The sequence below is a fragment of the Euleptes europaea genome, chromosome 6 (genome assembly GCF_029931775.1).
Source record: "Euleptes europaea isolate rEulEur1 chromosome 6, rEulEur1.hap1, whole genome shotgun sequence".
NCBI classification, from domain to species: Eukaryota; Metazoa; Chordata; class Lepidosauria; order Squamata; family Sphaerodactylidae; genus Euleptes; species Euleptes europaea.
In genome coordinates, this window is record NC_079317.1 from 34,580,679 (window position 1) to 34,724,857 (window position 144,179).

Sequence of the window (144,179 nt, forward strand, 5' to 3'; positions counted from 1 at the left end):
CCCTGCATTTCCACGCGTTTTGCCCGTGTTTTCAAATTCAACATAAAACAGGTCCCTTAAAATTTCTGGCAGGGTATGAGCATCTGAAGAAGGGAGCTGTGACTCACAAAAGCTCATACCCAGCCAGAAATTTTGTTAGTCTTTAAGGTGCTACTGGACTCTTGCTCTTTTCTACTGCTACAGACAGACGAACATGGCTACCCGTCGTGACATATTTCCGGCACAGCTCTGGTGCTTTTAACAGCACTTCGAGGAGGAGAAACCCAGTAACTGAAGCCTTTTCCAGAGAAGCATCTGCATTCCAGCAAAAGCTTCACCCGCTGAAACAACAGGAGAGGATGGCTGCCAGATTGTGCTGTTCCTCTTTTACTGGTACTTCGCCCGGGTGTGGCCAAAAGCTTTTGCAGCAGGAGAGGAAAATCCTTTTGCCAGCTGAAGGAGATGATCACAAGCCCTTAGCCTAGGCATGGCCAGAGGTGCAAGCCAAAAGGTTCTTGGCCTGTAGGCTCTTAGCCTGTGGCTGGTCAGCTGTTGCCCTGACTGAGCCAAACCACTGCGACCAGGATTCTGGAACATTGCACTGTACATGTTACTATCTGTCTAGGTTTCACTTCATTATAATGTATTGCGGTCCTTGACCAGTATTACAAAGTTAAAACATCATTAAGTTCAATACAACAACAAAAATAGCTGCATGAACATTTGAGCTCGTTTAATATCGGGGGTTACTGCACTTGTATTCCCAGCGATGTATTAAGAGTTTGAAAACGTTATAAAAAATACTGTTCACACTTTTTACGTATTCCCACCGATGTATTAAGAGTTTGAAAATGTTATAAAAAATACTGTTTGCACTTTGTTTGGCCCCTTTAGCTGTGAAGATGTCTTCCAACCATTTATAAGCCGTGGTATCCACAAACCCTTTTAAAGCGATGTTTTTTACAACATTTTCAAACTCTTAATACATCGCTGGGAATACAAAGTGCGGTAACCCCGTTTCCCTATGTCTTGCGTATCCCTAGACAGAATTTGGCAACTTGTCTGGATACCCAGTGGTTTCTGTCAGACAACAGATATTCCAGTTTGGCAGTATCAGATACATCAAGAAGCCCAACTAACACTGGCTGGAGATACTTTGATCTTGCCTCCTTGTCTATATTTTGTACCATATTTTGTACTAACTGTCTAGGTTTTATTTTTGCATTTATTTTGTAAGCTGCTTTGAGTCCCCGGTGAGGGAGAAAAGTAGGCTATAGATGTCTAAATAAATCAACACTGTTCTTCTGCAGCTGATAAGGGCAAAGTGATATGGCAGGGGGAAAGGTGGTGCCTATAAGTGTACTTAACAGGCCAATTTAATAAAGCATCTCTTTAGCAGAGGAGAGTGAGGTGGCAGCTGATCAAAGAGCCCTGCCATGAAGCCAACCAAGCAGCTCCTTCAATGGCACCGCATTTCTGTTTGTGGAGGGGGTGGGCAATTCCCTGACCCCCAGGAGCAAATTTTCAGGGGGGCTCAGTGGGCTGCAGCAGCAGGAGAAAGAAGGAAAGTCCTACTCCACCAAGTCCGCAGATTGGTTGGATTCATGCCATTCTGTCCAACTGTAAATATTCTGCTCTGGGGAAGTCACGGAGCCTGCAAGCTGTTTTCCAGATCCAAGGGTCTTTCCTTAAATTGGGTGATCTCTATCCAGCTGCTAAAACATCAAACCTCTGTCTTTTTTAGAAAGTGTCCTTCTGCACCATCAGTGTCTCTGCCCAGTTTGCATGGAAGTCGTTAAAAATCTCCCCTTGTTTTCCAGGAGCCGCCTTTGGCTGCATCCTTGAACATCCTTGAGCTGTTCAGCTGTGGTGTGTTCTGGGATTTAAAAAAGAGACAGCTGGAGAATGAAAATGCCCTTGATCCATTCCCAGAAGACAGAAAAAGACACGCAATGGGCAAGGAACACTACAGACAAAAAATAACCTTTTGGGGGATCTAGAAAATGGGTATTGCAGCCGCTATATCTCTGCTCACATTATCTCTTGCAGCTTTATCTAGGGAGCAAGCCTAAGTAGATCTACTCAGAGGTAAACCTCATTGCATTAAATGGGACTTGCTCACAGGTAAGTCTGCACAGGATGGTAGCTAGGGTTGCCAACCTCCAGGTACTAGCTGGAGATCTCCCGCTTTACAACTGATCTCCAGCCGATAGAGATCAGTTCATCTGGAGAAAATGGCTGCTTTGGCAATTTGACTCTATGGCATTGAAGTCCCTCCCCTCCCCAAACCCTGCCCTCCTCAGGCTCCACCCCAAAAGCCTCCCACCAGTGTCAAAGAGGGCTCTGGCAACCCTAATTGTAACCTTAGTTGCTGCAGTTGTGTTTTTGTTAAAACGTTCTAACCTACCTCTTGAGATCAGCAGCTTTACTTTTTATTTTAAAAGAGAATGTTTCTAGCCCTCATGTTGTGGCGGAGAAAGCTTTCTTGTAGGCAGTCAGGCCTGGCAGCAGAAGCAATCTGGTGCTGCCGCCAAATAGCCCCAAAGTCAGCCCAGCTCTAAACTTCCCTGTTTTTCTCTATTCTTTCTGCCTGGCTGATGCATAGCAACAAAGTCCTGAAAAGTTCCACATTCCTGGGGCTGCAAGAAATGGAATGAAAAACCTCCAGTTCTGGAAAACCAACTAAAAAGCACACAAAGGGAGCAGATTTTTGCAAAAGTGCCTATTTTACATAATGTGTACCGATACTTTCTGTTATTATTAACCATGTGTCAGGAGCAGGCCATGAAGACAGTTCATGGTTATGCTCCCAGGTGTTGTTCTGCAGCTCTCTCCAAGGCCAGTCCGTGCCCCGTGTTTAGACTTCATAGATTCCTTTAGTGTGGGAAATGCCAAGTCCTCCTTCCTGCCTATGGGAGGGGGGTTGCCTGGGTTACTGGTTATCTCTTTTTGCTTTTCCATATATGCCATGTGCTTTGCCTTAGCCCCTCACTAGAGTCATCCTGAATATGGCTTCTGTAACCTGTCGAGTCTAATCAATAAAACTGCTTTCGTGGACTTGCCGTCTGCTGGAATCTGTTTATGGGTTTGCCGCAGGACTAGAGCTTACACTATGATGCAATGTTTAAAATGCAAAATGCCATAACTCCTGCTCGTGATCCTCAAAATAATTTCTGTGCACCAGGTTTGCAAAATGTGGGCATTTACAGGTTGTTGGATGAGTCCTATACTTTGCAAAGCAAAGGAAATGCAGCTTGGCATTGAGTGCTGGCAACATGGAGGTGCTCCTAGCAGGAAGAAAAGGAACGCAAGCACTTCATGCTCTCCGCAACATTAAGGGCAAACCACATTCTGAAAACCCACAAACTGAGATTTGTCTGAGTTTCTGTGGCTTTCAAAAGTGTTTCCTCATTTGCTTACATTCAAAAGTTTCTTTGACTTAAAACAAAATATGGAGAAGTTTTAGGACTGAAGCCAGAAGAGAAATGAGTCACCTACAATGAAAGAACACATCTGATTTATATACACTCTCAGAAATACCTGTTATGGCTTTAACCTTTCCTGCTGTGTTGCGAAGGACATTAGCATCGATAAGGTGACCCAATATGCTGTAGTCTTGGATATATTCACATTTGTCCTTGAAACCCCCCCCCCCCCTTTAGTCCTTCAGTCTCTGTAAAGTTGCCTTGATACATTCAACTTGGGATGAAACCTCTTTTTGGGTTTTGGTGGTCAGTTGGATGTTACTTGGATGTCAGTTGTTTATTAGAGCAAAATAAAATATATCATAAAAGGATTTATTTGGGACCCAAAGTGGCTTACAATATTGTTCTCCCCTCCTTCAATTTATTCTCACAACAACCATGAGAGGTAGGTTAGGCTGGAGAGTTTGTGACTGGCCCATGGTCTCCCAGCAAGCTTCCATGGCTAGGGTTCCCAGGTCCCTCTTTGCCACCAGAGGGAGGTTTTTGGGGAGGAGGGTGGGGTTTGGGGATGGGAGGGATTTGAATGCCATAGAGTCCAATTGCCAAAGTGGCCATTTTCTCCAGGTGGACTGATCTTTGACAGCTGTAGATCAGTTGTAACAGCAGGAGATCACCAGCTAGTAATTGGAGGTTGGCAACCCTACCCATGGCAGAGTGGAGACTCAAACCTAGGTCTCTCAGATCATAGTCCAACACTCGACCACGTTGGCTAATAAAAGGAATGGGTCAGTAACAATGCCCCTAATGGTGGGCACCATGAAGAGAGATCAGGTAAGGTGGAACGGGCACACAACTATGTGTGTGTGTTAAGTGCCGTCAAGTTGCTTCTGATTCATGGCGACCCTATGAATGAAAGTCCTCCAAAATGTCCTGTCTTTGACAGCCTTGCTCAGATCTTGAAAATTGAAGGCTGTGGCTTCCTTTATTGAGTCAATCCATCTCTTGTTGGGTCTTCCTCTTTTCCTGCTGCCGTCAACTTTTCCTAGCACAACTATGCCAACTGTTAAAACACCCTAGAAAACAATTCTGGGGTATTAAAACTGGTGGCCTGCCCAGGATGCAAAAACAGCAAATTTCAGGTCTTGAAATGAGCAGAAGACCCCTGAAAGATTTTTTTGCAACCACCGCAATGTTGTCCTCACATTGCAAGGCTAAAACAGGCTGCCTTATTTATAACTCACAAGCTTTACTGTATTGCCTTTTCTGAGACTCTGTTTGTTCCTAAAATTAGAAGTTTGTTTCTGCAACGTGACACCCAGATCTCTTCCATATTTCTGTGTTATTTAAAATCTGGCCAAGTTAGCCGGCGCAGTCCAAGTTTCAGTGCTCCCACTTCATTAGTGACAGCATCCATATGGTACACACATTCACGGAGTTGTGTCCCCTTCCCATTTCAAAGGAACACAAGGCACTGGAATCCAAGAATCACTGTAATGGATCAGACTTGTGATCCCTCTAGCCCTGCGGCTGATGGTATTTCAGAGGATAGAGCAATAAAACTGCACAGCTAACAGATGAGGGATCAACCAGCTTTTCGCTTTCCACATGCGCACCCAATTGCAAACACATGTGCATGCACACACACACAAGCCAGCCACATCTCCCCACAATCCCTTTCCTTGCCAGAAATTGCCTGAAGCACTGGAAACTCCCCCCCCCCCCCGCTCTTTCTGTTTAAAAGTCCAAGCCTTTCCTGGAACATGCCTGTATTCTTGGTTCTCACAGCCATCTATCAGGCACTTCACTATGGATTATTACCCACAGCTGGGTTTAGTGAACCAAAGAGGAAAGGAGACTGGCAGGACAACCCTGAGAAGAGATACACTGTTTTAAAACCTATTGGCTTCAATGGACAACAAAGGATGTAGCTCTGCTTAAGTCAGCCCTGGTTCTTGCACATGTTGAAATCACAAAAGGAGGAGGGCATGCCTATGAACCAATAAAGTCACTCCACCACATGCTCTGTGGATGTGGAATGGTATGCTGTAGCCCAATCTCACTTTTAGAAGCTAAGCAAGGATGGGGGACCACCAAGGAAGACTCTGCAGAGAGAGAGGCAATACCAAACCACCCCTGCTTCTCACCTGCCTTGAAAGACCCTTGGTAGGGTCACCATAAGTCAGTTGAGACTTGACAGCACATACATAAATACATATCACATGCTTCTGTTGCAGAGGAATAGTTGTTAACTAGAAGGGCAACCTTCAACAGAAGTTCTGGAAGACACATGAACACATGAAACTGCCTTATACTGAATCAGATCCTTGGTCCATCAAAGTCAGTATTGTCTACTCAGACTGGCAGCGGCTCTCCAGGGTCTCAGGCAGAGGTCTTTCACATCACCTACTTGCCTAGTCCTTTTAACTGGAGATGCCAGGGATTGATCCTGGGACCTTCTGCATGCCAAGCAGATGCTCTACCACTGAGCCACAGCCCCTCCCCCAACTGTGCCCAGTTCCCCAAAAGTGGCACCCATTGCCTATGCGGGGAAGATGGCTGGGATAGTGTTGTGATACAGCACAAGGCACCACCAGGCTCTTTGCTGCACCACTTGGAACTTCCCACCGGCCTACCACTGTGTGTTATGTTTCCCTGTGTTGTTTGTTTGTAATTTTCTTTCTCTCCCGCCCCTGTGGTGTTATAGCACACACCTCCTCCAAATACTGTTTTAGAAACGGTTTCCCACCTCCAGCGACAATAACATCCTCAGCTGGCACAACTAATAGCCTGTTCTCCTCACTGTGTGGGAACAAGGTTATCGTTACAGCTGGCTAGTGCTTGTGCGGTGCTAGACGCCAGCAGCGTGGCCACCAAGTCAGAAGACTTTTCTGTCTGGAAAAGCCCAGTCCATATAAGTCACACTGCATCTCATGTCAGCTTCCATGTCAGATTCCACTTTCTGCCTAGAATCATGTAAAAGGCCCTTGAGCAGCAAAGCTGCGTGGCGCTACTGACAGTCAATGCAGAAAAAAATACAGGGTCTACTGGATGTGCACTTGAACACTGTACACTGGTCCCAAAGTAGGGATGCTGTGAATTTCATAATGAATTTGTTCACCATAGGGTTGCCAACCTCCAAGTAGTAGCTGGAGATCTGCTATTACAACTGATCTCCAGCAAATAGAGATCAGTTCACCTGGAGAAAATGGCCGCTTTGGCAATGGGACTCTATGGCATTGAAGTCCCTCCCTTCCCCAAACCCTGCCCTCCTCAGGCTCCGCCCCAAAAACCTCCAGCTGGTGGCGAAGAGGGACCTGGCAACCCTAGTTCACCAGCTGAGCTTACTGTTTTTGAAGGTGTTGATCAGACATGAGCCAATCGCCCAGTCTGTTCAGTTCATGCCGAACAGCTGCGAACACCTGTCAAACAGATTTGCATCAGGTAGATGCAAAGCTGCACATGCGCCAAGATGCTGCCACTTCAAAGCAATTGGCATCCATTAGCGGGACTAATTAGGCCAACAGGAAAGAGAAAGATTGTATTAAAACACATCATTTTTAAATGACTGATTGATATGATTTGTGATTTAAACAATTACCTGCTGAGAGGAGCAGTCATGCAGCAAGCAGAGGAGTGGAATAGTAGAACTCAACAGAGCTGGGTGAAAACACACATGCACAAAAAGCAGATTGTGCCACACTGCATGGTTAGGGAGGAATACAGCGGAGCAATCTGCCGAACAACCACAAACACATTGATGACTTGAGCAGTTGAACTGGTCATTCAAAAATTGGCTCCTCGTTTGTGACCTGTGAATAAGATGCAAGCCAGACTGGAGGGTGTTCAAGCATCTCTGTCCTAAAAGCACCCACCCATTTATACAGACCCTGTTATTTTTAGCCTACTGTTCTTGAGATTAAGAGTTAGTTCCCATAGCAGATCATGTTGTCAGACAAGCCCAGTTTCCATTTTTCTCTCTCTTCTGACCACAAGTATATTACTGCTAGTTAGCTCACAATGCACAACATGCCTTCAGAAATGCCTTATGATATGCTGCTGATGACCTCAGAGGCTCTTCACCATGTGTAAACTCAGACCAGGTTGATAATGGCGGGAAAAACCAACCTGGTTGGCAAACAAATCCCAAACCATCTCAGGGTTATTCTGCTTTGATTTTGCTATCCCTCCATGGCATAGTACTTGCTAGTTTGCTGTTGCTGCCTCAATGCAGTAATGGAGGCACAAAACAAAATACAAGAATACAGATGTCATTTGGGGAATGTGGGCAGCTCTGTCCATTAAAAATCAGGAGAAAATGGAAGGAATTCTAAGGCTTTCTAGTGGGCTGCTTGGAAAATGTGGTCTTTCGTAGCAACAGCAGCAGCTGCTAATTCCCATTTGTCTGATGAATGCAGTTGCCATGGCAGATAACAGCCACATAGACGCAGACAGTGTCTGACCTACGATGCATTTCTCACTGAGGTTCGGCCATTTCAGACTGCAGGTGACTACTTGTATAATAATGGGCACTCATATAACGGAATGCAGTTCCATGGGGGTGGGGGGAATCATTTCTCATAGAAAACCAGCATGCCACATGGAAGGCTCAGCTAGACTTTCCCCCTGACATCTATTTTTCTATAAGCAGGGATTTGGATGTGTGTGGGGGGGTCGGGGGTTATGGAAAATAATTCAGTGATATGAGCCCCCACCCGAGATCTGAAGTGCTATAAGCCAGACGTTGCTGAACACATCAAGTCAAATCATTAGTCTACCTAATAATATTGTCTACTCTGACTGATAGTTGCTTTTACCTGAGATTCTTCAATGGGAGATGTCAAGGGCTCAACCGTCTGCGTTCAAAGCATTCTCCCCCCCCCCCACACACACACACCTTTGCCAACTCAGTTGGCTTGGTTGGCTATTACATTATCGTTGTGCCATAGAATTCATTCACAACTGGATTTTCCTGTGTGGACAACACACAAAGCTTTTATACGCAGGGACAAACTAGACGAGGCGGAATCCTCACATCCTCCACAGGGATGCCGCTGCCATTTTAAGGTTATTTAAAAATGCTATGAGTCCAGCATGGCAGGCTGAAGCGCTCTTTTCCCTCCCATGCACCTTTTGAAGTGTAAAAACAGCAGGGGGGGTGGCACTTGAAAAGGCAGGGGGAGGAACAAGAGCATATCAGCCCACTGGGCTATGGGCCCATCAGTATCAGGCCATAACAACATTTTAAAATCACCTTAAAATGGCAGTGGCATCCTCATGGCAGACGAGGATGCCAACACATCTAATTTGGTCCTTAGTCAGATTTTTGCTCTTTCAAGGTCAGTATTATCTTCGCTGACTGGCAGCAGCTGACCAGGATCCCAGGCAGAGGACTTTTTTATCACTACTGCTATGATCCTTTTATCTGTAGATGCCCAGGATTGAACCTGAGACCTCCTGCATGCAAAGCAGGTGCTCGGTCACTGAGCCATGGCCCCACACCAATCCAGCTGAGATTAAATGCTATAGCACAACAGTAGCATAATATCCAATGACGTGTGGATGCAACCTGTGTGAGAATCAGGCTCTGGTCAAGGCCTGATAAGTGTCAGGTGTTTTCACACATGCCAAATAATGCACTTTCAATCCACTTTCAATGCATTTTGCAGCTGGATTTCACTGTGTGAAACAGAAAAAATCAACTTGCAAACAATTGTCAAAGGGTATTGAAAATGGACTGAAAGTGCCTTATTCAGCACCGTTAATAAAGTCAAGACCAAAACTATTAATTTGAATGAATGTTAATGAGGGAGACCATGGCATTTGTTCTACTCATCTTGTGACAGACTTATGCACACTGCACTATTTTGAACTGCAATACAGAATTCAGTTTAATTGAACATGGATGATTTAGTTGTCCCTTGGGTGTAAATGTTTGAGATATGCCCTGCTGTGTCTGGGAACATACCATCTTGAAAGCATGAAGTCAGACCATGGGTCTATGAAAGTCAGTGTTGACTACTCTCACTGGCAGTGGCTTTCCAGGCTTTCAGGACTTGCACACCACTTATTACCTGATCCTTTCACTAGGGATGCCAAGGACTGGGCGAGGGACTGCCTGAGTGGAATGCAGATGCTTTACCATTGTGCTGCAGCCACTCCCACCTTAACAGGGCCCACCACCATTGTAAAGAGGAGGGCTTAACATCACACAGGCCATCAATAGATAACGATCCAACCTTGACAATGATCCAACCTTGAGCCAGTGTGGTGTAGTGGTTAAGAGTGGTGGTTTGGAGTGGTGGACTCTGATCTGGAGAACCAGATTTGAGTCCCCACTCCTCCACATGAGCAGCGGATGCTAATCTGGTGAACTGGATTTGTTTCCCCTCTCCTACACATGAAGCCAGCTGGGGGACCTTGGGCTAGTCACACACCTCACAGGGTGTCTGTGTGGGGAGGGGAAGGGAAGGTGATCGTAAGCTGGTTTGATTCTTCCTTAAGGGGTGGAGAAAGTTGGCATATAAAAACTAACTCTTCTTCTTCTTCTTAATTCAAGACTCAGGACATCTGATACCTGCCCAGTCCAAAACAATAAATCTAAACATATACCCTTTTTTCAAGAACGGGTCCAAGACAAGCTGGCAAAGTCCCAGCATCCTGGCACCTGCAAAATCTTGAGCACAGCAAGACAATATATGGCTGTTGAAATCCCTGACATTAATTAGCTTAGCAGCTTCCAGCATCAGGCTCAAGATACATAAACACACAAAGCTATATTGAATTATTAGCCTATCAAGGTCAGAATCGCCTGCTCTGCCTGACAGCAGCTCTGAAGTTTCTCAGGTTTCTTTTACATTACCTGCTACCTGATGCTTGTAAATGGAGAGTGCCAAGGATTGAACCAGGGAGCTGCTGCATGCAAAGCATGAGCTCAGCCATTGAGCCATGTTCCCACTTCTGCTAGCTTAGCCAGGGTACCTACTGGAGGACTAGGTGCATGATGCACCACCAGTGTCCCCAACCTGTCCTTTGAATCCAACACAAAGAACATATAATCAAGGTTGGCTACTGTCTGCATTCAGTATCTGCAAAAGAAAGACTCCAGCATGATGTAGAGAGCAGAGTTGTGTAGTGGTTAAGAGCTGCGGACTCTAATCTGGAGATCTAAGGTTTGATTCCCCACTCCTCCACATAAGTGGTGGACTCTAACCTGGAGAACCGGGTTCAATGACCCACTCCTCCACATAAAGCCTGCTGGGTGACCTTGGGTCAGTCACAGTTCTCTCAGCCCTACTGTGGGGAGGGGAAGGGAAGGCAATTGTAAGCTGCTTTGAGACTCCTTTTGGTAGAGAAAAGAGGTATAAAAACCAGCTCTTCTTCTTCCTGGAGGATTATAGCCTCTCTTGTCCCTCTAACCAATGTTGATGAAGGACCATGTACCCAACTGGAATCAACTGGGACAGAACTGGTTTTCCATCATCCAGCTGCAGTGCTTTGGTCACACATGCCAGGTCTATATCCTTCTCCTCTATCAGTTCACAGAGATCTTATTTGTTAACAGACCTGGAATTCAAGAACCTCAAGGCTGAGAAGCATATACACCACTCACTGCCACTTCAACAGCTTACAAAACTCTGCTTGAAAAAAAGAGGCATAAACAGTTCCAAGCCTTTATAAGATGGGAAAACATAACCCAGAGATCCAAAGATTACTCAAGGACTGTGGGACGGCCTCTTAAGAATGGAAAAATTGTTCATAGCAGCCATCGTCAGAGGGGGTTGTACACTACCAGCTTTTCAAAGTGCTCTCAATTGACTCCATTCCTCATTGCAGCCCCCCCCCCATCCTGCATAGTTTTTGTCAATGCAAGTTCCACGATCCATGACAGAGACTTCTGGTGATTAAAAGGCCCCCTCCTCCTCCTTCCTTCTGCTGAAAAGCTAGTAGGATCCAACCTAGTAATTGGATAAATCACTTGTCTCTCTTTAGAAAGGCGAAGTGTGACATCTAGTGGCCAGAAAACCAAACTGCGGCATGTGTGCTGTCAAATGGCAGACGATGTACAGCGACCCCAGCAAGGAGCTTTCAAGGCAAGTGAGAAGCAGGGGTGGTTTGCCATTGCCTTCCTCTGCAGCATCTTCCTCGGTGTTAAACTCTTGCATAATGTAGCCAAAGTCAAGTTTGCTCAGCCATAAACAAACACCTACTAAATTCAGGCATCATTAGCTTTCTGGATGAGAAAGTTCTCTGAGCATTTCATGTACTTAATGAGCTTGCCTGCATGTACACTCAGTAGAAAGTCACAACCTAACATGTTCCCTAAGGAGTGTAACTGTATTATATACATTCATATTTTACATTTTTATGTGTACTTTGTATGTGCAGCATCTTGTAGGGGCTTACAGCTGCGCATCCTGATAACTGATGATAATAAATCAGAGAAACCAGGAAGCTTCACTTTAGAACATCACTTAACCCTCTGTTTAGCAGTCAGGTTCTGCAATGATTTAGATGGTTTGTTTCATGTCATAGATTATGTGCTATGTATTGCATGTTATGGCCTTTGGATGATACCTTTTTATACAAATCTTAATAGACTGCAATGACTACATTTTACGTCTTTCCTTCCTCTTGAATGGATGGGTGGATTGGGCCCACTTTCAAATGTAAAGCAGAACTATGTCCTGAATTATGTTTACTGATTTTCATTCCAACATTTCTGTATACAAGGGAGATCTATTAAATTACAAACAGACCCTTCCTTAATCTGCGGAAATGTAAAATTGGGTGATTCCTAATTTTGTTGGCCTTGGTTGTAAACATCTACTCTGTATAGTCAGTTTCTGTTTTACCTGTTTTATCTGGCATACTAGCCGCAAATAAAATTTATTTATTTACAAACAGAAATGCTAAATGAAGGTGGGTTTAACCAAGGTTTCTGTTCCCTCAGCTAATTATTCAGCCACAATGTAAAAGTATTCTCTGGATTGACAGGAAAGAAATGTTTTTGCAAATTCTCATGGTTTGGGGGCAAACCTTAAGCAGGGAGGCAAAAGTAATTTTAACATGCCAGATGCATCCAATTCCATTTCACTGCTTCGCTACAGGAAGCCTCTTTTTCAGCTGCATATCACAGATGGGTCCTCGGCATAAAAAGTACAGCTTTTAAAATGGATTTTGGTTGTGCTGCTTTGCTATTTTTTTGCCAAGTTGTTCCCTTGGTTTATGCCTTGCTCGAAGTAAAAAATAAAGCTCTGCTTTAAAAAAATAGTCTGCAGATGATCATTGAAAGTTCCCATAACAGATTGAGGAACACAATTGTGTTGCATCAATATTATACACTAGATAATTTGCAGCCCAGTCCTATCCCCATTTACTTGCGAGTTACAGCCCCACTGATTTTAATGGGACTTGCTTTGAAATTATTGTGCATGGATTGTAGTCTTTAAACACGAATGTAGCAAATGAAACAGACATCCCATCATTTTCATTCTGTTGTCCAAAGGTTTCTCCTTGGCTTTGGCAACAGATCCCATTTGGGACCTCATTTGGGAAATTCTCATTTGTTCCCAGGCGTTTGCTTTCAGAGCCTACAACCTTTTTGGGGTTCAGATCTCACTAGTGATCTCACTACTGTGAAATAGTCTGTGCTAGCATTTCTGTTCCTTTCGATATCATTGACTTGCCATATCCCAAGAAAGCATCTGTTTCCATTCTTACTAGTGAACATAAGGAAGATGCCATATGCTGAGTCAGACCATGGATTGTTCTCACACAGCGTCCTGACAGGTAAGAACATTTCCTGATCTGCCACCTGAGAACCTTTGAACTGGAAAGGTCAGAGTTTGGAACGCAAACCTTTTGATGCAAAGCATGTTCTCTGTTCCTGAGCCCTGTTCTAGAGAGCTTTTAAGCAGGGGGTTGAAAGTACACAGTGGTACTAAACCAGCTCTAGTCACGGACAACTCGTCTCGCATTACAAGTCCCATTCAATTTGCATCCAACTATGTCTCCAGCCTTTCGAACACAGACAGAAGGCTGCTTCTGTGCACAAATCTTCTTTCCTGGACCAGGTTGTCTCATCTGATTATTTTACTTTGCATTCTAGTGAGCAGAAGTTATAAGGCTGCGTCTTACTTAGAAGAGCTTCGTACTATTTCATCCCAGCTTGGTGTTAGACCTGGGGATTTTAGAAGCTGATATTTAGTCATGAAGTGCTTGTGTAGATCAAGAGCCATTTCCTACCATGCCACTCAGGGCCAAACTAGATCTGATGTTTTTAATGAGTCAGGCCTGGGTTCCCCATACCTAACTTCCTTTCCCTGCAGTGCAGCCACATAGTGACTGCAAGGAACTAATTTTAAAACACCACAAGGGCTTAATTCAGATTGGGACCAGGGCACAGTGGCAGGAGGGGCTTCTGCCTTCCAACTTTCACTCCAGTTGCCCAAACTGAGATGGCCACAAGGATGCTATTTGGAGCTACACGTGTGGAATATTGCTGTGTGGCTGTGGAGAAAGAAAGTTAGATTGGAGGACATGGATCTGACTCGATTAAAAATATTAGGCCTAATTTGACCCTTGGTTAAGTTCGAAGCCTTTCCACAGCCTAAGGAGCCTGCCTCCATCAGGACTGGTTCTTCCTTTGGCAAAAAAGCCACTTCTGTTGGAGAAAAGCTCCTGAGGCTGAAGGGAGGCTCCAGACTTTGTGGAGCTGAGTGGTGGGATATAAGTAGGGTTGCCAGGTCCCTCTTCGCCACAGGCGGGAGGTTTTTGGGGTGGAGCCTGAGGAGGTTGGGGTTTGGGGAGGGGAGGGATTTCAATGCCATAGAGTCCAATAGACAAAGCGGCCATTTTCTCCAGGTGAACTGTTCTCTATTTGCTGGAGATCAGTTGTAATACCAGGAGATCTCCAGCTAGTACCTGGAGGTTGGCAACCCTAGATATAAGCCACTATGCTTAGACAGGGCAGCAGGTGAAGAAAAATATTTTTCAAAAGCTGAGTTGCGCCTTTTACTTAGGTAAAAAACTGAAGAAACAGGGGGAAGTTCTAGGAATCGATGGAAACTTTATGGTAAAACCATAGAGTTTCTATTGATTCCTAGAGCTACTCCATGTCACTTCTGTTTTTTTTAACTGGAAGTGATGTGACACCACAGCAAGTGTTGCAGGGCCCCCCCCCATTTCCCCCTGCACACACATCCCGGCCAGTTGCCAGGCACTGGACAATTATTTCCAGTGGGAGGGCGATTATTTCCACACAGCCCGAATTATCTGTTCTTTTTTGCAGCTTTCTTTCGGTTCTTTTGTTGTGTGTAGGCAACAGCATTATGAACTCCTGCCAGGTTGTAGTGAGGCCTGTGGGTAAAATTTCTGTTCTCCACAGGCATGGCCCTATGGGAAGTAGCCATGCCACTTGGTTGAGTGTTGGAATCTGTATCTGGCTTTGAGGCAGCCATGTTGTAATCGGAGCAAACTGGGGCTTCTGAGCAATGTAGGTTGGGCTCTGAGTAGTATTTCACATCTAGGCCAGAAATCAGCATGCCTGTTGAGGCAGAATGGGGCTCACTCTGGAAGAGGGTATGGTTGGATGAGGGTGCTCGTTCTGCAGAATGCTGGCTGTTAGTGGACGCCCCTGTAGTAGATGGGTAATACCATGAGTTTAGAAGGGTAGTTGAGAAATGGGTGGAAGGACGACTTTCAGACTCTGGTTGTGCCAAAGACTTCTGGCTAGAAGATATCACCATAGAGCTGCGTGGAGTAATCACTTCCACAGCATTCTTGAACGTCTGTAGCACACGGTCATCCTTGTCCTTCTCTTTCTTCTGCCGTGACTCCTCCAGTCGTAGCTGCCGTCGCTGGTCACGCATCATCTGGTTCCGTGTGTCCACAAGGTCTCTGTGAAGCAACAGAATGAAGGAAAGGAGAGGAAGAAGAAAAATCAGGAAGGGTGAACTGGTAGTCTTTATGGAACAAAAGCATCTACCCCTTTTCATTACAGCATTGATATTCAAATAGCGAGTCATGGGAGCTTGGAGATCTGAGGATGGTTTCAGCTGAAGTCAAGGGCAAGGGCTGAAGAAGGGAAGGAGTGCTTCCAGGTCAAAGATTACCCTTTGGTTGTAAAAAAAACAAAACAAAACCAAAGGACAGAGATTCTGCTTTACTGTATGTTGCACATGATACTGTTTCCTCCCGCTCTATGTATCTGCTTTCACACGATTTCTGTTTATTGCTGTGCTTCAAGTGTTGCTTTTCTCCAGGCATTGCAACTGTCTAGCTGTGCAGTTCTATTAAGAATACCTTTATGTGGCAGCAATTGTGGGTGCATTCAGTTGATGGTTTTGTGCCTTGCAACATAGGTGACCTTAGACCTTTTTGCACTCACTTGGTGAAAGAGTAAAAATTAAATAGACACCCTCTCCCTGGCTGTTTATATTAGTGGTGGAGATGGAGACTGGAGTTGGGAGAAATGAGGCTGTCTCTGTGACAGGCAATCTAAGAGCTTCTTCCTGCTGCTGCATGACGTGTCTGGCCTTGATCAAGGAACACGTGGCAAAATAACTGCAAGATGACAGTCAGGTGGTAGGCGGCCAAGTTTGACTCTTGAAGAATCTGGAGCAATCACTGCCTTCTGCTTATAGTATAGCCCGATGATGTCATGTTTTCACATGCTTGCTGAACACACGCGGCATGAAATCATCCACGAGGTGCCCCCCCTCTTGTGCTAGTTATAACAACAGCATTAACTTCTCTCTAAAGCATGTCCATGACTAATGTTGCAAAAGCTATTGATCTATTGCAAGCTGGGATTGCATCCCAGGTTGCTGTTTTCTTGGTAAGAACATAAGAGTCATTATTTTGATACATGGCAAACTTCTGTCTATCCCTGTACACTGTCTGACAGCAGCTAACCAAGTGCCCAGGGATGCACTCAAGTAAAGCTTTTCAGAGAATAATCCCCTGTAGGGGTTATTTTATCTGGGAATTTGAAGAAGAAGAGTTGGTTTTTATATGCCGACTTTCTCTACCACTTAAGGGAGACTCAAACCAGCTTACAATCACCTCCCTTCCCCAAAACAGACACCCTGTGAGGTGGGTGGGGCTGAGAGAAAATGACTAGCCCAAGGTCACCCAGCTGGCTTTGTGTGTAGGAGTGGAGAAACAAATCCAGTTCACCAGATTAGCCTCTGCCGCTCGTGTGGAGGAGTGGGGAATCAAACCCAGTTCTCCAGACCAGAATCCACCGCTCCAAACCACCGCTCTTAACCACTACACCATGCTGGCTCTCCATTTGAGGCCTTCTGCCTCTGCATGTGGATGCTCTTTTTCTAGCCGTCATGTACCAGACCCAGAATCAAATCTTTCCAAAAAAGCTAATTGTGCTAAAAGTTATTGCATTGAATACCCTAAACTAATTAAGAATGGTGAGAATAAGTACTTTTGTTTCTTCTGAAGCTATGGCCAATTAATTAGCAGATGTAAACCTCCTGATGCAGCCCCAGAAGGACAACTGCAGACAGCGCGGGCCATACGGATTCATTCCACAAGGTCATCATGGAAAAATGCTCTGCATCAGATCGCTTAGCTACTGCTTGGAGTGAGCATCGATAATTACTAACTCCAGCACAGCCACTGAATTCAGTGGAAGAAGAAATTAATCACAATCCATCTTTAGATGTACACCTGCCCTGGTGAAGATACTACCGGTAGGTGCCAGTTATACTGATATGTGTCTAATACAAGCAAGATTAGTTTTACTTCCCTGTTGTGTGTACCTGGGAAGGCCAGCGCATAATGTGTGAGGCTCCATTGTCTACACAGATGTTAGAAGAGTCACCAGGCCTGTTCTTTTGCCATTGTTGCCATATGATTGGGTATTAGGGTTGCCAGGTGCCTGCTGGTGGTGGTCAAACCCCTGGCAATTGCCCTCTCCGCCTGCCAACCACCTGAGGGTCGGCGGGCAAACGTGCAAGCGCGCATGCATACCGTGCATGGCACTTCCAGTTTAGAACAGGAAGTTCCGCCTTGCGAGGGGCCTTTACCTCTTAGTTTGAGTGGTAAAGGGCAGCTTTACCACTCAAACTAAGAGGTAAAGGCCCTTTGCCGTGTGTGCCGTGCGGAAGTGCCATGTGTGCATTGGCGCGCACGCGTGCACACGCATATGCTTAAACGCAAAAGCCTCCCGCCGGAGGAAAAGAGGGACCTGGCAACCCTATTGGGTATATTAGCTCTTGGTTGGAGAAACATGTTAACATTCAGAAAGCATCTGAGGGTATTTCTACCCCAACAGTAGTCCCCAGTATATATTTCTCAAAACAGACTAGAAATAGCTGATAGGGTTGGCAGGTCCCTCTTCGCTACCAGTGGGAGGTTTTTGGGGTGGAGCCTGAGGAGGGCAGGGTTTGGAGAGGGGAGGGACTTCAATGCCATAGAATCCAATGGCCAAAGTGGCCATTTTCTCCAGGGGAACTGACTTCTATCGGCTGGAGATTAGTTGTAATAGCAGGAGATCTCCAGCTAGTACCTGGAGGTTGGCAACCCTAGGTGTAGAGTACCTGGCACAATTTAGCAGAGTGAACATCGCAGCAGAAAGCTAAACTCAAGAAATGAAGGCTACAATTCTATGCACACTTATCTAGGAGTAGGGTTGCCAACCTCCAGGTGGTGGCTGGAGATCTCCTGCTAGTACAACTGGTTTCCAGGCTAATGCCCCTGGAGAAAATGGCCGCTCCCCTCTCCAAACCACGCGTTCCTCAGGCTCCACCCTCAAAATCATTTCCCAACTCAGAGCTGGCAACTCTTATCTAGAAGGGAGCCCCGACTGACCAAAATGGATCTTACTTCTGAGTCAACTTGCATAGGTCTGTGTTGTTAATGGGCAGATGAAGTGGTGGAGGAGCAGATGGAGAAGCTTTATCAGAAGCCCGTGTTGGTGCTGCGGCAGCCCCAGAAGTTCCTGGCCTTGAGCAAAGAACCTTCCAAAGGAATGTGCTTTGTTAGCGCCCTCTCTCTTCTTATCCAGAGCCAGAGCCAGCGGAGTGGGACCTTCCTTCCACTGTGAATGCTACGGAGTATATAGCCATGCACACCACAAGAAGGACCTATTGGAGTTTTAGGGAGTGTCTTCTGATGAGCTGGGCTGAGCTGGGCTGGTGAATGAACTTCTCTTGGCAAATCAACAATCCAAAACTTCTTTCCCTTGGACACTGAGAGACCTCAGCTGCCAGTGGAGAGCCTGCTCTGTCCTTTTCCTGACAGGCGCCTTCTAGGGTTCACCCTTTCCTGACTGGATCTGGTACGCCAGGCAGCATTTTTGCACTGATAAGGTCTTTTTACATGGAAATGTAATTATTAGCTGACGCTGGACCTGTCGAGCAATAATTATGAGGCTCGTTTCCTTTTTTTGGCTGCTGCCTTGAAAATTAGCAAGTAGCTTTCTTTCAATTATCTGGTGTGGCATTTCAAGCCTTCCAAGATGTGTTGACAGAACAATCAGCTTGCTAGCGATTGCCAGATGAACTGTGCCATGCATCTCATCTGGCCGGGTGCTTTGTGTATGCTGTGCCTGCCAAGCCATCCCTTTGCTACTTTTTTGTAAGAAATGGCATTTACGCAGTGTTGCTTACCAATAGGTTTTGATGCGGCTGCTTAACAGTTTTTCCTAGCCAGGTGCCAGGCACTGTACAGAACAAAAGCGATATAGTCCCTGCGCAGAAGGGTTCATAATTCAGGAGTAGACTGGGACTTGAAACAGCCCTGAAAATGGGTCCCACTCCTTGGCCCACTGGAGAGAAGGAGAGGTAGCATGCCTGTCTCCAGCCATGCCGCCCCCCTAGGGAGGGGCAGTCTGCCTCCTGAGCTGTCCAACTCCTTCAAAGCCCTGCATGGGGCTTGGGTGGGCTTGGAGCATCACCTTTTAGGATTGCCAGACTCCAGGTGGGGCCTGGAGATCTCCCAGATTTACAATTGATATCCAGATGACTAGGGTTGCCAGGTCCCTCTTCGCCATCGGTGGGAGGTTTTTGGGGCAGAGCTTGAGGAGGGCGGGGTTTGGGGAGGGGAGAGACTTCAATGCCATAGAGTCCAGCTAGTATCTGGAGGTTGGCAACCCTATAGATGACAGAGGTCAGTTCCTCTGGAGAAAATGGCTGCTTTGTCGGGTAGACTCTATGGTGTTACACTCTGCTGAGGTGCATTCCCTCCCCAAACCGCACCCTCCCTAAGCTGCACCCCCAAATCTCCAGGAATTTCTCTACCTGGAGCTGGCAACCCTATGCAGGCCTTGGATACTGCCCCTGGTCCCTACAGGCCTTTGAAGGACTGTGTGCTACCTCCCTGCATGGGCACATTTTGCCACTGGGCTAACCCAGCTCAGGTCAAGAGGTAAACCACTGTCCCACTGGGAGACGTCTTGACAGCTATGATGGCCGATCCACCCCTGTTCATTGTTGGTTTCTGAAAGGATTTGAGCCCTTTCTAGCTGATATATTTTTATCCTGCCCTTCCTCCAAGGACCTCAGGATAGCATACATCATTCTCCCTTCTTCAATTTATTCTAACAACTCTGTGGGGTAGGTTAGGCACAAGGTCTCCCAAAAGCTTCATAGCAAAGTGGGGATTTGATCCCAGGTCTCCCAGATTCTAGGTTAGCACTCTAATAAATGCACCATGATGGATCTCTAGCCGTGTTAGATTTTACATTGATTTTATTTCACTGCTGTCTCCCTTTCTATCCTACAGAGACCAGGTAAAGACTTTTTTGGGAGAGAAGCCCCTTTCTGACTGGATCTCTACCCTTGAACCTGCAAAACCAAGAGTTAAGACCTTCAGAATAAATACATGGTACAGTCCTCCTGGGCCTGTTTCATTCTCTGAGAGAAAGGAGCCAGAGGAGCTGTAGCCTCTTTCATAGTCATAGGAACAATTGAGCCATGACAAAGCATTTTCCATCTCGCCCTTGATTTACACCCATCTTGGTAAACAGGACTGGATTGTCTGATTCTGTAAAGGTGTCTTTTCTCTTGAATAATCGCTTCCCCATCATAATTGAGAAAGTGGCGAAATTCTTTCAGAGTGTCATAAAAGTACGACATAACAAAACTCAGGGATGGATACTGTTTAAGATTGTAACATAATTTGATCTACATGTGATATATTTGTATTGTTTAATTTAATTTTTTTTGTGCCATTAAAGGTAGTGGTGTTGGTATTGGTTGGCCCTTGATCCTGAACAGCAGCCCTCAGGAGGCAATCTACAAATCTTGGGGGGAGGGCACTAAGAATTATTTTGGGGGAAATGGGATTTTAAGCAGTCCCGTTCTCCCCACATGCAATAATTTCTGACAGCCAACAGAAGAGACTACTTGGACTGATAAAATCCCAAATCCCAGATTATTCCCCCAGAGCCTTAAAAAAAGTGGTACAAAGCAAATAGGAATCAAATCTAACCTTACGGTGCTGGCTGGTGGCCATCAAACAAAGGGTTTCTGAGATCTGCATATTGTATGCCTAGATTGTTCTGGGGGGGTATAAACATCCAAGCACAGGAAACATTTCCAGTAACATTGCACTCTTGGGAGAGTCTTTTTGGGGTTCTGGGGGGGGGGTGTTTTTGAGGTAGAGGCACCACATTTTCAGCAGAGCTGCAGGTGCCTCTCCTTACAAGAACCCCCAAGTTTGGGTAAGGGGGGGGTCCACTTTTATGGGCCCCCAAATTGTCTTCCATTGTTTCCAATGGATGGGTAGGAACACATAAAAACATAAGACACTCTCTTTGGGGGCCCATAAAATTGGACCCCCTGACCCAATCTTCATCAAACTTGGGGGTTCTTATAATGAGAGTCACCTGCAGCTACAATGCAAATTTGGTGACTCTACCTCAAAAACAGCCCCCCGAGCCCTGCAAAGATAATGAACCTGAAAAAGCTGAGAAAAAGCCAAAAATGTTGGCTTTTTTTGGCTCCATTAAAATGGTGCCTCTTTTTTCCGTTTGGCATATCCGAATGCACACCCCTAGGGGGACTATAAATAATGTCAATACATAAATAAAAATAAAGATATAAATAAATAAATACATACATGCATACATAAAAACAACAAATAAAAACATCATGCATTTCTATATAAACAGAGTTGCCTTACCTCAGGTGTTGCTTTTATGTCCTGATTTATTACTTCTGTCTTGGCAGTCATGTTGTGTACTTGGTGGTCAGTAGTGGATCAGAGGTTACAAACCCATTGACCTAGCTAAATGTTACCTTGATGCATTTCTTTTCTTAACATGAGTGATATTTTATTCCATTTGTTGATATTGGAATAAATATTTTCTCATTATTGAAGGGGTTTTTGTGTGTGTGTTTTGCCCTTGGTTACTCAAAGACTGTACCACTATACCAGCCAGCATGGTATAGTGGTTAGAGAGTCAGATGAGGATTTAGGAGACCTATGTTCAAATCCTTACTCTGCCATGGAAGCTTGCTGGGTGACCCTAACTGTGCCAGTCATACACACTCATCCAAAGCTACCTCACAGTGTTGTTGTGTGGATAAAATGGAAGAGAGGTGAGAACAGTGTAGGACTGTAGTCTATTGCAATATGCTTAATGTATGTATCACCTTGTTTACTGCATGTCTTATGCTTTGGCTCAGTGGTAGAGCATCTGCTTGGCATGCAGAAGGTCCCAGGTTTAATCCCCGGCATCTCCAGGTAAAGGTACTAGGCAAGTAGGTGATGTGAAAGACCTCTGCCTGAGACCCTGGAGAGCCGCTGCTGGTCAGAGTAGACAGAAATGACTTTGATGGACCAAGGGTCTGATTCAGTATAAGGCAGCTTCAGCCCAGGGTCTGATTCAGTATAAGGCAGCCTCAAGTAAAACCGCCTGTAGCCTGGTGACTGCAGTTCAACTACCCAGAGCTGAGTTTGTTCATCTTTAAATAACTGATTGATGATGATCCAATACAAGTAATCATCTCTTCCATTCTCTGCTGCTCTTGCTACATCAAAGCAGAGCTGTTTCATAATACAGAGCAGTTTCTTTAGAGAGGAACCAACCTGCATTTTGCAACACATCTGATCTCCTTTTGGAGTTAGTTGGCTGCTTGCAATACAGCTGAGCAAGGAAAGACCTGGTGCTTGGAGCTCAAAAAAAGCTCACAGTTTAGAAAGCGTTGAAAGTGCTTCTGACGCTCTTGCGCTGTCTATATATATGATGACAATTCCAGATGGGCAGCTGCACTGGAAAAATAAAGCAGGAGCTCAATGGCACCTTAAAGAATAACAACATTTATTCCAGCCTAAGTTTTTGTGAGCCAGCACTCACTCCAGCAGATCCAATAGGACAGAGGTCCCTAATGTGCCTGCCAAGTGTTTTAAGGAAGTGGGTGGGGCCAGGTAGAGCTTTTGCTCAGCAAAACATCTGGTTCACTATTGGAGATTTGATTGGCCATGCAGATTTTTTTAAAAATGTTGCTTTGGTAGCAGCTGTCACCACAGCACAAGGATCTGCACTGGGTCACTGAAGTTAAGCTGTGGCAATCATTTTGTGGCTAGCTCCACCTCCTATGGCAGCCATTTTGTGGAAGCCATTTTGTTGCTGCACCCACCTTGCTGTGCCAGAATTCCAAGTGTGCCCGCAGGCTCAAAAGGTTTGGGGACCCCTGAACTAGGGCACACAGGTGAACATTCCATCTATCTTTTGAAGTGAGGTCTGAGCTGTGAAAGCTGATGCAGGAATGAATATGTTGCTGCTGGAGTTGCCATTGGCCTCCTGTGGTATTTTGTCTTATGTCTCTTCACTCAGAAATGTTAGATGATGACGACGATTAAAATGAAAAGAAGTTCACAAAATGGCATAAGCATGGGTAAGGATAGTGGTTGTCGCCGTTACCATCAGAGGAAGTCCCCTAGATGTCCATGAGACTCACACAACCACATTGCACAGAACAGTGCAGCCACAATAGCCACAAATGAGCACCATTAGGAGGGAAGTACCACGTTTTCCCTAGGTACAAAACGTTGAGTGCTAAAACGCAACATTGAGGGAAGATGTACAGGCAGTGTGCAACAAAGAAAAGGAAAATGTGCACTCACTGCACACGTGAGAAAGCAACGAACCTTCCTTGCGCATGAGGAGGGGAATCATTACTTTGTTATGAAAGGGAAGAGGCCTTTCTGTCTTCCTGTTCTGGATTTAAAGCCGCCAGCAGGTATTGCAGTATATTTTATTGTCCGAATTGAAGAGCAGTGATTATCAAAAGGCATCTAGACCCCCAGGCTTCATCCCCCTGCCCACGGTGCACGTTTCTGAGCTTCCTGCCAGCACTTATCCTTCCATCTTTCACCAGCTGACCTGACTTCTGGACCTGATTAAGTCTCTTCCTCTTTATTCTCCTCCTCCTCCTCCTCCTCCTTAGGCTTCTGTTTTGGCTCCTCAATTTTAAATTTACTGATTTGAAAGATGAAGGGAAAAAACCAATGAGGATTTCTCTTTAAAAAAATAACTTTTAAAAATTACTCTTTCCCCCCACCTCCCATGGCACATTAGAGACCACCTGAAATGAACTGGCCATTGAGCACAGGATAGCTAAAGGGGAAGCTCTTGCAAGGGCCATTCAAGATGCCTTTTAGCCCACAGCTACTTGTAGGGATTCAACTTCTAGCACATCCTTGCAGAAGGGGCTGTGGCTTAGTGGTAGAGCATCTGCTCGGCAGGCAGAAGGTCCAAGGTTCCATCCCCAGCATCTCCAGTTAAAGGGACTAGGCAAGTAGGTGATGTGAAAGACCTCTACCTGAGACCCTGGAGAGCTGCTGCCGGTCTGAGTAGACAATACTGACTTTGATGGCCCAAGGGTCTGATTCAGTATAAGGCAGCTTCATGTGTTCATGTCTTCAATGCACCATCAAGTCTCAACCAACTCATGGTGTCCCCTTCCATGGGGTGTTCCAGGCATGAGAGAAGCAGAGGGGGTGTTTGCCATTGCCTTCCTCCACGAAGCAACCCCAGTCTTCCTTGGTGGTCTCCCATCCAAGTACTAACCATTGCTGATGCTGCTTAGCTCCTAAGCTCTGATGAGCTCAAGCCCAACTGGGCTAATTGGGCTGCTACATCATTGCAAATCACCTAACTAAACCCATGGCGATTTGCTCCAGAGGCTTAATAACGCCCATGACATTGGACATACTTAACTAACTTGCCAAGAGCTAGGAACCAACATATGTAGGCCATGGGGACAGCAGTCTGAACAACAGAGACCAGGACTCAACAGGCAGTATCCTACTACTCTGTGTGAGGAAGGTGGAATTTCCCCACATCCCTCTTCATTGCTGCAGCTCTTTCTGACCCCTGCAAAGATCAGTGTCAGGGCTGCAGGACCCACGTTCCAGTGTGGTGCAGTGGTTAGAGCACTGGACTGGGATTTGGTTTGGGGAGGGGCTGTAGCTCAGTGGCAGAGCATCTGCTCGGCATGCAGAAGGTCCGAGGTTTGATCCCTGGCATCTCCAGTTGAAGGGACAAGGCAAGTAGGTGATGTGAAAGACCTCTGCCTGAGACCCTGGAGAGCTGCTGCCGGTCTGAGTAGACAATACTGACTTTGATGGACCGAGAGTCAGATTCAGTACAAGGCAGCTTCATATGTTCATATATTCATAAGAATTCTCACTCTGCCCAGGAAGTTTGCTGGGTGACTGCTGTCCAGTCACACACTCTCAGCCTAATTTGCCTCACCGGGTTGTTAGAATCAAGTGGAGCAGAGGAGAACGATGTAACCTGCTTTGGGACCCCACTGGGAAGAAAGATGGGGTATAAATGAAGTAAATAAACATATGTGGAGCAACAGCAGTGTAGCTTGGTGACAGGGGAATGAGGGGTTGAAACAGCTCCTCCTTCCTCTTCCGGAAGCACAGCTCAGCTCCACAGAGGGGACGGGGCAGTTCCACCCACTTGTTGTCCCTCCTTGCTCCAGCCTGCTGACTCTCTCAGCTGTTCCTCTGCATGAATCCTGAGACCCCAGAAATAGAGTTGCCATCTCCAGGTGGTGGCTGGAGATCTCCCGCTATTACAACTGATCTCCAGTCGCTAGAGATCAGTTCATCTGGAGACAATGGCCGCTTTGGCCTTTGGACTCCATGGCATTGAAGTCCCTCCCCCCCAAACCCCGCCTTCCTCAGGCTCCACCCCCAAAACCTCCAGGTATTTCCCAACCTGGAGCTGGCAGCCCTACCCAGAAAAGATCTTGCTGGGGGTGGAAAGAGCTGCCGTAGTGCAGAGGTATGATGGGAAGCTCCATGTGCCTTCTGTATGTGGATGGTAGGATACTGCCCGATACATACCTAGCTATACATGTGACCCTCCTAGGATACTATAAGGGTTCAGGGCCACGAGCAGGCCAGTCTCCCTATTTCCCTCTGTTGTTTGATTCCCCTTTAACTGACTCACAACTGCTGTTAGTGTTCTGAGAGCATGCTCAGTCCTCATAACTGGGAAGGGGAGGTGTCTTTTGATTTACAAACTGATATTTTTCTGAACACCCAGGGAGTCCGTTGAGGTGAGCCCCTTTCATGGCAAGCACACAGTCATTAACTTTGCTATTAAAGGGAACAAACTTAGTCCTCATGAATGGGGGTGGGGGGTGGGGGAGGCCCAGAAACTCAATGATTGAGAAACCCTTCCACATTTCCCTCTTCCAGATGCTGGAAGCTCTTAGAGGCTCAATCTGACTAATTCCCCTAACTCCTCTGGTTTTTCCTCCTTTAACGTGTTCTCTAGTGCTCTCAGATTCCACACCTACTAGAGCAGGCTCAGTCCTCATCAGGGTATTTTGGAGATTTAAAAAAATATTTTGGTTATTTCACAAAGCAGTCGTTTTCTGCATCTACCCAGAAAGTCTCTGAAATACATAGCCGCCTCTACTCTGTCTGCAGGTGTCCTGGTTTTGCTGCTTTTGTGATTGTTAATAAGAACCTCTCACTTTGCTTTTAGACATAGTAAATAATAACATTCTGGGCAGAAAAATGCAAAGATCTATCCTGGTTTAAAAGGTTTACTGGAGCTGACACTTGCCACTTGCTTATTTAAAAATGGAAAAGAACAATGAAGAGAGAATTTGTAAGAGGAGAATAATGATTTTTTTTTTGCTCACCTGTAGTCTACTTGCCCTGTTCTCCCACTGTCCAGCTTGCGTACCAGTTCATTAACCTGCGCTCGGTCCAGAGGGATCTTGGTTTGCTTGGGAAACAAGAAGAACACTATGGAATGTTCCATTCAGAATTGGCGATTAAGCATTTTCCCCACTATTGGGAGGCTACAGATCAGACTGCCTGCCTGTCTCCTCTTCCTTACCCCATGTCTGTGAAAGACACTGAGAGCCAGCATGGTGTCGTGGTTAAGAGTGCAGGACTCTAATCTGGTGAACCAGGTTTGATTCCCTGCTCCTCCAAATGAGCAGCGGACTCTAATCTGGTGAACCGGGTTGGTTTCCCCACTCCTCCACATGAAGCCTGCTGGGTGACCTTGGGTCAGTCACAGTTCTTTCTGAACTCTCTCAGCCCCACCTACCTCACAAGGTGTCTGTTATGGAGAGAGGAAGGTGATTGTAAGCCGGTTTGAGACTCCTTTCAGTAGAGAAAATCGGGGTATAAAAACCAACTCCTTTTCTTTTACTTTGCAACCAAAGGAAGCAAGCTGACCCACCCAACTCAGTCCCTTTCCTCTTAATGTGGTTTATACACAGCAAAATGTCCTGTGATGCGAAAATGCCTCATAATGCAAGGCAGGGAGCCTACCTCTATTCACCCTTTCTCACTGCTTCCTAGACTGCCCCATGATTTGTCTGGAATGTTAGTTCTTGCAAGTTAGCAGCCATGCTTTCAGCACCATTGCCAATCCCATTTCTAGACTTCCTTCAATAATCATCGAGCACCTTCTTATGCATTTGAATTTAGATCCTGCCTATTCTCATGGGATCCAAGTGATTTCCAACCACAAAACCACAATCCTTTACTGGGGCGGGGGGGATCCCTGTGGATTCTTTTGGACCTCTTAGGACTGGTTCACATATTACAAAGTACATGTGGAAGACAAATGGCTGTTATGAAGACCCAGAACAGAAGTCCCCACTGGGAACGTAATTGCCAGGCATTCATGGGCCCAATTTGGATTGGGACCATGGTGCACAAGGCAATTAGTGGGGGCTGCTAATCCCTGTGGCACTTGAGCTATGGGGTTCCATTTTCTCCCCCAAGCTGTTTAACAGCTACGTAAGGCTGTCTGGAGATCTGGAATGAGATATCATCAGTATGTTAATGACACACTGCTCTATTTTTCTTTGCAACAGAGGTGAGACTGTGAATGTTCTGAACAAGCATCTAGAGGTGGTAATGGACTGGATGAGGGCCAATAAACTGGAGCTCTACGCAAATAAAATTAAACTGCTTTTGCTCAATAATTGGGCTTACCACGGGCTAATAGTTGGGCTAATCCAGCCTCTTCTAGACTGGGTTGTGTTTCCTAAAGAAGCAGGTTTGCAGCATGTTGGTTCTCTTACATCCATTTCTGCAGATGGATGTTCAGATACCATTGGTAGCATGTAGCAGCTCTAACCAACTTTGGCTAGTACATTAGCTGTAGCCTTTCCAGAGAATCAGTATGTGGCCATGCTCAGTTGTCAGTTATCCATGCTCAGATCACATCCAGGCTAGATTACTGTAGGGTTGCCTGCCCTCAGCAGACAACCTTCAGGAGACTGTTGGGAGTGGGACTTACCCTAACAACATCCCATGACACCACAAAGTCACTTCTGTCTGTGTAACTGGAAGTGAGGTCACCATGTTGTGGGATGCTCTAGGATCCATCTGAAACTTTATCGATAAGACCATAGAGTTTTGAGTGAATCCTAGAGCATCCCACAATGTGGTGACATTATTTTCAGTTAAGCAGGCAGAGATGGCATTGCAGTGTTGCGGGATGCCATTTCACACACACCCTTTCCCCCACTGCCACCCCATTGAGTGCCAGCTGGTGATAGGAGAGTGGCAAATGACAAGCCTATAGCATTACAATGTGCTATACATACAGCTGTCTTCAAAGACTATTCAGAAACTTCAATCGGTTCAAACTGCAGCAGCAAGATATCTGGCAGGGACCAGTTACAGAGAACATATCTCACCAGTGTTGAAAGAATGCCAAATATTTATTGTGGCATACAGTTAAAGTGTTGGTTCTTTCCTTCAAAGTTCTTAATAGTTTGAGACCAGGGTTTCTAAGGATTTCTTCCTCTCCCATGAGCCTGCCAACAGCCAAGATCTTCATCTGAGGCCCTACTCTTTGTGCTCCAAAGGTGAAGTGGGACAGTTAGATGTGAGACCAGTAGCATCTTAGAGACCAGCAATATTTTCAGGGTATATGCTTTTAAGAGTCAAAGCTCCCTTTGTCAGACACGTCAGAGGTGAGATGGGTAATCATTCGAAACAGAGACTGCTGTGTTATGTTGGCTCGCCTTTGGAATGTTCCACCCATAAAACATCCGTTGGGTATCAAACCTATTGACTTTTTCAGCACTAGGTAAAAATATGTCTCTCTGCCTAGGTATGTATAGGCTGCTGAAGTTGGTTGGTTTTGTGGTGTAATATCCCCCCTCTTTCCACAATAAGTACAGCCGCCTCACATGTTTTCATTGCTTTTCTAAAATGTTAATTTCCCCTGTATCTTATGTGTGTGTGTGTTAGGTTGAAAAAGCAAGTTCATGTTATGCCACTGCAGTTTTTAATACTGCTCCTTTTTTACTTTGCTGGGCTTATTCAATGCTACTGATTATTTATTGTTTTAGGATGTTATTGATTATTTATTGTTTTTAACTTGGAAGTTGAGAACTTTTTAGTTGAGAAGGCAAATTCAAACGTTTTTAGATAAATACGTAAGTGCAACTGCCCCCCCCACTATACAGTGCCCCAGATCCTTCCCTTCCAATTTCTTTCTCTGTGCTATCAATATTCATGAGAAAGATGAAAGAGTGTAAGCACAAAATATAAGGTGAGTGCAGATGGTGTTTCTAGAGACGTATCAATGAATGTGGACAATCATCTCATGTTCAAAATTCACATCCTTATCATAGTAAATGTTATTCCTTAATTGTAAATAACAGAGATGGGAACAATAATTATCTGGTGGTAACTGGATTGCCTTGATATTGACTAGTAAAATGTATTTACTTTATAAATATAAATCCTGCATTCTGCTTTTTACATAGTACCTTCCAAGAAGATTTAAAAAACACAATAAATAATAAAATCAAAACATGTACTAGGACATCAGCCTTAGAGGGTATGTTGAACACTACACATTTGTTTAAGGGCCAAAATACACAATACAAAATCTACATGTCAGTACACAGGTTCCCAACCTGACTCACAGCTATTCATTCCGGTGAGGACTCACCTTTAAAAAGCTCTCAGTTTCTCTGTTTGGCACTAAATGGGGCATGAGCGAGGAAGGGGCTTTAGGCTTCCCCATCACAGCATTTTTGCCACTGGATATGGGGGGAGAGCCTGTTTGCCCCTCTCTCTGGCACCACATGTCCAACCCAGGGCACATGAAGCCCAAATTTCCTCCCTTCCCTGCACCCTGTTTCTAGCCAAATGGAGAGCTTTTCAAAGGTGAGGAACCCATGTCATGACACGTGGATTTGATGTAGTGTATTTCGGCTCTAACGGTCATTGTTTCCAACTAAATAACCTGGTGATTCTGGGAAGATGATGGGACTTCCAGCCCACAAACCTCAGCACCCTCCTCATTCTGAATATGTAGTACTGTTTTAGGAAGCCACGACAGTTAAGCTGTTCAAGCCACTTTTAAGTGCTCAGAGACACACCTGCATCATAGCTTTCCGAAATTCTGCCACAGTAATCTTCATGGTGCCTTCTTTGTCTATCTTCCTAAAGAAATCCCAGAGTCTCAGCTTGTTTTTGTCCAAGTAGATCTAGGGATAAAAAGAAATAAATAAATGCAAACGAATCCATAATCTCACTTTAGTAACCAACCCCTACTCCCCACCCCTTTCCCAAAGGATAATACTATCTGTCTTTCTTGATATTCCAGCTACATGTACCATGGTCTGAGCAGGATTTCCACCACCACTTAGTGAGGGTATGCCCTGCCAATTAACAAATGTGCTTGCTTTATATAACCTGTAGAATTCTGGGTGCAAAACTTTTATTTTTGTTTTTTAGCATAAAGTTCTAATAATTTTTAGCACCAGAAAAGGTGCCTGCAGATAATATAATTATGTCACAGGCTTTAGCGGTTCGCACTAAATAATAATTATTTAAAAAATACATTCTTCTGTACAACAGCACCATCTGGTGAGGCTTGTCGAGATGGCATGCTTTTAAAGATGACCCAAAATCCAGACACACTTCCTGTCTGTAGCAGTCAAAGGACAAAAACCATTATGGTAATACATGGCTTAATTGTTTTATTGTGGCATGATCAAAGAAAAATAGGTGGATAAATAATATATACAGACATGAATTGTGAGCTAAAGTAACAATGTGCAATCCAATGAAAACGGCACACACCAAATTAGCCAAGAACTGAACTTTTGATACCTGCAGTGCATAGCCAACTGGGAAACAATTTACTTTTTTGTAATTAGAAAACCATCCATAATCGTGAAAAGTGGTGTCAAATGATTTAATGAATTCTTGTTCAGAAGTTAAACTGTCTTGCTTGTAAAATATATACATAAATCAGCATAGCATATGTGTAGCAAAACCATAGAGTCGGTGGGAAATCCTACAGCATCGTGCCAACATGCAGTTCCTGGGTTTTGGCAAACCACAGTTTCATTTAGAGAGCCAGCATGGTGTAGTGGTTAAGAGCAGCGGACTCTAATCTGGAGAATCAAGCTGGATTCCCCACTCCTCCACATGAAGCCTGCTGGGTGACCTTGAGCTAGTCACAGTTCTCTCAGAACTCTTTCGGCCCACACAGAGGCAGGCAATGGCAAACTACCTCTGAATGTCTCTTGCCTTGAAAACCCTACGGGGTCACCATAACTTAGCTGTGACTTGACGGCTCACATATACACATACACACATGGTTTCATTGAGTGCAAGCAAGGTATGATTTGTAGTTTCATGTCAAACCAGAACTGCAAACCAGCTCTGCCTAGGAGGTGAGCTGCAAATCATAACTTGGGTTTGGCTGAAATCACAAACTTAGGTTTGTTGACCAGCGAAGGAGAAGGGAGAGAATGCACATAGTAAGCTTGAGACTCTCCTCCATGTCTCCCCTACCCGACTCCTGTCAGTTGCTGGCTGGCAACGCTACTTATGTTCATTCTTACATGTAATGAGAGAGAGAAAATACAATTCTTAGGGTTGCCAGCTCCAGGTTTGGAAATTCCTGGCGATCTGGGGGTGGAGCAGACTGCTGGACTTGATGGACCTTGATCTGATCTAGCATAGTCTTTCTTATGTTCTTATGAGCCTGAGGAGGGTGGGGTTTGGGGAAGGAAGGGACTTCAATGGGGTATAATGCCATAAAGTCCAACTTACAAAGTGGCCATTTTCTCCAGATGAACTGATCTCTGTCACCTGGAGATCAGTTGTAATCCCAGGAGATCTCCAGCCACCACCTGGAGGTTGGCAACCCTATCAATACTCCATATCACAGTAGAAGGCTTGCAGCCTGGCTCAGGCCTCCCTGGACCCCAGTAAAGTATACTCACTTCCCCACCCCCTGCTTGGGTCCTGACCACACACAGCAAATGTACAGTGATTGTTTCCAAAACCTGACTCAGAAGTCAGGCCCTTAGAGAAACATACTACACCCTCTGTGCAACTGCAGGAGGGACCCTGCGCACTGGAAAGAAGAGAAAAGCACCAAGGCATCCTCACCTGAATCATCTTCATAGGATCTGGACGGTACTGTTGCTTCTTGGTTACGTGGCCTCCAACCCCTCCATAAATGACATCTAATTCAGGGCGCGCCTCGCAAATGACATCCAGTAGTCGGGCAAAGCCTTCATTGACCAGCACATTCTAAAGTAGAGCAGAGAGGAGGTGATGCTAGATCCCATGGAGACATCTCTGCAGAATCTGGCCTATTTACATATAGAACCTGTGATCACTTCAGTGTGAGCCTGTGTGGTGCATGTTGATAGCATGTTGGAGACCCAGGTCTGAATCTCCACTCTACCGTGGAAGCTTACTGGGTGACCTTGGACCTGTCACACACTCACAGCTTAACCTACCCCACAGGGTTGTTGAGAAGATAAAACAGGAGCCATGTATGCCACCCTAAACTCTCTGGAGAAAGGACAAGTTATGTATAATTGACTAATTACAGCTTCCAATATGCTTAGAATTTTCTTCATTTGATAGAAAACCCTGAAACTCTTTGTATTATTTATGATTGGGAGGAATGGAAATGGTTTGCTAGAATACGGACCAAGGAAGCCTTTAGGAAGATTTAAGCATTATAATCCTTGCAGAGTCTTATAACCTTACCGAGATGTTGATTTCTTCTATCCTGGATTTTGAATTCCTTCTGACACATGTGAGGAGTGCGAGTGCACCTTCTACCGTGATGGGATTTTGTGACAACTGCGTGATAACAGAGAAAATATTAGCTGAATGTTCGCAAGGATTTCTCTTGCTAAAAATGAAGCTCAAGTTGTACTTCGGGGGCTCGATATTCATATATTTTACAAAATTTCTGCCTCGCCTTTCTGCCCTCATAAAGACTACCAAGGTGGCTAACACATCATAGAATCATAGAGTTGGAAGGGACCACCAGGGTCATCTAGTCCAATCCCCTGCAATGCAGGAAACTCACAACTACTTCCCCCACACACACCCAGTGCCCAGAAGATGCCCAAGATGCCCTCCATCCCATGAACTGCCCAAGTTAATAGAATCAGCATTGCTGACAGATGGCCATCCAGCCTCTGCTTAAAAACATCCAGGGAAGGAGAGCTTACCACCTCCCAAGGAAGCCTGTTCCACTGAGGAACCGCTCTAACTGTTAGAAAATTCTTCCTAATGTCTAGATGGAAATTCTTCTGATTTAATTTTAACCCATTGGTTCTGGTCCGACCTTCTGGGGCAACAGAAAACAACTCGGCACCATCTTCTATATGACAGCCCTTCAAGTATTTGAAGATGGTTATCATATTCCCTCTCAGTCTTCTCCTGTTCAGGCTAAACATACCCAGCTCCTTCAACCTTTCCTCATAGGACTTAGTCTCTAGACCCCTCACCATCTTTGTTGCCCTTCTCTGGACACATTCCAGCTTGTCTACATCTTTCTTAAATTTTGGTGCCCAAAACTGAACACAATACTCTAGGTGAGGTCTAACCAGAGCAGAGTAAAGCGATACCATCACTTCACATGATCTGGACACTATACTTCTGTTAATGCAGCCCAAGATTGCATTTGCCTTTTTAGCTACCGCTTCACACTGCTGACTCATGTTCTGTGTTTGGTCTACTAAGACCCCAAGATCCTTTTCGCACACACTACTGCTAAGACAAGTCTCCCCCATCCAATAATCATGCATTTGATTTTTCCTACCTAAACGCAGAACTTTACATTTATCTCTGTTGAAATGCATTTTATAGGTTTTAGCCCAATTCTCCAGCCTGTCAAGATCATCCTGTAGCCTGGCTCTGTCTTCTACTGTATTTGCTACCCCTCCCAATTTAATATCATCTGCAAATTTAATAAGCATCCCTCTAATCCTTCATCCAAATCATTTATAAAGATATTGAACAACACAGGGCCCAGGACAGATCCCTGAGGCACTCCACTAGTCACTCCTCTCCAAGTGGATGAGGAACCATTGACAAGTACTCTTTGGGTGCGATCTGTCAACCAATTACAGATCCACCTAACAGTAACAGGATCTAAATCACATTTTCCCAATTTGTCAACAAGAATATTATGGGGAACCTTATCAAAAGCCTTACTGAAATCTAGATAAACTATGTCTACAGCACTTCCCTGATCCAGCAAGGTAGTAACTTTATCAAAAAAAGGAGATAAGATTAGTCAGACATGACTTGTTCTTGGGAAACCCGTGCTGACATTGAAAACATACATAATAAAACCACATCTTAAAAACCATCAAAACCAACAAAAACACATCCTTAAAATAATTAAAACCAGAGTTAAAGTACACATATGAAAACATAAAAATGACAATTAAAACATTGGGCAGGAAGGAGGGCTTACTGAGGGAACACCAAACAAAACAAAACAAGTCTTCACCTGCTGGCGAACGATGGTACTAGGAGGAGACAGATGAGTGTCCCTGGGGAGAGAGTTCCAGAGTTTTGGTGCCATGACTGGGAAGGCCCTGTCTCAGGTTGCCACCCAACTTCAGAAGGAAGGGACAACCAAAGCAAGGCCTTGGGAGATGACAGCAGTGATTGGTTAGGTTCATAAGGAAGTGGTCTTCATGCATGCTGGTCCTAGACCATGTAGGGCTTTGAAAGTCAAGACCAACACCTTGAATTGTGCCTGGAAACAGATTTGGACCCAGAGTAGATGCACTAGAATGATTTGGTCCCTAGGATCCCCTCTGGTTAACATCAATGCCATAGAGTCTCGTTGTGAAAGTGGCCATTTTCTCCAGGTGATCTGATCTCTGTCGGTTGGAGATCAGTTGTAATAGCAGGAGATCTCCAGCTAGTACCTGGAGGTTGGCAACCCTACCAGTTCTGCTTGCTTTCTAAGCTCTAACAAGTCCAAGCTAGACTGGGCTACTCAGGTTGCTCCAGTCCCATTACCCTTCACCTTTGTTTGATTCAGTTCCCAGCTCATTTTCTACCTAAGAATCCTGTACTTTCCTCACTGTATAACCCAAGGCACAATTTCTTATCTTAATAAGCTCTGTGAGTAACAGTGGGAACATATCATGAACCTGAGGGCTAGAGCTGACCTTCTAGTGGCATATAAAGCAATATTCATATTTCTTAACATGAAGATGTAAAACCACAGCCAGTGAACATGCTGCATTTTAAATGTTTGGATTATCTTAGTAGCTTTATGGTCATGCAGTTTTATTGCTATGCCTTTTTCCTGTAGATTATAAATTTGTGGAGCTTTTTGAAAAACAATGTTTGAGTTTTATTTGTCTTTATGGAATTTTTGCTTTCCTTAGAACAGAGGTCCCCAAACCTTTTGAGCCTGTGGGCACATTTGGAATTCCAACATGGCATGGTGGGCACAGCAACAAAATGGCTGCCACAAAGTGGCTGTCACCGGAGGCGGAGTCAGCCACAAAATAATTGCCACAGCTTACCTTCAGTCATATCGTGCAGATCCTTGTGCTGTGGTGGCAGCTGCTGCCAAAGCAACATTTTAAAACATCTGCACAGCCAATCTGAAGCCTTGCTGGGCAAAAGCCCTACCTGGCCCTGCCCACTCCCTGAAACAGTTGGTGGGTGCTTGAAAAGGTGCCAGCGGGCACCACTTGGGAACCCCTGTCTTAAAATTTAAAAAAACCCTTGGGCACTTTTTTGGCAGAAGTGTTTTGGCAGAAATTCTGTAAGTAAATCAATCAACAAACAACGCTGCTGACAGTCCATACTTAGCCAGTCTGAAGGCTTTTGTTGGCTTGAGCTCAGGAAACAACGGCCTACCTTCAGGATTCGGAGGGTTCCATTGACTTCTAAACCCTTGCTCAGCTTTATAGCCCCTTCACTGTTGATGTGGTTGCTGCTTACGTCTAGCTCAACCAGCACGTTGTTGACTTTGAGAGCTTCTCCGAGGGCGAAAGCACCTTCATTCCCAAAACCGTTCCATGAGACGTCAAGTACTTTCAGTGTTCCGTTAGTCTGAGAATGGGCATGAAGAGAAATTGATGCCGCTAAGGTACAGCCTGCCAATGCAGCAATCCTTTTCTCCTACAGACCTCCCTCTCACAATGATCCAGGTCCTAAAGGGCTGTGATGGAGTAAGCCCAATTCACTGCAAGATGGCTGTAAGAATGCCTTGAAAGTCAGAATGAGAGTCACCAACTGAGGGGGGAAATCCTGTCTGTTCCTTTAAGCCTTCTTCAGACATTATATACTATCATGACTGGCTGCCCTCTCCTGAGCCCCAGCCATGTTGTAACGTAGCCAAGTCAGGCCAAGTAACTCACACCACCTTTTAAATGTAAAAGGTTTATTAAGAATTAAAAGGTCAAACTAATTAAAATGCGAGTTACAGAATTCTTAAATGTACGCTGGCAAGAAAATAACAAAAGTCTTTCTAATTATACTCACTACTCTACTACATAGCTGATGGTCTTGCTATTAAGCTAGGCTGGTTCAGGTCTTAGTTTCTTGCATTGAGGCATTGCTGTAGTCAGGCAGAATAATGTGCAAAGCAGTTCAGATAATAAAGGAGGTTACACTATGAGTATGGCTGAACATATGGCAAAGTAGACCCTAGTCTGATGACCCATGACTTCTACTCAGGGGTGATGCTACAGAGAAGTCTCTAGATGGTTCAGACCGGTTCAGGCCGGACTGGGTTCCTAGGAGTGAAGAGTGAAATCATTCCCCTCTCCCAACTTCTCACAGAGGAAATGAGTTCTCCAGTTAGGCTGGTATGTTGGCTTGACCTTGAGCAGGTCTTATCAGCCTGGTAACAGACTGCAGGTGCATCTTGTTATCCATGGGCTCTGCTAGGCCTCCACGAGTACAAAGCAAAATTCTAGGCACTCAAAATGGAGAATAAGTGATGCTAAGCTAAAGCTTAATACAAAATGAGTGTTCTGTCTTCACATACCGGTATCCACACGTACCAGGAGCTTCCCAACTGCACCTAAATTCTCCTGATATGTGCTGTCACCACATTGTCTGATCAGAGCAACACACATATTTTGGATGCATGTTCAGCTTCAGTACATGCAAACTGACCACTGGACTTTTCAGGATTCTTGTTCATACATATCAAGGTTGTATGTGCATATAAAACATGTATGTTGCCGCATTCAGACAAGGCAACCCCACATATTTTGGAGAGCTTTGTGTGCTCTCAATACATGTAGTTGCTGGGTTCCCACTGCAATGTCTGCAAATGGCTTTTAGTGCTAGATAGGACTATCCCCATATCTGTTTTGGTACCTTTCCGGTACTTAACTCCCACTGTGACTTCTCCTTGGTGCCAGTCCAAACACTAGCAATTTGTCATCATGTTGACTGACAGGCAAGTATTTTCTCACAGCACCAGATGATATTTTGCTCTTGTGTATGTGTGGGTGCTTTCCCTTCAGCCATTACCTCCACCCAGAATGTCCTGCTGTATCAAAAACCAAACATTCAGGGGGATGAGGCAGAACTGAGGAAACGAATGAAGTGGACTCATTCTTTCTATCAGTCATTTCAGCTCCTACTGTAATCATCTAGACTAATTCAGTGTTAGAGAATATATTGGGGAAGAATGGAATTTGCATTTCAGCCATATGAGGTAGGACTTTTCCTAAAAAGCTTCACAAGTAACAGGGCAATTGAGCAGTTTAGGCAAAATAGAAAAACAGGCAGTGCAACTATAGGAGAAATAAAATGTTGCAGGTTTTTAAAAATAACTTCTGAAGAGGGGATATGTTTTGCAATAGCTTCACTTGGATTTGTGCCTAAAATGGACCCTTCTGTAAAACTTGGTGGTTTGGAAAGCTTGTAAATCCTTTATAGTAAGTGAATAGTTAAGGTGATAGTTAAGAGACAGTTAACAAAACTCTATACATTAGCAGATATTTCAAGACATTTTGGTGCCTGATGCAAGAAATGTCAGCCCTCCCCCTCCTGATATAAAGCAAGATGTAATAAATTATTACATAGACGACTACATCCTAATATGTCACCTGATGCAATTCTACCACTAAAGTTAAATATGTCAGTACCCTAGCGCTGTCTGGATGAAGCCTTCCCTGTGAACCATATATAAGCCACCCTAAGCTTTTTTAGAGGAGAAGCTGTGTGCACGTGTAACAAATAAAGAAATAAAGGTGAACAGTGTGCAGTAAGCATGCCCTGTCTTCTCTCAACCCTGATTTCCCTGTTGATTTTTGGAAGCTTTTTATTATTGCTTCCTGGACGCCGATAATTAAAAAATTTTTGTTACACACGCAGAGCTCAACATTCAGTCTTGCTCCCTGGTTACTCCTGTTCCCTACCACAGACCTGCTTCCACTGTCCTGTTCTGCCTCACGTCTCTTGATCCCAGGACTTTGTCTCAACATGAGAAGATGCTTACCCTGAGACCAGCACTCAGGGCTACTGCCCCCTTCATCCGCAGGTGATTCCAGCTCAGCTTCAGAACCTCCAGGGACTCGTTGTTGGCTGAGGAAAAGGAGCAGAGGAAGTTGCCGAGGAAACAAAATTGGGTGGGTGAAAGGAGATGTCTTTTCAGGGGCATGTGAAGGGGCCTTGAGAGCCAGTGTGGTGTAGTGGTTAAGAGGCGTGGTTTGGAGCGGTGGAGTCTGATTTGGAGAACCAGGTTGGTTTCCCTACTCCTACACATGAAGACAGCTGGGTGACCTTGGGCTAGTCACAGTTCTATTAAGAGCTCTCTCAGCCCCACCTGAGGAGGGGAAGGGAAGGTTTGAGTCTCCCTTAAGTGGCAGAGAAAGTCGGCATATAAAAACCAACTCTTCTTCTCATCTCAGAATCGTGTTGTAATACATGCTTTTTAATGACATTGCTAGTGTATACAGCCACTCCTGGTGGTTCTAAGAGTTAAATCTCTCAGGGGGCAATGAAGTATTTTCACTTTGGTGCATGTGCCCCCAAACTCCTTGTGCCTGTGGGCACTTTTAGAATTGTGACATTGGGAAGTGGGCACGACCTAGGGCAACCTGCAGAAGACTGGAGGAGGGACATAGGGAGTGGATGTTGGCGATGGTGTGACACCACTTCCAGGAAAACCTGGAAATTACATCACATCTCTTTAAGAGTCACTGGAAACTATGGTTCTGGTGATTCCTAGAGAGGGCTGATGTCACTTCTTTGTTTTCCCTAAAAATGACATCATGCTGTCTATGCGACAGCCATGTTTTAAATATTTCTCCCACTACTATTTGGAGTGGAGGCAGAAAACAAGCACCAGGGACAGGCAAGCCTAGCACCACCACAAAACGTTGCTGGATGTTTTTGAGTTGCAGCTAGTCTGTAATAAGAGCCAAAAACATATTCTGTTTGGACTTCTCAATGTATTTTTGGCAAGGATTACTTTAATGTAGCTTCCAGAGACTCCATAAATGATCACCACAATGGAGTGGAGCAGAGAGGGTGTTCAATCCTTTCCTCCCTATGCAACTTTCATTGATAAAGGGCCCCCCTCTTATGTAACCATCTGCCTTTGTCACTGAGACTTAAGTGTGGTTCACCCAATATAACCACCAAAAGTTTTTAAGAAGATTTTAAATGTGCGCAGGGTTGTTAGGGAGTAAGTGGTCCTTCACATATCCAGACGTTAAACTGGGCTTGGAAACAAACTGGCAGGCAATGATATAGACATGAGAGTGACATATGATACCTTGGCACCCAAGTTATCTATCTAGTCACCACAATCTAAACCAGTTATAGTTTCCAGATATGCTTCCAAGGCAGCCAAATGGATAGAACATCACAGTAGTCTAATTGAGGTGCAAGTAAGGTATGCTTTACTTTGGGTAGGTTGCTGTTTTTTGAGAAAAGGGTGCTTCTGGTGAATTAACCCAAGCTGGTCAAACATGCTTCTGGCCACCACCATCACCTGAACATCCCAGTATAGGGATGGAATCAGAAGCATGCCCCAAATGGTGAGATTAACCGGGAGTGCAATCCCATCTAACACAGACTAGAGATCCCCATTTGCAGTGGTGGTGGCTGATGAATCTGTAGAAGCAATGAACCAGGAGGTTACCCAGCATCTGTCCCAGAAGCTCTCCTCCTTTGTCAGCAAACTCATTGTGGCTGAGGTCCAGCTCAATCACTCTGTAATTGTTCTGTGGAGAGAAAGGGTGCACATTCTTTGAACATTCGCTGTATTCTGCCCAAGATCCACAAGCTTTAGCCATGCAACCACAGAATGGTGGCCATGGCTGCCTGTGCATGCAACTGTCTTTCAAGAGAACACATCAACCAGCTTATCTGAAATAAGGATGAGAACATCTCCAGAATGGTGCCATATGCGTATGTAACCACACTGGTAGGACGCATGCATGAAATACCCATGTTGGAATGGTATCAGGTATGTTAGATATGTCATTATTGCACTCCCCCTTCAATAAACATTATCCACGGCTACTGAGACAGGTTGGTGCCCCCCAGATTCCCTGTTGCCACCCAGCCTGTGTCTTGATTAACCATTTTAATCTGTGTTTTAATAAGGCTCTCTTTCAATCTTCACACAAGTGCAAAAATGCAAAGCTTGCTTGTTTACTGTCTTATATGCCTGCATTGGTTGTACTGTGAAAGGTGTACTCCTCTAGAGCATATTGCAATTAATTGGTTGAGTTTTGTCCCTAATTAGGGCTTATAGCTGAAATACATGATACAGATGACATACATATGTATACATACATGTGCCAATACGTGTTGTTGTTGCTGCTGCTGTTACACTCTAAGCATTATGACAGGCAGGGTATAAATATTTTTATAAACAGATAAATACAATTTACATTACTTATGGCCTTATGCATATATGTACCCTCTTCTAGTTCCTGAATCTTTCTTCAGTTTTCCCCGTAGACAACTTTTAAAGGTAAAGGTAGTCCCCTGTGCAAGCACCGGGTCATTCCTGACCCATGGAGTGTCATCACATTCTGATGTTTACTAGGCAGACTATGTTTACGGGGTGGTTTGCCATTGCCTTCCCCAGTCATCTACACTTTACCCCCAGCAAGTTGGCTACTCATTTTACCGACCTCGGAAGGATGGAAGGCTGAGCCGGCTACCTGAAACCAACTTCCGTCGGGATCGAAACTCAGTCATGAGCAGTACTGCAGCTTACCCCTCTGTGCCATGGGGCTCTATAGACAACTTACTCACCATTAATGATTCGGAAAAGTACGGTGCTGCTTCTTCCCTAAAGTTGTTCCCTGAAGATAAAACAGAGGATGTTAACAAAACTGGGGGCTTTTTCATACAAGATGATTTCATTTCTGTGTAGGAAAGCCACAAGTTCAAGAACATGTAAAACGCAGGCATCTATTTCACCACACATCTGCAGAATGAAATGATTGGAGGGAGACTTCTGGCAAGTGAGCAAGTAATGAAATAAATATGGAAGTTATTTGTTACTCATTATACTACATGATGTATGGAAATGCCTTCCATGTAGGAATGCTGTGCAAAGCTGCCTTTGACATCAAAAAGAGCTGTAATCAGACACTAAAACCAGTGCATAACTGGGGAGGGGGATTGCTACATGATTCTTCATTTACTTTCCCCTTAATGTTAATGTTGTCCTGATGAAAAATCATTGGTAGCCCAGTAGAATTATTTCAGGGTAGCTGCATGTCACAGTTCCTGTCTGCAGCTCAGGTCCCTAACATTTCCCACCAGAAAACACACGAAGCTGCTTTCTGCTGAGTCAGTCCATTGGCCTCTCCAGCTCCATATTTCCTGCTTTGACTGGCAACAGCTCAACAAGGCTGCAGGCAGAGGTCTTTTCCACACCTACTCCCTGAGAGCCTTTAGCTGGAGATACAAGGAACTGAACCTGGCATCTTACCTGAGCTGTGGCAGCCCACCATCCCAAACACACATTCCTGCTAGATGCTTGACACTTGCCCACCTCCATTTTTGCAGTCTTGGGAAGCAGAGAAAACAAGATGCTTATAAAGTCCCTGCTGATTTATGGCTGATACCGTACAGTGGCAGGGCAAATACGGTTGCTAGCCCAAGGCTGGCAGCTGGTGGAAGGCTCACTTTACGGGGCACATGCATGGCAGGGCCCTTGCACTACCAAGTTTACATAATGCCCCACCAATCACAGTTGGCCCCTCCTACCATATCATATCCCCCCCCTTTTTATTTTGCTGCCCAGCAGCCAAATCAGTTGGACACAGATGGATTTCCCAAATCAAAATGTAAACTCCAGGGCAACTCTAGCATTTCTGTCCCTTTGCTTGTTCCATCTGCTCCCTGTACCCCGTAGTTGTTTCTCATAGGTGGTGGTCAAGTCAGTAGCTGGGGATCCCAGCCCCTTCTCCTAAGGATCTATACATGCCGGTTTTGTTTCTGACCTACAATACAGTGGGGAAAAATATTCTATACCCGTTGTGAGTTGCGCAGGCCTAAGCAATGGAAAATGTACAGAATCATAGTTTCTAATTTCCAAAAGCTAATCAACCACACTTCAAAATCTTTCCAGGCATTCAGAAATATGAACATTGTTTCAGTGTCCCAGCCTAGCCTCTGCTCATCAGTGCGGGAAGCCCACCTGCAAGTTGAATGGCCCGGATATTCGAAATATTATCGAGGAACATCCTGCAGATGGCTTCAGCTCCTTCTGTGTCAAGGTGATTATTGGAAATGTTCTGAAGGGGCGGGGGAGAGAAGGGGAGAAATTTTAAAGGATGAAGCTGTTCCAAGTTTCATCTATTTTTGAGTACTTTTAAGGAGCAAAATACACAGTTTTGACTGTTCTTTTTAAGCTACAAAGCAGCCTCAGTATCTGCATTCGGGAACAAAGAAGTGGTAATGGGGAGGTAGTTCTTATCCCCCCCCCCCACTGGCCACTTTGCCATTTAAAAGAGCCTCTGCTGTTTCCAACCCACCCACCACCTGGTAGGATTGCCAACCTCCGGGTAGGGCCTGGCGATCTCTTGGAATTACAATTCATCTCCAGACGACATAGATCATTTCCCCTGGAGCAAAGGGCTGCTTTGGAGAGGGGACTCTATGGCATTATACTCTGCTGAGATCTCTCCCCATGCTCCACTCCCAAATTTCCAGGAATTTCCCAACCCAGAGTTGGCAACCCAACCTGCAAGGGAAAACACAGGTTCTCCATACTTTCCCCTCCATGGAGAAAGGGGAAAGTTTAAGCTGTCATTCCTCTTAAGTCTTTGAATTTCAGCATCCTATAGGTCTTTTTTTTAATTAGGGATGAGAAGAACACTGTGAGGAGAAATGGAACTGCTGTCATTTATTGATTTGAATTCCCTGCCCTGCCTATCTCCAATAGGAATATATGTAGCCAGGATTCTGCTGGGTTACACATGATACACAACACACACACACACAAAATTGCCTAGCCAAATTTCTGATGCAGAGCTCATTCTAAAGCCAAATATAAATAAACTCCCTCACTCTCCATACAGGGAAAGATTGGATACCAGCTCCTGGATGTAGCAGTTCTCTCGCAGCATCTGTACCAGGTATGTGGCTCCTTCCCCCAGAATCCAGTTATCCACTAGCTGTAATTGAGTGATGGTTGTATTGGACTACAGAATGAAGAATTCAAACATGGACAGAGAAAAGCAAGCAGATTAGTTTAATTTACTGATGGAGAAAGCCTTTATCATTAAATGCTAAGATTGCTCTACAGACTATTTTCCACCACTATCACCCACCCCCAAGAACATAAGATGTATACACCAAGCCAGCTAATGTTGTTTGGGTAATGATCAATACGCATTACAGAGGTCACTGCTTCTTCCACATGGCATTATTTATTGGGCAGATAATGTTACATAATAGAGCAGGGACCATTTACTATGTGGTGGTGTTTATAATGTAATATTGAAAGCTCCCCTTACTGAAGCATCAGAGGAACTGCATAATGAATCTTTAGACCCAGAGAAAGATAGGAACTGGGGGCCAAGCCAACCCGTACAATTTCCCTAATCAGAAATGCCCCTGAGACTGCTTTAAGTCTGAGGAGGAGAAAAAGACAGGAGCCTGTCTTGTTTTCCCCTGCCAAGTTTTAAGCCACATGGGGTGGTGGTGGGGAGTCATTTCTGATCAGAGAACTGGCACAGGGGGATGAGCTACCCCTGCCCTTCCCTAGCACCAAGCCCCAGTTCATATCTGTAGCTGTTTCCTTGCAGCTTAAATGCATAGCTGAGGATCTGATCCCCAGATTCACCACTGTGGTTTGGTCCAGGATTGAGGAGCTAAAACTTCTCTGCTTTTTTTAAAAAAAGTTTTTTTAAAAAGACAAACAAGAATTCAGTACAAAGATAATAATCTGTTAATATCAAGAAAGCACATGACTGATTCAGATAAGCCAGAGCCCGCACCTATGACCTTCAAACTGCTCTCCAAGCTCTCTTAAACAGTGCCTTGCTGATAGGCCATGAGGTCGGTGCCTGCCTCAGCCCTTCAGGAGGCAGCTGACAGCAGGGAGGCAAGTATTACTTACAACTAGAGCAATGGCAATGGCTTTCGTTCCCTTAGGTCCGAGCCCATGATGATTAAGGTTCATAACGGGCTCCTCCATGTTCCGAATGAAGTAAGAGACAGGAATCACTCCCACCAGTTTGCAAGCCTCTCTGTACAGCTCTGCACCCTTTATGGTTGTAAATGATCGCTCGGCATCTGCAAAAGGAAATCAGTAAGGTTGGCGATCCCTTGCCCCTTTACTCATGGCAGAGAGGAAACTGACAAGTCCCTGCCTGAGAGATCCAGGGAGGTGATAGTTTCGGAACTGTGACATCCCCTAAAGTAGTCATACAAATGACTCTCTCTGAAGGTCTTCCTTGGAAACTTGTAGACCTCATGCGCTTTTCCGCATGTGTGTTTTTCATTGGCTCCAGCCCTGTACAGCTTGTTTTTTGTTGACCCTATTTATGCTCACTTTACACACTTACTCCAATATAGCAAGATAAATTCTCATGTAGAGCTGATATGCATTGTGACAGAGATCTCCCCTGCAATGATTTTGATGGCTATATCTGCTGGGGATGTTTCTGTGCACATCTTGCAAAATTTGTTTTTACTCTCTGCTGTTCCACTTCTAACCCCCCCCCCCCCCAATTATACTTGAATTCAATTCAGTTAATGTTTAACAAGTTTGTATGTGGTTATAGACAAACAAGGATTTTAAAAAAGTATTCTCCAAATTCCTAAAAGGGAAGGTGGGTCAGCAGTACCAAACGTAACTAATTATTAATTATTATTAATTATTAACAAATTATTATATAGCATCAGTATTAAAGGCTATTATTGAACTAATGAGAGGATGCTGGTCAGGGATAATGAGCAGATATGAATTAAAGACCCTTTGCTTTCGGCTGACAAAGAGACAAGGAGGACAATTTACAATAACAATTAATAACCTAATAACCTAAGCTAAACAGGGTCAGCCCTGGTTAGTATTTGGATGGGAGACCACCAAGGAATACCAGGGTTGCTGTGCAGAGGAAGGCACTGGCAAACCACCTCTGTTAGTCTCTTGCCATGAAAACCCCAAAAGGGGTTGCCATAAGTCGGCTGCGACTTGACGGCACTTTACACACACAAAGGTAAAAATAGTCCCCTGCGCAAGCACCGGGTCATTACTGGCCCATGGGGTGATGTCACATCCTGACATTTACCAGGCAGACTATGTTAATGGGGTGGTTTGCCATTGCCTTCCCCAGTCATCTTCCCTTTATCCCCAGCAAGCTGGGTACTCATTTAACTGACCTTGGAAGGATGGAAGGCTGAGTCAACCTTGAGCCAGCTACCTGAAACCAACTTCCATCAGGATCGAGCTCAGGTCATGAGCAGAGCTTTTGATTGCAGTACTGCAGCTAACCACTCTGCACAAGGGGCTCCTTAACTTTTTACTAAAGGTAAAGGTCCCCTGTGCAAGCACAGGGTCATTCCTGACCCATGGGGTGACGTCACATCCTGATGTTTTCTAGGCAGACTTTGTTTACGGGGTGGTTTGCCAGTGCCTTCCCCAGTCATCTTCCCTTTACCCCCAGCAAGCTGGGTACTCATTTCACCAACCTTGGAAGGATGGAAAGCTGAATCAACCTTGAGCCGGCTACTCTTCCGTCGGGATCGAACTCAGGTCGTGAGCAGAGTTTTTGACTGCAGTACTGCAGCTTAACACTCTGCGCCACGGGGCTCCTTTTTACTAGTATGGAATAAATACAAAATAAAGCTTTCTCCAGATAGCTCACCTCTATCATAAGCAGCTGGAGATTTTGATGAGCATCAGAAGTCCTAACTTGCTACCTTGAGTAAATGGGAAAGATTCAGCCTAGATTGTTATAAGAACTTGTTGTATCAGAGTGATACAGAAGAAGAAGAGTTGGTTTTTATACCCTGCTTTTTCTCTACTGTAAGGAGTCTCAAAGCAGCTTATAATTGCCTTCTCCTCCCCCTCTCCCCAACAGGCACCTTGTGAGGTAGGTGGGGCTGGGAGAGTTCTGAGAGAACTGTGACTGGCCCAAGGTCACCCAGCAGGCTTCATGTGGAGGAATGAGGAATCAAACCCGGTTCTCCAGATTAGAGTCCATCGCTTTTAACTACTACACCATACTGGCTCTAAATATGATGATTCAATATGATGTCGTATGGAAAAGCAATGATGGTCATATACCATGGTTGGGACATCTGCAGATGAAAAATGTTTTGGCAAAATGACTTACATCTGATATACCTTTAAGGCAAATGAATGAATTTGAAAACTTGATTTTGCAGCCTCAGAAACATTTTCTCTCAAAGGACTATAATCTGATTATGAATACTGTACCTACTGCTACAAGTAATCATATAAGTGGGCTCAGAGTCTAGGCTATTTAAAAAAAAAAACTCAGTGGCTTCTCAAGGATCTTAAGTACAGGTTATTTTCTCATCACTCACGATCTGGTCCCTTTAACAGGAGATGCCGAGGACTTTCCGCATGCAAAGCAAATGCTCTGTCACTGAGCCACAGGTGCTTCCAAGGTTAAGATGACCTTGAGCAAGCCTAATTTATCTTACAAAGTGATCGCTAGGGCGAGGGGAAAGGTTTGGTTGGAAAACAGGACAGTAAACAATCACCTTCTATTTCAATGTCTGTGTCACAACTGTCTGCCCTTTCTTTCTCCTCTTCATTGTCGGTGGCCTCCAAAGCAGATTCCTCCTCCTCGGATATGGCGAATTGTGACATCTTGCCATCCTGGTCTGGAATAAGAATGATCACAGTCATCCGCAAAGGTGAACTAGACCCATGCAGTGCCCAATTCATACCATGCTGCACAGGGAACCTGCATTGCCCAACCTTGTCCTCTTTGATATGCATCACACTCACCAAAAAGCAGTCACACAGCTCAATGGGACGCTCTCCACAGCTGGAGGCAGAAGATTCAACAGCTTGCTACCTTTGGGAGTGCCTCTCCAGCAAACCAGCTTCAAAGAGGCATCAATTGCTCTTTTCCAGTGGCTTTGATACCTCTGGAAACTCTCTTCTTCTCCCCCCCCCCCCCAGTGTTGAGCTACTTCTCGTGCTGGCAATCAGTTATCATTACTGCATTCCCCACATTTTGTTGACCATCAACCAAAAACGATGCCAGTTGCTTTTAATCCCCTCTTCCCTGTGACTGACTGATGGGAGGTAACACATGATCTACCTTTCGTATTGATGTAAGAAGGCTTTAGGGTGTTCTTCAATAAGAGGAAATAATTTGCCGATGCCCCCATGCACAGGGGTTGGAAGCGAGATTTGTAACTGGATGCCACTCGACGTGATGCCACCTCTCTCGCCTCCAATTCATAATTTATTTTACAATTAGGGAGAAACAGAGTTTGGAAAACTGCCTCTTGAGAGAAATCAAATCATATAAGAGCCTCCAGTGGTGGCGTTGCTGTAGCTTTCCCTGTCTGACGTGTGAAAATGGGGTTAATGTTTTTCCCCAGAGTGTTTAAGCCCCTTCCTTCATTCCATTTATTGGGTTACTGACTTGCACTTTTGCACCCTCCTTAAATGTTATTCAATATTCAAGTCTGACATGAGATCCACAGTTCAGTCATCCAAGCATACATATGTGTGAAAAAATAGAGAGCGCTGGCTTGGGGCCCATCGACGGGTGTCTCTGAGTTCATTGGATCACAGCTCTCCATATTTAAACCACTAGGCCTGTTCTTACTTTCAAAGAGCAGCATGTAAAGGTGGGGAGGGGGAACGTTAATCACCACAGCTAATTCAGACTCAAGATGAAACAGGATTAACACACTGGCAAGACTTAGAAGCTAAGCAGACAGATAACCTGGTGCCTTTGGGAATGAGTACGTGGGGATCAAATGAGGCCATCGCGTTCCAGCCTCTTCTTGAAGGCAGATCTCTCTCCCGCACACACACATACACACACACCACACACACACACACACACACCGCTTGGATCCAGATTAGCATTTCTACATGCACAGGGATTTCCACCAGTAGAATATGACTTTCTCCCTCTTCCTGCTGCAGCTCAATAATGCCTCCTGGAATTCTTTGCTGCTGGAAGACAGGGGCCCCTGTCTTCAATCAATCAGATTCCGGGGGTTGTTTTGGGCAGCAGTGGGAGGGGAAGGTGGGAAAGTCACACTCTATGGGTAGAAATCCTTGTGTATGTAGAAATAATCCACAGAAACAATCTTTCCATTACAATAATGGACAATTGTGTTTGTAACAATTCAAGGAGCTCCCCCCCCCTTTTTTTTTTTTTTTTGCAGGGGAGGGCATTACAGTTGTTGACTTTTCCCCTCAGTCTGGACTTCATCTCATTTCATGTCCTTCAGTTTACTCTTAAACACAGGGATGGATCTCACCTCCCTGTGCTGAACACTATCAGAGAGAGAGCTAAACAAGCAGTCAGAACTCTCCAACAGTAACAGAGAAAGCCCTGCTTCTTGTGCTTAGGGCTGCCAACTTCAGCTTGGGAAATTCCTAGATATTTGGGGACAATGCCTGGGGAGGGCAGAGTTTGGGGAGGAGAAGGTGTTCAGCAGGGATGTGATGCCATAGAGTCTGTCCTCTGAAGTTACCATTTCCTCCAGAGGGCTGATATCTGTAGTCTGGAGGTCTGTTGTATATCCGGATGAACTATACTGAGTTATTGTACATAGCAGACAATAGTGCATACTGAATTATTTTTAATAAGTTCTAGTCCACGGTTTAGAGAGGAAATTGTGGAGTTCATGATGGATTCACAGTATGATATCTGCAGAACCTTTTGTGGTATTCATGTGGTGGTTTTTATTTTAAACAGTAGCCCTTCCTGGCTGATAAAAGCCACCAGAGGGGGACTGGCCAAGTGGGTAAGGGTAGTGATAAATGCTTCCTTGAGAGCAGGAGTTATGCTGCCCGTGCCCAAGGAGGCAGTGATTAGACCTGTTCTGAAAAAAAACCTCTCTGAGCCCTACAATGTTGGAGAGCTCTCCAATCTTCCATTCTTGGGCAACATGCTAGAGTGCGTGATTGCTTCTCAGCTCCAGGGGTTCTTGGAAGAGATTGATTTTCTGGACCCATTTCAATCTGGCTTCAGGCCGGGAACAGAGACTGCTTTGATCACCTTCGTTGATGACCTCTATCGAGGACTAGATGGGGAAATGTGACCCTGCTAGTTCTGCTGGATCTCTCAGTGGCCTTTGATACTATCGACCATAGTATCCTAATGAGCCACCTCCTAGCGCTGGGACTAAGAGGCACTATGTTACAGTGGTTCAAGTCCTATCTGGGAGGTTGGTCTCAGAAGTTAGTGTTGGGGGATTCCTGCTATGCCCCGTGGCTGTTGGCCTGTGGGGTACTGCAGGGTTCGATCTTATCCCTCATGCCATTTAATATCTATATGAAGCCACTGGGAGAGGTCATCAGGAAGTATGGGCTATATTCAGATACCTAGCTCTACCTTTCTTTTCCAGATAATTCCAAGGATGCTACTGATGTTCTGAACCAATGCATGGAGTCAGTAATGGGCTGGATGAGGGTGAACAAGCTGAATCAATCCTGACAAGACAGAGGTTCTTTGGGATGGTAGAAAGGCAGACGGGGGACCTTGAGATCTTCCTGTCTTGGATGGGGTTATACTCCCCTTGAAAAGCCAGGTTCACAGCTTGAGAGTGCTGCTTGACACAGCACTCACCTTAGAAAATCAGGTGGCTGCAGTGGCTCAGAGTTCATTTGCCCAGCTTCAGCTGGTCTGTCAGCTGCACCTATTCCTGATTGAGTTAGATCTGGCCACAATGATCCATGCCTTAGTTATATCTAGACCGGGCTACTGGAATGTGCTCTACTTGGGTCTACCCTTGAAGAGTGTTCGGAAACTGCAGCTAGTGCAGTATGTTGCAGCTAGACTGCTGGCTGGGCCAGCTATCAGGAGTCTGATACTCCAGCAATTACACTGGCTACCAATCCACTCCTGAGCCCAATTCAAGGTGTTGGTTTTGTCCTTTAAAGTCCTACATGGCTAGGGATTGGAGTACCTGAGGGACCGTCTTCTTCCATATGTTGCTGCCTGGGAATTAAGATCACAAGGAGAGGCCTTCCTTACTGTCTGACCAATAAAAGAAGCTTGTCCCACTGGCACACAAGAGAGGGCCTTTTCAGTGGCAGCCCCACAATTATGGAACAACTTGCCCAGGGAAGTACACCTGGCCCCCTCATTTTCAATCTTCAGGAGGCAGTTGAAGACAGTTGCATTTAGGACTGCCTGCCTGAACTAATTTGGTTTTTTATTTATTGGCAGTCCTAATTGGAGATTTTAAATTGTAGTCTCTTATGTGTTTTTTTAAATCATTGTTGTATTATTTACATTGTAAATAACCTTGAATTCTACAAGGTAGAAATGAAGATAAACATTTTAAATATATAAATTGGTAAAAGCCTCACCTCCCTCCTCATCAGAGTCAAAGTTGTAAAATTCCATGGTGTCGTTAGGGAACCAGGCCTTCTGCTGATTACTCCCCCCTTCTTCTTACTGTGTTATCAGTAATTTACAGTGTTTTTTATTTCTGACTCTTTTAAAAAACCCTTTACTCAAGCAATCCAACCATAATTATTATACATTGCAGAAAATATTCATGACCCTACGGTGTCAGCTGAAAATGTGGAATCCCAAATGGTTTCATCTCTGATTAGGAAGACCACATTTCCCAGGTACTAGGACAGTCTGTGTACTGAACATGTTGCTTGCACCTTCTTAAGTTCAGGTCACTTTAATTTCATCTCAAGTATTCCATGACCTCATCTAGACATTGTGACTCAAGATATATGATATATCCTGTGGCCACATAGCCTCAGACTTGCAGTAGGTCTTCTTCACTGAGCTGGATCAAAAATGGATCACAATTCAGGTGAGAATTCATTTCAGAAAGTGTTCCCATTGATCTCTTATGAGGCAATTAAGCCTGAGGAGCTTGTGGAAAGATAATAATGTAGTCCTGTCCATTAATGTTGCTAGCATCTTTGTCCAAAGTATAGTTGTGTTTGTAAAATGTCAGGCCTGCTAGCCATCTTTTTCTCTCTATGAAGATGGCAACACCAGCCATTTCTGACAGAAGGCTATTCTGATGATTTCTGATTGACATCCATATTCATCATCTGAAAATTTGCCAAAATTCACACCTTCCATAGCTTTGGTACACCTGTCTAAGAATTCTCCCCAACCACAAGTGTTAAATTGGTAGAATAGTGATAGTTATGCTGTTCCTGTTTGATTATCACTGTAGATGGCATACTTCTCAGGCTGATATACGGAATGAAACTTTAATTGATAAATAGGTTAGGCTTCAAATATTGCATCATTGTGGCCAGGAAAACCTGTTGGAATCTGATGAGTCTTTAGAGACACAATAAGAACCATTCTTACAAGATCATACGTATAATTTGCTGTCATCCAAATATTTATTTAAGGTATCATTCTCAAACAAGATTCATGAAGCAGTTTACAATAATTAAGGCACATTTTTAAAGTAGGAAAATAAAATCAAGTTGTGTCAAATAATAAAAAGCCACAGCATAAAAATAACATATACTATCAAACTGAAGTGATACAATCTTGGCGATAAAACAAAGAAATAAATACCCAAACACTGGTAATAAATAATAACAGTGTAAAAGCAGAAGCAAGCATCAGAAGCACAGTAAAAACAAACAAACAAAAAACCAGACAAGCATAAATTAAATATAAAATGACCTCATTTAGCACATAAAACTCAATAAATCAGCCCATAGTGGATTACATTCTCCCCCACAAGCTCCTCCGTAAATCAAGAAACAGAATGAGCTCTTCTGGAGGGAAGAGGGATCTAGGAGTGATCACGTCAACTGTCTTGGTTATCTCTGAATTCTGAAGATCTTCAATAGGAGTACCAGCCAGGTTACCCCTAAACTCCTTTGTCTGAATAGGTCATCTACTGTATGGCTACTAACAGCCCATTCCTGAGTTGCGCCTCCTAATCAGTTTCCCGAGCGCCAAAAGCTCAAAAAAGCCTTTTAAAGGCTTTAAAATTTTTTAATGGGGCTTTTTGCCTCATAGAGAACAGCGAGGCTGCACCTGCTAAAAAGCAGGTGCAGCACCACCATTCTTGCTGCTGGTGTGCCAGGCTGAAAGGGGACAGGGAGCTGCCTAAAGGCTTAATATGTGCCCACAGCGGGGTCCCCGTAAGGAGCCTCGCCACAACATTCTGTACTAGCTGGAGTTTCCAGATCAGTTTTGAGGGCAGCCCTACATAGCGCGAGTTGCAGTAATCTAATCTGGAGATGACCGTCGCATGGATCACCATGGCTAAGCCAGGGTGGGAGAGGTAAGGCACCAACTGCCAGACCCAATGGAGATGGTAGAATGCCGTTCGGGCCACCGCTGTTACCTGTGCCCTCATTGACAATGAGGCATCAAGGGTCACACCCAGGCTCCTGATAGCGGGCATAGGTGTTAACTGCATGCCGTCAAGAGCCGGGACCAGGCACCCCACCTCAGAGCCGCCTTGGCTGAGCCACAGAATCTCCATCTTCGATGGATTTAGTTATAACAACTTATCATAAAAATACAATAAAATACAATAAAACATTAAAATCCATATCATGTTAATTATAATCAAACAATTCTCAATTTAATGACACAATTTAAAATAGCGCAGATGGTGCTCAAATTCGGCTCTCAGGGTCTTTCGCCAACTCGGAAAAGGACAGCCAGGCTCCCTCACTTAGTGGTAAACAGTAAAAGAACAGTATTGCTGGTAGGGAGGCCAGCTCTAATGGAAAATCATTGCTGCCTTCAACCGTAAGCCAGGTGGAACATCTTGGTCTTATAGGTCCTGCGGAACTGAGTAAGATCTCACAAGGCCCGTCGGCTCATCTGAGAAAGAGTTCCACCAGGCTTGGGCCAGGGCCAAAAAGGCCCTGGCTGATTACAGCAGGACACTTCTCGGGCCAGGGACCACCAGGAAATTGGTATCTGCTGGGTGTAGTGCTCTCCAGGGGCATATTGGGAGAGGTGGCCCTGTAGATATGAGGGTCCCAGATAGAGTTGCCAGGTCCCTCTTCGCCACCAGTGGGAGATTTTGGGGTGGAGCCTGAGGAGGGCGGCGGTTGGGGAGGGGAGGACTTCAACGCCATAGAGTCCAATTGCCAAAGAGGCCATTTTTTTCCAGGTGAACTGATCTCTATCGGCTGGAGATCAGTTGTAATAGCAGGAGATCTCCAGCTAATACCTGGAGGTTGGCAACCCTAGTCCCAGACCGTTTAGGGCTTTAAAGGTTAAAATTTGAGGTAATCTGAGGTTACTACTGTACTGATGCACTGCAGAACCCCCCCCCCCCACAACAAACATTTGAACAGAACAAAGTAAAGGAAGTGTTTTTAAGAAAGGGGTGAAGGTTTTGAAGTTGGTTTGTTTTGCCCAGTGGAGGAACTCTGTTTCCAGTTTCCTGCCTGCCTCCTTGAAAAACTGCCAGGCGCTTCACACAACCAGCCCGCAGAAGGTGAGGTGTGGGTTTACCGTGGTACGCTTTCATTAAACACAGACAAAGCAAAGGAAATATTCAACAGATCAGATGGAAGCCAACATCAGCACCTCCCAGTACCAAACCAAACCAAGAAGGCGGGAGGTATTTTGGATTAACAGACGCCACAGTGTGCAGGGGAGGTTTTGCTGCTCTCTAGATGCATATTTGCCCCATCCACATTCTTGCAGAGTTTTGAAGATTCGTATGGGGGAAATGTGGATGTGTGTGTGTGTGTGACCCCTTTTGGGGTTTTCATGGCAAGAGACTAACAGAGGTGGCTTGCCAGTGCCTTCCTCTGCACAGCAACCCTGGTCTTCCTTGGTGGTCTCCCTTCCAAATACCAACCAGGGCTGACCCTGCTTAGCGTCTGAGATCTGACGAGATCAGACTAGCCTGGGCCATCCAGGTCAGGGCCATGTGGCTCTAGAGAGCAGCAAATCCAAGGCAAAACCTCCCGCGCACATGAACTCCCCGGTGTGTGTAACCTGCTGGGAAGAGAAACCGGAGCGGGAGTGCGGGGGGGGGGGGCGGGGGTGTGTGTGACGGACGCTTCCCCACTCCTAGCCTCAGTAGTTTCGCCTGGCCTGGAGATCTCCCCCCCCCACCCCCCACCCCACCCCCCACCGCTGAAGGAAGCGCCGGCAGCCGCAACCGCCAGCCCAACAGCTTCGTGACCTCGCCGAGGCGGAGCCAGGCTCGCGCGTGGCCGGCGGCGAGGAGCGGGCGGCATGATCGCGACGCTGCTCTGTTACGTGCTGCTGCCCGCGGTGCGGCTTCTGCGGGCCTTGCGAGGTAACGCGCCCCGCCCCCCGCCCCCCGCCCCCTCGCGCTTTCTGCGCCCTCCGCCGCCTCGCCTCTGCTTGGCTCTCAGGCCGGGCTCGGAAGCGACACCTCGGAGGCGGCTTCTCTGCCCTCGCTCTCCCGGCCTAGAGGCCCCGGCCTAGCCGGGAAGCCGGGCGAAGGGCCCTGACAGGAATCCCGGGGAGGCGCGGCCACACCGCCCGCCGCTTCTCGCTCCCGCCCCGCGCGGCAGGATAACCCACCCCGGCTCCCGCCATTTCCCCTTCGCTCAGGGGGCTTTCCTCAGAGAGGTCAATAACCCTCCCTCAGAAGTCGCAAGGAGGGCGGGATATGTTCTTGGAACCCTGCAGTGTTCGCCTCCCCCCCCCCCGTGCCTCGAAGCGCCCATAGCAGGCCAGGGGAGGAGAGGGTGGGCGGGCTGCAGCGATTTGGGGTGGGGTGGGGTGTTAGAAGTAGGCGAATGACTTGGGTGTTTGAATACAGAGCGATGAATCTTTTTGACAAGCCTGTTGGGGTCATAGAAAAGAGCACCAGGAGCACCTTAAAGTCTAACAAAAATATTTTCGGGCAGGGTATGAGCTTTCGTGAGCCACAGTTCTGAAGAAGTGAGCTGTGGCTCACGAAAGCTCTGAAGAAGTGAGCTGTGGCTCACGAAAGCTCATACCCTGCCAGAAAATATTTCTGCTAGTCTTTAAGGTGCTACTGGACTCTTGCTCTTTTCTACTACTGCAGACAGACTAACAGAGCTGTGGCTCACGAAAGCTCATACCCTGCCTGAAAATATTTCTGTTAGTCTTTAAGGTGCTACTGGACTCTTGCTCTTTTCTACTACTGCAGACAGACTAACCTGGCTACCCACTGTGAATTTCCTGAGCCGTGGCTCACGAAAGCTCATACCCTGCCAGAAAATATTTTTTGTTAGTCTTTAAGGTGTTACTGGACTCTTGCCCTTTTCTACTACTGCAGACAGACTAACAGAGCTGTGGCTCACGAAAGCTCATACCCTGCCAGAAAATATTTCTGTTAGTCTTCAAGGTGCTACTGGACTCTTGCTCTTTTCTACTACTGCAGACAGACTAACCTGGCTACCCACTGTGAATTTCCTGAGCTGTGGCTCACGAAAGCTCATACCCTGCCAGAAAATATTTTTTGTTAGTCTTTAAGGTGCTACTGGACTCTTGCTCTTTTCTACTACTGCAGACAGACTAACCCGGCTACCCACTGTGAATTATCTGTTGAGGTCAGTTTGCAATACTGAGAAGGGGCGCTCCACAGACGTCCCAGCAGTCCTTGTGTGATGTTCCTCAGTTCAAGCCATGTTTACAAGTTGTTCTCTGAAGAAGTGAGCCCTGGCTGACCAAAGCTCATCCCCTGCCGGGAATTTTGTAGGCCTTTAAGGTGCTACTGGACTTGCTCTTTTCTGCTGCTACAGACGGACTTACATGGCTGCCCATCGTGATCTAACAAGTTGTTGTTATGCTTAGGTGCTATTTACACAGCCCAAACAATGCACTTTCAGATCACTTTCACTGCACCTTAACGATCGTTTGCAAGTGGATTTTGCCAGTTCACACAGTAAAATCCACCTTCAAAGTGGATTGAAAGTGGATTGAAAGTGCATTATTTGGGCTGTGTAAATAGCACCTTGTGTAAACTTGATGGCCCTGTACATGCTTTACAAAACACAGACGCTACACAGTCTCCTGCAAAGTTCTTGTCCACAACATCTTTAAAGTGTATATTTTAAATGAAATTTGTATTGTAGAAACTAGGATACAGCTGCTGGGAGTGCCTCCCCCCGCAGTCCTACCCTGATTTAAAGGAAACTTTCTTATGCCTGGCCTTGGTTACGTGTGCTTTGCTTTAGAAACCAGCCCAAAAGCTTAGGAGCCAGACTAACTTTTTCTCCTTCATGGTTTTGTGTTTTAATTAACATATTTTCTAATTATTGCTGCCACAAAACCTAGTCTGAAACTCTTCATGCTTTCGCATAATTTTATTAAAGCTATACACTACGTTTTGTAGTGTATAAATACGTATTGGATAGCTGTTCTCATCACAACCAAAAAATGATCTTTGTCCCTAACCTTACTCCTCCCCAGTTTCTCATATTTTAATTATTGCTTTGAAAATAATATGGGAACCAGTATAGAAAGCAACTGTTTAAGAAATGAATTAATCTACCATCATTAAGCTTACCAAGTTTCCTTCTTTGGTGGGAAACCTCTGGCTCCCACCCTGCTCAGTGGAGCAGTGGGAGCAAAAATGGGGGGGGGGGTGTCATAGCATCTGCAACACTCTAGAAATTCCTCTAATCAACCCTAGAGAGATCAGAGGAATTCTTAGAGCATCGTGGATGCTATGATGTCACTTCTGGGTACTCAACCCTGAAGAGACATCACAGTTCTGTGCATGGTCATTTCCCCCAATCTTGGACCCCAGGTCCTCCCAGCTGGCCGCTCTGTCTACCATTGAGTAATGTAACGTTAACATATAAACAAATAATGACAAGACCTACATGCATTTTTATGTCATACTTCAATAAGTATTCTGATAGAACCCTTTCCCCCATCTCTAACCAAAATGAATAAACAATGTATAGGGCATACCTACCAGTGACCTAAACTACTTTTAGCCATTCCCTTTCCCTTGCTTATTCTGGGGGACTAGAGTTCTGTGGAAGGGAAGCCCCAGAGGGCTTTTGAGAAGATATACATTTGTAGCTTAGATGCATTCATAGACACTTGTATGCTAAATACCCCACCATACATTTACTGCCTATATTTTGGTCACTTTTCTGTAAGCATAGGTAGATGTAATTCGTTTAGCCCCTTCTCATGAATCTTGCACCCTTCATGCTCATTTTGGTTCAAATGCAGTATCGTTTAGCCTACCTCTCCTCTTATTCTCAGATCATTGTCCTAGAAAGTACACACAGGCCCGGTACTGCTGTTTGCCTGTAGCACTTGTTCTTATGACCAAAAAGAGCTGTCCAGTGCTGTTGCAGGTGCCTTTTCCATCTTTAAAAGGGCAGAACAGGTCCCAAAACAGTTTTCTACTGCTGTTTTTAACTAAGGAAAAACTGCTGTAGCTGAGGAGGCTGTATATGCAGGCCTGGTGATCATTGCTACTTACCTGGGGAAGAACAAAAAATTCCACCTCTCTTGATGCTGACTATTTTCATGAGTTCAATGGCATCCTTGTTGAAGAATATAGGCCTTTAATATTCTGTTCTACTTAATAATGTTCCATTTCTCGTTTACGAGCTTATGAGAGAATGCAATTTATCCGGTTTCATCTTCCTTATTAACAGTGCATCCTAGTCTGGTCTGCAAATTTTGGAAATGAATATAATTTAATTCTTATTTCAATTTGCGCTTTTTAAGAATCAACATTGTAAACTGTGAATGCACATGGTGTGCATGAGAGCAGAATATATCAGCAATCAATTCTTAGTGTGTTGAGCAGTAGAAATCTCTAGCTGAAAGTTTGCTCTAACTAAAGAGCTCAAAAAGGCTTGTTGCTAAGCCCAAAATTTCAAAATCATAGATCAGATCCACATAACGATGGGGTTGTCTTAGATATTCATGGAAAATGGTAAAATCAGATTATTTTATTTTCTGGGGATGGTAAAAGCTGGTCTGCCACACCAACGCTCATCTAAATTATTCCTCTCATTATCTCTGCTATTGAGTTTAAGTAGGTCTTTCCATTGCTCCTGATTTTGCTACCTGTAAGAAACTGATAAGAGCCCCGTGGCGCAGAGTGGTAAGTTGCAGTACTGCAGTCCAAGCTCTGCTCAAGACCTGAGTTTGATCCCGACGGAAGTTGGTTTCAGGTAGCCGGCTCAAGGTTGACTCAGCCTTCCATCCTTCCGAGGTCGGTAAAATGAGTACTCAGCTTGCTGAGGGTAAAGGGAAGATGACTGGGGAAGGCACTGGCAAACCACCCCGTAAACAAAGTCTGCCTTGGAAACGTCGGGATGTGACGTCACCCCATGGGTCAGGAATGACCCGGTGCTTGCACAGGGGACCTTTACCTTTTAAAGAAACTGATGGATTTTAAACAGCAACTGGTTTTGATTTTTTGTTTTGTTTTGCAGATGGCATCTTTACGTGTCGAAAGAATGCGCTTCTGGTGAAGAGCACAGCTGCCCATATAGATGGCCTTTCAGTTCCAGTCTGTGGAAAGCCAGTTTTGGAGGAGCAGCAAGCCCTGCTGCAGCAGTGGCTGGAGGAGGGTGCTGTAGGGCCACAAGCAAACGACAGCACTTCAGAAACACAGGAGGTGTCAACTGCTTTGGCTGTCGAGTGGCTGGAAGGCCCACAGCTATTGATGACCAGCCTTAGCGATTTGAACGTGGCCCCACAGTCTGCTGGCCAGGAGCAGCAACATGTGGTTCAGACTGAAATGACTTCTGGACTACAAGAATTTGTAGAAACCACACTGGCAAATTTACCGCTAGAAGAAAGAGAGGCCATAGAGGACAATGCTGTATGGGCAGCACTAAGGACTCAGGCTAATCCTCAGATTGTTGATGGTGTGCCTCTGTCCACAGAAGTGTGGATTGAAGACCCTGCTGTGTTGGCTTGGAGTCCTGCACAGGAGACTGATGTGGTGACAACAGAGGGAATAGTGTTGCCTTTTCAGAATACAGGTCAATTTCAGCCACTCCCAGCAGAGATACCTTATCATGGTCAGTACAAATGTATTCCATCCTAGGACTGTGATCTCACCGTTCTAACACAGAGGTGTCATTTCTGCCACACATGTTTAGTTGTGCCTGATGATGTGGAAACATCCTTCGTTAATCTTTCCTTGGAATTCTTCAAAGATTCCACAACCTTGTACACACATCTCACTCTACTGCTGATCTCCTCAGCTATTTGAAGAAATTGTTTCTAATTGAGTCTGTTATTTAGTTTCAGCTCTGGGAGTTTCTTTATAATTTATAAAGGGTTACAATTCATAAAACATTGGCAGGAACTTTTATGACCAGCTGTGATCAGACTGGTATAGCAATATACTTCAGAAAGTTACTCAGGGAGTATTGTCATCTAGTATAATTCCTAGGAAAGGAATCCATGTGCTTGCTTGGTATTAATGAGGACATTTCTAGAATTATAGCTCCAGAAGAATGGCCATGTTAGCCTGTTGCACAAAAATTTTATCTAGTGAAGTAGTCTCTTGCTTGTAAGAGTTCATACTACAATAAATAGTACAATAAATAAATAAATACAATAAATGAGCTGGTATTTATGGAGCCATCAAATTCTCTGTTAATGGGCATGTTACCATTCCAAATCCTTCAAGGAATAGGAGGATGAGCAATATTTTCCACTCAGCAGCTTAGAAAGGAGTTATGGGAAAGGAACTACTGGCATATATCTGATATCTGTCTTCCTCTCTCTCTGTTTAATAGAGATTCTGTGGAGGGACTGGGAAGATCTTTCTGCTCAGGCTTGTATCCCAGAGCCAGACTCAGAGGTTGGGTCTTTATTTGAATTCAGAGTCATGTCCTACAATATTCTGGCCCAAGACTTGATAGAACAGAGTCCTCATCTTTACATGCATTGCCATCCAGACATTTTGAGCTGGAGCTATCGTTTCGCAAATCTCTTACAGGAGATCCAGCACTGGGATCCTGATGTGAGTATCATTTGGGCCTATCCGTATTGGTCACTATGCAAGTTATGAAATTGCAGAGTTATTTGTGTGGGTAAAGTGCTGACAAGTCGCAGCTTGGAGAGACCCCATGGAGTTTATGTGTAGATTATTTAACAAAACAACATTTTGTGTGGATAAAAAGAATGATCCTAACTGTATATGCTATGCAAATTTGTATAATTAGCTATAATTAGCCAGTTATGGAAAAGGGTAAAGAACTGTGTCAGAAGCTTTACCCCTGAATATCCTATACAGTTTTTCCTTCCTCCCTTCATCCACCCTGGGAATAGCATAGACAACATATTAAATCAGCAGCTGAAATGAGGGCAGTTGCTCTGCCTTGGAAGTGCAGCTCCTAACCAGCATTCTTTATTTCTTTCCAGATTCTTTGTCTCCAGGAGGTTCAGGAGAATCACTATCAGGAGCAGCTGGAACCATCTCTTGTGATGATGGGTATAACTTCCCTTTTTGGAACTCAGATTCTGAAACTGGCTCAGAATCATTTCACTTGAGTGGAAAGTTTTACTAGCTGCCACATTTCTGAAAAGATTTCCTTTACCTTCTGGGTTTCATAGCAAACATAGCTGTGAAGATCTTCTCTGCTCCATTAGAGGGTATTACTCTTTAGAAGGGAGGTAGCCTGTTCCCTTTAGTTGCCTGAATGGGACTGGACCACATCAATACATCTGTGGCATTGCTTATCCTGAGAGCCAAAGTAGGCAATAATTAGGAGATGCATTTAACAGTCCTTATACCCTTTTTTGTAATGAAAGAAGCCATGCCAAACTGTTATTGGAAGCAGGGCATGGTGGGGGTCCTTACTCTATTTGCCTTTTGCTGTTTCTTCACTGCCCCCTTCTCACAGATGCTTTTCTTCCTCTGGGGAAGAAGCAGTTGATGAGGGAAGAGAGATCTTGCACGGAATAACAACTAGTCAGAGAAGGGTTAAACATGCACATCCCAGCCCAGCCGGTTGGCAGCCTCCCAAACAAGAAGAAAACCTCATCAGTTGAATTCACACACTGTTTTGTGAAATGTCTTGTTTGGTCTGAAAAAACAAAGATGTCTGACAACTTTTAGATAGAATTTCCTGTGTCAGAGCAGGGGAGCTCCAAGCCTGGATATGACTTCCTGCTTTCCACTTTCTCTTCTGTGAAAGTTGGATCTGTTTGGCTTGACCCAGCTTTCCAAAGAGAGCAAGAGATGTTTTAACTGGCTGTTCATTATAAAAACAAAGGTCTGGAGAACTGGGTCTGTACATTGTTCCACCTTGTTTACAGTGACTTGCAGCCCTATTTTGTGCATGTTTTCTCAGAAGCTAGCCCCACTCAATTCAGTAAGCCTTCCTCCTACTTTTTTTAGGGTTGTGATCTTGGATTTTTAGTTATTTAAATTGCTGTGACTACCTCTTCTGCTATGTTCCACTGCAACAGCTTCGCTCATCTGAGCCAAGCCTTCTGAAGGTGTCACCTTGCAAACAGGTGAAATCAGCAGCTGCCTGTTCATGTGCATTCTCCGTGGTGGCTCACATGTTATGGAATGGTCTGCGTAAGGCTTGTTAGGAAGGCCCCCATTCTTCTGTTGTATCATAAAATGTGTAAAACATAATTGTTTAGAAGAGCAGAGCTGTGATGTAAAGGATCAACTCAAGAGGTGACTTCTAGTCAGGATAAAGTTATCCTGCATGGTTTGTCTTGTTTCTGTAGGCCGGTGATATTCATTCAGTGGCTCTGGAGCCAAATGTGGCTCTTTGACAATCCATCTTTGGCTGTTCTGAACCCTGTTGTTCAATGTGGTATCTGCCCCATGTTCCAGGAAAATGAACAAGGCCATTATGGTGGGCAGGTGATTCCCACCTTGAAACAAATGCTGCTACGGGGCTGGAGGCTAGGTAAGCAGCCCTTAACTGCAGACCTCGTGCCAGGGATGGAGGCAAAGGGCCCTTTTTCTCCAACAACTCCCCTCCCTTCTTTGCAGCCTCTGCATTTTTCTTCCCAGCACCCAAGCAGCTGCAAACTGGCCATAGGAAAGAGAAAGTTCAACCACTGCCACCACCATCATGGCAGCCACTCTGGAAAAGAGCAAGCTAGCCACAGTGGGGTTTGGTGGTTTTTCTTCCATTTCTCTATTACCAGCTTGTTTTCCTCCAGGAGCCTTGTCCCTCATTCTGAGGAAAGGGCAGAAAGGGCACCCTTCCTCTCACTCTAGATAAACAAGGGCTGGCTAAGGTTCAGTAGCTGTGGGGAAAGGCAGCCTTACATGCTCAGAAGTAATCTGGTAATTTAAAAAGATTACAGTTACATAAATTTAATATTAATAGTTCTATATAACTGCATTATGTTTTTTGTGGGGTGGCTCACAGAGCATAACTTAGCCTTGTGGCTCTTTTGGTCAATGTTAATTGTAAATTTGGCTCTCCAAATGGCTTGTGTTGTTCTTTTCCAGTTGTTCAGTCCTAGCCCCACTGCAAGGAATCTTTGCTTAGATTCAAATGTTATATTTGTTAATCCCCTTGCTGACTGACTGAATAGATTTTATCATATTTGTAAACCATATTAAGTCCCAGTGAGAACAGGAGACTATAAATGAAATAATTACTTTTGTGCTTGGCTAGGCTTTGCATGCATATACAAGCGGCGGACAGGAAGAAAGACAGATGGTTGTGCAATTTGCTACAAGCAGAGCACGTTCCAGTTAATCAGCGCTAGCCCTGTTGAATACTTCTGGCCTGGCTTGGACATCCTCAACAGAGACAATGTTGGTCTGGTGCTCCTGTTGCAGCCCTTACTCTCAGAGAGTGTGGGAGACGAGTCAATCAGCCCTTTGTGTGTGGCAAATACTCACGTGTTGTACAATCCCCATCGGGGAGATATCAAACTGGCCCAGATGGCATTGCTCCTGGCAGAGATAGACAAGATTGCAAAGCTGGTTGATGGCAGTTACTGCCCCATCATCTTATGTGGGGACCTAAATTCTGTGCCTGATTCGCCATTATACAAGTTTATCCGGAATGGTCAATTGTACTACCATGGGATGCCAGCCTGGAAGGTAAGCAGAGATGGGGGATAATGGGCCAAATCTCTTGGGCTGGTTTAGCTCTCAAATGAATAATACTTTCTCTATGGATGTAATAGCTCCTGAGATTAGTATCTTTCTTTGTATCACTGGTATCACCTTTAAAAAACCTGTGATCACTTCATACAATGAAACTGAATTGATTCATTACTTTTATACTACAAAGTACACTTTCTATTTGTCTGTATACAACTTACAGAAAAAAGGTTAAGTCTAGACTAGTGTGTGTTGCTGCCGACTTATGGCAACACTATGAATAAATGACTTCCAAAACATACAGGGTAGAACTGGGTACATTTAGGGTACATCTGGAGCTTACTGCACTGTTATTTTAGCACGTTCATGCAGAACAAGGAAGTATGAGAAGTGGACAAAGCAGACATGAAAGTGTGTGTGTGTGTGTGTGCGTAAAGTGCCATCAAGTCGCAGGAAACTTATGGTGACCCCATAGGGTTTTCAAGGCAAGAGGTGGTTTGCTATTGCCTGCCTCTGAGTAGTAAATGGTTTCATTTGCTTTTAGCCATAGGCTAAATTGTTGACAAACATGTCAGCAATAATACAGATACGTAATAAAAGGAAATACGAGGTTATTAAATGCTGGATTGATAATAAATATACATAATAAAACTATGCTAAATTGATGCATACAGAGAAATAATAACTAAAAATTGCGATGGTGTCCCAATCGGCCAATGGGACCTGTGTGTGTAAAGTGCCTTCAAGTCGCAGCTGACTTATGGCGACCCCTTTTTGGAGTGTTCATGGCGAGAGACTAACAGAGGTGGTTTGCCAGTGCCTTCCTCTGCACAGCAACCCTTGTATTCCTTGGTGGTCTCCCATCCAAATACTAACCAGGGCTGACCCCAGTGGGACCTAGCGACCATTAAAATCAACTCTTAAGAATCAGCATCTGTGTAATGACTCAGGGCTTCCTTGGCCATCTCCCATCCAAGTACTAGCCAGGGCCTACCATGATTGGCTTCCGAGATCTGATGAGATTGAGCTAGCCAGGGCCAATTAAATACAAAAGTACTAAAATCAAAAATTACCCTTAAATTAGGAGCGAAAGTGTACACAGAAGTTAAGACACTTTCCAATTTACCAGTGAACTGAAGAATGGAACTCCTTACCTGTAAATTTGTTTATTTAAAAAAAAGGGATTTTGGTTGTTATAGAAAATGCTGTCTCTGGGGCTGTGATTTGAAAGGCGGAGGAACCCTCTATTGGGGAAAAGTTATGCAAAGATGTAAAAGCTGCTTGGGGTGGCAATTGTCAGTGGGAAAACAGCACATTCTCCCCTACTCCTCCACTCCCCCTTCAGATTACATTGAAAGGCTTAGGATCCTTTTTAGGATTGCATGGTTCAACAGGGAAACGAGGGGCACTTGTGGGCTTAGCATCTGCGTGGAAACTGTGCTCACAGCCAGTATTGGGAGGATGGTGGAGCTGAACTCTGCCTGCAGAACAACAGAGCTAAGCTCTGTATCCCCTCCCCAATTCTTTAAAAGGATTTTTTCTTCCTAGCTGACCTGACAGCTAAACTGGGAAGTGGGAAATGGGGGATTACTGGGTTTGTGGAGGCACACTTCTGCACATGACATGATGAAGTGAAAGGGGGAGGGGTGGGGAAAGTGTCAAGAGTGAGTGTGGGGGTGGGGGGACTGGGCATGTGGATGACATCTCTGTCTGCTTCCACCTTGCTTTATGTTGCTTCCACAGTGGGGACACTTTTCTGCACCTCTGTATTGGAAGCAGCCTCAGTTTAGTTGACCAGAGTACTGGATCCTTATGGTTGATATTACAAAAGCAACAACATACTTGCAGGATTGTAAGATAGCAACCTGAATAGGCTTGCTTAGGCCATGCTTATCAGAGCTTGGAAGCTAAGCAGGGTTTGCCATGGTCAGTACTAGGATGAGAGACCATCAGCAAAGACTGGGGTAGCTATGCAGAGGAAGACAATGGCAAAGCACCTCTGCTTGTCTCTTACCTTGAATACCCTGTGGATGGGGTCGCCATGAGTTAGTTGTGACTTAACGGCACGTTATTCATTCAACTGTAACTCAAGAACATAAGAAGAGCCCTGCTGTATCAGACCAGTGGTCTTTCTACTCCAGCATTCTGTCTCACACATTGGCCAACCAGGTGTGGGACTGTTCCAGTAGGCCCCTGAAGGTCCAATCCCCAAATCTTTTCCTCTGCTTCAGCTTTTCCAAGTTGGTACCCCTAGCCTCAAGGGGACAAACCTGCTGGCTGAGAGCCAACAGCTCCATGCATCAAGCACACATCCATGATTTCTGCCCAGTGGATAGTTAATCATAATGTGGCACTCCCTGCAAAACACTGGATAGCCCCTGCTACCCTGCTGGTTTTCTACCTTCATAACTTGTTGGTTGTTTAAAGGTGTTTTAGAGTGAAATAGGGTGCTTACCTGAATTTGTGCGGATTTCTGTAGCAGGAGGGATACAGCAGCTGACACCCTCCTTGCTTGTAGGTCCTTTTTCAGGAAACTCGGACTAGAGGGGTTCTCTCGTGCTTCCCCTTGACCTCCCTTGCTGAACTCTCCAGGTTGACTCCCCTGTTAGAAGCCCTGTTTGCAAGCCCAGGAGCAAGCCCCACAGGGATCCCTGTGCCTATTATCTTAAAGATATTTTATTGTGAAGATATGGAAAGCTGGCTTTCTTACAGTGCAGTCCTAAACAGAGTTACAGCCTATTGATTTCCGTGGATTTAGAAGGGTGTAAGAATTAATAAAAGAGCCCCGTGGCGCAGAGTGGTAAGCTGCAGTACTGCAGTCCAAGCTCTGCTCATGACCTGAGTTCGATCCCGACGGATGTTGGGTTCAGGCTCAAGGTTGACTCAGCCTTCCATCCTTCCGAGATTGGTAAAATGAGTACCCAGCTTGCTGGGGGTAAAGGGAAGATGACTGGGGAAGGCACTGGCAAACCACCCCGTAAACAAAGTCTGCCTAGTAAACGTCGGGATGTGACGTCACCCCATGGGTCAGGAATGACCTGGTGCTTGCACAGGGGACCTTCACCTTACCTTAAGAATTAATGTGTGAGTGTGCATGATATAAATGTTGTTGCATTTGAAAAGAGTAGGTGTTTGGGGTGTGTCTCAAAATACTTATATGTATAGAGTGGCTCTTATCCCTTTTAAAATATAGTTTCCTCATTGTGTTCAACCCTTCTGCCTTGTTAGGTATCTGGGCAGGAAGAGTTCTGTCATCACCCACATCAGCGGAAACTGCTGACTCCTCTTTGGCCCAGCTGTCTAGGTATAACTGATGGTTGCCAATATGTTACTCTTTGCAAAATCAAGAAGTCAGGTGAGCTTCATCGTCGAAATGAAGATATGTATTGTATTATATTGCCCTCTTTCATGAACAGGCATGTCTTCACAATCTGGGCAGACCAACTTCTAGCCTTCCCTCTTTATTACAGGGTGGGGAGCTTAATTTAAACAATTGATTACTGGAGCGAAAGTTGTGAATGAGTTCATTTAATTTTTGCCTGAGTGCCCTGGTTTGGAATATACAAGTGGGTTTTGTGTTGCTTATTTAAGTTACATACATGTGTGGCCCTCTTCACACATTTCAGAGTACACAGGTTATGTCTGGGATCCCCACCCTGTGTAACAGCCACACATGAGTTGTGGGTTCTACTTAATTCCTGCATGATGGTACCCCATTCATAGCATGTTATTGATGCATGTGGAGAAAGGGTTTCTGCTCTGTAACATTTTCCTGTCCTAAATTGGTTCCAGTGGGCACTGGTTTGCTTACTGGAGAAACCCACGAGTGAACATTCATTGCCTCTCTAAGTACACCGTCTGGTATGATCTCTTTTTGTCTTTGGATCTAGACTGCACAGTTTGAGTGGAATTGTTTTTAAACTATGGTTTCTGTTATATCTTGGGTCTTACCAAGGCTTAATATATATTTTTAATAATATCAGAATAGTTTTCTTGGTTCTAATCCATTCGCATTTCATTTATCTCTTACCTAAGCTCCTTGAGACAGAGGCTGCTTTACTTGGCCCTCCAGAAGTGGATTAGTAGATTAATCCCAGAGCTGGAATGTGTGTTGTGGAGGCTGCATGGTTTCATAATTCCATGGAGATCAAGATGTGGCTGCTTATCCCTCAGTGTTCTTAATCTAAGTGGGCTGTTTCAAGGCCCTAGAAATGTTCTCCCTGCAGTCAGAGAACAAGGAAAAGATGTTAGTACTCTGAAGCCCCCAGGGACTACCCTGTCATATTCGGTAGATATGAGGTACCTTCCGTGCTGCTGTGAGTATCTGAGTACCTAGGCATTTGAAAGGCTAAGCAAAAATGTAAACCTATGGCTGGTAATTGTAAAATGTGTCTGCTTCCCACATTTTAGTTCTGTTTTGCCCATTATCCTCTAAAGATGTTTGTATGCTTTCATGAGTTTATTCTCCCAGAATTGTGGGCTTTTAAAATTTATGCATCAACTTCCTTTTAGTGCATTGTCTTCTACCTTTGTAACCCACTTTCTGCATTATTTCCTCAATTTTTTGCATTGTACTGTAATCCTGATCCTACTCTATTGTTTATTAGAGGTCCTTGCTGTTTGTTTGTCTGTTTGATTTGATTTTCATACTTTGTATTCTGCCTTGAGTTTCAGTGAGAAAGGAGGACTATAAATGAAGTAAATAGATAAACAAATGAGTGTTCTGCTTTGAAATTGCACCTGTATTCTCCACAGCCTGTGATATGGAGCTGCATTTCCACCTCATACAAATAGCATAGATTGTGCTAAAAATTGCTGGTCTGGACACTTCTTAAATACTTCATTTTATTGCCCTCCTTTGATCTGTCATTCTCCCTGCAGACAGACGCAAATATAGCCGCGATTTCTTGCTTCAGTTCCGTTATTGTGATGTCGCCTGTGAACGACCTGCAGAGTTGACCCTGTTGGAAGGGGTGACAGATGCCAAACCAGGTACTTAAATAAGGTTTCACCCCACTTCTTTTTGTTTCTTCTAGTTATGGTCTTCCTTGTTGCACCAAATCTGTTTGCAGGCAAGGCAACAGATTACATGCTGCCCTCGGTCCCAGTGAGCCATGCCAGTACTTAGCAGCAGTTCTTATGGGCTAGAAGGGTATCGATTATTCAACTCTGGAAACCACATTGCTGCTGAGATTGTGTGTATGTCTTCTGGAGTGTGAGAGAATATCTCTAAGTCAAAAGATTATAGTTTTCAAGGAGCCAACAAAAGTCAGGAGGCATGGGTTATTGTGAGCCAACACAAAGGCCTGTATCCATAGAACTATTCAAGGTTTTCCTTGTGCCCTTCATCTTGTGTTTCTCAAGCAGCAGTCCAGCATACCATGTGGCCAGCTCCTTTTGGAACGGATGGATTTCTTGAAAGCGGTTTTGTGATATGGCAAGAAAATTTGAGTGCTTCATATTTACTCATCCCTTCAGCCTTATCCTAATTTTTATATTCTCATCCATCAGGCTGTCCTTTATAATTCAGTTCTGAAGGAGACAGGAAAGTTAGGTCGTTTTCTAACTGGCCAAATGTCTCCCTTCTGGGTAATCTCTGTATGATGAGCTGTTGCTTGGATTTGCTGGAAGGCATCATGCTAGTTTGCATTCAGCTTTGTAACACTGATCTGCTCCCTAGGCTCTCCCGTTCTGCCACTTGGTGCTTTACCACACCAGGTGTATGGGACAGCATCTTGCTTATGTAACTCATTGTGAGTTTGATTCAAAATGGTGCAAGTTCAGTGTGGTGTTTGAATAGCTTTATTTTCTACTTTGCAGAACGTCCTGCACATTGGTCTAAGGAGCTCACTGTGGAGAATAACTGTGATGCAGAACTGTTCTGTTCAAGGTAAGCATAAGGGAAGGAGTTTGAGGCTTGTGAACGAGGAAGACTCATAACCAGGTACATAGTAAGATCGCAGACTAAAGCATATTTCAGGAAAAGGAAGCTTATCTTGAGAAACAAGAGTATTGATTGTCTGATTCCAATCATAAAGCTCATGACAGAGCAGATGGGCTCATAAGGATGGAGGGATTTTTCTCTGAAGAAATCTGATGTTTGCCTCCCCAAGGAAAAGGAATTGATGGACAGTTGCTGAAGAACCTGCCTAGCAATTGATCATGAACTTTCTTGGCCCCAGGAGGGATTTGTTGAAGTGAAATAAATGAAAGCAACCTGGGTGCCCTTTTGAAAGTAAAGTGAAGGCAACAAATATAAATGCCAGGTTGTGGCTAGGTGTGCTTCTGAAGCCTATGTTCAGGCTACACTAACTTGGGCCAGCCTGACTCTTAGCCGAGTTTAGTGAGCTAGCAGGCTTTCCTTGATATTAGGCATTTATCCAATGTGCTGCTATAATTTGGTAAATTTATTTAAAGGGCATCTCTCTAGAAGATTAGATAATAACAAAATAAATTTTGCAAAAGATAGACCTCAGCAACTCGTGTAACCGTATTGTTGCTTTAGATGGCAGTAAGACATAATGGAAAACTGTACAGATATTTACTGCTGGAATAGCATAAATTTGCATTCCTGGATGGAGGGGCTTCTGTAGAATTCTAAAGTTCAGTATCAGTAAGAATAGCCTGTGGATACTGCTTGCATGTGTGTGTATGTTTGATTTTTGTTTATGACTTTCTTACTAACCTTTTATCCTGCCCAGAAATCCAGGCAGTGTCCATCATGGCCTGAACTTGACTTCTGCCTACAGCCACTTCCTGCCTGAGAAAGGTCGCCCTGAAGTTACAACTATGCCAATGGGTATGGGGGCCACAGTTGATTATATCTTCTACTCAGCGAATCCGATCCGGAATGAGAATGTGGGAGGTGAGTGTTGCAAAATCTCTGCTGGGCAGTACATGGGATCTCTTAGTGATGGGGCAGCCTCGGCATGACACAGGAGCCAGTGTGGTGTAGTGGTTAAGTGTTGGACTAGTATCTGGAAGACCCAGGTTCAAATCCCCACTCATGCCATTGAAGCTTGGCTGGGTGACCTTGGGCCAGTCACGCTCTCTTCACCTACCCTACCTTACATGGCTGTTGTGATGATAAAATGGAGGAGAGAGTGATGCATGCTACTTTGGGTCCTCATTTGGGGGAGAAAGGCCGGGTATAAATGAGTTAAATAAATAAATGGATGTGGTGATCCTGCTTCTTAGCGGCACCTTCACTGATAGCCATTGTGGTGATTAGAGTGTCAGATGAGCACTAAGGAGATCTGGGTTCAAATATTCACACTCCCATGAATCTCAGTCAAATTCAAGTTGTGGGGAGGAAGGGAGAATCTAGCTTTTTAGTCTGTCAAGTGTGAACTTGTAAGAGAAGTTGACTCTAGGGAGATAATTCATGATATTGCAATGAAAAGAGCGTGTGGGGGAACCCTTTAAAGTTTACTGGTCTATTAAAATGTTTGCAGCCTTTTTGGTCCATTAAAATGTTATTTTTAAAATCAAAACATTGACAAGACAAAACCGAAGTATTACAAATGAGCAAGCTCCATAGTATTCTTTTTCTAGGTACGTTCTTAGGTTAAACAAAACACCAAAAAGGGAGGTAGTGTTTTGGGGGCATGGCAGAAAAGTCTGTGTGGACCATGGTATAATTTCTGAAATGTGAGAAAATGTAATTTCAGAACTGAGTACAAATTTCCACTTCATGACTCCTGGTTTTGTATGTATGAGACGAGCTTGTGTGGCGCAGGGGGTGGGGGGTGTGTTACATGGCCGAAAAAATGATGCGTGGGGCTCTAAATGCCATTGGCACAGGAAGAAATTACACTAAACTGGTGGTTGTGGAAGCAGGCTTTCCCGCCTCCCTGCTACCATCACAGCCTGATGCATCCCCTGAAATAACCACCTCCACCCCCTAAAAAATTAGGGAGTAGCAGGGAAGAGTATTATGAACAAAGTGGGATCTGGAGCAGGAGGGAAGAATCAGGGAAAATTCCTTTCTTCCACTCATTCATCTATTGAAAACCATGGCTAGGATCCAACCCACAGTGGTTGCTGTTTTTTTCCCTTTCATTTGTGATCTCAGGCTTTGGAAAGTGAGATCCTTTAAGGAACGTATGGAAGCACATGCAAATTGACTGCTGGAAAAACACACTCACCTTTGGGTATCCCACATTTGCCACTTTCTCTTCCTGTCTCCTGAATGTTGGGTGAATGAATATGAGATACATAGATATTTTGAGGTCTTGCCAAGTCATTTAGGGATAATGACAAAGTATTAAGACAGAAAACTAAAGCGTGAAGATAGCAAGGGACAGTTTAAGTGGCCATGACTGCCATGGCTGAACGTGAAGATATTGCCTTTGCCACTTTCATTTTTATAGTGTGTGGTTCCTTCAGAGTCTGCACATGGGGGTTGAGCGCACAGCTTTTGCCTCCCTCTGACATGCACCTCTTGTTCATCTTAGGTCGCAGGATGTACCAAGATGGAGCTCTAAAACTACTTGGCCGTCTGTCCCTCCTCTCCGAAGACATCCTTTGGTCAGCAAATGGCTTGCCTAACCCTTTCTGTTCATCTGATCATCTCTGCCTGCTGGCCAGCTTTGGCTTAGAGATCTCTGGCTTCCAATCATGTGCCAGACCTCTAGAACTCTCAAAGAGTTGCTTTGAATGGAAAAATCATGCCACTTAAGTTTGCATCAGTTAACAAAAAAAGAAAAAAAAAGAAAAAAAGAAATCACCTGTCAACCCCACCCTTCCCTTCCCTTCGAATTTCCTTTGTTCTTCTTTCCCATGCATCTTTTTCATGAGGAAAACTATTGGATTCACTTCTAATGCTGCAGTTCTACTCTGGGCTTCTCTAACAGTTCATGCCTGCCTCTACTCTGGCTTGCACCATCTTTTATAAGTCATCCTGCCAGCAGACTTACTATTTGGTAGATATGCCATTAGTCATCATGATCCAAAAGTCACCAGGGATTGCGTACCTTGTTAGCAAGCACCCTGAAGCCCCATGGAGAGTTTTGTGGATTTTTATTTTGCCTCCTGGTACAAACTGACCTCCCATCACACTCAGGCCAGAATGGTTTTCTGCAAGTGTGCAAAATCGCTTTTTTGTGGCGGCGCTGCTTGCAACCTTAAGGGTGTTAATTGCCTGGCCAGTCCATCAAATCAGCTTTGGAAACGGAATCAAGGCAATGTGAGTTCAGTGACTTAATACGCAAAGAGCTTCTATCAGGCCAGGCTTCAATTCTCCCCCATGAACAGAGACATTCAGAACCCTTCAACATTGATCAGATTTTCCCCTCAGCCTGGAACGTGCTATTGCATTTTATAGTCTTGGTTCTTTAGATGGCTGCATTTCTCCTTCACCTATCAGCTCAGGACATTTCTGATGCCTCTGCTGGCATCTAGAGTTGCAGGGAAGAAAGGACTGTTCAGACTGGTTGTGGACGAGTGCTGCTTTTGTTGTTTTGTTTCCAGCTTGGCAGCCATACTGCCAGGTACCTCAGCTAAGCCTTGTAATTGCTGCTAATTTGGATTATTGAAGGTATTTGAAAGGAGTTATACAGTCAGCCTCAATGTACCATCTTGATACATGGAAACCACAGCATCCAATTTCAGCTACGTGTGTGGGCCATGGCACATCTTCTTTATTCTGGGGGGGATGCATTGGGAGTTTTCAGGATTTGTAATGTTTTCTTAAATTTGAAAAATAAAGTTTTATAATTTCAGGGGGGCATTCAGGAGCATGTGGCTTTGGGACTGAGTGAACAAGACGAAGCAAAAGTGCTTTTAGAGGGCAAAGGTATGTCTACAGGAGTGCCCTCTGGTAGACACAGTGGGGAAAACGCTGCTCCATATTTATTTTGCTGGCACCCTCTCCTATTTACTCTGCTAAACAAGTGTGCTTCCCCTGACCCCACCCCCCCGCCATCTTAAAGAAGTGAATGTTGAGCCTATCAGAAGTGGATAATGAAGCATAATACCTGAGGTCAGGTGCATCTGCACATTCACATCTATGAAAATTCCAGCCATGAATGGAAGCATGAAATTTGGTTTACAAGTAAAGCTTTTGAATAATCTGAGCATTACTTGTAAGCAAAAGCAACTTTTTAGCATCGTGGATATTAAAATGCACTTGTAAGTATGTAGGTAGTGTGCCTAGTGAACTCTCAGAAGCCAAAAGACTGAGGAAAAGCTGAATATTTCTAAGTGGCTGAGAGAATATAAGAACCCTACTGGATCAGACCCATGGCCAATCTAGTCCAGCATCTTGTCTCACATAGTAGCCATTTCCTCTGGAGGTCCAACAACAGGGCACAGAGGCTGAGGCCTTCCCCTGATATTGCCTCGTGGCACTGATGTTCAGAGGTTTAGTACCTCTGAACATGGAGGTTCCCTTTAGGTGCCATGACTAGTAGCCACTAATAGACCTAAGCTTCATGAATCTATCCAATCCCATTTTTAAAAATGTTTATGTGTATGGTCATCACTACATCCTCTGGCAGGAAATTCCACATTTTAATGTGGACAGGGAGAGGGAGATGAGCCCTGACAAACATTGTTTTTAGTGCTAAGCATATTCAGCCCCGCCCTAGAGGACAGGAGAGAATGAAAGATGCTAGTGCAGTCTTAAGTATTGTAGAACTTTTCGTTAGGGTATATTCTTGTATTTTTCTTAAGATAGTTTTAGTAATATTAACATGGCTGTGTGACCGTGGTCTTGGTATTTTCTTTCCTGACGTTTCGCCAGCAGCTGTGGCAGGCGTCTTCAGAGGAGTAACACCTTCAGTGTTACTCCTCTGAAGATGCCTGCCACAGCTGCTGGCGAAACGTCAGGAAAGAAAATACCAAGACCACGGTCACACAGCCCGGATAACCTAATGCTGGTTTGACACGTTGACCACAAACATACATTATATGGATTACGTATCAGATCTTTCTCTTCTATTATATCCATTTGATATGGGTTATAATTGCCTGGTGATTCTTCCTGCTGTTCATAACTGCTGTGCCACCTGTCTGCTTTTAAAAAGAAATATTTCAGAGTTGTGTGCAGTGCTCAGCATATCCTGGTCACACCAGCTACCACGTTCCCTCATGAAGGCACATCAAGCAAGCCACACGGGGGGAAATATTTAGTGGCTGCACAAATCCAGATGGCTGCTGTTAGGACAGGGAAGGAGAACTCATAATTTTACCCAGAATTCAGTGTTCTCTCCATCCATTAATACATGCAAGCCTCTTAAAAAGGCCTTGTCGGAATAACTTACAGATGATTCCTTGCTTTGTTGCATAGGAAAGAAACACATGCATAAAACAATGTATGATGATGTAAGAACAGCCATGCTGGATCAGACCATCTAATCCAGCTTCACATAAGGACTAGCCAGATGCTCCCAGAAGGCTACATGGAGGGCATAGAGGCCAAAGCCTCTTCCTGTCACTTCCAATCTCAGTGCTGGTTTTCAGAGGTTACTGCCTCTGAGCTTCCATTTAGACACCATTGTGGATCTGTTCCCCATGCCCTGGTCTAAGCCACTCTTAAAGCCAACCGAACAAGTGGTTATGACTACATCTTATGCCACTGAATTTCACAAGATAATTACTCTGAGTGAAGAAATACTGCCTTTTATCTGTCCTGAACCTGCCCATCAATTTCACTGTGTTCCTGCAAGTTTCGGTATTTAGGATGAGGGAGAAAAAGCAGTGTGCACTTTTTACACCCTATGCATAATTTTATAAACCTGTCTACAGGTCCCAATTTAACGAACTTTTCTCATAGACTAAACGGCTGCACACTTTCTAGCCTTCCCTGTTAGGGAAGGTGCTCCAACCCTTGCTCATTTTGGGTCCCCCTTCTTCTACCTTTTCTAGTGCCACCATATCCTTATTGAGATACAGCCATCGCTATTGCAATATTCCAAGCTGTGCAACAGATCTATAAGAAGGGTGTTATTGTAACAATACAGTAGAAGGGTGTTACAATACTGATAATTTTTTCTTTTCCTCTTCCTAATAATCCCTAAGAGCCCCGTGGCGCAGAGTGTTAAGCTGCAGTACTGCAGTCAAAAGCTCTGCTCACGACCTGAGTTCGATCCCGACGGAAGTCGGTTTCAGGTAGCCGGCTCAAGGTCGACTCAGCCTTCCATCCTTCTGAGGTCGGTCAAATGAGTACCCAGCTTGCTGGGGGTAAAGGGAAGATGACTGGGGAAGGCACTGGCAAACCACCCCGCAAACAAAGTCTGCCTAGAAAACGTCGGGATGTGACGTCTCCCCATGGGTCAGGAATGACCCGGTGCTTGCACAGGGGACCTTTACCTTAATAATCCCTGCTCTGGTGTTTGCCCTTTTCACCACTGCTGCATACTGAGTCAACATTTTCATTGAGCAATGCATCACCCTCACAATCTCTTTCCTGGTAAGTCACCACAAGTTCAGACCCTGTGTGTGTGTATATTTAAAGACAGGATTTGTTGCCCTCCCCCATATGCCTCAGCTTAACACTTGTATTGAACCTCATCTGCCACTCTGCTGCCCACTTAGCTGTTTGGAAAAAAATCTTTTGCTGCTCTTTGCCATCCTCAATAATGTGATGTCACCTGCAAAGTAGGCTGTTTGTCACCTCAACCCAAATTCCAGATAACTGATGGAGAAATAATAGAGAATCAATTATCACAGAAACCCACTGTTTGCTTGAACTGTCCATTTACTCCTACCTTCTGCTTCCTGCTACATTCATGAACAGACCTGTCCTCTTAGCCCCGGACTTCCATGCTAACACAGGAGCCTCAGGTGAGGGACTGTCAAAAGCTTTTTGCAAGTCCAAGTATATTAATATTTACTGGCTCACCCTTGTCCATGTGTTCTTTAACCCACTCCCAGAATCCCCTTTTAAAGAGGCATTTTGATTCTTCCTAAGGAGGGCTTGTTCTTCAATGTGCTTATTTCTGTCTTCAGTAACAGTTTCCACCAATTCACCCAATAACAAATTGTAGACTAATGGGCCTGTAATTTCCTGAATCCTTAAAAAAAACTGGTATTACATTTGCTATCTGAAAGAAATGATGGGGGGAAAGTGGGAATCACTTTGGTTCTAGAACTACCTGCTAAATCACACTGGAAAAGCTGGTCTCTTACATTTGGTGGTGTTTAATAATGTCTCAAAACGCTTACAGTTTCTTGTGATGATATTCAGTTGAGATGCCCTTTTGGTATGCGTCAAAACTTTCACTCAGCCTACAAAGGTTCCAGGTATACTAACTTCCCACCAGCATCTATCTATTGTTGCTATTCACTTGAGGGCAAAGACCCAGCTCATTACACAAACCCAGCAGAACCCAGGTGTATGCTGGAAAGAGCCCAGTTAGGCTACCATTGACTTAAAAGAGCTCATTTTTTATTGCTCAGGATTTACCCAACGGTGACCTCTGCAACGCAAAACATTTTATGTACCATATACCAAACAGCTTACATCACGTTGTGTCCAGCAAAAAGAACTTAAAACGCCTTGCTTGCCAGCCTCAATAAAGGCAGACCCTTTCCAGTGTATAAATCGTACAGAAAAGATCTTTATTTTATTTTTTTACTTTGAAAAAAGGAATCAATGAGAAGCATACAGATATGAGGGCAAGAAGGACTAAAGGAAGGTCTTAACATCTATTTTAGATCACAAGGAGTACTAATTTACAGAATAGACACATGATAACCCAGGAAAGCCTTCATTGGTCTCTGTTCTGCGCTGTCATGACAACAGAAGTTGCTCTGAAAACAAGGCCAGCTGCTCAGACTGGATAAATACCGTTTATATTAAAAGTCGGTTCTCTAGCACCATCTTGCTTCTGACAAATCTAGTGGAGGGTCTCAGCTCTGCAGATCTTAAAGTTGTTCACAGTTGTTTAAGCAGGTGGTGAGAGCACCACTGTGGGAGGGGAAGAGCAAAAGAATGGTTTTACTGATAAAGACATCTGCTACTTAGGTCCGGCTTCATTTAGAATTTCCACAAGGAGCTTAGCTGACTTTCTAGCCTATTAGCAGGGCAGGAACAACAATTAGTGACAAGGAACTGAGTCACAAGTTCCTCATATACATCTGAGACAAAGGCTATGTTGGAGCCAAAAAAAATCATATCGTGGTTCCTGTTCACAGTTCTCTTCAAGCCAGTGGTTTGTTAACTGTGTGCACACCAAAGAAGGCAGGAGTTCCTCAATGAAAAGATTAATAGTGGCAAATAAACAAGCTATCTTTCTTCTCTGCAATGGGAAACCATGCAAGGCAGTTTCTGTTGTGTCTGTGAATGGGCCTGGCCTATACACCATAGGCGCTGTGCATACCTTACACGCCAGAGAGCCCTCTGCTAGCTTACAGGGGTTCCACGGCAGACATCCATCTACAGACTGCTTCCTAACAGTAGAAAGTTTGAGAACTACTTTATGTTACTTTGAGATGAGCCACATTGTCTCTAGAATCAGCTGGATTTCTTTTATCAGAACTCCATGGGGGAAATTGACAGCATTTTCAGAGAACCAGCTGTGAATTATTACTTGAACTTATATTTTGCCATCCACAATGATGGATTCAATCTTGCATTAGAGAAGGAAACTAGACGTGTCACTACCCTGACTGCTTTAAAAATCAAGAGAGTCCCATAGCGCCTTAAAGGCTAACCAGTTTATTTGTAGTATAACTACAATGTGTGACTACGTATATCACAGAAGGCAAACTGCTACAGCAGCTTCTCATTCACACAAAAAATGAATGGGTGATATGACAGAAGAGGACATTTACCTTAAAATTCAGATGCCTGATCAGGCAGTTGTATAGAAAATTCAAGAGACAGTGTTAAAGACACTGTAAACACACACACAGCCTGCCACATGACTTCAGGGATATGGTCTGGTTAAGGTTTTTACCAAATAAGGCTGACACATAACACTTGTCATATATTATAAAGCAGCTCCAGTAATACTGACACAATTACTGTGCAAATCACATCCCCTCTAGACCTCTGCCGTAGCCTAAGTTGCTTTATAGGGAGAGGGTAAGCATTAAAAGAAGCAATTCGCATACTAATATATGCGAATATACAGGCAAGGGGAATCCTGGCATATACAGGCAAGGGGAATCCTGTAGTGACCTCCTTTCCTCACTTTCTCCTCCAGAGAACTCTTGATCTGAAGAGTCCAGCAGGAGTATTTGCTGACTTCTGTTTGTAACCAGAAAAAGAAGGGACAATATTTAGGGCTGAGAGTTAACTGACACATGCAAGAGAATGAGATAGTAGAACAGATTTCACTACTTCAGATTTACAGGTGGAAGACCTAATTTTGGAATGCTTCCCTATGTCAAAGCCTCCCTGCCAAAAGAAAACAAGCCCGGTATGCGAAAAAGGGCTTCTACCTTTTCCCCTTCTTTGCTCATTTGCATCTTTTTTAAAAAGCCAGAAAGGAACACTCAAAGCAGGAATCCACCATCTAGAGACTGAAAAAGTACAGTCCATTCTACTACTTCATTCTCCCGCTTGGATGATCTCAGTTCAACCATGTCTTTTACTTTCATGGTGTTCTTTCACAGATTCCAAGCAAAAGTATATAGATTCTGACTCAAGCGGAGCTTTCCAGGGATGGGAAGAACATGATTGGCAGACTCATGAGTTACTGTGTCCCTTTAAATATCTGATCCCCATTATTCCTATCCAAACCATCCTGCAGCTCCATAAAATAAAAAGATACTTGCACACCAGAACCTTCTCCCTGTCAATTTTAAGTGCAGATAATTTTAAAACCAAGGGAAAAATCAAATTCCCTAAAGTCTGCCAGGAATGCATCCCATGGAACTGCTGATCAAGCCACTTGGTTCTCTAATAGATTTTGGAAGCAAAGGACAGCAGGAAAAGCAATGTGGTTTTACCTTGATAAGGCAGGGGATTCAGTTTAAAACAGTGTAGAAAATACCTTGTTAGAACATTAATCTAGCAAATTTAGCATCTTGAGATAACTAGCACAGAATTCTCACCTCTGTATTTGCACATTATATGAAGACAACGTCAGAAGAGGCCTAGGAAACTATATTGTTGTGCCACTTCTATTCTGGAGCTTGACCAACTTTGTGTCTTAATGCCTTCAAAGGGACTCTACAACTCCCCCAGGAAGAATATCTCTCTGATGAATTTTATCCCTGGAAGTTCTTAGTAGCATTTTACTTTGATCTACCTTTGCACAGTTTATAACCTTAGTGGAAACAGTGAATAGCTGCTGTTGCTCCCCAAATCCTTTTACAATCTAACATTATTTCTCTTTTAAAAGAGAATGGGATACATTATTTTCATAAGAGCTGCCAGTTGTAGCTCTCCTCCAAATCCTTTCCAGTCAAGTTCTTCTCTCTGCTTACCGATGAACCACTTTTCTTGGGAGACAGCGCCAGCCACATGCTTGGCAGATAGCTTCAGGAACAGAAGGAGACATCATGTTCCAATTGTGTCTTATGTCCGATTCCATGTTAATTATGGTTCACTACTAACAAAAGATTGGGCTGCCTCCTGATGTGGTGTCCCTACACAGAGGGACTGCCAGTGGCAGCTACCAGTTTGCTACAATGGCATTCATCATCCGGCTTAACCTATCATTACATTACTTCTTTTAAATTTAACTTTGGAATTTGGAGCAATTTCCCCAGTTTTGAAGGGTGGCTCTGAAAAACTCAGCACAGCCACCAGCATAGCCCATGATTATCCAGCATCTCCCTTCTTCCCTTCTCCTGTTTCTTACATTGAGGGATTTAGCAGTTAAACTGGGGGGAGAGAAGTAATGGTGAAAGACAAGTTGGAGGGATGTGGTGTTCTAAACAAATGGTGATCAAGACAAGTTTGTGCAGGAGTAACACAGACTTCATATTCAGCAGAGTTCAGCTATTTATTACCTAAACACTCTAAGATCAGTGTAAATTACAAAAAAAGGAAGTGTTCTTTAAATAAAAACATGATCCAGTCATATTGAAGATTTTTTCACTCCCTTATATGTGTAGACAAGAAAAAGGCAGGAAATGGGTTTGGGGAAGAGGACTCTAAATAACACCAGTAACCAGCCTTAGTTCTTGGACATGAGAACATTCTAACATGACAGTTTTGTATCTGGCCAATAAATATTTGTACACTTTTGTAGGAAACTTTCAGTTATAAAATAAGGGAGGGAGGGAGGGAGACGAGTCCACAATAGCGTGCTGATCCGATCAGCTCTGCTGCTGAACTGCAACCCAAACCCATTTATCTTCCTCCACCAAACACGCACACAAATGCAACAGTGCTACTTTAACAATGCTGCCTTCTCCAACAGCCAGAGATTCTGCTGCACATGGACAAGTCAGCCCTATGCTACATCCCCATTTGCTGAAAGGTTCCATTAAGTCAAAGCAGGTGACTAATCAGGAGGAAATCCAGTTCCTTCCTGCTACATTAAAAACTGATAAATAATCTTTTGTTGTGTGGGTGTGTGAGAAAGAGGACTAAAAGACAACCAGCCAGGCTACCCAGGGCTAATATAAGAAACCTACACCCTGAATTGGCCATATCAAACAGGAGGACTGAGGAACACAATATTGTGGAACAGATACCAAACTTGTACATGACCTCTGGGTGCCCCAGTGTCCCCTCTCAGAATTCTCACCCACGAGAGAACTCATGCTGTTCTAAAGCCAGCAGGTCTCCATGAGAGAGTAAGCTAGTCAACTGGGACAAGGAGAAGGCCTGGTATTCCTTCTCAACACCAGCCTCTCTGATTAACCAGCACCTACAAAGCCCAATACAATCCTTTCCACAGAGCAGGTTCTTTTAACATTGTGTCCACACCAGCATTCACCCTTATTTCATTTCAGTTCTATGCATAATTCTCTTAAGACACATTTTGTTAAGTATCTACACAATCCTTCTTTCCAGAATTACAGATTCTGGGTTTCTTCCACCCACTCTTCAATAAGCACTCTTTAAAGGTATAACAACACGCATCACCACCACTCTAGTCTGCTGACAAAAATACGTTGGCAGAATTTTGAGACAAGACCCTGAAGTAACTAGGTCTGCCATCTACTAAAAGAAGATTCTGAGGCCCCTTTCAAACTGCCCTTATAATCCAGTTAAGCAGTGGGTTGCTAACAGATTTTTGCGTCAATTCAGACACAACTAGTTTGGCCCCTGGCTGCTAATGAATTTTTGTTACCTGTTCAGGCAAAGCCGCTTGCGTTCTGTTAGCATTGTGGGGCTCTGCCATTTTTTATGAAAACTGCTTTCTCCCATTTTCAGTTCTTCCTTGCACTTCTGAATCGCTCCAGTGTACTGTTTGAACTGTCTGAAGTGCTTCCGAAAGGACCACTATTTCCCCCCACCTTTTCTTTCCCAGCTTTTTAAAAAATGTTCTAAGTTGTGCTATAGCATTATAGCACCATAGCAATCCAACACATCCCAATGCTGGTGATATAACAATTCAGTGCTATATCTGAGCTGTATGGACACCCATCTCTGTATCACTTTACTCGGAAACAGGCCAAAAATGTATGACATCCGGTTTAGAATGGTAATCTGAAAGGGGCCTGAATCTATGGGATATGCAGATGCAATTCACTTGAAAAAAATTACAGGACTGACAGACAATACAACACTTCTGTCCAGACTACACCTCAGAAAAAACCTGCACCTCTTAGCATTCTGCATGAGACTGGAAGCAAAACAGAACACATCAGACGTGGGTACACTGACTCATCGAAGAATTTTGTGTGGCTTGCAGCCCTTTCTTGTGTTAGATACTTGCATAGGCTACTGCTGAAAACCAACTCTGGACACACTCTTAAAAACCTTTATATAGGAAAAAAGAACACATGCCTACCTGGTGTTGGTGCACGTTACACTTCGAGAACCTGGTTATGGATCTACTCTTTACTTCTGCATTCTCCAAGAGCTGCAACGCTTTGCCAACACACTCCACACCAGGAAGTGAAGAGATAACCTAAACTCCAGGCCATTTCTTGAATGCTTCAAGGGGGTTCTATAAGTTCTTGGCAGATTTCACCCTCCTTCCTTCTGTCCACAATGATACAGGCACCTCCTAAGTGGCTTCCCATAAAAGGACCCTTAGTACAATATTGCAACAGAGACTGCAAGATAGAGGCGCACAAGGCACTCCATCACTGGAACCAGCGGTGTAAGGATTATCTTGGTGGTTTACGCTAAGAGATGGTTCTCTCCCTTCTTCATCTTATTAGAAAATATTAAAATGTTCAGAAGTTACAAATTAAAAAAATTCTTCCACAGGAATCACCGTTTTTATTCCAGCTCTCCGCCTCTTTTCCTATACAGAGGTCTTCATGCTAACTTGATTCCCTCCAAAGTAGAAAAAGGAGACAGATGCCCAGCAAGGGATTATGCCAAGTAAAAAGAATGCCAGTAGACCATAACCTCACCATTACTCTATGGAAGATTTCTTACCTTACAAATGCTAAACCAGCACCTGGCAGGTCTGATACTTTTAAACGGTTCATTTTAGTTGGCAGGATTTAAAAACCCCTCTCCCATACAAAACCAGAGAGGTAAATGCTCTAATCTGCAGGATACAGCCCTGGAATCAATGCAGGAAACACCTTGGAAAAAGCAGCGCTCCGTGCCCACTGCACCCACCCCCATACTGAGCATACTGCAGGAGAACGTTGCCCAAGTGCTGTCCAGTCAGGAGTCCACCAATGGTGCAAGTCTCTTTACACTCTGATTTGGTAACCATTAAGATCTGGCATGGGTTTTGGCTCAGTAGTTTTCTTTTCTCCAGAAGGCCTACAGGATGGGGTGGGGGGTTGGAAGAGGGGTGAGAGAAACAAAGAATCAGTAAAACTGGGGGGGATCATTAGATTAGGATTTTTCCTGCTTTCTTCTTCTTGAGGAAATGCCAGTTGTGAGAGATGTTTAAACTATGTTCTCTGTTTCCCACACAGCTTCAGTGAGGGTGGAGATCATTACTCATTACTGTCCCAGATGTTCTTTGAGAACCTATTCTGTTACAAATTTTGGCTTGGCTTAGTAGACAGCTGTAATTTTCAGTCACTGTGGACTCCAAGTGACTTCCCCACTGGCATGAGTACGAACTCAATAGAGTAACAGTGAGTCTCTCTCTCTCTCGCTCTCTCTCACCCCATCAGGCTTTGGAGAAGACCAGAAGCAGCAACCTCAACAATTCCAAGCTTCTCCAAAGCCAAGTACAAAGTGAGAGATGACTCCTGCCTCCTGCTAGAAGACTTGGAGGTGGGGGGAGGAGGAGAAAGAGATGCAAGTGACTGGTCTCTTGAAACCAGAATGGAATAATTTTTCCATTGATGCATAGAGAACTTAAAGGAAGGGCGGGCCTTTATGGACCTCGCTTCACAAACTCCTGTAGCTAATCAGACATCTTTTCCAATCCACATGGATCATTGACAGGGCAGCTTTTAGGAGCGGGAGGACGTTCTGACCAAATTCACAGCCTTCAACAGGAGAGAAGGGGCAATGTTACTCAAGTGGCAGTCAAGAGTTATGGATACAGAGAAGACACAACTGAGGAGGAATATGCTTTGACCCTCAGAGGGTCATAACAATCTTCTAAGTTCATAGGTGGACACATGGGTGCACACCCATATAGTTTCTACCCAACAGTCTTTTGCTCACCGCCTCTCTATCCGGCTGTTGCGACGATGAGGGCTAGATTGGCTTCGTTGTGGGGAGGACACATCCTTCTTTCTGTCCTTGGTGGGGGATGGTGGCCCTGTTCCTTTGGTGATCTAAAGGAGAAGGACAAGGACAGTGAGTCCTGCAACCATCTTCCAGCAGTCACAGCATTTCATGCATCAAAGCAGGAAGAATGTGGTAAGAAGTAGAACAAAGAGAAAGCAGCTTACAACAGGTACTACAAACGTTGATATATTTTTTCAAAGCGCTTCACATACAAGCTCTCAGCAACCCACAAGAATAATATTATCTCCATATTACAAGGCAGAGACTAAGTGAACAGTGCCTTGTTTGAACCAGGGACATTTCCAGGCTTCACCTTTAGACTACACCTAAATATCACAATAAGCCAGAGCAAATTTAGTTTAGTGAGGCAATTTGCACCTAGATGTCCATCAAGCTGTGGTTTATTGATGGGTGCTGAAGTGGAATTCTAAACCGCAGGCTGGATCTACTGGAGTTTATCTATGCATGGAAATCCTTTCATCTGTGGAGCCAAACTTTCTTTCCTCCTGCTGCGGCCCAAAACATCCCCCAACATGTTGTTTCTGGAGACAAGGGACCCCTTAGTGGATAGCATTGAAGGGGCATTTTGAGGTATAGTGCAAACAGGGAGGTGAGAAAGGAGGGCAGCTGATGATCAGCTCAGCTGAGCGTTGGCTGGAAACCTCTGGTCTTGAGTACCCATCTGTTCCCCACCCATTTATTGAGGTTGACCCTTAGTGAGTAACCTGCATACATAGTGACACTTGGTCAGCAGCAGCACAGTACAAGGGAGTTTGGGAGGGAACCCCTCATGGATTCTGTTTGGAGGCAGAAAAACAAACAAGCAGCAGACTGAGATTGACAATTTGTGGTCTGTTGTACAGCAGACTAACGCAGATTTGTGCAGAACTGGTTTAAACAAATCACCGCTCATCATGAAGTGTGAATGCAACCTTGGTTGCTTTGCTAAAGCAATTCTCATTAATGTTATCTATCACCTGCAAAGTGCAATTTGTTAAGGGTCTCACCCATTTCTTCACTGCCAAAAGCCAAATCTTATCAACATCTTCCCAAGATATGGGGAGGGACCATGGCTCAGTGGTAGAGTATCTGCTTGGCATGCAGAAGGTCCCAGGTTCAATCCCTGGTATCTCCAGTTAAAGGGACTAGGCAAGCAGGTGACGGGAAAGACCTCTTCCTGAGACCCTGGAGAGCCACTGCTGGTCTGGGTAGACAAAACTGACTCTGATGGACCAAGGGTCTGATTCGGAGCGTTCAAGATATATACCTAACAAAACACTTAATAAATGCTGCAAAGAACAAAGGAGAAGCTAATCGTTCTCCTCTTTTTCTTCCTATACATCTGCGTGGCAATTAAAAAAAACCCACTGTCACTCTTACAGATGTAAGCAACAGAATGCAACTAGACCAAACACATTCAAGTCTTGGATCAAAAGACAAGAGACTATGCACTGCTGAGCTGCATAGAGTTAACAACACAGTACTTGCATAGAGTTAACACCACTATTTCACCTTCAGCCTCATGTCACGGGAATGTCTCTCGAGCTCCTTCCGGAAGTCATCACGGCCAAGCTTTTCCAGATCCAAGATGGAGTGCTTCCACTCAATCTGCTCCACACTGTGTGGATCATGGGATACATACTGACCAAGTTTCACCTTCTTGAGGGTGTGCCAGCAACGCCGGTATGCCACCTCGTAATCAAAGATCAGGTCGCTCAGTGTGCGAAAGGTGGGTGTCTTGTACATGAGATCCTCACGCCGACTGATGCCCAGCGCCCCATAGCGGCCCCCAAAGTTCACTCCCAGCACAATATGGCGGAAGTAGTTCCCTGAGAAGTAGGTTTTGAAGCTGATGGGGAAACGCTCCAGCGTTGACATGTTGTTGGTGAGGTAACTGTCCATGGTGAAAAGTGTTCAGGAAAACAAGGAGGGAGGGAGAACCTAACTAGGATCCTTTGCCATGTATCCGAAATATCTGGATCTGCTTTGACAGACTTAGGTCCGCTACTCAGAACTAGGCAGACCTAGATACTAAATCCCATTTACCTCACTTGAAGATACACGCCACTCAAATCCTCCAGTGAGGGGGCCTTCTTTTCCAGGGATTTCACACATGCTGAATAATGCACTTTCAATGCACTTTGCAACTGGATATTACTGTATGAAACAAACAAACCCACTTGCAAATGATCACTAAAATGCATGAAAAGTGGACTGAAAGCTTGTGTGAAAGCACCTGTCCACAGTACAAGGCCATGCTGAAGTGTGGTCTTATGCTATCAGCCAGCACCTGAGCTTATATTTTGCATAAGGCCTCTTAAACAACTTTTGCGTCAACAATTTCTTCAGCTGAACACAGTAAGTGGTGGGACATGATCTCTTCTTTATTTAAAAATATTTATGAGGCTGTCTTTCTCCCAAAAAACTGGGGCCCAAGTTGGAGCGACAAGGCAAACTAATCCAAAAACATGGATAAAAGCAACAAAACAATATCTTACAATAGAGTTAACACCACTATCATAAAACCCTCAAACAACCCAAAATAGCCAGTAAACAATGGCTTCAATCTCACAGTAGATCTTGGACGATAGAAGCATTCTGTCAGAAATTTCTTGGCCCATCTGCACAGACTCCCAGTTTCAGGGTGCTGCCTTCAAGGTGCAGGTGTTGACCTTTAAAGCCCTATATGCTTCAGGACCATCCCTTATGGACCTGCCTAACCTCTCCAGTCATTTTTGGAGGCCCTGCTTCAGGTTCACCCACCTTCTGAGATTCGGTGGGTGGCAACCAAGGAGAGGGCCTTCTCCATCAAGGCACCAAAACTCTAGAACTCTCTCCCTGGGGAGATTTGTCTGTCCGCCAGCAGGCAAAGATTTTTTTTTTTTTTGGTTGTTTCATTTGGCATTTCCTCAATGATCCTTCCTCCCTAATCAATGTTCTTATCTTTTGTATGTATTTTAATTGTTTTTAATTGTTTTGATGATATGTGTTTGGGAGGAGGGGTTTGAAATGTAATTTTACCACGTATGTTTTAAAATTGTTGGCTGCCTTGGTGGCTGTTGTAAGGAACGAAAGGCAGGGTACAAATTCTGTAAATAAATAAATAGTACCATTTCCCCATGTCTTGACATCATTACACAGTAAATTCCCTGACCTTGATTCTACATCACTAGCTAGAATGGGAAAAAGACAGCATAATGGTATCAGGACACAGGGTATGTTGTATTAGATGTTGTAGAGGGGGAAATGGGAACTTGGACACAGGGCTGCCATTTTTGGTGGCAGCCTTGTGTTTGCTTGCCACATTTCAGTTCTTCCCCGAGGGTGCTGTATTTTACACTGTGCGCTACTATCTAGAGGACAGATCCCATTCATAAAATGCCCTTCCAATAATACTTGCAAATGGAAAAGGCTGCTGGGACTCGTAAGTAAAATATTCCACCACCTTGATCTTCAAATTTATTTCTGATTCAAGCAGTAAGTAGGCCCATCTGTTCCTGTGTATTCTTCCTGTCCAAAAGAGATTATACATAATCATCATACAGCAACCTTCCTTCCCAAATGCACTTTGCCATCTGGCAGAACAGTATATGAGGAAAGGAATCTAAGTAATCTTTAAGTCCCGCAACGCAAGAGCAACAATACTGAAAAGACAACATTTAAACAGCAGGGGTGGCACAGATTAGTTTAAGAGAAAAGGATACATTCCCAGGATCACAGCTTCCAGACACTTGATTGGCAGGGCCTCTTTCGTCATTTCTTTGGCCAGATCCATCAGCCTAAAGGACAAGACAAGGTGTGGAACAAGAGGATAATCAGAATAAAAAAGGGGGCTTGCGTTGAGGAGAGGGGACAAAATGGTCTGGTCATGCAAAGACAAAGAAAAAGCCATTTGTTAGACACAAACTCAGTTCCTCAGCACCTCCCCCACTCACTAGAGAGGCAGTTTCCCTTCCATGATTCAGCGGCCATTCACCCTGCTATCTGAGCCAATGCAGGGGCGCTCCTCTGAGTCAGGAGACTGAATGCAATGTGGAAATGGCCAGCAAGATGTTCTGTTTAGGGAAATTCTCTGCACTCAGGAAATGTTCACCTCCATCAGTGCTTACTGTATCAATGACACATTAAGTACCAGAAACGTCCAGAGATGCTGTGCAATGCAGAAGGGTACATAGACGTAATTGACATCCTTTCCAATGATGACCTGTCTTATCTAAAAATCTATCCAAGGTCCATGAATCCAAAAAGTATTCTCAAAGCCCACAATGCTGCTTTGGTGAGTTGATACTTTGACTGGTGCTGATTAATGGCTCCTAAGCTGCAGGAAGAAAATCTTGGGCAAATAGTCATGACTGGGGAGCTGCATTTAAACCAGAGTCTAGCTTTTGTGCCAAGCTTCCTTGGGGAGGCCAGATACCAAGACACAGGCCAACTCAGAGCTCAGCCTTGGCATTTTGCCAAACCCAGTAGGGAAACAGCTCAGAAGCGTCTCATCATTGCCTGAGTACTTACCCCGTCAAAGGCCTGCTTTTCTTGATTTCAAAGAACTGTGTCCCAGTATGATTGTACATGGGGGCAAAGCGTTAAGGGCTACACCATGTGAAAGAGCAGGTGGGGCAGGGGGACACACACACACCTCAGATGGCACCATCTTTCTTCCAGGGGTAGCTTTTTTATTGTCAGCCAGACTCAGTGCCAGTAAGCAAGATGACAGCAGCACACAGGAAGCACACACCTGTTTTGCTTACTCCAGAGTTTCCAAATCCTTATGATGAGATCCTGCAGTGGAACTCCAGGAATATACAGGTGCTGTTACATTATTATTACTTATTTCCCTGACCTGGATAGCCCCAGGCTAGCCTGATCTCGTCAGATCTCAGAAGCTAAGCAGGGTTGTCCCTGGTTAGTATTTGGATGGGAGACCACCAAGGAATATCAGGGGTGTGAACCAGAGGCAGGAAATGGCAAACCACCTCTGAATGTCTCCTGCCTTCAAAACCCTACGAGGTTGCCATAAGTCAGCTGTGACTTGATGGCACACACACACAAGTTATTTACATCATTGTTAGTATCATTGTGTTTTAATACAAAACTGTTTTAAAATTGGAAACAGTGAGGGGATTGTTGTCTTAATAGCATTATAAAAATATTATAAATTCAAATAAAATATTCAACCTGGAATCAATAAAACATTCTACCCTTTATTCCTTGTGGCTATACTCTCTGCCTCTCATCCAGGATGCTATTCAGGTCTCTGGCATTCCCCCCAGGAATATTTCACCCAGGACTCACAGGTATGAGCGTTAATCACTGGAGAGCATTCAAATATTCAATTTATGTATCTGATTCATTTATGTAACTCCCCACCTCCAATTATGAGGCAGTTTACAGCAACATACATCTATTAAAATTCATATTTATTCATCCCACATCAAGTTTTCCCTGCTCATGGAAAACTAGCATGTAAGGAAGAAGGGCTTCAGCCAGGCCTTTTCCTCCTCCTCAGCATACTCGATTTCAGCCTACAGAGTGTGCATGCATGTGCATGTGTTATGGCTGCCAACTCAAGGTTGAGATATTCATGGAGATTTGGGGGTGGAACCTGAGGAGGACAGGGTTTGGGGAGGGGAAGGACCTCTGTGGGGCATAATGCCATAATCCTCCAAAACAGCCAGTGGGACTGATGTCTCTGGTTTGGAGGTTCACAGTAATTCCAGCTCCAGCACCCACCTGGAGGTTGGCAACCCCAGCCTGTGCACAAACAGGCCATTCCTGCCCAGAGTTGAAGCGCTACAGTCCTTAGAGGCACACATTATAGGCTTATTTTCCTGCTCATGTGAGCTGTTTTGACTCTTCATCCCTGAATCAGCTGCTACTTATTCCTTTATTCTGAAACAGCCAGGTGTTCTGAGGAGAACTACCTCGTTCCCATCAAAGCCAGGCAAAGGAGACTGGCATCTTCCCGGCTGTTTTGTTTTTCACCAAAAAGTTACAGCATAGACTTCATCTCTTCCCAGATACAAGACAACCATTAAGTAAAACAAGCTGGGAACCTACAAGAAGTCATAAGTGGGTGGGAGGAAATAAACAGCTGGGAAATTCTCACTCCCTGCCCCCCAAAATCACAGTCCACATTCTTCATCCTTAGTCTCCTTGTACAGGACACTATAAGCTCTTAGGGGTTTGAGCAGGTCAGTTACTCATCTTTCTGATTTTAAAAATTGCTCTCAATATTCTGAATATTAGGAGCAGGCTCAGTCCTCTGGGGAGGGCCCTTTTATTTATTTTTAAAGTAATTTTTGGCAGACCAAAGATGGCTCTCCCAGCACGCAGACTCTCATACCTTCACTGCAAAAAAAGAAAAGAAAGAAAAACCCCTTTACCTTGGATAAATCTGGATTCAAAGTCCCATTCAGCAACGAAGTTCACTGGGGGATTGTGGGCCAGTCACTCTGTCACCTTAACCTACTTGATAGCTTTGTGAGGGAGAGAACCCCTTTATATGCCGCCTTGACCTCCTTGGAGGAAGGATGGGATAATGACAATGAAACAAATACCTGGGCCTCATGTGTCAGCCCTCAGTATCCCACGTTCAGCCCTCATCAGGATATTTGAGGTGTGTTCTTCTGTTCTTCAGGGGTGTTCTTCTGTCTTTTTTTTTTTTTTTTAAATTCTGCATACCTGGTGAGTAACCCATGGACACAGAAACCCCCACCTGATATGGAGGTCACTGTTGTGCTGCCCTGCTAACCAGGCCCTGTCAGGGGCCCAGTGACGCCCAGGTCAATTGAGGCCCCTATCCATTAAAAAAAGGTGAAAATAAAACTAAAGGCATCAAAAAGAATGACAACTGTTTCTGGTAACAAAAAATTGTCTTTTACCAAACCACTTCTTTTGATTGCTTAAAGCTGCATCTTTAAGCTGAGAGAATGGGTCACACGTTAGTTTTAATAAGGATGCGCATGAAAGCAAGTTGGAAAACGTTATCAAATGTCAAAAAACAACTGCAATTGTCTAAATCTGAGCCCCCCTTTGAGTTAGAGGCCCAGGCCAAATGGCCCTCCTGTCTCTCCCCCCCACCCCACTTAGCCCTGCTGCTAGTAGGCACTGTGCCATCCCATATCATTAGAGGAAATGATGGTGCCTTTTGAACATCTGTTAATAAGGCAGGGGAAAGCTTGTGAGAGGTTAACATTGTCTCAGTCACACACAGGATGCCAGGAGGAGGAGTGGATGAACAAAGAGAAACCAGCAAGTCAACACAGGACGGCAAAACAGCTGCTTCTATTTGGGAGAGAACACATTCCATTTCCCAGTCTGACTGAAGCTCCAGGATGCCAGAAATTGTGGTCAGTTGGGAAGTCATCTGGTCCCCCCCCCTTCATTTCTTTGGTGCATTAGCCAAAGATAAAAAGGATACTGAAGCTCCCTGATGTAGCGCTGTATAGCCTCCAGGCGCTCAGGGATAACAGTGGACGGCTGGAGCGTAGGCACACTTGGTATGGGAATCTGCACGGGGGTGGGGGTGGGAGTGAAAATGCAAAATATGAGATCACCAGAAGAGACATCAACTTGCATACAAAGCCCACACCCAGGTCCAGCATCAAGGCACATGAGATCACTGTTCCACATAACCACATGAAATTATTTTTCTTTCATTTTTTAAATGCTGGTCACCTGTGGCCAGTCCTGAACAGAGATTAGACAGTTACAAGCGAACATTTCAGACTCTTAAAGGGGGAAACAGAGAAACATTCAAACACAGGACAAGTGATAAAGCTATAAAATGATGGACACTAGAACTGTAAGGAGTTAGAGAGAAGGTTCCTTTCATAGTCTCCGCTCAGGGCACTGTCCTTGCTCACAAGATTAGCCTGGCTTGCTTGCTGATGGAATGTTCCACTAAATAGGGGTCTTTGTGCAGGGTTTATTGTATGCAAAACTGGCAAGGAGTACCCAGTGGGGTACTTGGGCAGCTGGAAGGCAGGTCCTCCACTTGTGCCAGGAGTTGAAGCACTGGCAACTTGCCTACTGTGCCAGAATTCGGTATGGATCTCACCTCCATTTACAGTCTCAGGCAAATCAGTCTCTAGTCTGGAAAAAAGGTAGAGTGAGCTGCATCATAAGGTTATCGCGAAGCAAGAACAACAGGCATGAAAACACACATGGCAAAGCTTCAAATACCTATATCCATTATCAGGAATAGCAACAAGTAGATATTAAAGTAGGACACTAAGTCCTTGAGAAGGAGGGACATTCCTGGCAGGGAATGATGCAGATGGACCAGCTGCGGTTACTACACAACCACACTTTGTAGAACACAGTTGAAATAGGGATATACACCACTCCCAACCCTGCAAAACTTGGGAATAGTCAAGAATCATGGAAGAATGCAACACCACTGAAATCTATGCAAGGTAAATGAGCAAGGAGGCTCTTTTGTAAAGGGCCACTGGATAAATGTTGCTAGACTTTAAGGTGCCACCAGACTTTTATTTTCCTGCAATAGACTAATGCGGCTACCCTAGGGTTGCCAGCCTCCAGGTACTAGCTGGAGATCTCCTGCTATTACAACTGATCTCCAGCCAATAGAGTTCACTTCACCTGGAGAAAATGGCCACTTTGGCAATTGGACTCTATGGCACTGAAGTCCCTCACCTCCCCAAACCCTGCCCTCCTCAGGCTCCACCCCAAAAAATCTCCAGGTATTTCCCAATCCGGAGCTTTTGCAACCATACACGTAGCCACAGGGAACAGCTCTTAAAGACAAGGAGAATGACGCCAGATGGATGGCACATTTAGCAGTTATGTTTTTCCAGTAGAAGTGTGTGCGTACACATGCACACGGCAGCTGAGATCATAGAGCCAGGGGGCAGGCACTTCAGAAAATGTTATTAGGGCTTAAACTTAACAAATCACTCCCAATATGCCCCAAACATAACAGCACAGAAGCGTAGGACCCAAGAGATACCAAGAAGTTTCTTAAAAGGAAGTTTGGATAGTCTGAGGAAGTGAGCCAAGATTTCCATCATAACAAGGGGGTGGGGTGGGGGAATCCCCAACCCCAAAACACTAAGCACTGATCATCAACCTAACTTGTAAGGGGGAAAAAACATCCTGGCCTCACATTTAAGGTTAATAAAGGTCTATTAGTTCAGTGGTTCTTTACTTTTAATCCGTTAATACCCATCAAGTCTGCATCACTGTTGTCCAATCCCTACACCCTGGAAATAAAACAAGCCCTCCAATCAAGGCAACTTTATGTATTTCTGATATGAAGCATATGATACACAGATCTCAGGCACACACTAAATGAGAACCTTGTTCCGGTGATGGCCATCAGCCAACTCCTTAATGTTTGGTTTGATTCCTATTTTCCTTGTCCCACATTAAGAGCCTTCAGGAGAAATCCAGGAGCCGAGATTTTTAATCTCAGGGTGCAGTGAACAACAACAACAAAAAAACCACTGGCTGTCAGATGTCACTGCAAGTGGGGGAAAGGGGCTACCTAAAATCTCAGAAGACCCCACTTGCCCCCAGAAATTATGAACCCCTCCCCCAATTTAATATCCTGGTTAAGAATCATTGTGTTTGTTGCTACTAGAGGAAGCAGAAGTCGCTGCAGCTGTTAACACTCCCCACCTGCTTTCCCTCTGGGGTGTGTGCAACACTCCCAGACAATGCAATGGAAACCACTTAAAGAGTAGAGGATTCCCCTGCTTTAACTAGCCTCTCACTTAGGCAATTAGACTGATGGGAAATTCAGAGTACACAGAACTGGGCCTGGAGCCCAGAATGGATGAGCATTTCCTTCACATCCAAGACTCCAGCCTTCTCTATTAGGAAAAAAGGGGGGAGAGAGTAACGTGTCTCCCTTGTTTCAGAGATAACAGGGTCTGCAATCTTAAGGCTGCATTGGGATACTGTCATGCTGCAAATTCTTCCACTCAAGCTGTCTGGGCATAAGCTTTAAATTAATGGATCTAGGTAATGGCTCAAAGAAAAAAAATAGGTCTTTTTGTTGTTGCTGCTGTTATTCCTTTCCAAAGAGAATTTTGAAGAAGTATGTTGACTTGTCTATGGATCTAGAGTAAGGTCAATTCTGTAGCTACAAAGAGACCCTGTGAATTCAGCAGTTCCCCAACTGCTATGTCATCTGCGATAATAGCAAGTCACCACTGATAGATTCAACCTTTCCGCATAGCAGTCACATATACCAACACATAGCTGGGCTCATGATGAAAACTTTATAAAGCACTATCTCAGATTAGAACTCATTTCATCACACCTGAAAACAAGAGAGGGAGGTTTTCATGCAGTTGCATGATCACTGCGTGAACATAAGAAGCTCCCTGCTGGATCAAACCGGTGGTCCTTCTAGTCCAGCTTCCTGTCTCACACAGTGGCCAACCAGTTCCTCTTGAGGGCCAACAAACACGTGATAGAAGCTGAGGCCTTTCCTTGATGTGCCTCCGGGCGCTGGGATTCTGAGGTTAACTGCCTCTGAATGTGAAGGTTCCCTTCAGTCACCATAGTTAGCAGCTCCTGATAAGACCATAAAACTGTCTAATCCCTTTTTAAAGCTGCCTATGACTGCGGCCATTGCTACATCCTCAGGCAGCAAATTCAACATTTTAATCATTCACTCAAAAAAGAAGAAGAAAAGGGCAAGAGTCCAGTAGCACCTTAAAGACTAACAAAAATATTTTCTGGTAGGGTATGAGCTTTCCTGAAGCACAGCTCACTTCTTCAGATAAAGACAGATGGATTCACATTCTAGCTATAAGTAGAGGAGAGTGAATTCAGACAAGCATTAGTATGTAAATGTTAACAGTATGTAAATGTGAATAGCAGGCATGATGGGATTAGGTGTGGTATGCAGAAGAGTCTGTGATGTCCAGGGGAGAGATGGGTGTGGAGAAATCAGCATTGGTAATGAGCCATGAATGCAAGGTCTTTATTCAGCCCAGGAAAATGCATTGACTTTAGTTTGAATATCAACTGTAATTCAGCAGGTTCTCTTTCCAATCTCCCTTTGAAATTCCTTTGTAAGAGAACTGCTACTCTTAAATCTGCAACAGAATGTCCCGGAAGGTTGAAATGTTCTCCCACTGGTTTTTGAATATTGTGGTTTCTGATTTCAGACTTATGTCCATTTAATCTTTGTCTAAGAGACTGACCTGTTTGTCAAATGTAGATTGTGGAAGGGCATTGCTGGCATGTGATGGCATAAATCACATTAGAAGATGAGCAGGAGTATGAACCTGAGATAGTATGGCTGACATGTGATTTATGCCATCACATGCCAGCAATGCCCTTCCACAATCTACATTGGACAAACAGGTTGGTCTCTTAGACAAAGATTAAATGGACATAAGTCTGACATCAGAAACCACAATATTCAAAAACCAGTGGGAGAACATTTCAACCTTCCAGGACATTCTGTTGCAGATTTAAGAGTAGCAGTTCCCTTACAAAGGGATTTCAAAGGGAGATTGGAAAGAGAAACTGCTGAATTACAGTTGATATTCAAACTAAAGTCAATGGGGTATTCTTCACGGTGGATTTTGCTTCGGTTTCGAATCGGAGCAAATAATAAACTGATTTAAATAGCTTTTTCATGGCAGTGCAGATTCGCCCCCCATCCCAATTTTTCACGGGAGAAACAGCGCACTTCTCTGCGCTGCTTACGTCTGCTGCCGCTCATGACTCACCGCTCCAAATCCGCCTAATCCCGCCCATGCTTCCCATGATCCTGTGTGTGTGTGTTTGGGGGGGGGCATCCCGAGAGCAGCAAATCCAAGCCAAAATTCCCGTCACCCTTCTGAAGAGGGGCAGCCAGTCTGCTCTGGGTCTCCCTCCTGCCGGTGCGATCCTATGTGTGTGTGTGTGTGTTGGGGAGGGGCATCCTGAGAGCGGCAAATCCAAGCCAAAACCCCCATCACCCTTCTGAAGAGGGGCAGCCAGTCTGCTCTGGGTATCCCTCCTGCCGGTGCGATCCTATGTGTGTGTGTGTGTGTGTGTGTGTGTGTGTGTGTGTGTGTTGGGGAGGGGCATCCTGAGAGCGGCAAATCCAAGCCAAAACCCCCATCACCCTTCTGAAGAGGGGCAGCCAGTCTGCTTTGGGTCTCCCTCCTGCCGGTGCGATCCTATGTGTGTGTGTGTGTGTTGGGGAGGGGCATCCTGAGAGTGGCAAATCCAAGCCAAAACCACCATCACCCTTCTGAAGAGGGGCAGCCAGTCTACTTTGGGTCTCCCTCCTGCCGGTGCGATCCTGTGTGTGTGTGTGTTGGGGAGGGGCATCCTGAGAGTGGCAAATCCAAGCCAAAACCCCCATCACCCTTCTGAAGAGGGGCAGCCAGTCTACTTTGGGTCTCCCTCCTGCCGGTGCGATGCTGTTAGAGTGGCAACTCCCCCAGCCAATCACCGTTCTTGGGGGAGGAGAAAGGAGACGTCCCGGGGAACGAAGCAAACATTTCTTCATGAGCATCCGAGCAACAAAATGCTCTTTTACTGGAAAGTACGGCTCAGAAGTGGTTTGGATTGCCTCTCTTTTAAACCGGCTTATTTTGCTCAGTGGGGGAAAACACAGCTCTGCAGTGAATAACCAAAATTTGCCTCCGATGCAAAACAGCGTCGAAACAGCAGCAACTCTCCATGAAGAATACCACAATGCATTTTCCTGGGCTGAATAAAGGCCTTGCATTCATGGCTCATTACCAATGCTGATTTCTCCACACCCATCTCTCCCATGGACATCACAGACTCTTCTGCATACCACACCTAATCCCATCACGCCTGCTATTCACATTTACATACTGTTAACATTTACATACGAATGCTTGTCTGAATTCACTCTCCTCTACTTAAAGACAGATGGATTCACATTCTAGCTGTATCTGAAGAAGTGAGCTGTGGCTCACAAAGGCTCATACCCTACCAAAAAATATTTTTGTTAGTCTTTAAGATGCTACTGGACTCTTGCCCTTTTCTACTACTGCAGACAGACTAACACGGCTACCCACTGTGAATTATCTAAAAAGAAGTATTTCCTTTTGTCTGTCCTGAATCTACTGGTCAGCAACTTCACTGGATGCCCTCAAGTCAGTATTGTGGGAGAGGGAAAAATGGTTCTCTCTGTCTATTGTGTCTACCCCATGCATATAAATATCTATCATGTTCCCCCCTCCCCCGCTGCACTCAATCATCTCTAAACAGAAAAGTCCCAGACTCTTCAGCCTTTCCTCATAGGGAAAGTGCTCCAACCTCCTAATCATCTTGGTCGCCCCCTTCAGTAGTTCTTCCAGCTCTGCAATGTCTTTTATGAGAAACGGTGACCCGAACTGCATGTAGTATTCCAAATGAGGCCGCACCATAGAACCAGCAATTCATGTTCACTGTAAATCACCAAGAGGCATTACTGGGGGCTAGCAACATAAATGGGTCCAGGACAGCAGTTTTCAAAGGATACCTAACAAAAGCAGTGGTTTGCTGGACAGTCTACTTTGGAGAAAGTATGCAAAGCACTACCATACATTGTGCATTCCTCAAGAGGAGGCCTAGTGAAATCATTCTTTGTTTCCTGCTACCCCCACAGTTTTCGCAATGCAGCCAACCAGTGTCATAAATCTGTGTGTGAATTACTGGCACTGGGCTAGCAGTCTTGCTAAACATTCATGTTTGACTCAGAATTAGGATTGGATGTAATTCAGCCACAAGAATCTACAGGACAGTGATTGCTTTGGGGCTTTGGAACTCGGGAGCTTTGGCAGGTCTGTGGCGTTCTGTATATTCAGATAGAAGTGTACTAAACCTCAAAGCATCTGGCGGGGGGGGGGGATATAAAGCTTGGCAATAATGCTCCAGAACAGCTACCTCCAGTGCAAATAAAAAAAGGTAAAGGTCCCCTGTGCAAGTACCAGGTCATTCCTGACCCATGAGGTGATGTCACATCCCGACATTTACTAGGCAGACTTTGTTTACGGGGATATTTGCCAGTGCCTTCCCCAGCCATCTTCCCTTTACCCCCAGCAAGCTGGGTACTCATTTGACCGACCTCGGAAGGATGGAAGGCTGAGTCAACCTTGAGCCGGCTACCTGAAACCAACTTCCATCAGGATCAAACTCAGGTCGTGAGCAGAGCTTTTGACTGTAGTACTGCAGCTTGCCACTCTGCGCCACGGGGTTCCTCCAGTGCAAATAGTGGAGTATAAATATCTTATGTTAAATAATAAAGCCAAGCAAATACAGGAGGCAGTTTCACACTCCTGCAATGCTGCCTTAAGTAGCACAGAGTACAGACTTCATTACAGTGCAGGGATTCGAGTGTCAGAACAGGGCTGAGAAGACCCAAATTCAACTCCCCAATCAGCCATGAAACTCTGTGGGTGAAACTTTGGGCCAGCCACTCAGCCTAACCTACCGTATTTTTCGCTCCATAGGACGCACCGCTCCATAAGACGCACCTAGTTTTTAGAGGAGGAAAACAAGAAAAAATCTTGTTTTCCTCCTCTAAAAACTTGTCTTATGGAGCGAATGCCGGCTGGGCGTGTGTGCGTCAGGACGGCGCGAGCCGGCGTTCCCCGCCCCAACAGCCAGCTGGGAGGCGGGCAGGGCCGCACAGAGCCGGCTGGGCGCGTGCGTGTCGGGACCATAAGACGCCCCCCCCCAGCTGGCCGTCGGGGCGGGGAAAGCTGGCTCACACTGGAACGACGCAAGCCGGCTCTGTGCGCCCTGCCCGCCTCCCAGCTGGGAGGCGGGCAGGGCGCACAGAGCTGGCTGGGCGCGCTGGAATGACGCGAGCCGGCTTTCCCCGCCCCGACGGCCAGTTGGGAGGCGGGCGGGGTGCACAGAGCCGGCTGTGTGCGCTGGAACCGGGCGCACAGAGCCGGCTCGCGTCGTTCCAGCGCGCCCAGCCGGCTCTGTGCGCACATTCGCTCCATAAGATGCACAGACATTTCCCCTCGCTTTTGAGGAGGAAAAAGTGTCGTATGGAGCGAAAAATATGGTACCTGATGGGGAGAATAAACTGATGGGGAAGCACCATAGACACTATCCTGAGCACCTTGGAGGAAGGGCGAGATAAAAAGGTAATAAAGCCATCTCTGCAATGCAGTGCTGCTCCCATACAAGCTTCTTCCCGAACATAGTGAGCCCTCCTGAGTCCTCTATGACAGAGCTGGGATATTATCCATGGGCCTTAGAAGAAAACTGAAATGCAAAAAAGAAAGGGGTGGTAGTGGGTTATTATTATTTTCTGCCCTGTTGGCTACACTAATCAGTCTGTCCTATGGAGCTATCTGCACCAGTGTCCCGGTGCCAAAGCTCTCTGGGGGATGTAATGATGTCCTTTCCATGACAACTGACAAGGAAACCTGCAGCACTCAGTGAGAATTCAGCACATGTGAACAGACCGAGGGCATGTCCAAGTCTTAGCGCGGCACTTAAAAGCAGACCTGAAGCCCGGTGCCCATGAAACCAGGCACACCAGTGCATCCCTTGCACCTTTCTCTGGGGCCATAGAAAATAGTTGCCCTTGGCTTAGCAGTACAGCATCCACTTTGCATGCAGAAGGTCCCAGGTTCAACCTCAAACATCTCCAGTTAAATGGATCAGGAAGCAGGTGATGCAAAAGACCCTGGAGAGCTGCTGTAGTGTGTGGGTGTGGGTGAGTGTGGGGGGAAATCACACACTTTAAACATCTCACCCACAACTGACATAGTCAACCACCCCACTGCTATGAAGAGCTAGTAGCAGCAATGGCTGCTGCCTAGCAGAGGAAGCAGATTGGTTTGGATCTGCTCCGCAAGATGGAAACCTTCCCAAAGCCACAAAGTTGGCCCAAGGTTGGACAAGTATATGTGACTCCAAGAGGCATGGTTATCCCACAAGACACAGTAACCAGAAGCTGCCAACTGCTCCCTCCCTAAAGCCAGAAATATGGCATACAACCAATGCTGTGCCACATCACATGGCCACTCAAAGGCGTCAGTGAAGGCTGCTGTGCTGGGACTTGTTCTAAGTAAAACACCATCACAGGCCAATCTGCACTGGAACTTGAGGTTAGGCCTTGAGCCTAAGGTTAGGCCTTGAGCCTAACCAAGTCAGGAGGCAGAACACCAGGCTGCTCAACCAAGCCCCTAAGCACAAAAAAAAAAAAAGTAGACTTGAACAGCCAAGGTTAAGAAAACTAGATGCACGCACTATACCAAGGACTCATTGAACTCATTGCAGCTTGTGAGGCAAATAAGTTAGGCAAGAATGAAAAGTCAGATCCCAAGTCGCAAGTCATTTCTGCATCCATGAGGGCTGGCAGCCACAAGGGGGAGAGGCCATGCCTCAGCATTAGATCATCAGCTTTGCACACAGAAGGCCCCAAGTTCAATCTCTGGCATCTCCAGTTAAAGGGATGGGTGATGGGGAAAGTGGGTGATGGGGAAAGACCTCTACCTGAGATCGTGGAGAGCCAATGCAAGTCACAGTAGACCATACTGACCTTGATAGACCAGTGGTCAGATTTGATAGAAGGCAGCTTCATCTATGTGTGTTCAAGCACCCTCTTTCTGGAGTTTCTCCAGTGGTGTGCTTCAGAGCCTCCAGAACCACATGGGTGGGTGGCCACATGGTTCAGACAAATGGCTTGTTGCACAGTTGGTTTTCAAACAGCTCCCCATGCTGCACGCTTCATGTAGTTAGGTGGCAGATGGTTAGCACTTCTGTCCTGTACCAAATAACTGTTAATAACAGGCACAATCTGTATGAAGTGGAGGGACACTCTCTTTCTCCATTTTAGTGGTGCTGGGTTCCCATCTGCTCTGACTCTCCCCAGAGAGATTCACTCTCTTTGCCCACCCAACTCAACCATCTGGCGTTGCTCCTCATTACACTGGAGGGTGAAGTCTTCCGGCATTACACACCCCCATTGACCTTTACTATTGTGGGATTTTAAATGGTATCTAACAAGGCTGGTCCAAACAGTAGAAAGCAATATTGAGGTTAAGATTTACACCACCCCCTGGTATCTGTGGTGAAGTTTGTTATCTGCAACAGTATCTACAGCCCTTTAGCATTGCTACAGCACAATACAGCCACCAGTGGAGCCTTTTTCTTTCAAAACAACAACAACGTGGGTTTACAAACGGGGTGAGAGCCAGCATGGTGTAGTTGGACTAGGATCTGGGAAACCCATGTTTGAATCCCCACTCGCCATAGACACTTGCTAGGTGACCTTGGGCTAGTCACACATTCTCAGTCCCACCCCTAGCTAGTATTTGGCTGGGAGACCTCCAAGGATTATCAGGGTTGTGGCATGGAGGCAGCCAATGGCAAACCACCTCTGAATGTTTCTTGCCTTGAAAACCCAACGGGGTCACCATAAGTCAGTTGTGACTTGATGGCAAATTAAAAAACACACAAACAGGGCCAACTAAAGAGTTAGACTAGGATCTGGGAGACACAGAGTTAAATCCCCCTGTGCTATGGAAACTTGCTGGGCAACCTTGGGCCAGTCACACACACACTCAGCCTAATCTACCTCACAAGGTTGTTGTGAGGATAAAGTGAAGGAGGGGGAAATGATGGATACCTCCCTGAGGTCCTTGGAGAAAGGGCAAGGATAATAAAATGCACTCAATACATACAGTTCTTCAAACTCTTCTGAATCTCCCTAGATGAAAAGCCAGTGCTGTTCACAAGAGGACAGTGCAATCTGGTTGTTCAAGATTCAGTTCCATTTGTTTGGGAGATTAGATGTTATGCTCCCAACTTTGATACACAGCAGCAGTTCTTTACAGGACTGGCAGCTCAGCCTCTCTACGCTGCTCTTTCCAGATCATTTCATGATGTCATGAAGCAGGCTGGAACCTCTGAAGAGCTCCTGTCTCAACAACCGTGTTAGCATTTAAGCCTCCACCAGCCACTTCTGCTGTAATGAACTAATGAGCCCTTCAGTGCCAAGAGATGTTCTCAGGCTGTACTTGGGATGTGGGTGGCGCTTCTGGCTCCCAGAGTCTGTTCCTCCTAGTGAAAGCCTACCGGTGGCTGCCGACACTACGGCAGAGACTACTACAGAGACAAATTTGGCCATTTCAAAATGCTGCGAGGGCTCGATCCTGATCGGGCCTGTGGTGCACCAGGATCTTGTCCACCTCGCACCTTTTCAAATGCCAAAACAGCCATATGTAAGGTCTGGTTTGGCCCTGAGCCTTAATGGTTGAGGGGAAAAAGCTTTCCAACACTGCAGCCCATGTATCTGCAACAGCCCACACCAAACAGTGGCTGAGAGCAAAATATCTAGCAAGACCCTGTACAATGCAAGTTCCTGTGAAGACACTGAGTTTGCAGAATTCTGGAAAAAGAAGAATGAACATTTTATGCATCTGATGAAGCAAGCTCTGACTCAGATTTTTTTTAAGCCTTCAAGATTCCACTTATACTTCAAATTTATACTTCACTTAAGAGTAGGACTCCTGTTTTATTTTGCTGGTACAGTCTAGCATGGCCACCCACAAGGAATTCTACCTAACCAGCTCTTTAGATCTGTAGGCCTCATAGGCATTTTACCAGCTGGATTATTCCAGTGTTAGGAAAATATAGAACTTTTCCAAAAATCTCTTCCTTCCATAGCCCCAAAGTCCTGCACCTAGTAAAGCCCATTCCACACAGCTCTTCTGAAAGTTATTTCCTCCCCACTTCAATTCTCAACAGCTAGAACGTGTACAAGGTTTGGTTCTTTTCCTAACATGGCCCCTGGCATCCTAGCTTTGCAGAATCTGATTTGGTTTAACTATTTCAAACCAAACAGAACAGGGCTATCAAAGGCAACTCAAGTTACTTCAACGCTTCACAGACACTTTGTTGATGAAGCAAATATGGATATGTTCTTCATTGGGAGACCTATAGCATTCCCAAGGTAATGTTCTAATGTTATTCCACCCTGGTGAGTTATGGGCTCCACACACAGAGATAGATTCCAACCAGCCAAAAAAACAAAAAACTATTTACAACCTTTCATGGTTCTAGACTGGCATCTGCAGAGTTGTCATCCTGAAGCCCTTGTCATTTTACATTCCTTCACTGGCAGCCTAGCTGGTAATTCTGCCCAGCAGTTTACTTTTCCCATCCCCCCCTCTAGCTTTCTCACCTTGGGTAGGTCATTGACCCCTCGGATCTTGAGGGCTACCTTTTCTCCATCAGGGTGGATCTTGGCCACATGTTTCCACATCCTCTCCCAGGTGGCCACGTCAATGGGAAGCCCTCCTCGGTTCACGAAGAAGGGGACCCCGCCATCACGGAGATCTTCATCCCCATCTTCTTCTTGCTCCTCTTCCCTCTGCGCAACCCCTTCCCTCGCCTCCGACCTCCTGACCACAGCAGAGCCGCTGCCGCCGCCATCCTCTCGGCTGCTCGACATCCCAGCATCCATCAATCTGACCTTCTCTTGCTTACAGCAAGGCCCTGCCTGGCCTCCTCACGTTGATAGCGAAGGCACCACTGCTGATGAAGAAGACATGGCAGTTAGAGAGAGAGGCGACTCTTTCAGAAAGAAAGGCAAAAAGGGTGTGGTTCACTCACACAACCCTGCAACCCCAAGGTTTGTATTTCAACCTCTCCAGCTGCAAAGAAGCAGCTGTTGCTTCGAGAAGAGGAACTTAAAGAGGAGCTCCTAAAGAATGAAGGAAATGATGAGAGGGATTTTTTAAAGCATTGGTGGGGAACCCTAGTTATTCCCCCCACCCACAGCCAAGCAAGTCAGCAACTTCAGAACTGGATATTAAGAGAAAGCCAGGAGAAGTGAGTGCGAGACAAGGGTCAAGGCCCCTAATAGGCAGTCAGGCTTTTCAAGAAGGAATCCTACTCACCTACCAGGGCATCGCCAGCGGCCACAGCAGCAGGTCATCACCCAGAGCGACAGGGAAAGACCCTGGAGCAGGAGAGACCCACCAATAGAGCCCAGACCTTTGCAAACCAGCAATAAGAAAGCCACACACGAGAAGGTCAAGGCGCTGGGCTAGAGAGACTGGGCAAGGGGGGTGGCTTCTGGGGGCAGCCCCGGGCGTCTCCCTGAGGTGCCCCCCCCCCACCAGCCCTGCCTGCTGCAAACCAGGTGAGCTCAGGAGCGAGTCACAATGCCCGGGGCGGCCGCTTGCCGGGGCGGGCGAGGCTGCAGCCGCGCTCCGGAGAGAAAGGAACCTGCCCAAGCGGACCCGTTAGCGCCGCCGGCGAGACAAAGGCCCGCCCGGTCGCCGCCAGCCGCTCGCTCCGCCGCTGGGCGAGGAGGAGGAGGAGGAGCCGGGCTGGCGGGCTGGCAGGCAGGCAGATGCTGCGCGCGAGGAGCCAAGGCGCCGGGCCGGCCGCAGGGGGAGGAAGGGCCGCGTGCCGCCAGCCTTTGGGGCGGCCCCTCCGGGCCAAGGATGCACAGGAGCCGGGCTGGGGCGCCCGGGGCTGCGCTGGGGGTGGCCGCCGCTGGTTCTCCCCCCATGCCAGGACCCGAACGCTCGGCGCGCATGCGTCCCTTCCGCCCGGCTGGGGCTAGTTAAAGGGACAGCGACCCCCCACACACACACCCTTCAACCAGGCGGACTGCAGCAAGGTCGCGGGGAGGGAGTCCGGGGCTCCGGTCTGGTGCTCGCGCCGAACCTTGCTTGGGAGCCACGCCGCCTGGCCCAGCTGTTGGGCGCTGCTTGCGAGAGGAATTAGCTCTGTACATACTCACATTAGGAAGCATTTTCTAACAGTTAGAGCGGTTCCTCAGTGGAAGAGGCTTCCTCGGGAGGTGGTAAGCGCTCCTTCCCTGGAGGTTTTTAAGAAGAGGTTAGATGGCCACCTGTCAGCAATGCTGATTCTGTGACCTTAGGCAGATGATGCGAGGGAGAGCATCTTGGCCATCTTCTGGTGGGTGGGGGTGGGGGAGGTAGTTGTGAATGTCCTGCATTGTGCAGGGGGTTGGACTAGATGACCCTGGTGGTCCCTTCCAACTCTGTGATTCAAAGGCGCCGTTGTCCGCTTCTTACTTCCCTTGCTCCACTGTTCTAGCGCTAAAAACAGGTTGAAGCCCTGGCGAGGCTTGGCTCAAATTAAATCCTGGTGGTCATGCCTGTAGCGAAATGCTTAACTTTGCTCACCGGAGATCAGTTCTGACATGCATGTTCAATGCTAGGATGGCTATAGAACACGTGACCTAGTTGTACAGTGTGGGACCAGGTTTGAATCCCCACCCTTTCATGAACCTTGCTGGGTGACCTTGGGTCAGTCACATTCTCTCCCAGCCTGGCCTACCTCTCAGGGTTGTTTTTGAGAGGAAAAAATGGAGGAGAACGATATTGTATGAGGCTTGGTCCCTATTAGGGAGAAAGTAGCATATAAATATGTAAATAAATAAACATAAGTACTGCTAAGCATATACAGAAGGACTTTCTCTTACCAGATAATAGCTAGAACAACTCTGCAAACAGGGAGTAGGTATGAATCTAGGGTTGCCAACCTCCAGGTGGGGCCTGGAGTATTCCTGCAATTACAACTGATCTCTGAGGTACAGAGACCAGTTCCCCTGGAGGCAATGGCAGCATTGAAGGGGAATCAAATACCTGATGAGCTCCTCCTCACACCAAACTATGCCCTCCCAAGGCACCGCCCCCAAATCTCCATGAATTTTCAAACCTGGAGTTGGCAACCTTATCATTGGACCCTATAATTGGATCTCTCATAAGAACATAAAAGCCTTGCTGGATCAGACCAAGGTCCATCAAGTCCAGCAGTCTGTTCACACAGTGGCCAACCAGGTGTCTCTAGGAAGCCCCCAAACAAGACGACTGCAGCAGTACCATCCTGTCTGTGCTCCAAAGCACCTACTGTAATAGGTGTGTTCCTCTGATACTGGAGAGAATAGGTATGCATCATGACCAGTATTCATTTTGACTAGTAGCCATGGATTGCCCTCTCCTCCAGGGACATGTCCACTCCCCTCTTAAAGCCTTCCAAGTTGGCAGCCATCACCACATCCTGGGGCAGGGAGTTCCACAACTGCAGGAAAAAGTCAGGAGAACATTAATGTGCTGTGGAGCTGCTGGGCATTGCTTCAATATAAGGATAGTTTGGGAGATCCTGTTGAGCTCTTCCTGCGCAACAAATTAGGTTTGCTTTCATCTGTTTGTACAACTAAATTGGCATGATGAGGAAGTGAATGGAATAGCTCAGAGCATGATCCTGCACACTTTAGAGAGGTCATGAGATCTTTCCACCACAGGCCAAGCTCCCAAGTCAGCCCATCTGCATTGCACTCTCCCCAAGGCTCCCAAAAGCCAGCTAACACACCAGCAAGATTTAACTTCAAAAGAGACAAAATACTGGAGTGGAAGCAACATGAACACACACCGGCAGCGACTCTCCAGAATCTCAGGCCAAGGTATTTCACACCACCTACTGCCAGATTGTTTAATCTCTAGACCCCACGGATTGAACCTGGAACCTTCTGCATGCCAAGCAGATGCTCTGCCACTGAGCCATGGGCCCTCCGTGGCCTGTTCAGACATTACTGCAAGAGGACAGCCCTGGGATTTTGCAGGCTTGAGCAATAAAGTGATAGACACACATGCAGGTGAGGGATAGCCTATCATCAGTTAAAGACGTACATTGTTTCTGCCACAATGGTGACTTTTTGTATTTAGCTTATGATGGAAAGTAGTGTGAAAGCAAAACCCTCAAAGGTCAACAGAAATCCTGCAAACCTGAGAGTACCTTATGGTTCTCAGACATGTTGTTCAGGGTTGACCTCACCAGCAAGGGCCATTGTGTTCACACATAGTGCTGTGGCAGGAACCTAAAGATGCAGAAGCCATGCTCAAATCAATATGTGTGGGAGAAGCGTAACCATGAGGAAGGAACTCAGAGATCATGCCCATAGCTAGATCTGTGACTGGTCATTGACACCGGAGGTGAATCTGTGAACTTCTATTTCACATGTTGCCATGCTGATACACACAGAAGTGGGATTGATTCACTCATTGTGATTCTGGAAAAAGCCGCCCCTTAAAATCCATCCATTGGTTTCTTGTAGCTTGTTACTATAATCCACCTATACAGTGGTTGCATGCCATGTTTTCAACCCATGCAGTAAACCTCCAAGACCTTTCTGCAGCAGAGTTTAGAAGCTCTGGTGATTATTCAATATTTGTTATGTGTATGTGTGCTCATGCTACTTTTAAAGTGCAGACACTATTTCTAGTAAAGTTGCTCAGAATAAAATTATTTAGTATGAGATACCTACATTACTCATGCAATTACATGCAGCGTGAATTAACTTACAATGAAAAGTTTCACCTGCTGATTCCCGCAAAGCTAGCTGCAGTGAAAGGCACAGAAGCAAGCCGGGTTGGTTGTTTTTTGGCCAACTGGCAGCCTAAGTTCTTACTGGTATGGTTGCCAACAGGCCTGGAGGAAAATGTCCTGTCCTTTCAATAAAAGCTTAATGAGGGGTATTTACTCCCATGCCATGAAAAGCTTCAACACTCATTTGGACTCTCATATTAAAGAGACAGGGCATTTTTCCTAGTTCTGTTGGCAACCCTACCTACTGGCACATCAAAAGAAAAGTCTATGTTCTAGCCCTGACCTGGATGGCCCAAGCTAGCCCAATCTCATCAGATCTCAGAAGCTAAGCTGGGTTGGCCCTGGTTAGTATTTGGATTGGAGACCACTAAAGAATGCCAGGGTCATTATGCAGAGGCGTCTCTTGCCTTGAAAACCCCACCATAGGTCACCATAAGTCAGCTGCAACTTGATGGCTCTTTCCAGCACCACCAATGTTTCTCTCATCCTCACAGACCTCAAGAAGGGATCCTGCTCCACATGGGACATCCCACATGGGGACCGGCTAGCATACATTTACTATCACATTTCAATTTGCCCCAGGCTAGCCTGATCTTGTCAGTGTAAGGGTCTGTAAGCTTTTGCTTTGTGTGTTCCCCCCCCCCCCGGGCTCGTAAAAGCAGTCCAGGCCTTTTGCCTTTCCTTGGTTCAGGCGCTGCGTCTAGCAGGCCCCAGGTTGGAATGTCTCTTCCCACCGTCCACCTCCCTTGCTCTCTCCGACTCCCTCTCACCAGCTGTGGCCTTCGTGTGCAGATAGCAATAACGAGCTTCCTGAGGTCTTTGATGTTCCTGTACTATGCACAATTATCTCGTAGATTCCCATAACATGCATTTGACGTCTGCTTCCCTGTAGGGGTTATAATTCTGTCTTTGTGAAATTGCTAACACTTGCAACTTTACCATTGTAAGGCCTATACTAACCTGAAGCTTCCAATAAAGTTCCTTGGTTCTGCATGACCGTCTGAGCAAGTGATTTTATGGAGTTTGCACAGGGAGGTTGGGAACCCTCACAGTCAGATCCAGACCTTGAGTATATGATGTAAAAACAGATGAAATACCCTGATTACAAGCTGTACTCTGTAACTAACTAGAATTGCTACCTGGTCGGAGAAAGAAAAACTAGGCTGGTCTGTTCCTGTGCCTTTAACAGCAGCTAGGACTGTAGGAACTGCAGTTGAAACTTTTCAGCTTTGCTCATAAACATTATTACCTGTTAATGGCTATAGAGCAAGCATGTGTGTATGTTTGTGTGTATATGTATATATATTTGTGGATATTATGTAAAAATAGATGAATACACATAGAAATTTGGTAATTTTTTTCACCCCCTTATTTATTACACTTGTTTGCTTCCATTGGTTTCCATGTATGTATTTTATCTTCCACCCAAGTGGTATAAAATTTCAGGATCTATACACCTTACCAAAAGGATCCTTCTTGCCAAATTTCTTGTAGATAGGAGAAAGCATCCCAATTTTACTTGCTATTAAATTCTGATAGAGAGACATGAAGGGGAGTGTTTTCCCCCCCTTCTTTTCCATGATCATGGGGGTGGGGGAGGAGGAGAGGATATCTATTTTAAATGGCCCACACAGATGAGGAAGCTAAATGCTGCTACAGTTGCACTTGACCTTGCTGTGCTGTGATTCAAGGAGGATTTTTCTCCCAGCTGGGTTCCAGTACAGGAAGCTAGCTGGGCTGGGAGAAAAATGCTGAAAGAAATGGAGAAAGACATGGAAGGGAGCAGGGTTTAGCTTCCATCACCCACATCCTCCATTTCTATTTTCAAACAGACCCCCCTACTGACCTCCTGCTTATCTTGAAATGATCTGATTAGTGATATTATTGGAGTGTCAGTTCAGGTTTCCTAGTCATTACATTCCTTGCCACAAATTTATCTGCTTCTTCCCGGCCAGCTCTTGTGTCTTTAAGAGTTTTATAACAGCTTGACTGTTCATTTTCTCCAAATCATACTGTTGTTAAAGACTCAGGAACTGTGCCCAGGGGGAAAAAAACTATCTTGTAATTGTAGACTTAGATCAATTACCTATTGGCACATAAAGCAGTTCTTTCAAATGTTTACAGTATGAGATCAGAAGTTGCAAATTTGAAAGTGGATTTTAAAAGTTTGATTCAGCTTTTATAAGTGCTGATGCTATGTTCAGTTGCAACAAGGTGTGTTTATCCCTATATGTCTGGTGTACAACTGCAGCTGTGATTTTCCCATCTAAGACAAACAGCTCTGTTGAGACCAAGGCCATTTCCACATGAATAACTTACAACAGATTTTCCTCGTGGTCGATCTGCAAGGCTTGGAAACACATTCAGTTTTTTTGTCTGCATGTCTCTTCTTTTGCCATTGTATTCTGTTTTCCCGAGAATGTTTTACCCTGTCTGCACTTTCCTAAAAAGCATTATTTTTTTCTCCTGGGGAGCGTGGTATCATTCGTGATGTTGCGCAGGTGCTGGATACTCCTCCCTTTCTCTCTTTTTTTGTTTTTTCACATGTGCTCTAGTGCGATGGTTCGCTGTGATTGGGCGCTGCCTCAATGAAGTCTTTTTTTGAATTGGTGCCTCCACTGTTTTATGAGATTCTTGAGTCTGAATGCCCTCTTGAGTGCGCATTGGAGAGTCCCTGCACTTGCACGGCACTCATGTAGCCACAGCATTTTTTTGCTGATATCGGCGATGCATGTGATGCTTCTGCTTCATATTAACTTTCATACTGACCATGAAGGGGTTCCTGGGAACATTTGGGGAATGGCGATTCTCTAGTGAACATGTGTCTAATCCACCATTATGCATTTGGAAAGGTCAATTTACTCAAAATGGATGGCCCGAACTGCGACCCACTATGCAACAGCTGGCACATATGCATGCCCCCCACCCAAAAAACAATCAGAGCACATCCGTCCACTGTGCTATTAAGAACATAAGAACATAAGAAAGGCCCTGCTGGATCAGACCAAGGCCCATCAAGTCCAGCAGTCTGTTCACACAGTGGCCAACCGGGTGCCTCTAGGAAGCCACTAACAAGACGAGTGCAGCAGCACCATCCTGCCTGTGTTCCACCGCACCCAAAATAATAGGCATGCTCCTCTGATACTAGAGAGAATATTCAATTTGCACTATGGATGTTCATTATTAAACATTTGTCTTTCATCCATCTCCAAGGAAAACAGGAAAGAAACAGGCTGTAGGAATGGGTAGAGCGGGAACAACAGCACAGAACACTAACTGACAAACACATTGTGAATGGACGAAGTGCTGAACTCCCCCCCCCCCCTCAAAGTCTGATTAAAAAACCTTTTGGTGGTTATGCCTCCCGCAAAATGCAATAAGCAATGATATGCACAAATAGGAAACAGAAATATCAGGACACCACACAAATCAACCTCTTTTAAATGCAGCAATGGGGAGGGTTATTCTAACGCTCCAGTGTTCCTTTGCTAGACTAAATACATTAAATTTTAAAAAAATTAAATGCTGGGAAGTGGCAGGAGGAGAGGGGAGGGGAGAGGGGAAGGGAGATGGGCAACACAGAGGAGAAATGAAGAGCATTTCAAACATGTCGCACCCTCAAGGGAATAGTCTTTGATACGGAGAAAAAGGAAACATTGTGAAATAAGTGGTAGTGGAAAACACAGAGATAAATCGATGGCAAAACGTTTTGAACACCAAACGGAGGGGAAAACGTGCAGACATGAAAAAATAAAACGTTGCATGAAACGTTGCAAACCATTCATTCAGAAACAACCTAAAATATGAAGGTGAGGTTTGGTGACAAGTATGTGTCTCTTTGCAAATATGTTCACAAACTTCCCAGAGGAGGCATCACTTGTAATTCATTTAGCCTATTGACTGGAAGTGCTGATTGCAAGCACTTGCTAAATATTATTATTATTATTTAGTTAGTTTAAAATTTCATAATTTACTTTCTGCTATTCACAGTTGTCTTGTAGAGCCACCTAGTGGCAACTGAAGATTTTAAAAAGAAGGAACACCAAGAAAGAGTTCGATCTGAGCCATGGCTGCTTCCAGGAACAAAGTTTCAAGCATCAGAGGAGCTGTGCAGAGGAGCTGAGTCTTAGTCAATGGGCAACAAGGGGCAGCTGCCCTGGGCCCCTTGCTGGACAGGGGGTTACATACTGGTAAATTGGTATTTCGGCTTTATTTCTGTGTTTACCGAAAAATTTGGGCCAATTATAGTCTATGGGGATTTTTTTCCAGTATCCTGTGGGGGCATTTTTGGATTTAGAATCCCCATATTTGCAGTGTAGCTGCAAGGGACTCTCCCTAGATGGATACTGAAGTTTGGTGAACGTTGGGATTTTATGAGCTCACAAAGGGGTCACCCCCATCCTCCAGGCATTTCCTAGATGAGCAGTCCATCGGTTTTCAGGTTCAGAAATTCAGCATTGCCAAGGACTGGCTGAAAGAGCCGATTGGCAGGCTGGTGCCTCAAAGTCTGGGGGCCCTGTTCGTATTTGGGGCGCACAGCATGATGTCCACGCAAATTAGCTTCCCAACTGAGCAAAAAGGCTTAAATGCAAGAAAAATAAGGCACGGAAAACATTTCTTTTGGTGGCAAATGACATCCTGTGAACATTCCTTTATTGTAGTCATCAAAAATCTGATTCCAAGAGCTGGTCAGTGTGGGGAAATGAAGCTTCTACTCAGGGCGACTTTCAGTTTCAGAGCAGGTTTTCGGGTGGGGGGGAGGTGATATCAGAACCAGCTGAAGTCATGATCAACGCAGCTCTTGTGAAGGAGATTGCTCATCCACGTGGGTGAGGAGTCTTCTTCAGAAGCTCATTAAGTAATTGTAGACACTGGTATTTTTTAGTTGGAGGGTATATCCCTCCAGACGGAACTGGGTTAACCCTGTCTTTTAAGCGCAGATCAGCCCACTGCCTGCTTGGTCAGACCAAGTTGGCTCAGATTACACGACCCCTACCTCAAAAGGGCCCCAACTATGGGGATCTAACAAAACCGGTTAAAAAAAAAGATAGGAAAATGGGAGAAAGCACAGAGCCATGCATCTGAGCAAAAGCGAATAGCCGAACCCAAAAAAGATGAATAATTATTCAGCTTTTTTTAGGAATCGCCTATTCGGCTTTGGGCAGATCCCCAGGTTTTGGTGTTCAGTAAACCCGAAACCCAAACATTACCCAAACGGCTAATTTTGGGTTTATTTTCGGTTCAGGTTTATCAGTATGCACAACCCAAGTAATAGGTGTGCAAAATGTGGCTGTAATGAGGGAAATTGTATTACATCTGTAGGAAACAAGAACAGGTTAATACATGCAGCCAACTGATAATAATATATCCTGTACATAGTGGTATACCCCACAATCCCTTTCCTTCATTTACTCCCTTCCTGAACTTTTCTGTTATAGTATTGCCCTATTACCTTTAAGGACAAGCTCTCCTGAATAACTGTTTTGCACAGTTTGCAGAATGACTGGAACATTAGAGGTTTCTTCCTGGTCTCCTCAGTCAGGCCACTCCACAAGGTGAGGGCCAGAACAGAGAAAGCACATAAACAGGCAGTATTTGTGGCCCATTTGCAGGGTGACCCCCCATTTATGTTCAATCAAGGCCAAGATTATAAACCACAAGCATCCTCTTGACTATATCATTTATATATGGAAAGAGAACGCCGGGGAAGTGAAAGGGACAAAGGGGTTGTGTGTATGGTAGAAGAATGCATGTTCCAGGTGCAGGCATAAGAAATGAAAAGGATGTCCATTGAAGCCCTATGATGGATTTTCTTGAGGTGTATTAAGATTACAATGCCCTTTGGCTCTCAGCAATAAATTTGAACTTGATCACTTATTGAAGTTTATTGCATTCATCCAAGTACTTTTCAGAAGCACTGTTAAAATAGGCTTGGTTTTCAACAGCTGCAGTTAAGTTGGGTAATTTCAGTCTTTTAAATGTAGCATACCATTTCAGTTAAGCATTTTTTTCTTTATGTTGCAGGGGTTTTTTACAGTATCATATCCTGCTCCAAATCCAAAGGCTGGATAGAAATGGAAATAAATCTAATAATCTAAATAAAATCTAACAGAAGAAGGGCAAGAAGTAGTTTAAAGCTTCTGAATTATCAGGATCTGTCAAACAATGTTGTTATCCTCCTGTTACATCAACAATGGCTTTATTGTAACCTTGGTTTTTTAACATGAGGGGTCTGAAGCAAGGCAAACAATACACAATGGACTTTTTTCCTGCTGAAATGCCTGCTTGGGCAGACTCTAACAGAGCAGTCAGGAAATGATCCCCATGATACATCTGTTGCTGAGAAAACAGACCCACAGAGATTAATTATGGTTATTGCAGCCAAAGAAATTGTGTGGGTGTGTGACAGCAGACAAAAACCACTCTGATAATGACCCGTGCAGGCCCAAACCAATTGGGTGCATACACATACACATGAACACACACATGAAGCTGCCTTATACTGAATCAGACCCTTGGTCCATCTAAGTCAGTACTACCTACACAGACCGGCAGTGGCTCTGAAGCTCCTTCTTCTCAAGGAATGGCTAGGGGGAAAGTAAGCCATCAAAGCCGGTTATTGCTCCAGCACGGCTCCTTCCCACCCTGTGTGTGTATAAAGTGCTTTCAAGTCACAGCTGACTTATGGCAACCCCAGCAAGGGACTTTCAAAGGAAGTGAGAAGCAGAAGTGGTTTGCCATTGTCTTCCTCTGCAGAGTCCTCCTTGGTGGGCTCCCTTCCAAGTACTGACCTTCTTAGCTTCCAAGACACCCCACATTGCCCCAATTTGCTGTAGAAGATTACTGTTAGATCCCTTCCTTTTCTTTTACCGATGAAAGTGGAGAGGGTAGCATCTAGTGGAGAGGAAGGAGCATTTTTTTTTCTTGTGCTTAAGGAATTACTGTAATTGGAAAGCCTGGTTGGTCACTTGTTTAAAGGATAGGCTCTTTCCGTTCACCCCTTCCCCCAGCATCAGAGTTCAATCTCCAGTACTGGGATGTGTGTTGAAGGGATGGCTACCCCCGCCCCCCTTCTGTGGGGGCAGCTCATTCCGGTGTCCACAGTGTTTGGAATGCAACAGTAACAGTCCAAGGGAAGCTGATGACATCACTGCTAAAAATAATAGTCTTGGAAGGATGAGTCTGATCTCAGGAGGCAAGAAAACAAAAGCATGACCCAATTCAATCAGAGAGTGTTGCATGAAGATATACCAGAAAAGATATATTGTGATTGTCTTACAATCTGTTATGCATAATTCAAAATATAACTCGACAGCTACAGTGTGTGAAGTGGCTTTAGTGTTCATGCACACCCATTCACACGGATTGGTGCTGGTGACAGGATGTGTTTGTCTGCTACTCAGGGAGTTAATTTCTTAATATCATAGAATCAAAGATTCATAGAGTTGGAAGGGGCCACACAGGCCATCTAGTCCAACCCCTTGCTCAATGCAGGATCACCTTAGAGCATCCTTGACAAGTGTTTGTCCAGCCACCGCTTGAAGACTGCCAGAAAGGGGGGAGCTCACCCCCCCCAAGGTAGCCAATTCCATTACTGAACCACTCTTACTGTAAAATTCTCCCTTCCCCCTAATATCCATTTCCCCGTCGGTTGTGTGCCAATATGCCACCGGTTTGTTTTTTCTTTTCCACATGTGTTTTGCTCTCTCTAGTGGTCACTTCAATCTTTCATACCGTTTCTCTAGATTTTTTACGAGCACCTTAAAGTGCTCATAAAAAAAACAGAGCAACAGCCATGAAAGATAGAAGTGGCCACTAGAGGGAGCAAGACACATATGGAAAAGAAATAAAAAATAATGCTGTACAGGCACACAACCAATGGAAATAAAAAACCCAATCCCTTCTAGTGGCTTCATGTAGATGTTAAACATCATGGGGGACAAGGTGGGACTCCATGGGAGTTCCATGGGACTCCAGCCTAAATGCTATGGGGCTGGGCAGCAGTCCCCAAGCACCACTTTCTGGAATTAGTCGGTCAAGTAAGAGCAGAACCACCAAAGCATGGGGCCCCCTCCCATTTCAACCCACCCAGCCTCTCCAGAAGGATACCTTGGACCCTTAATTCTGAGTCATCCAGTATAGTAATGAGTGGAAGGTACGTGTTCGAAAAAAAGGAAAAAAATTAAGGGTGTAATCCTGTGCACGCCTACCTGGGAGAAAGCACTATGTAACATAGTAGGACTGACTTCCAAGTAGGCATCCATAGGATTGTGCTGCCTGGCAGCCAATGCTCCAAAAAGATTCTCTCTAGCACCACTTTTGTTGAGACATTTCTGAGTAACGATGTTCATTGGGAAATATCTCTGACACCCTGACCTGTGAGTGACAGGAGAAATCTGGCTCAAGTAGGAGTGTCCCTCTAAGTCTCGCACTACCTGTTTCTGAGTTAATGACACCTAACCTTGGTCTGTCCTGGAAGGACACTTTTTGAGAGAGAGAGGGAGAGGGAGAGAAAGAGGGAGAAAAGGTACACAGTGATAAGACCATTTCCTTTCTCATAGCGTCTCCTTTAATGTCAGGTCTGAAATATGAAGTCATTAGGGGATATTAAAACAGTGCTGACAAACTAATTAACAAAAGACATTACGCCGGATGGGCTCAATTTATCCTTTTTAATGGTTCTTATAAATGGGCGCCGCCAATTAAAATTAATAAAGATTTACCAGCGATTGCCTGGCATACCCTGCTAAGGCGTTCCACTGAAGGTCGCCTTAAAGTCAGGCTCCTGGTAGCTGCTAGTTCGGCTTCTCACCCCCATGCCCAGCAGGGTTGCTCTTGCTTACCTTTTCCCACACGGCTTTCTGTTTCTGGGTGTTTTCCCGGAGAGCACCTGTTCTTTTCTTTTCTGCCTTAGAAATCTGTCCATCTTTGGGCTGGTTCTCAAAAATATTTCTCCCATTCCCAGTTATTTATAAGACTTGACACAACTTTCTTGGCAGAATTTCGGCCCATGAGGTTGAATTTATTGGGGAATTTTGGTAATGTACCTTTTTGTCACTGAGATTAAAGACCTATCTGGAGTTCTTAAAATGATCCGGGGCAACCTGAGGGATGGGTGGAACCCAGCGGTTCTGTTCCATCAAACCTTGGTAGTGCTAGGAATATCTGCACTATGCTCCAGCCAGACACCAGCAGCAAAACAACCAATTCTAACAAGTAGATTATTGAATCCAGAATGGATCCCACCATCTACTCCCAGACGTGTGTAGATGGTTTAGCATGTAGGGTTGCCATCTGCAGGTTGAGAAATATCTGGAGATTTGGGGGGTGGAGCCTGAGGGAGTGTGGGGTTTGGAGGGACTTCAGTGGGATATAATGGCATAGAGTCCACCTTCCAAAGAGGCCATTTTCTTCAGGTGAACTGATATCTGACACCTGGAGATCAGTTGTAATAGCGGGAGATCTCCAGCCACCACCTGGAGACTGGCAACCCTATTAGCATGGCTAGGCCTATCAGTAAACACTCTGCATCCTGTAATAGTGAACCAAATCAGGTACTAATGGTTTCAGGACTGGGATCTCCTTTTACACAGAGAGAACATCTCTAAATTATATTCACAGTTTACCTAGTACCTTTCAATTCCACTTTTCCTGGAAGGAGGTCAGGGTGCTCTCCATTATGTTCTCCCTTACTCATTTTAATCCTTACACCAGTACCATGAGTTAGGGCTGTTGAATTAAAAAAAATTCGGTATAGTTCGGATTCGGCTGAATTCGGCCCATTTAGATTTGGGAAATGCCGAAGTCCGAACTCCCCCGCTTCGGGTCCGTGCAATTTGGCGGGAATTCAAAGTTCGGGGGAAAAATTCGGCCGAATAAAGCCATTAAAAACACAACCGCACCTTTCCGTGGCTCTGGGGGGGGCATTTTTGGGGGTAGAGGTCCCAAACTTTGAGCGGAGCTTCAAAGGACGCTTCTTGAAAGACCCCCCAAGTTTTGTAAAGATTGGGTCGGGGGGGGGGGGCTGAGATATGGGCCCCGAAAGGGGTCCCCCCACCCTTAATGTGCATCTCTGAGCAGAGCTTGCCACCCACACACAAAGCTCCCAGCCCCGACAAACATCTGATACGTTTGCAAAGCATTGCAACACAACTGCAAGCAACACGACAGCAAAAGCAACACAACCTTGTAAGCAACACCTTTGCAACTGTGCAAAGCAACACCTGACACCTGGGAGTTTGCAAACCATGGAAAGAGACAGAGGCAGCTAGCTATGCATAATGAGCAGGGGTGGAATTTCCCCTTTTGCATCGGACTCCAAATGCATTCTTTAAGTCACCATTTGAAAACAAGTTTTGAGCAAGCATCCAAATAGACCTAACCGCTCTTATGAATGAGGGAAAACCTGAAGACACACAACTGAAACCCCCCCCTCAGACCAGGGAGAGAGAGACTCGAGGGGGAACACACCCCCAGGCAGAACCGGCAAAAGCCCCCTTTGGCTTCCCCCCCACCCACAGAAACTGCTCCCTCCCCACACACACACAGACTCTGCTTCCCCCTCCCACACACACACATACAGGAGAAAAATTATAGATTAAAGCCCCCAAAGGGGTCTTACTGTGGCTGTCTTCTGTTCCATCAGGAGGGGCTGGGGAGGACTGGGTAATCCAAGACGATTCCAATTAGGCACGGGACGTTTTGCTCGGGAGATGCACAGGATCAGCTGATCCATTCATCCCAATAGGGAAAAGGGGAAAGCCCATATCTCGGGACCCCCTGACCCAATGTTTACAAAACTTGGGTGGTCTCTTAAGAAGCCTTGTCTGAAGCTCCGCTCAAAGTTTGGGATCTGCACCCCCAAAAATGCGCCCCCTGCAGCCACAGAAAGAGAAAAGGGGGGAGCCGATATTTCTGCCCCCACTGAACCCATCTTTACAAAACTTGGGTGGTATCTTAAGAAGGATTGTCTGAAGTTATGCTGAAAGTTTGGGGGCTGTATCCCCAAAAAAGCGCCTCCTGCAGCCACTGAAATGGAAAAGGGGGGAGGGAAAAGGGGTGGAGCCCATATCTCGAGACTCCCTGACCCAATGTTTACAAAACTTGGGGGGTATTTTAAGAAGGCTCATCTGAAGCTCCACTGAAAGTTTGGGGTCTGTACCCCCAAAAATGCACCCCCTGCAGCCATGGAAAGAAAAAAGGGGGGAGCCCAATTCTCGGGACCCCCTGACCCAATGTTTACAAAACTTGGGGGGTATCTTAAGAAGGCTTGTCTGAATCTCTGCTGAAAGTTTTGTGTCTGTACCCCAAAAAATACGCCCCCTGCAGCCACAGAAAGGAACGAATGTGAACAAGCACCCCCCCACACACACACACACACAAGGATTTCCCTCTCTCTCTCTCTCCCCGGCCGGGCCGCACATCAGCTGATTCCTCCAGTACTCAATCCTGACTGATTGGCCAGAAGAAGACCCAGCTTGGCCACCGATTGGCCGGGGGAGGAGAATGCTGCTTACTGACGGTTATGCTGCTTACTGACGGCCGAATTTGCCGAATTTCCTAGATGAGCACCCGAACTCGCTGAATTCGGCCCCCCCGGTTGCCCTCCATTTTTGAGTTCGGTTCGTCCTGAACTAAAAACCACCGAATCAGGGAAAATTCGGCTGTTTTTCAGTTCGGGCCGAACCGAATCGACAGCCCTACCATGAGTATGTTAGACTGAGAGAGAATGACTAGCCTAAGGTCACCAGCAAGGCTTGTGGCACAGTAGGGATTTGAACCTTGGTTTCCCTGATTCTAGACTAATCCTCTCACTTCTGTATCACACAAGATATCTGCACAGGGTTGCCAGGCCTCCAGTAGGAGCAGGGGAGCCCCTGCCTCCAGCTCTTGTTTCCAGCCACTGCTCCAAGCGGCAGCGGGAGAAAAATAAACCAAAAGCTGACATCGCTTCCAGGTTTCCCTCAAAAGTTACATCACGCCATTGGCCTGATGACTATTTTTTGTTAATCTTTCTTCCCCTGCCACTCTTAGCAGTGGGACAAAAGGGTTGCTGTTGGCATCCCTGGCACTTGCGATATGCAATATGAAGCAAACCTTCACTCATATGCTGAGATAACCCCACTGGGGCCTCTTCTGATGTAATTGGCTAGTTCAACAGTGGAATTCACTCTCAGGGCCAACATGATCTATCAATGCTATCCTAAGCACAGTTACTCAGTTCTAACTCAGTTGCGGTCAATGAGCTTAGAAGGGTGTAACTTTGCTTAGGATGGCACTCTAAATTTCCAAGATACAATAGAAGAGTTATGTATGATAAAAATGAGAACCAATCTACTGGAAAGTCCCACTGAAACAAATGGCAGCCAGCCAAAACATTAGCTACAGCACCCTAGCAGAATGAGACAATAATAAAATGACAAGGGACCTAATGCTCATATCATTTTAATTATATCCTCTATACATAGGGATGTGGAATGGTGTAGTATAGCCCGATCTCATCAAAGGGACAGTACTTGGATGAGAGACCACCAAGGAAGACTCTGCAGAGGCAGACAATGGCAAACTATCTCTGCTTAATCACTTGCCTTGAAAGCCCCTTGCTGGGGTCCTCGAAAGTCAGCTGTGACTGGACTGCACGTTACACACACGTACATAGTCAACATTCTTTCTTCTTAGATATTACCAGCCAAATGGTGGAAAGAGAAGGGATTCCCATTAGGCTACAGTGCACTGTAGGAGTCTGCATTCAGACAGTAACTAATCAAAACCTGATCCAAATTAGAAATTTAACTACATGCAGATATAATGAGGGAAAGTTGTTAATCCTCTGTATTCTGTCCAAAGCTGAGATGTTTCAGTTCCACCAGGCATGAAGCAAGTTAGTGGGGGTGGGGGGGAGTAAGTCAGCAGAAAATGGAATGACAGGCAAGCACACTGACCAACCAGCATCGAAGGCATCACCAAAGAGGACTGGGCTAATCCATTTCCTTTCTCTGCTCAACATTTCTGCCAGCAGTGCTTTTTCAGGGAGTGCTTTCTGGATCCCATAAAACCACGGGGTGCTGGCATTGTTATTGCTTTGCAATAAAGAAGCTCTGTTAGTGAGTGGGATTTACTGCGGGGGAGGGGGGGCTAAAGGCTTCTGTGGTCTCTGTGTAACTGTACCATGTCATTTTCTAGGGTGCCAAACACCTTTCTGTCCCCTTGCTGCAATTGAGGAATTTACAGTGCGATCCTAAGGAGAGTTACAGTCTCTTCTATCTTGAAATCAGTGTCATTAGCGTTGGATGGGGTTAGTGTAAGTAAAGCACTAAGGAAAATGGGGTTTATTTCCTAAAAACAAAACAAAAAAAGTTACTGATCAATCTTGCTCTGTCTGTAACTGAAAAATAATCAGATTTCCAGTAATTATCTTTAGCCATTTGCACAGCAGTCTCAGAGTTTAATATGTGTCATATTTCTGGCATCCTCCACTTTGATAAAAGCAGCATGTTCCATTGGTGCAGGATGTGACCTGCCAATAGTGAAGAAGTGTCTTACCTCTGTGCACCAGGGCACCACCCTATGCTTAGCAAAGGAAGCGACAGGATACCATTATTGTGTCATTATTTTTACAGCAGCCCTGTAGGGTTGGCCATTATTACTCCATAGTTCAGGTAGGCTGAAGATGAAGAAGAGTTGTTTTTTATACCCTGCTTTTATCTACCTTTACGGAGTCTCAAAGTGGCTTAAAATCACCTTCCCCTCCCCTCCCCTCAACAGGCACCTTGTGAGGTAGGTGGGGCTGAGAAAGTTCTGAGAGAACTTTGACTAGTCCAAGATCACACAGTAGGTGCATGCGGAGGAGTGGGGAAACCAACACGGTTCACCAGATTAGAGTCTGCCACTCATGTGGAGGAGTGGGGAATCAAACCCGGTTCTCCAGATTAGAGTCTGCTACTCTGAACCACTACACCACACTGGCTCTCCTACACCATGCTAGCATTCCTACACCACACTGAGACAGATCATCTGGCAAATCCCATAGCACATTCAGAGTGGGGACCTCCCTGATCACAGATCCTGTGGTGCTCTGCCACATCAGCTCTGTTGAGGCTCAAATGAGAGATGTGTCATTCAAAAGGTTTTTTCCCCCTTTTTATTTGCTTATTCCTTGATCTGGAATGAGGGTCAAGCCTCATTTTCTTGAGTTGGGAAGACCCTCAGGCTTAATCTGAACTAGACCTCATCAGCTAGTTTTCAGTGAAAGGGACTGGGGATGAGGCAGAACCTGTGGGAGATCTGGGATATAAGAGGTGAAAATTGACAGCCTTAAAACATATGCCAAGGGTTTTTAAATAATTATATATGGAATTTGGAGATGAGCTTCTGGCCAGAGAAGGACAGACAAATTGGAACCCTAGAATCTGTGAGTTTGGAAATTAAGCAATATGAGATGATTACCACAAAGTTTCAACATTCCTGCTACTGTGGCATTGGGAGAGTGAAGGGGAAAGAACTTGGAACAGAGCAAAGAAACCAAGTATGATGCTTTCATCCAGCAACCCCCCCTTTACAACTTAGAAACCCCTGAAAGCTGAATCAGATGTCAAGTGCAGCCAGCATGAATACCCAGCCCTATTTTCTGAGATAATGTAATGTGAAGTGTTAGGATCTGATCAGCAAGAAGGAGGGAAGAAGCAAAACCTGTCCTGCATCTGCTGTTTCTGTTTCACAAATATACACATTCCAGGGCTGCTTCCCCTCTCCAGACATTTACTGAGTGGGCTACAATGCTGTTGCTTGTATAAATAACTGCCAAGGATGTACGCTCCATGCATCTTGTCGCAGCTAGTTCCTCTGACCCATGAGCACCATTCTGCTTTGAGTCCTCTGAGAGGTCAAGACAGTTAGAGGTTGTCCCAGCTCTGGCACACAGCTGTCACAAGCCCACCCAGCTCCCAGAAGGGTTGCCTGCTTCTCTCTGAGTATCTATGCTGCCACCAGCTGGTCGATTAGAGTATATCCCGCTAAGAGGGCCAGCACTCCTAGCACCCCATCAATGGGCGAAAACTCACGGTCGCTTTATCCTCCTTTAATCACTGTTTTAGCCAGGATCGAACGCACGTTAAGTGAAACGCATGCGTTCGATCCAGGCTGAATCCTGGCTGAAACAGGGATTAAAGGAGGATAAAGTGACCATGCGTTTTCGCCTAATGTTGCTCTGCCTATTGCTCACATCTCCTGCTTTCACTTCAACTAGCCTCCTCAAGGACAGCGTACTGCACTTGCACACTGCAAAGGATCTAGTGACCTACTGACCAGTCACCTTCCTTCCTCTGTTGCCCTTTCAGTAGCATACTTGAGTGGGGCTTATGATTATGAGACACATCCAACATTCAAAATAATAAGAAATTTATTAAAAGGAACGTTCCCACACATATACTCTTCACAGCAATGGATCAAGCAGGGTTACAAAGTAAAAGTGCACACAGGCAGTCTTCTGTCCCTTGATAAACACACCCCATCTGTTGTTATTCTAGGGTAGGCTCTTTACTCTTAAACTTACAGCAATCCATCAGTCATCCATTACCTTGAATCTTTGTCTGGGATGCCTGCCCTTTCTTAGTTCCAAGTGGTAATGGTGGCCATAAGATGGAGCACCAGGGTGAGAGCTTCTTCTTCCAAGTTATCACAAGAATAGACTTCTTAAAATGGACCTCATTCCCCTCAAGTCCAGAGAATTTATTACCACTCTCTGCATTCCTTCTCTACATGTCTTTTCTAGGAAGAGATACCATTATTTTTATTTTATTCGATTTTATCCCACCCTTTCCCAACCAAGGTCGGGCTGAGGGCAGCTAGCATTTACCTCCCCCTCTCTGTCCCCTCCCTGATGTCACATTCCTTCCAGTATGTGTGATGGCCCTTTGATTGATTTCTGATAACTAGAACCATTTGCATAGCCAAGCCTTAAGGACTGGGTGCTTGTAACCATCAGTGGGATGGGGATGCTTGAGAGCAATTAACTACTCTCCTGTTTCCTGCCCTTGTACCAATGGATAAACTTCTTGGAATGAATGTGGGGGGTTGTGGGGGCCCCAAACTCTCAATAATGTGATGAAAGCCAAAGTGGAATGCATTTTTCTACACCTGATGAACTGAGCTCTGGCACTCAAAAACTTTATGTTAGTCTGTAAGGTGCCACTAGAAGTCCGATTTACATTGATGCAACAGACAACATGGCTACAGTACCTCTCTGGAATAATTACCTTGGTAGGCAGGAGAAAATATAAGTGTCCCCCTCCCACCCACCAATCTCCCCCCCCAAATCCCCAGCCATTATATTACTATTATGCAGATACATACTGTTATGCAGGATACGCTATATTGGTCTCTATAGCACAATCCCACTGGCAAAGTCTTCTCCGCCCCCGCCCTCGCCCCCAAAGGCTTGCTTGCTACATCACTGTTAGATGCAGGCATTCAGTTTCAATGCCACCCTACCCAGTTTCTAGCACTGCAATGTAGGACCATGTACAGTACATTAATCGTGCCCTCCCTAATTCCTGCATCATGATAAATCTCCCACTGTCCTATTATTTGGCTAATTGCTGTGGATTATATGGCAGTCAGGTGCTCTTTGGCAGGAAGAGATAAATGGAGGACATTTCCCTTGTTTTGATTTCATTTGCTAATTGCTGTGTGGAGAAGTGGTTATGTTAATTCATCCCCTCTCCCTGTAAGATAACAAGCTCTTGTTTTTCACAAGCAGGGAAGGGAGTAGAAGAACAAGAGCCCCAGAAGAATGCCATTCATTTTGTGCTGGGAAGGCTCCTTGAAGGCAATTTGACTTTCCTTTGAGCATGCAGTTGATGGAAGCCTAGTGTCATTTGAATATCTGCATAAAGATGGGTTTGCTCGCACCACAGCCAGCCCTGGGATCATCCCCTGTTGCCAGTGGTTCTCAAACGTTTTGAAGTGCAGCCCGCTTCTAAACTTCCCCTACCTTTGAAAAAGGTTGCATGCTCTTTTCCCTTTCCCCAATATAAAATACAGAGTATCACATCAGAGAAAACGAACAACATTACAATAATGTATGACAAGCCTATATAATTGCTTTTACTGGTGACAGGAATCCAGCCCCTGTTTATCAAGCATTTGCAGGTTCCAGGTCTGGGATCCTGGTATTTGTAAATCACAAATACATCTGAGCAAAATACTTGCATGCTGGATCATCGTACATTACAATGGGTTGGATCTGGTGCAAGGATCATGCAAGAACTCTGCAAGGATCTCTGATTTTCCTAGCTTATTCCCCCCCCCCCCCACACACACAGTTCTTTCTGACCTAGGGTTATTAGCCACAAAGTGGAGGCTGGAGTTCTCCCAGAATTACCATTGATCTCAAAGGCAGTTCCTCTGGGGGAAATGGCAGCTTCAGAGGATGGACGCTATGGCACCTCCTTTGTGCCGAGTCCCTTCCCCTCCCCAAAGTCCACCCTCCCCATGCACTGCCCACCTTCAGATCTGCAGGAATTTCACAAGCCAGAGTTGGCAACCCTATTGTGACCCCAGGGAAGGTTTATTTCTGAGGTCACAGGACCTGCGTGGAGTAATAGCCAAGTGAATAGGAAGGCTGCAGTGGGGAGGGGCCAGGATGTAAACTTGTTCCCCTCCTGCCTCTTGCTAAGCTCTCCTTCCCTGGAGGTTTTTAAGAAGTGGCTAGATGGCCATCTGTCAGCAATGCTGATTCTATGACCTTAGGTAGATTATGAGAGGGTGGGCACCTTGACCATCTTCTGGGCATGGAGTATGAGTCACTGGGGGTGTGGGGGAGGGAGGTAGTTTGGTATTTCCTGCATTGTGCAGGGGGTTGGACTAGATGACCCTGGTGGTCCTTTCCAACTCTATGATTCTATGATTCTAAGTGGAGCTCCATTAGGAGACGAGGAATGAAGGGTGATTTCATCTTCTTACCCCTCTCCACTGCAGCCTCCCAACTTACATGGCCATTACTCCATGCTGGTCCTGTAACCCCAGGGAATAAACTTTCCTGGGGTTGGAAGGACTGCTGGGGCGAAGGGGAAATCCTGGAAGATGGATGATGGGCAATGCTTTCCACTGACAAATCGTGGGATCCATCCCATAGGTTGTAACTTGAACTGTGTGCAGATTCCTGTAGGAAAAAGTATTCCACAACAAAATTACATAACAAGTAAAACAGTGATCGTTTACTTTTTACTTTTCTGTGTCTTTAAAACAGGCTGAAAACCCGGACTGATGTGTTCTTTATGACCCAGTTATCAAACAAAAGTCTGACATGTTGAACCTCTAGTGCGAAGTGCAAGTCTGTACTAATAATGTCCAAGAAGGAGGATGTATAGCATTTCCTAGAATCAGTTTCAGTTTCCACCCTCCTTAAGCATTAAAGCCTGATGAAGAGCATTAAGTTCAGACACAGCTTTTCAGGGGCAAATTCATCTAGCAAAAAAGAGTTTCACATGGTTTACATAGGCATGCCCATACAGGAGTTTCTGACATTGCTGGGCAATTTGATGCTAAACTGGAAAGAAGGAGACATTTCTAACAAAAATAAGAGGTACAGTGTTGCATGGGGTTTTGCATGGCACTCGTCCTCTGGGTGGATTGTGCTGCCTGCCTTGACCTTGGTATTTCCTCCATCTGCCAGTTTGACTAAGAGTCAGCAAGACTCTTTTTTTTTTTCTATCTCTGCTTTTGGTATGCCAATAAAGGTTAATGAAATGACTGGGGAAATCATGGAGGCAAAATAATCCACTGGTGCAAAGTAGGATGCATGGAAAGGATGGCACGCTGTGCCTTCCTGCTACCAGGGCAAGCCAAAGGGTTTGTGTTGCCTAGGGTTGCTAGGTCCCTGACCCTCAGCTGGTCGGTGAGCAGCGGGGTGGATTGGCAGGAGTTTGCCTGTCACCACCTGGCACTTGGCAACCCTATTGTTGCCCTAAGCAAACCATGACCTTTTATGCATGGCTTGTTTACATGGCGATCTCCCCACCCCCACACTACTTAGGGGCTTCGACTTCATTATGTACGTCTGTTTTGACCTTTAGAAGTCACTTTGCTCTCTCCCCACATTTCCCCCGCATTTTCTGGATGTCGTTTCTGGCAGCATCCAGAAAACGCAGGGAAAATCGGGGAAAGAGTGAAGTGACTTCTAATGGTTGGGAAAGATGTGCATAATGAAGATGAAGCCCCTTGAAGTACTTGTGTGTGTGTGTGTGTGTGGGGGGTCATCGCCATAGTAACAACCCATGCATAAAAGGCCTATGATGTTTGCAATTCAATAGAGAGAAAAGTGAGAAGGGTTTTTTTTTTTTTTTGTATTTTGTACATGGAGGGGGGGATATATATTACTTACTCCCCCTCCAATCTCAACCATAACAATACAAGGCGCGTGTAATTCTGAGCCCAACTTTCACACACAAACATGCACAGAGGTGACATATACTATCTTGAATAGAGATGTGAAAGCCAATAAAAAAACCTAAAGAACCTGACAGAAAAATGTTTTTTCTCACCAGCTAACTCATGTCAGTGTTTCCAGCAAAAGAAGCCTCCAGTTGCTCAGGGCATATTAAAAGGCTGCCTCCAGAAGAGATATTTAAAGGCAGCCTCCAGAGGATCGCAGCCTTGCTAGTGAGCTGGACAAGCCAGGCTAACTGCCCTGTCCCCTGAGACTCCCTTGCATTGGATATGATGCACTCAAGCAGTGATAGGTACACCATTTGGCTGAGGGCAGAGGGAGATCCCCTCCACTGGGCTTCTTGCCCTACCAGAGCCATTCACTTCAGTGGAAGCAAAAAAGGTGGGTGGGTGGGCAGGAAGCAACACTGCTCAATTTCACAATGTCACTTCTGTTTGAACCACAGAGATGGAGGAATTCATAGGGCATCGTGATGTCACTTCTGGGTACTCAAGTGGAAGTGAAATTATGACCTTGAGAGACATTAATTTCTGCTTCTTTTGGTTGCCAGAGATTGCAAGAATTTCTAGAGCATTGCAGAGGCCATGGTTTCACTTCTGGGAGCCAGCATGGTATAGTGGTTAAGAGCGGTGGTTTGGAGGGGTGGAGTCTGATCTGGAGAACCGGGTTTGATTCCCCACTCCTCCACACGAGCGGCGGAGACTAAGCTGGTGAACTGGATTTGTTTCCCCACTCCTACACGTGAAAGCCAGCTGGGTGACCTTGGTCAAGTCACGCTCTCTCAGCTTCACCTACCACACAGGGTGTCTGTTGTGGGGAGGGGGAGGGAAGGTGATTGTAAGCCGGTTTGAGTCTCCCTTAAGTGGTAGAGAAAAGTCGGCATATAAAAACCAACTCTCCTTCAACATCTGGAAGTCACAGCATCAGTGCCTCTCCCCAAGGTCACCTAGCTAGTCTCCATGGTAGAGTGGGAATTCAAACATGGGTCTCCCAGATTCTAGTCTACTACACATCACACATGTAGAGAGAGGGCCCAAGTCAAGGACTGCAAAGAAGGTGGGGAAGAATCACTTCATATGCATTCAATGTGCAGTGCTAAGAAGCAAGGTAGCATAGGGTTGCCAACCTCCGGTAATAGCCAGTGGTGAAGAGGTAACCCTACCCCATATGGACTCTAATCTGGAGAACCAGGTTTGATTCCCCACTCCTTCACATGAGCGACGGACTCTAATCTGGTGAACCAGGTTGGTTTCCCCACTCACACAAATGAAGCCAGTTGGGTAACCTTGGGCTAGTCACAGCTCTCTTAGAGCTCTCTCAGCCCCACCTACCTCACAGGGTGTCTATTGTGGGGAGGGGAAGGGAAGGAGATTGTAAACTAGTTTGATTTTTCCTTAAGTGGTAGAGAAAGTTGGCATATAAAAACCAACTCTTCTTCTTCTTCTTCTTCTTCTAGCATCACCAAAATCATAATGACTGGGGCTTATAGAGGCTTTGTGTATAAGGTCTTTGAATGTCAGGTGAATTTGAATGTCAGGTGAATTTCACAGGCCTACAAAAGAGGTCCTGGGATACTGAGCTCTTTTTGCCAAGCACTGTACTTGCTGGCAGAGGCAACCACCTGTGTCTCAGGGTGACCTTCCTGATCTCCTGATCTTTTAATTAGTAGGAACTGATAACGGGGAAGGTGACTGCCACAGCAGATTTAAAGGCGATGTCAGTAAGGCTTACAGAGAAATGGTAAACATTTACTATGGTATTTTTACATATATATTTAATTCCTAGTGATGTTCTCCAATATCCTACAACTATGGCTTGAGGGTTTTTCCCCCTCACATATTTTGGGTAAGTATAATCAAATAAAAATATGACAGCATGAATGTTTGAAGAAATAATTAATAAAGTATTTTTTAAGCAAGCAGCATGTTAAGTAGAAGTCAGGGAAACCACCTGCCATGCTTCATCACATAACAGTTCACCAAAGCATGAGTTGAAAAAGTTCTCTTTTAATGTGGAAAGAATCGCCCTTGATGGATGTTCTCCCAATTCCAACACCATTCATCCATAGACACTCAATTGCCTAGAATTCGATCCCAGCTTCTTATATAACTTGAATGAGATCTGTCTTTGTCTAATAAAAAAGAATAAGCTTCTGTTACAGTGCCCTGGTTTTTATCATCATGTAATCTCTGGCCAAATCTCGATCTCTCTTGACAGCTATAATTTCTAAATAAGATTAATAATATGTGTCTTATTTGCAAATACTGAAAAACAGAGGTGTGTGTGTAGCCCTGCATTTCTTGTGTAATTTCCTCATAAGATAGTATCACATCATTTTTCACAAGACTTTCATCTGTAAACAAGACAGAAGAAATCCAGTTCTGAACATCCCTCAGCTACAGGGGTAGGTTGGCCATTAAGGCCACTGGGGAGTCCCAGAGGGCTAATGGCCCTAAGGGCTACCTTGACCATGGGGCAGCCCTATGCAAAGAGGGAAAGAACTATCACTGCTGCAAGTCCCTCTGAGGGGGTGGGAGTTGCTGCTGCCACAAACCAGCAGCTCTCTGCCTCGCAAGAACCAGCTGCCCCACTGTTCCACAGTTAGGGTTGCCAGGTCCCTCTTCATCACCAATGGGAGGTTTTTGGGGCAGAGCCTGAGGAGGGCAGAGTTTGGGGAGGGGAGGGACTTCAATGCCATAGAGTCCAATTCCCAAAGTGTCCATTTTCTCCAGGTGAACTAATCTCTATCGGCTGGAGATCAGTTGTAATAGCAGGAGATCTCCAGCTAGTACCTGGGGGTTGTCAACCCAATCCACAGTGGAGGGGGGGCCTTTTGCAATGCCCAGAGAGAAGAGAGCTTGGAAGAAAGGTGTAGAAGCCTGGCCTCTGTCCCTCCTCCCTAGGACAAGCTGCAATTAGCCCCAACCCACATGATCAAAGCCTTTTTGGCATCCAGCAAAATTAAAGCCATTGTCTACTTTGAGGGTCTATGTTCGCTGTGTTTATCAGTCATATAACATTTGATGACAAAGCTCTGTTCTTCGAGAAAACTGGCGTATGCCTGTAACAATGATGCTATTCAATCTCTTCACAACTATAGAGGACCCCATTTGAAGTCCTGGTTCATTAACAAAATTGGCCTATATAAGATGACAATTGGAAGGGGTCTTCCCTGGTTTTGACAAAACTATTAATGTGGCTTCCTCCCAAGAAGATGGTAACTGTTGAAGATAAATTGATACATTTATAATGGATGTTAAAAGAGTTTTAATCTTATCTATAAAAACTTTATAAAAATTTTATGTCAAGCCCTCAGGATCTGGTGCTATATTATTTTTCCAGGTTCTTGATCACAGATATAACCTATTCTAAAGTGAACCAAGCTTCCAATGGAACTAAATCATCATTATTAAGCTTAGAGATATCAATCCTTGACATATTCTTTTAAGTAGTTTCATTCGGTGGATGATCTGATGTGTACAACATTTGATAGTAAGTTTTAAAACATCCTACTATCTTCTCTGGTTGATTAATTAATTGACCCTTTACCAAGAGGGCAGAAATAAAATAATTTTTGATGTTCTTTTTTTTTAGAATCCTAGCCAAGAGTTCTTCATGTTTATTGTCAGATTTAAAATGTTTCTGTCATGAAAAATTAAGCATATTCCCCATTTATTAGTTCTAATTCCAGATGTGTGTTGAGATATTTCAGTCATATATTTGCTTGTCTTGAGACTGTTTATAATAACATCCCATAAAGCCTCTATTAAAGAGACAGGATATTTTCCTCCAGGGCTGTTGGCAACCCTAATCCCATAAAATTAACCACATGACATCCAGTATCACATGGGAAGGGGGAAATTAATGAAGCCCCTTTCTTGGCTGCCTTTAATCAATCTTCCCTTCTTAATTACTATAGGTTGGAACTTGTGATCCTACAGCAGAAGATACTGATGGTCATGGATCTTTCTCATGTCCCCTTCCGCCCACCAGTACCTTCAGATCCTGACAAAGTTGATTTCTGGGGTTGTGGGATCCACATTGATGAATAGCTATGTAGGTTGGCGATGTTGCAGTGTTTGGGTGGGGGGAGGATCCCCCTTCTTGCACCTTCTATCAGTGGAGTTGTACTGATGGAAGAGGAAAGGGAGGGTAATTGGGCCCTCCTTCCCCCTCCTCAGTCCACCCTCCTGGCCCAGAAATCAACTTTGTTGGGTTGGAAGGGACTGCTGAATGGAGGGGAATGTGGGAAAGATCCCCAGTCTTTTTGATTTGGTTCATGGGAACTAACTCTATGATCCTAACCTCCATTGTTTAAGCAAGTGATGGAAATTGGGGCATGACAACAGTCAGTAATGCTACTGATATTTTTCTTCTTATAACCGTGGCACAGCATACAGCAGGGGTCCCCAAGCATTTTAAGCCTGCAGGTATCTTTGGAATTCTGACACAGAGTGGTGGGTGCCACCCAATATGGCTGCTGCAGGAGGTGGACTCAACCACAAAACTGGACCCAGCCATAATATGTCAGGAAGCAGGGTTGCCAGGCCTCTACTGGGTGTGAGGGATATCCTGCCTCTGGCTCCTATTTCCCACCGCTGCTCTGAGCATTAGAGGGGGGAAAATGCTGTGATGTCACTTCCAGGGAAATCCCAGAAGTGACATCAGTCCTCTCTAAGAATTGCCAGAAAAGTTATGGTTTTACCATAGAATTCCAAGCCATTCATAGGGAGGTATGATGTAACTTCTAGGTTTTCCTGGAAGTGATGTCATGCCATCACCAACAGCTGTCCCCCCCCATATACTCTTCCCCAGTCTCCTGCTAGTTGCCAGGCAGTGCCGGGCCAGCACCCTTATCAGAGAGTGAGATTAAGCAAAACTGCAATAGTAACTCTTCAGCATTTCAGGCAGAAGCTCTGCTTAACAGGATGCCTTTTAAAATGAACATATGGTTTAAAAACATCTTCTTGCTTACACACAGCTTATCTTCAGTCATTCATGGAAGATCCTTGTTCTGTGATGGCAGCTGCTGCCGAAGAAAAAACGTTTTTGAATCTACCCAGCCAATTGATCTCCAAAGACAAATCAGAAGCCCTGCTTGGCAAAAGCCCCATCTGGCCCCACCTACTTTCTAAAAACTCTTGGTAGGCATCAGCAAAGGTGTTGGCAGGTTTCATGGTGCCCATGGGTGCCACATTGGGAACCCCTAGCAGAGAATGAGGCTCAAAAGAATCTATTCACGAACAGAAGCTAAATTACTAGGTGTACTCTCCCTCTCTCATTAGGACTGAGATCTTCAGACTTCTGTTCATTGTAAACAGTTCAAATATCTGCAAAAGTATTTAGGGAAAACTCCAGAATTGGATTTTTTTAAAGACCTATCTACTTCAGGCTCAATGACATCTTGAAAATCTCCCCCACCCCAAACAGTCATACCTTCTGTAATGTTTCCTTCTATCTTATTCAGCAAACCTCTGTAAAATCTTACTCAACTTTGATTTTATTTGAAACATGAATAAAAGTGAAAGTTCTTCTAGCTAAGATTCTTTTTGCCATTCTCTCTTCTCCATTAAAGCAGTCTTGGTATAAGAAATTGCCAACCTCTAGGTGGGGCCCAGAGATCTTCTGGAATTACAGTTGATCTCCAGACTATAGAAATAAGTCCCCCTGGATAAAATGGCTACTTTGGAGGGTGGACTCTATGGCATTATACTCCACTGAGGTCCCTCTTTTCCTCAAACCTTGCACTCCCCTGTCTCAGTCCCCAAATCTCCAAGAATTTTCCAACCTGGAGTTGGCAACCCTAGCCACATACTTCAAAAAACCTCATAGAATGGGCATAGGTACAGCAAGAAAACAGATAATTTAAGAGATATCCTGGTAACTTTTATCACACTAAGACTTAAATATGCCATATTGAAGATGATGAAGGGAGGAAGCAAATTCATTGTAGGTTACCATGATCAAATGTGGATAACCACCAAATGCAAATTCTAAGCGATTCACACCCAGGATACCTTGGCTAAGTGCAGGGAATCTCATTTCCTTTACAAAGATAAAGGTAAGCCCTTGTGCAAGCACTGGGTCATTACTGACCCGTGGGGTGATATCACATCATGATGTTTACTCGGCAGAGAATGTTTATGGGGTGATTTGCCAGTGCCTTCCCCAGTCGTCTACACTGTACCCCTAGCGAGCTTGGTACTCATTTTACCAACCTCGGAAGGATGGAAGGCTGATTCAACCTTGAGCCAGCTACTGAAACCGATGTCCGTTGGGATCGAACACAGGTTGTGAGCAGAGCTTTTGACTGCAGTACTGCAGCTTACCACTCTGTGTCACAGGGTGGAACTATGGTATCCACTACAACTGGGGTATCCCCTTTATGTTAAATATTTTACCCTTCAAATGAAATGGATTGAAGTTAATACAACTGAGGAAACATGGCAATTGGTTCCTCATTTGGAGGAGCAATTCAGCTCAAGTGCATAAAGAAATGAAATAGTAGATGGATAGGAAATAGTAGATGGATAGGAAATTAAAGCCTTGCCTAGTTTTGAAAATGTTTGTTCTTAGACATTTTTATTGTGCTTAAACAGAGCAATAATCTTGGGGTAAGCAACAGCATCAAGATTCAAATCCAGTCAGAATAACTATTCTATTTAAGAAAAATGATATTTTTAGCATCTAGGTGGAATATAATCATTATAGGCACAAAATAATAGGCAGACAATGGGGCTTGAGTGATGGATATCGAGTCTGAGTGTGATAAATGATAAAGAATGTGGCAGCTCAACTCCTGGGTGCCCAGGGGAGACTAACAAAAGCAAACTTTAGCTCATAATAAAATGCGCAAGAAGATCATTTACAAAAATTAACGGTGCTACCAAATGAAATTTAAGAATGCAACATGCAAATAAGCAATACCCTCAGCTATAGGCCACAAAGGTCATGGCCATTGATTTTCTTTCTCCACGGTACACCATTGTTTGGGAATACTAACTGGCATGTCCCAAGACACCTTCAAGAAGAGGGAGCTTGCAAATGCACTTAATCAATCGGAAGCTATTGATTGCGTTTTACAGGAACAAATAGAGAAAAGCCAATGAAGCGGTTGAGTTGCAGGTACTTCCTCTGTGCCCCAAAGGCATGGGAGAGAAATCTCACTTCTTCCAGTATGTGGACATGCTCTGTTTCAGGTAGGCTCCTTGTACTGAATAATCCAACTGTCCCTTCTTCCTGCACAGACATATGTGAAGGGTGAAGTGCCTTGCCATTTTAGTCTAAACTGTTGATGTATTTACCCCAGGGAGAAAAGATTTCTTCAGCAGGGCAACTAACAGCGCTCTGAACTGGCATCTATCTATCCAGAGGGCATAAAAAATGTCAGCACTGTGTGTGAACAGTGAACACATGAACACATGAAGCTGCCTTATACTGAATCAGACCCTTGGTCCATCAAAGTCAGTATTGTCTACTCAGACCGGCAGCGGCTCTCCAGGGTCTCGGGCAGAGGTCTTTCACATCACCTACTTGCCTAGACCCTTTAACTGGAGATGCTGGGGATGGAACATAGGACCTTCTGCATGCCAAGCAGATGCTCTACCACTGAGCCACATCAGTCAAGGGACATGGGAGACTGATGACCTGTTGTCATTTTGATGAGGACAATGGTGGCAGAAGGGAGTCCAACACATGGCAGGGCAATTGTGCAGTCAGTGGAGGGCAGGGCTCTGAGGCAGGATTTGCTCATACTGTAACAGTGTCCCTCAAGTACGGTGCTTGAGGCCTTGTTTAAGTGTGACTCTGGCAAGGCAAAAGAACTCAAGAGTGGCTCTCTCCCCAAGCCAGAGTGATATAGTTAGTGTTATTATTGTTCTTATATGCCGCTCTCCCCGACAAAAGCCAGGCTTAGAGCGGCTTACAGCACAATCAACACATTAAATTCAATAAAATACATTAAAGCCATTTGTACAACAATAAAAAACATGCACTTTCTCTGTTCCCTAAAGGACAGGGGAGAAATCTCACCTCTTCTGATATCTGGACTGAGTCTCTAGTTCCCAACAATCTGCAAGACAAGGCAGCACAAACTTCCTTGGAAAATCAAGACCCAGTCAAAGTGTTCTTCCATGGTGACCAAATATATGGATGCCTTTTATATTAGCACTCATAAAGTCAGGCTGTGTCTGTTTAGGGGTATTATCTTAGATGATGTCTCAGCCCATTTAGGCCAAATGCTTTTTGAATTACCTTGTCCCCCAGAATTATTTTCAGTTTAGGATCAGGTAATATTTTGATGTCAAACCTATGGCACATGCACTTCCAAGTTGAGTGTGTGTGTGCATGTCTATGTGCAGTTTGTGTGTGAAACTTGGATGTGACAAGAAGCACTGCCACGTTTGTTGCATATGTGTCTGCCCCATTTGCATTTAAAGCAGAAAGACGGGGGTGCCTCATTTCAACATGCAAACAGAAGAAAAAGAAGAGTTATATGCCGACTTTCTCTACTACTTAAGGAAGAATCAAACTGGCTTACAATCACCTTCCCCTCCTCACAACACATACCCTGTGAGGTAGGTGGGTCTGAGAGAGCTCTAAGAGAGCTGTGACTAGCCCAAGGTCACCCAGCTGGCTTCATGTGTAGGAGTGGGGATACAAATCCAGTTCAACAGATCAGAGTCCACCGCTCCAAACCACCACTCTTAACCACTACACCACGCTGGCTCCCAAAGGGTCCATTCATGTAGGTGAGAGGTGCAGAACCTTGACTCACTTGTCTTCACCTCCATCTCTTCAAACTTTTCAAGCTGCTTTGTGCCAGTTGAGAATGAGCCAGGTTGGGAGAAAAATGCCTGAAGCAAGCAAACATGGGTCAGTAACGTGGGAGGCGGATTCAACTGCCCTTGTCTTCATGCCCCTTTTCATATTAAAGCAAGACACCCCTTCAGTCATCAATTCAAGAGGATTGGAGCAGGCAGATGATCAGACGTAGAAACACAGAGCTGGAAGGTACCTCGAGGGTCATCTAGTCCATCCCCCTTCACAACACAGGAAATTCACAATGACCTCCTCCCCACTCCCCCAGTGATCCCTGCTCTATGCTTGGAGAAAGGCAAACCACCTCCAGGATCCCTGACCAATTTGGCCTGGAGGAAAATTCCTTCCTGACCCCAAAGTGGTGTTTGGTATTACCCTGGGCATGCAAGAAAAGGCCACGAGAGCCGAGCACCGGCTCATCCCTTCCTGTCCTCCTTCCCACAATCTGCCTAAGTTCACAGAACCAGCCTTGCTAATTCACAGAATCAAAAATGGCTGATTCGTTCACACGAAGCTTAGATGTGGCTTTCAGACCAGCTTGTCACAGTTTTGCCTCCAAGCCAGGCTCTTGGGCCTTGCTGAGCCTTGCAGGCTGAGGTGCTTCGATCTGACTTATTTCCACTTACAGGCCAACAGCTGGTCCTTGAATAAGGTCATTTAGGGGCAGGAACGAAGTGATACTGGTGCATATAGATAGGCTTACAGGCAACCTCGTCCAACATATATCCTACAGACCTATTCTAATACAGGACCCTTTTCAAACTCCCTAGCATACAAGATTGCCTGCCATGGCGGGCAGTGTCCCAGCCTGCTGCCGTTCTTCACTCTAGTGGGAGCAAAAATGAGGGGTGAGAATGACCATCACATAGTTATACCTGGATGTGATGTCAAAAGGCTCTAGCAAGTCCTCAGATCTCTGTTTTTTACCAAGTAGAAATGACATTGTGATGTCACTTCCTACACCTTGTATTTGTACTGAAGCTGGAGGGAAGAGGTCAGCTTAGGGTTGCCAGGTCCCTCTTCGCCACCGGCGAGAGGTTTTGGGGGCAGAGCCTGAAGAGGGTGAGGTTTGGGGAGGGACTTCAGTGTCATAGAGTCCAATCGCCAAAGTGGCCATTTTCTTCAGGTGAACCGATCTCTATCAGCTGCAGATCAGTTGTAATAGCAGGAGATCTCCAGCTAGTACCTGGAGGTGGCAACCCTAGGTCAGCTGGCAACCATATTAAAGCTATGCTCTGCAGAGGACCCCCACACACACACACACAAGCCCACTTGAAGCTTTCTTAAGAATCCCAGAGAAGAATGATGGGCACCAACGTACGTTCTGCCTTGGTGCAATGGTTTGCAAAATGCTGTGCTGTATCTGGAATATGTTACGGTAAATATGTTCTGATTGCTGTCTGTTTCCCCCAATGTGATTTATGACATGATGCCAAGTGATCAGTAATCAAAGTGAGAGAAATCATTTTTATACCACCTGAAAGACCAGGATTCCAGCTTTTCAAATGGCATAAAGGATTAATCAACTGCCAGAGAGATCAGAGGCTAAAACCCAGTGGCAAATACATCATCTTAAATGGATTCGTAATGCAGTCCATGCAGCCGCTTTGAGTGTTCAGAAGCATGAGGCCTTCAGCTATGATCATAGGGGAACTGATCCCTGCTCATAGTTTTGAGATGTCATAGTAAAAGAAGAATGTCCATAGCAGAACATGGGGGTCTTTCAAAACATCTGACAGCCCTATCTCATTTCTCAAAAGAGTACTCTTAAGGCCATCAGCAAACGCTCCACACAGTGAGGATTCTCTGTTTCCCAGTCATCACCATCAGAAATGCAGACATTTGCACTGGCATTAGAGCATCCACACACGAGTTTTGTGTGTAATTTCCTCCATCAGCCACCAGCTTCCCTTCCATGGCACAGATTTGTGCCACACCAGTGCAAAAGTACTACTCATTTCTGTGTTGCACATGGTGTACACCATATAAAAAAATTTATATAAGCCAGCATGGTGTAGTGGTTAAGGGCGGTGGTTTGGAGTGGTGGACTCTAATCTGGAGAACCGGGTTTGATTCCCCACTCTTCCACATGAGTGGTGGATGCTAATCTGGTAAACGGGGTTGGTTTCCCTACTCTTCCACATGAAGCCAGCTGGGTGACCTTGGGCTAGTCACAGTTCTTTTAGAGCTCTCTCAGCCTCAACTACCTCACAGGGTATCTGTTGTGGGGAGGGTAAGGGAAGGTGATTGTAAGCCTTAAGTGGTAGAGAAAGTTGGCATATAAAAACCAACTCTCCTCCTCCTCCTCTGCTTGGATTTTCTGCCTGGATGTCTACTTCTGTGAACACCTCAAGGACCAACTCCATATGTCTGGAAGGAACCTGATATTACACAAGGGTGTGGAAAGCAGCCTCTCACAGGGTTATGATGTGTTAAAGGTTGAAGATATTGTAAGTGTGATGGAAGTGGCTAAACACACCTTCTCTGCATTGAAAAGAAAACAAATGGTTTGGAATGCAGCACGTATGTATCAAAACTGCTTCCACCACTCCTGTAGGTAATATAGGAACTAGCACTGATGGAGCCATCATAGGAAATAAATAGATACGAGCTGGTTGGTCACTGTGTGGACAGACTGCTGGACTTGATGGGCCTCAGTCTGATCCAGCAGGGCTTTTCATATGTTCTTACGCATTTCTGAAAACTGTAAGGGTCTGTTTCAGAGTACATGCTAGGTGCAGGGAACCAGGGCATTTCAAGAAAAAATTTAAAATGCTCCAACAGCCCAATCAGTACAGCAAATTGTGTCCTGACACTTACTTTTGTAAACTGTGTTGCCATGTCTGGGCCAGGCCACTGCAACCTGAGAAAGCACTGGGGTCCCCCAAAGATCTGTGTTGGGACTGGGGAACAGGTAAAGAAGAGAAGAAGAGTTGGGTTTTTATATGCCGACTTTCTCTACCACTTAAGGGAGAATCAAACCGGCTTATAATCACCTTCCCTTCCCCTCCCCACAACAGACACCCTGTGAGGTAGGTGGGGCTGAGAGAGTGTGACTAGCCCAAGGTCACCCAGCTGGCTTCATGTGCAGGAGTGGGGAAACCAACCCAGTTCACCAGATTAGCGTCCGCCACTCATGTGGAGGAGTGGGGAATCAAATCCGGTTTTCCAGTTTAAGTCCACTGCTCCAAACCACCACTCTTAACCACTACACAACACTGGCTCTCAGGTAGCTGATGCTGCAGTATAGAACAGAAGCCCAGTGGCCTCTTAATGACTAACAAGGTTTATTTTAATATGAGGTTCATGAGCCAAAGCCCACTGCTTTAGATACGTTGCATTGAGATCTAATTATCCAGGATGAGTAAATCACGTGGGCTGTGAAGAGCGGTAAGAGTCTCTTGAGGCTGGGTGGACGGGCAGCAGAATGGCAAATCAGGTTTATTGCAAGTACTTGTAAAGTGATGGGACCACATGTTTAGGCAAAGAATCTTCATTTTGTCTTTAAACTGATATGGACTGAACTTGCGAGCAAGAGACCTGGGGGGTCACCTTGGGGGTCTCAATGAAGGCATTGACTCAGTGTGTTAGCCATGAGCCTGGCTTTGGCTGAAGAGGGCAGGAAATGAATCGAAACTAATAAACAAACAAATAATAAAAAGGCAAACTCCATGCAACAGGGGATTATTTGGAAAGGGATTCGTAAATGCAGCTGCCAGCATCACAACACTTTTATATAAATATATGGCAGAGACACATTTGGACTACTGTGTACAATTTTGGCCACACATTTCAAAAGGACAATGAACTGGAAAAGGTGGACAAAAAAGGCAACCAAAATGGATGCTGGGCTGGAGCATCTCCCCTATGCAAAAGGGCATGTGGAGCTTTTTAGTTTAGGGGAAAGATGCCCATGGGGAGACATACAGGTTTCTAAAAAGGTGCATGGTGTTAGTGGATAAGGAGAACTGCCCCCCTTCTCTCCCATAATACAAGAACTGGAAGTCACCCAATGAAACTGTGCACCAGTAGAGAACTATCTTAACACCAGTAATTTATGAAATTTGCTGCCGCACAAGGCACTCATGGTCACAAGCCTAGATAGCTTTAAGAGGGAACTAGGCAAATGTATAAGGGACAGGGCTATCACCACCCTTCCTTATATGCCAAACTAACTTCCTTATATGCTAAACTAACTAAAAGCTCATCAAGTCTGGTAGAAATGGGGAGAGGAAAGACTTCCTGTTCTCTCTGTCTCACCACATATTGTACTAACCAAACTCAATTCCCAAATGGAGAAGTGGGCCTGGGTTACAGCCTGTTCCATTGCAATGAAGGTAGCCCTGACAATGAATGAGATGGAGATAAGGAAGTGGTGGAGTATTTCTCCTTCCATCAAACTTGTTATGCCAGTGTGGTGTAGTGGTTAAGAGCAGTGGTTTGGAGCGGTGGAGTCTGATCTGGAGAACCGGGTTTGATTCCCCACTCCTCCACATGAGCGGCGGACGCTAATCTTGTGAACTGGATTTGTTTCCCCACTCCTCTACATGAAACCAGCTGGGTGACCTTGGGCAAGTTACAGTTCTGTTAGAGCTCTCTCAGCCCCACCTACCTCACAGGGTGTCTGTTGTGGGGAGGGGAAGGGAAGGTGATTGTAAGCCTGTTTGAGTCTCCCTTGTGGCAGAGAAAGTCGGCATATAAAAACCTCCTCCTCCTCCTCCTCCTCCTTTTCTTCTTCTTCTTCTTCTTCTTCAGAACTGGCTTCAGGCTGTTATCTTCAATGGAGTATGAAGTGTACTGTCCCCCACAAAAATGTCTCTGCCCCCTTCCCCACCCCCAGCTTTCGAGCCATGAGAAGAAAGGAAGAATGCTCACTTCCAACCCAGAAGCTGAGTTCCTATTCAAACATAACCATGTGCCATCACCACCTCAAATGTACACCAGCTTTAATAGGCAGGCATGGGGCTCCCCAGTATGCATGCAAGCATACTTTCAAGGTACTTATTTCCCAATCACATGCTTATCTAAATATAATTTTTTTTGATGCTCTGATGCTTTAAGTGTGTTGCAGTAAGCAGTGGAGATCCTGTGAGCCTTCCTGTGCTCTTCTGCCCTGTGTGTCCTTGGTTGACCTAACTCTTGGTTCTAATCTTGGATCTGGGTTCTAATCCTTTGTGTATGGATTCAGTCTCAGTATTCTGTCTCATTGTGTACCTGCACACAAGTCTCCATCCTGAAATGGCTTAGAACCAAATAGTGAATACACTCAAGTTTGTATACAGTTTTGATACTTAACATGTAAATTATACCTTGGGTTATGGCTTCGAGGTGGAACTAGAACAGCGAGTTGAAAATCTACAGCAGGGGTGTCAAACATGTGGCCCGCGGGCTGGATCTGCCCCCCGGAGGGCTTTTATCTGGCCCGCGGGGCCACTTGGGTGGCTGGGGGTGGGGGGGCTGCTTTGCCGCGGCTGCACTGGGCCGCGAAGCCGCTGGCCGGCTGGGAGTGAGGGGCCGCTTTGCCGTGGCTGCGCTGGGCCGCAGAGACACTGGGGCAGCCGGGGGTGGGAGGGCCGCTGCCGCACTGGGCCGCAGAGCGGCTGGATGGCGGGGAGTGGGGGGATACTTTGCTGCGGCTGCGCTGGGCCGCGGAGCGGCTGGGGCAGCTGGGGGTGGGAGGGCCGTGGAGCCGCTGGGCGGCGGGGAGTGGGGAGGGAGGTTTTGCCCAGGTCACGCGGGGCCACTGGCATGGCCGGGTGTGTGCGTGGGAGGCTTTTCTTTTTTCTTCCTCTTTTTCTGTCACTCTCTCTCTTTTTCTTTCTCTCCCTCTCTTTCTTCCTCTTTTTCTGTCCCCCTCTTTCTTTCTTTTGCTTTCTTTCTTTGTCTCCCTCCTTTTCTTTCTTTCTTTTTCTTTCTTTCTGTCTCCCTCCTTTTCTTTCTTTCTCTCTCTTTCTATTTCTTTCTTTCTCTCTCTCTCTCTCTCTCTCCCCCTCCCTCCCTTTCTTTCTCTCGTATTTATTTATTTATTTATGTTCACATGGCCCGACCAAGTGACATTTATGTCATATCCGGCCGGCCTAACAAATGAGTTCGACACCCCTGATCTACAGCTTTATGACCTGACAAAATGGATTGTTCTATGACTTATTGGCCACACGGGGGCACCAAATACTTAGTTTTTCAGTCTGATCTGGGTTCCTATAAATCTGCACAGTGGTTAGTCCACAGTACTTAAATCTGAATTACTACTATTCCTTTGTTCTGTGCTCTTAATCATTAACATGGTATAGACTTCCCACTTCAACCATAAGTATACATTAAAAAATCCAAGCACTTACTTTTCACTCATCCTGCGTGTATAGCTGAATGGTTCACAGTTGTCAAAGATAACAAATCTTTGTTGGGCAATTCTGGATACGCAACATAGGATGGAGTGAATGGCAAACTCATGACTCCTGGAGGTTCAGCAATCAGGTCATGGGATTTTGTATCCTTATAATGTGTCTATGGAACTCTGGTGTTTACTGAAGAAGATATTGGTCCCAGGCTTCTAATTAATGGCCACCGCAGAAAAGAAGGCCTAGCAAGAATGGAGGCAGCTGCTGTTGTGACTTACTCCATTTTTTCAGCAGCGTGCTTTTTGGACAGACTGCGGCCATTTTGTGACACTGTGAGTCAGCAAGAAATTCATTTCAGGAGTTGTTAGTTGTAGCCTTTCATCTGAAGGACACAGGAGGAGCAAGAACTAAAAACTGTGATAGATAGGGTTGCCAACCTCCAGGTACTAGCAGGAGATCTCCTGCTATTACAGCTGATCTCCAGTCAATAGAGCTCACCTGGAGAAAATGGCCATTGGACTCTATGGCATTGAAGTCCCTCCCCTCCCCAAACCCCGCCCTCCTCCGGCTGCACCCCAAAAACCTCCTGCCAGTAGCGAAGAGGGACCTGGCAACCCTAGTGATAGAGGGTTTCTGGAAAAACTAGAACTGGAAATTGTTTTTGGATATTTTCCTGTAAAGTTATCTAGTGCCCTAAATAATCTGATTTAGCCTTTTTATTTTGACATATATTTAGTAAACATATTTTTAAAAGAATCTTATGTCAGTTTTATGTCCCATTAGCAACAAATATTTGAACTGAAATATTCAATTGGGGGGAATCAAGTATGCTTTGAATGTTATACTTAAACAAAGCCAAAGCTTTATGTGCAAATTATTTTTGTTGGAATAATAACGATAAATATTTTAAAACAATATAGTATGTACTTCCCTTACATTGTGTAAGTTTAAGGTGGGAAATGAAAGCACTGACAAATGTTGACATGCAAACTTTGGCACACCCAAAGAACTAGGTATGCTATGTCACAGACGTGGCTGTCCACTCATCAAGAGAATCCAATTAAAGTTGCCAATGAATAAGCAAGTCTGCTGATTTTTTTTTAACTTTGTAACATGGGCTCCATGTATAGCATTTGTGAAGCCTGAAGATTCTTATCTTAAGACACTTCCCCCCCCCCACCAAGACATGTACAACGTGGCGTATACTTATTTCTTTTTATTTTATTTAAATTCTTTGTACCTTACCTCCCCAGCATTTGCTGGAGGTGGTTTACTGAGTCGATGAACATTAATTTGTTTTGCAAGAGAGCCCTCGTGCCAATCTTTTGTCTACAATCATAATTTTATTTTGTGGGTGCTTTGACTTTTGTGTGTATTTGACTGAGGGTGACATAGATGCCAAAAATAGATCTTAAATAAATCAAGGAAAACATGGTACACATATCTGTGCGCCCCACCCATGCTGCCTTGTGAGCTGGAACTGTACATAATTGATTTATTACTTTTACTTCTTTAAAGGGGGGAGGGTTATGTGCCTCTCTTAAACAGATCTTTTTAGCCCTTTAAAATACCATCAATGAAGCAATCTTCTTTTTACTGCTTCAATGGCCTTCCATTGCATAAAGGTTTTTTTTTTTTAAACTACGTCTTTGAGGACTGTGCATACCACCACTACCCGTTCCGTGGCTGGAGTGTATATATCTACACAC

At 45.1% G+C, this 144,179-nt stretch overlaps 3 protein-coding genes across 3 annotated transcripts; 1 reads left to right on the top strand and 2 right to left on the bottom strand.

The window, feature by feature from the left end:
- Positions 1–23,771: 23,771 nt before the first annotated feature.
- Positions 23,772–51,211, bottom strand: LRRC74A (leucine rich repeat containing 74A). The gene is made up of 14 exons (XM_056851846.1): positions 51,175–51,211; positions 47,364–47,486; positions 44,749–44,924; positions 43,721–43,828; positions 42,823–42,919; positions 41,427–41,476; positions 40,300–40,381; positions 38,650–38,735; positions 36,048–36,242; positions 32,910–33,005; positions 32,298–32,441; positions 30,269–30,376; positions 26,543–26,628; positions 23,772–23,850 (listed from the first exon to the last, which is right to left on the bottom strand). The coding sequence occupies exons 1-14, from the start codon at positions 51,209–51,211 to the stop codon at positions 23,772–23,774; spliced, it is 1,467 nt and encodes a 488-aa protein (XP_056707824.1).
- Positions 51,212–55,018: 3,807 nt separating this feature from the next.
- Positions 55,019–72,506, top strand: ANGEL1 (angel homolog 1). Its single transcript, XM_056851847.1, has 10 exons — positions 55,019–55,082; positions 59,194–59,787; positions 60,514–60,740; positions 61,142–61,211; positions 63,373–63,806; positions 67,038–67,164; positions 68,691–68,801; positions 69,630–69,699; positions 70,511–70,674; positions 72,266–72,506. Exons 1-10 carry the CDS (start codon positions 55,019–55,021, stop codon positions 72,487–72,489), a joined length of 2,085 nt encoding a protein of 694 aa, XP_056707825.1. The 3' UTR covers positions 72,490–72,506.
- A 10,964-nt stretch (positions 72,507–83,470) lies between these two features.
- On the bottom strand, positions 83,471–104,004 carry VASH1 (vasohibin 1). The gene is made up of 7 exons (XM_056850859.1): positions 103,682–104,004; positions 91,961–92,049; positions 89,053–89,109; positions 88,245–88,319; positions 86,053–86,434; positions 84,475–84,587; positions 83,471–83,610 (listed from the first exon to the last, which is right to left on the bottom strand). The coding sequence occupies exons 1-7, from the start codon at positions 103,961–103,963 to the stop codon at positions 83,538–83,540; spliced, it is 1,071 nt and encodes a 356-aa protein (XP_056706837.1). The 5' UTR covers positions 103,964–104,004; the 3' UTR covers positions 83,471–83,537.
- Positions 104,005–144,179: the final 40,175 nt, after the last annotated feature.

Excerpts from the sequence above, each read along its gene's own strand:
- LRRC74A (XM_056851846.1), bottom strand. The coding sequence starts at position 51,211 with ATGGAATTTTACAACTTTGACTCTGATGAGGAGGGAG. Across the intron at positions 47,487-51,174 it reads TGACTCTGATGAGGAGGGAG|ACCAGGATGGCAAGATGTCA; the intron begins GTGAGGCTTTTA and ends TTCTTATTCCAG. Across the intron at positions 40,382-41,426 it reads ACTTTTCCGAATCATTAATG|AACAATTACAGAGTGATTGA; the intron begins GTGAGTAAGTTG and ends TTCTCTCCACAG.
- ANGEL1 (XM_056851847.1), top strand. The coding sequence starts at position 55,019 with ATGATCGCGACGCTGCTCTGTTACGTGCTGCTGCCCGCGGTGCGGCTT. Across the intron at positions 61,212-63,372 it reads ACCATCTCTTGTGATGATGG|GCTTTGCATGCATATACAAG; the intron begins GTATAACTTCCC and ends GTGCTTGGCTAG. Across the intron at positions 67,165-68,690 it reads TTGCAAAATCAAGAAGTCAG|ACAGACGCAAATATAGCCGC; the intron begins GTGAGCTTCATC and ends TTCTCCCTGCAG.
- VASH1 (XM_056850859.1), bottom strand. The coding sequence starts at position 103,963 with ATGGATGCTGGGATGTCGAGCAGCCGAGAGGATGGCGGCGGCAGCGGC. Across the intron at positions 92,050-103,681 it reads GGGTCAATGACCTACCCAAG|ATTCCCATACCAAGTGTGCC; the intron begins GTGAGAAAGCTA and ends ACCCCCGTGCAG. Across the intron at positions 88,320-89,052 it reads AAAAGCAGGCCTTTGACGGG|GCTGATGGATCTGGCCAAAG; the intron begins GTAAGTACTCAG and ends CTTGTCCTTTAG.